The 141373-nt window shown below is 34.2% G+C and overlaps 18 protein-coding genes across 22 annotated transcripts in view; 8 read left to right on the plus strand and 10 right to left on the minus strand.

Annotated features, from left to right (window-relative positions):
• The first annotated feature begins 4037 nt into the window (after positions 1-4037).
• On the plus strand, positions 4038-6059 carry LOC126752441 (6-pyruvoyl tetrahydrobiopterin synthase). Its single transcript, XM_050463238.1, has 5 exons — positions 4038-4160; positions 4235-4441; positions 4989-5068; positions 5529-5674; positions 5736-6059. The coding sequence occupies exons 2-5, from the start codon at positions 4377-4379 to the stop codon at positions 5949-5951; spliced, it is 507 nt and encodes a 168-aa protein (XP_050319195.1). The 5' UTR covers positions 4038-4160; positions 4235-4376; the 3' UTR covers positions 5952-6059.
• Positions 6060-12150: 6091 nt separating this feature from the next.
• Positions 12151-50017, minus strand: LOC126752438 (alkaline ceramidase). Its single transcript, XM_050463233.1, has 4 exons — positions 49395-50017; positions 30763-31019; positions 29390-29527; positions 12151-13521 (listed from the first exon to the last, which is right to left on the minus strand). Exons 1-4 carry the CDS (start codon positions 49479-49481, stop codon positions 13203-13205), a joined length of 801 nt encoding a protein of 266 aa, XP_050319190.1. The 5' UTR covers positions 49482-50017; the 3' UTR covers positions 12151-13202.
• On the plus strand, positions 17323-19273 carry LOC126752430 (uncharacterized). Its single transcript, XM_050463222.1, has one exon. The coding sequence runs from the start codon at positions 17473-17475 to the stop codon at positions 19177-19179; it is 1707 nt and encodes a 568-aa protein (XP_050319179.1). The 5' UTR covers positions 17323-17472; the 3' UTR covers positions 19180-19273.
• Positions 50018-50364: 347 nt separating the features above from the next.
• Positions 50365-52772, plus strand: LOC126752437 (inhibitor of growth protein 5). 2 transcript variants are annotated; one of them, XM_050463231.1, is made up of 5 exons: positions 50365-50502; positions 50583-50945; positions 51005-51204; positions 52031-52189; positions 52258-52772. In XM_050463231.1, exons 1-5 carry the CDS (start codon positions 50466-50468, stop codon positions 52357-52359), a joined length of 861 nt encoding a protein of 286 aa, XP_050319188.1. In that variant the 5' UTR covers positions 50365-50465; the 3' UTR covers positions 52360-52772. The 2 variants fall into 2 exon arrangements, with proteins under 2 accessions (XP_050319188.1, XP_050319189.1); XM_050463232.1 differs by having other exon boundaries at positions 51005-51165.
• A 111-nt stretch (positions 52773-52883) lies between these two features.
• On the minus strand, positions 52884-55291 carry LOC126752433 (stAR-related lipid transfer protein 7, mitochondrial). Its single transcript, XM_050463226.1, has one exon. It carries the CDS (start codon positions 54828-54830, stop codon positions 53592-53594), a length of 1239 nt encoding a protein of 412 aa, XP_050319183.1. The 5' UTR covers positions 54831-55291; the 3' UTR covers positions 52884-53591.
• Positions 55292-55646: 355 nt separating this feature from the next.
• Positions 55647-58729, plus strand: LOC126752426 (transcription factor TFIIIB component B'' homolog). Its single transcript, XM_050463215.1, has 3 exons — positions 55647-56599; positions 56676-57661; positions 57736-58729. The coding sequence occupies exons 1-3, from the start codon at positions 55957-55959 to the stop codon at positions 58639-58641; spliced, it is 2535 nt and encodes an 844-aa protein (XP_050319172.1). The 5' UTR covers positions 55647-55956; the 3' UTR covers positions 58642-58729.
• Positions 58730-59505: 776 nt separating this feature from the next.
• LOC126752436 (protein valois) lies at positions 59506-61483 on the minus strand. The gene is made up of 5 exons (XM_050463230.1): positions 60663-61483; positions 60411-60599; positions 60183-60354; positions 59949-60129; positions 59506-59872 (listed from the first exon to the last, which is right to left on the minus strand). Exons 1-5 carry the CDS (start codon positions 61011-61013, stop codon positions 59692-59694), a joined length of 1074 nt encoding a protein of 357 aa, XP_050319187.1. The 5' UTR covers positions 61014-61483; the 3' UTR covers positions 59506-59691.
• A 255-nt stretch (positions 61484-61738) lies between these two features.
• LOC126752424 (nuclear pore complex protein Nup154) lies at positions 61739-66390 on the minus strand. Its single transcript, XM_050463213.1, has 2 exons — positions 66095-66390; positions 61739-66015 (listed from the first exon to the last, which is right to left on the minus strand). The coding sequence occupies exon 2, from the start codon at positions 66008-66010 to the stop codon at positions 61796-61798; it is 4215 nt and encodes a 1404-aa protein (XP_050319170.1). The 5' UTR covers positions 66011-66015; positions 66095-66390; the 3' UTR covers positions 61739-61795.
• Positions 66391-67128: 738 nt separating this feature from the next.
• On the minus strand, positions 67129-70694 carry LOC126752432 (interferon-inducible double-stranded RNA-dependent protein kinase activator A homolog). Of its 2 annotated transcripts, XM_050463224.1 has the most exons (6): positions 70575-70694; positions 70145-70426; positions 69525-69886; positions 69169-69454; positions 68704-68841; positions 67129-68084 (listed from the first exon to the last, which is right to left on the minus strand). In XM_050463224.1, the coding sequence occupies exons 2-6, from the start codon at positions 70376-70378 to the stop codon at positions 67836-67838; spliced, it is 1269 nt and encodes a 422-aa protein (XP_050319181.1). In that variant the 5' UTR covers positions 70379-70426; positions 70575-70694; the 3' UTR covers positions 67129-67835. The 2 variants fall into 2 exon arrangements, with proteins under 2 accessions (XP_050319181.1, XP_050319182.1); XM_050463225.1 differs by lacking the exon at positions 68704-68841.
• An 827-nt stretch (positions 70695-71521) lies between these two features.
• On the minus strand, positions 71522-74935 carry LOC126752425 (coatomer subunit beta'). Its single transcript, XM_050463214.1, has 4 exons — positions 74447-74935; positions 73766-74385; positions 73127-73709; positions 71522-73064 (listed from the first exon to the last, which is right to left on the minus strand). The coding sequence occupies exons 1-4, from the start codon at positions 74799-74801 to the stop codon at positions 71827-71829; spliced, it is 2796 nt and encodes a 931-aa protein (XP_050319171.1). The 5' UTR covers positions 74802-74935; the 3' UTR covers positions 71522-71826.
• An 837-nt stretch (positions 74936-75772) lies between these two features.
• On the plus strand, positions 75773-78535 carry LOC126752431 (ovarian-specific serine/threonine-protein kinase Lok). The gene is made up of 7 exons (XM_050463223.1): positions 75773-76049; positions 76210-76367; positions 76429-76537; positions 76608-76879; positions 76960-77140; positions 77199-77433; positions 77507-78535. Exons 1-7 carry the CDS (start codon positions 75920-75922, stop codon positions 77814-77816), a joined length of 1395 nt encoding a protein of 464 aa, XP_050319180.1. The 5' UTR covers positions 75773-75919; the 3' UTR covers positions 77817-78535.
• A 183-nt stretch (positions 78536-78718) lies between these two features.
• Positions 78719-80168, minus strand: LOC126752435 (immunoglobulin-binding protein 1). The gene is made up of 3 exons (XM_050463229.1): positions 79943-80168; positions 79677-79885; positions 78719-79619 (listed from the first exon to the last, which is right to left on the minus strand). Exons 1-3 carry the CDS (start codon positions 80075-80077, stop codon positions 78836-78838), a joined length of 1128 nt encoding a protein of 375 aa, XP_050319186.1. The 5' UTR covers positions 80078-80168; the 3' UTR covers positions 78719-78835.
• Positions 80169-80417: 249 nt separating this feature from the next.
• On the plus strand, positions 80418-81442 carry LOC126752439 (ankyrin repeat domain-containing protein 49). Its single transcript, XM_050463234.1, has 2 exons — positions 80418-80663; positions 80728-81442. Exons 1-2 carry the CDS (start codon positions 80528-80530, stop codon positions 81237-81239), a joined length of 648 nt encoding a protein of 215 aa, XP_050319191.1. The 5' UTR covers positions 80418-80527; the 3' UTR covers positions 81240-81442.
• Positions 81337-82228, minus strand: LOC126752440 (dynactin subunit 5). The gene is made up of 3 exons (XM_050463235.1): positions 82066-82228; positions 81705-82004; positions 81337-81633 (listed from the first exon to the last, which is right to left on the minus strand). The coding sequence occupies exons 1-3, from the start codon at positions 82111-82113 to the stop codon at positions 81415-81417; spliced, it is 567 nt and encodes a 188-aa protein (XP_050319192.1). The 5' UTR covers positions 82114-82228; the 3' UTR covers positions 81337-81414.
• An 867-nt stretch (positions 82229-83095) lies between these two features.
• Positions 83096-84845, plus strand: LOC126752434 (actin-related protein 2/3 complex subunit 1A-B). The gene is made up of 3 exons (XM_050463227.1): positions 83096-83376; positions 83464-83897; positions 84098-84845. The coding sequence occupies exons 1-3, from the start codon at positions 83304-83306 to the stop codon at positions 84719-84721; spliced, it is 1131 nt and encodes a 376-aa protein (XP_050319184.1). The 5' UTR covers positions 83096-83303; the 3' UTR covers positions 84722-84845.
• Positions 84846-95964: 11119 nt separating this feature from the next.
• LOC126752429 (cysteine sulfinic acid decarboxylase) lies at positions 95965-102689 on the plus strand. The gene is made up of 3 exons (XM_050463221.1): positions 95965-97308; positions 100569-100936; positions 101862-102689. The coding sequence occupies exons 1-3, from the start codon at positions 96541-96543 to the stop codon at positions 102457-102459; spliced, it is 1734 nt and encodes a 577-aa protein (XP_050319178.1). The 5' UTR covers positions 95965-96540; the 3' UTR covers positions 102460-102689.
• An 11719-nt stretch (positions 102690-114408) lies between these two features.
• On the minus strand, positions 114409-124508 carry LOC126752128 (protein son of sevenless). Its single transcript, XM_050462706.1, has 14 exons — positions 123933-124508; positions 123731-123850; positions 123528-123665; positions 122237-122842; positions 121936-122162; positions 120291-120418; positions 119757-120229; positions 119244-119690; positions 118444-119175; positions 118241-118357; positions 117349-118151; positions 115558-115792; positions 114687-115467; positions 114409-114602 (listed from the first exon to the last, which is right to left on the minus strand). Exons 1-14 carry the CDS (start codon positions 124044-124046, stop codon positions 114559-114561), a joined length of 4965 nt encoding a protein of 1654 aa, XP_050318663.1. The 5' UTR covers positions 124047-124508; the 3' UTR covers positions 114409-114558.
• Positions 124509-127901: 3393 nt separating this feature from the next.
• Positions 127902-141373, minus strand: part of LOC126752138 (uncharacterized) — a 23083-nt gene continuing 9611 nt past the window's right edge. For all 3 annotated transcript variants that reach the window (XM_050462715.1, XM_050462714.1, XM_050462717.1), the window contains exons 3-11: positions 140583-140785; positions 137194-138310; positions 137001-137129; positions 136102-136207; positions 135236-136032; positions 134481-135159; positions 132543-132733; positions 131996-132468; positions 127902-128738 (exon numbers count right to left, since the gene is read on the minus strand). In XM_050462715.1, the coding sequence (XP_050318672.1) occupies positions 128536-128738; positions 131996-132468; positions 132543-132733; positions 134481-135159; positions 135236-136032; positions 136102-136207; positions 137001-137129; positions 137194-138310; positions 140583-140785 (3898 nt within the window). In that variant the 3' untranslated portion in view covers positions 127902-128535. The remainder of the gene's footprint in view (positions 128739-131995; positions 132469-132542; positions 132734-134480; positions 135160-135235; positions 136033-136101; positions 136208-137000; positions 137130-137193; positions 138311-140582; positions 140786-141373) is intronic.

Consider the following 141373-nt stretch of genomic DNA (forward strand, 5'->3'; position numbering starts at 1 on the left):
CTATGTATTGACGGATAAAGATGTTTACCTATAAAGTACAAATTATAAATATACATATAATTGAAAAAGTAACAAACAAATCCAACAACAGAAAGTATATGAAAAAGAAATTAACGAAGAACGTGAAGAAGAGCTAAATATTAAACAAAATGAATATAAAACAAACAAAAAAATTGAAAATGAAGAGATTTGTAGGAAAACATGAAAAATGAAATGAAAATTAATAACAGTTAGATATAGTCGAACCTATTATGACAACTAAAACTAAAAAAGAAATAAAGGGATATAAAATATCCATAAAAATTCAATTTGTTGTTTTATTAATTGTGTATGTTTCTTGCATAATTCAATTATATAAGGTTGTGTCGATAGCTCAAAAACAGCAAACGTGTGGAAGTTTTCGATACGGCGATATCTCGGCCGTAATTTATATGTACAGTAGCGGACAGTGAAATCCGGACAACCAAAAAATCATAGTTTTTCCTTATTATTTTAGTGGAATGTTTAACTTTTTTATTTTAAAACATTAACATATATTTAATACATTAGTATTAAATGTAAAAAAAGTCAGCGTAGTGGATTGCAGTTATAATTTTTTTTTTCATTTTATCATTTTGGTAACTAGATTTTATAGTTTTCGTTAAAGGAAATATTTATCTATACAAAAACACTATTTTTAGTATTTTGTCAAACCTCCTTTGCTTTTTATAACGGCTTTTATAAGCGCGGGCTTTGAATTTATAAGGTTTTTTATTGTTACTGCTCCAATACCGTTATACCACGCTTCTTCGAGAATTCCATCCAACGCTGCTAAATTCTTTGGTTCTTCTGTGCTACCTGAGCCTTCATTATAATCTAAAGGTTCTTAATAGGATTGAGATCCGGACTGTTACCTGGCCACTCCACAGTCGAGACCCCGATTTTTGATAAATACTTCTTCACCTTAAATAAAGAAAAAGGGATAAGCATAAAATTTGTTATTAAAATTATAGCAATAAACTCTAGTTGTACAAAAAAATTAATACATACTATTTTGGCACGATGGCAGGGCGCAGAGTCATCCTGAAAAATAAGGACATCCACTCGTGAGAAGTGGTTCTCTATTGAAGGTATTAAATTTCGTTCAAGTATCTCCTGATACTTATTCCCATTGACGGTTCCTTCTATTAGGGCTAGTTGCCCAAGGCCATAGTAGGAAAAGCAACCCCAGACCATTCGGCTGCCTCCCTGCTTAACAGGTTTTGAACACATTCGTACTTGAACTGCTCACCAGTTCTGCTTCTCACGTAGGACATACCGTCGCTGCAGAAAATGTTAAATTTGAACTCATCTGAGAAGATTACATTTCGCCAAGCAAGTTGAGTCCAATTTTGATGTTCTTTTGCCCATCGTAAACGGTTTTGACGCATTTTTGAGGTTAAAAGTGTTCTTTTGGCGGCCCGACGAGCGTTCAAATCAACCTCTTAAGGCCTTCGACGAACAATTCTTGCACTAACTTCCATACCGTCATCTTCAAATAACTCCACTTTAATGTTCTCAGCAGTTTTGAAGCGATCCCCCAAGCTGATACGTTTTATAACCCGATCTTCCCTAGAACTTGTCTTCTTCTTTGCTCCAGAGCCAGTTTTTCTCTTAAAAGACCTGGTTTTATCGACATTTTTTAGAAACTCTCCGATGGAAGACTTGCTGAAGCCAACTCTATCACTGATTTCCCGAATGGTCAGATTTTCTTTTCGCAAAATCAAAATATTACTTTTTTGCAATTCGGACATTTTTTTTTTAATTTTAATATTTAAGCTTTAAGGAAGCACAAACACGAAATAAACTTTGAAACTATTGAAAAAAAACTAAAAGTTGTTATAAAACGTGTACAGAGCACTAATTTATGTGAAAGAATAAACCTTTCCGCAGAAAATTACACTTGTCGGTAACAATCGTGCTTTAAAGACAAACCGACGGGTTTCCGGATTGCACTGCCCGCTACTGTACATATGTATGTATATTTTATAGGACGTTTCCTTGATGTTACAAACTTCGCATCAAACTTAATATAGCCTGTTCGGAGTATAATATCTGGCAAGCAGTAAGTACATTTATAATTAAAATTTTTTTTTTATATTTTGACATTAAAACCTATTGAAAACATGCTGTGAAAAATTCAGACCGAAATTCATAGTATTTGATAAGTTACAGCTCATAGTCGCCGACGTGTCGTAAGCGACTGTTTACGAGGCGCCATGACAAGTCTGCAGCTGCTACGTTTCTAAACGCATTTTTCTCGAATCATCATTTTCTGAAACTGTCATAGTCCTAAAAAAAAGTATTCAACCGATTGCTTTAAAATTTACATATGTTCTTCTACTCATTTATAGTTATCGTCCCTACCAGAATTGTTTATTTTCGAAAATATTTTCATATTTTTTTTAAACGATTTTTAACGAAAAAAAAACAAGATTTTCGTGACTTTTTTTTGAAGTTCGACATTTTTTTTAATGAAATTGATTATATTTGGCAGGGACGATAACCGCAAAACTACTGAATAATAATCCATTCGATTTTTTTATTTCAGACAACATGAACAGAGCTATCACCATGACCAGTGAACTACTTTTTTTTGTTGGGGACTACTTTGATTTAAAAAAAATATATTTAAAAATGTAAAAAAAGGAAAAAAAAAATTTGTTTGTACATTTCAAAATACAAATAAAACTATATTAAAAAATTAAAATGAATGAATTTTGTTGTCGCATAAAAAAAAATTCCTAAACCGTGGTAAAATGTATGCGTTCACATGAGAGTACCCCCTTAAATTCCGATTTTTTAGTGAACAATTAACAGTTGATTTTTCGCGAAAATCTGGAAATAAATTTCCCCTTTAAAAAAAAGCTTCAACAAGACACTAGATTAATTACAAATGCTATGTTTTTACTTTTTTTAAATAAAAGAATTTACTGACAAAAAACCGATTTAAAATTCTAATATTTTCCGTCTCTGACTAAACATAACCCCTTATATCATTTAAAGTCATTAAGTTGTTGTTGTTGCTGTAGCGGCAGAAATCTATCGAGTTGACACAATCCTTGGCCAGATAAAAATCCGGGTCCGTTCCGGTTACGTAGACCCGACTGTCTGGGGAACGGTGCCGTTTTCTTAATGGCGTAGCCATCTGTCGGTTAAGTTCTGGTTAACTTAAACAAAACTCCTTCTTTCGGACCCATAATATGAGAATAATAAATAAAGTACAACAACTCGTTCATGCATCATGATAAACTTGCAGTGCGTATTGGATACACTGAATTAACTACATATACATAAATAAAACATATAACGGAATTGTTTAAAAACACTGAAAGTGATATCAAACTAACCATTCAACTTAGATACAAAAACATAAAATTTCATGATAATGCTATTATGATAGGCTTATATGCAAATTGTGAAATAAAATGTCTATGAGCCTATCAAAATGGAAAAAACCGTTTAAACTAAATAAAAATGTTTCGCATCTTCAACCACCCGGTTAAAAAAGTTTTAATAGGTTTTTTTTATAGTAATTTTCACTTATGTATAACACACAGTTGTTTTGTACATAATTTTGAAGTAACTAGCTTAAACTCTAATTTGTATTCCTACACTAATTTGTAATTGTAACATAATTACTTGTATATTATTAGTTTTATAGCAGCCGAATTGTACTCTCTGTATTTGAGTGATATCGCGTATTCCACTCAAAACGTCAAAAACCATTACACAAATTGTAAATAAAACTGCGATAACGATACGGTAACTCCAAACACAATCCAAGCTTGAGAAGAGTTTTTTTAAACCACGTTTCGCACAGAACCACCAAATGCGTAAATGCAGCAATGGACATATTGTTGCATCTGACAAATAAAGTTTAATATTCAATCATAAATGTGCGTTAGTTTTGAGTATTTTTTATTACCGTTGAGTGAAATGTTAATTTGCCGTCGTTACTTTATCTTGAACCAGCACCGTAATCTTATCGTTTATAAATATGGCAGCTTCATTTACTAATCGTCAACATTACATTCGTGACATTCCAGCCGACAGTCAAGTTTTGTTTTCGTACGCTAATTCTCCAATTAGCGAAAGTTTATATTCTTATAAGAAAAATAAAGTTTTTAACTGCGATACAGGTAATTTATATTTAATTTGTAGTTTTTTAATTTCAGCACAGTAATGAAGAATTTGTGTTACTCTAAACTTTTAGAAATTTTGTTGTTTTTAATCATCATCAGCATTCACCCAGCGCGGATTTACAATAACAAATTTAAATATTTTCTCAACTTCCGCTTTACCCACACCACACCGCAGTGAACTGAAGTGCTTTTGATAAATCAACGTAAAGTAAAATGTCGCAACCTGTTGCATTCCTTACACGCAAAGAAACATTCAGCGCTTGCCATCGTTTACACAGGTAGGGAAATATATTTGTAAATAGCTACGTACATATAGTATATACATTAATAAATAAAAGAAAATGCCTACAAATGTAAAATACATCTCGATAAGTACTACGTACTATACAGTGTTCATGGCAGCGTAGCTTGTGATGCGGTAGAAGCTGTCTACTACGTTCTGGGTGAATCGAAATGTTAACCTTGATAAGCGACAGCAATCTTATGATTGACTTTTGGTATTTTTTCTGTTCAATAAACAAACAAGTAAGTGGGGCAATAATAAAATGAGCGTCTTATAAGTAATTTACACTCAATTTAAAGCCGCGTCTTCAATATACATACAAAGTAAATATATAGATGCACATGAAAATATAAACGAGCACTTCATTTTTATTCTGATAAACCGCAAATTGTAATTTTATAACTTTTAAGGCTTCAATTCGAAAATGAGGGCAATTGTTTGTACTAATTATTAATGTATTAAAACATCTGTATATATATGTACATACCCCTTAAAAAAATAATTTGTAATTCAGTAACATTTTTTCCTTCACTTTTTTTTAGCCCACATCTAAGTGACGCCGAAAATGCTGAAGTGTTTGGGAAGTGTAATCATATAAACGGACATGGGCACAATTACACAGGTAATTATATGTAAAAACAAGAAAAAACGTTGACTTCGGTTGCACCAAAGCTAGAATACACACACAAATCCGATTCCCTTCAAGAACTTGATTTTGATCGGTCAGTTTGAATGAAAGCTTTTGCTATAGCAGACCAATATGTTCAATTTCTTCGGCTTTGGACAATAATTCATGCCAAATTTCAAGATCTCTTGTCAAATAAGAAAGTTTTCATAGGACAGATCGGGCAATTTTGTACTAAAGTAGCGGCACATTCGCAATTCCATCAAGCAGCTTCTTGGAAGGAAATAGACGTGTATAAAATTTCAGATTTATATTATATTTATACTAATTCAAATATTTTTCGTATATACAGAGCAATTAGTGTAGCTAAACTAAAATATTTGTATAAGTATTTTTTGAGTTTTTGGCATCATAAGTATGTACTAATGGTGTACGATGTATTGTTTATTATTTTCAGTTGAGGTAACAGTGCGTGGACCTATTGACATACGCACAGGGATGGTAATGAATATTACTGAATTGAAGACTGCGTTAGACAGAGTTGTGTTCAAGGATTTGGATCATAAAAATTTGGACTTGGATGTAGATTTCTTCAAAAAAACTGTAAGTATTTTAAAAATATAATAATAATATTTGTTAAAAAAAGAACATTTCACATATTTAGCCCAGTACTACGGAGAATGTCTGTGTTTACATTTGGGATAATGTGCGACAACATTTGAAACGTCCAGAACTTTTGTACGAAGTAAAGATCTATGAAACTGATAAAAATTCAGTTAGTTATCGTGGGCCATACAATCATAATGGCTATTACCAAAGCATGCAAATGAAACGCTCAGCTAAAACTTCTTGTACTAACATCTCTTCTGATTCTGACTAATGCTGCCTGGAGACCACAAGACTCGAATTGAATTGTGAATATGAATTTAATTAATGTTAGTTAAGGAGAAATACAACACTAAAAAATAAAATTAAATAAAATCTAGTATTTTTATAATTTCATTTAATTTTCTACTATCTACCTAACTATCAACAATGAGTTCCTTTGTTTTGCCGTGTAAGTGCAATATAATTGATTATACTCTGCTATAGCTTCAGTTTCAGATTTAATACTATTATTTTCTTACGTACGTATACTCAATTTATATTCGATCAAGATGACTATTAATTCATATAATCAAAGATTGCTGATCGATGATTTTAATCTATAATAATGCGCTGTAATATGAGCTCTAGTGGTTATTGATATATGATTAAGAAATATAAGTAGGATGTAGAACATTATAATTTCTTATATAACAGAGGAGTTATTTGTAAAAAAAAAGTATTTTTATGTATCATATTTGGTATCGGATTCCACATCTTCTGTGAATAGTGTCATGGGATTCTATCCGGCCAAAGGCGGAAATACTTTTTTCGATTAAGCTCTAGTTTTAGCTGCATTAGCAAAACAATAAAAGCAAAGCTTTTAAATAAATGTGTTGATACCAAATTATTCTACACTTTAGTTTTATTAAGATCTTCTACTAGAAATGTACGTTCACGGGGATGGGAATTGAAAAATAAAATATGCTTCATTTATACATATTTATATTCAAATACAGCCACTCAATACTCGGTAAATGGATGTGGGGACTAATTTCGACCAATGGATCAGAGTTTTCACCTATTAGATACCAATTAAAGTGTGGAACTAATTACATTCGTTTGTTTGCGGCGCGATAACAGCCCGCTTTCGTCCAAGGAGCACGTGTGCAAAATCAAATCGCCACGACAAATTGATCATTTCATTCTGTGGCTCACTATTTATTTCATGTAATTTCGAAGTTTTGCCATTGCTTCCATTAAAAATACGATCAACTGGAATCGAATGCAATTTCTGCGGAGTGATATTTCATATTGAAAGTGGATTAAGTAGCAAATAAAAATTATAAAATATTTTATTGATGTTATTTGTTTTATATAAACTTAATTTTTTTTTAGTTTAATTTATTAAATGGATTTTTGAATTATAAACAATTTATAATAGCTATTTGTAAGTAATATCTTTTTAAATATTGCTTTTGCTTGATTTTTCATATTTTATTTTTTATTATTTCTATTTATAAAAAATTACATAATATTGAAATAAACATCTAAATCATACTAGAAAACGCCACGCTAGCATCAAAACAAAATAACAAAATAAATAGGTTGGAGAACTTATTACTGTTATGTAATACTAAAGTTAAAAATTCTACCGCCTTTGTTTAAATTATTGTGTAAAAAATAATAGCTTTTTACCTTTTGTGTTCTTCCTATACTATAGATGCATATATGTTCATATATATAGGTACATTTGTATGCAGATGATTTTATACTCACCTGATACAGTTTAAACAAGAAAAAACGTTAACTTCGGTTGTACCGAAGCTATAATACCCTTCACAACTACGTCTATGTGATTTTTATCGTAAAGTTTGTATGACAGTTATATGCTATATTACTCCGATCTGAACAAATTGTTCGAATATTGCAGTCTTTGCAACCCTAATAATCCATGCAAAAGCTTCTAAAAATATTTTCTCAAATGAAAATATTTTCCCCACAAAGACTGAATTTTTATCATCAGTTTGTTTGGCGACCTTTCAAGATTGTACTATTGGCGTGAACAAAAATCCATTCCATATTTAAAGAAGATATCTCGTCAAATTAAAAAGTTTCCCATACAACGAGTGTACTTTGATCCTTCAGTTTGTATGGAAGCTTTATGCTATGGTAGTTCTCCTCTTTGGGAGAAAAGAAGGTTTACAAAATTTCAGATCGGTATTTTCATCATGCAATTTAACGCATTTATTTTTTATTTTAGGGTAAGTTAAATTAAAGTTTTACGCCAATCATCCAGCAACGCTCGAGGAGCTCGAAGATAACATTCAGCGTACTATAGAGGAGATATGCAAACGGAACCATGTTGGCAATTGGCCGACATCTGGTTCAAATCATAAGTGACATACATTTTCCTGCATAAAAAACAAAAAAAAACAGAACCCATTTTTAACAAATTTGAATGTTTTATTTCATTTCATCACGTTGTTTTTGTTTCTGCCGAGTTGACAGCCCTTGGCCAGATGAAAATCGGGACTGTCAGGGAACAGGGGGCTCTTCTTGATAGACCTTCTGGCTAAATCGACTTATCTCAACAAGGTATAAAAACACGAAGTAGAAAAATTGTATTACGAAGAAATATAATTTTATTGAAAGTTTCATTGATTCTACATAAACAGGCATACATAGTAGATTTGAAATTGATAAATTTAAAATTACCTTTATATTACTGTCTGCGAAATTAAGCAGAAATAATTAAAAAAACACATTAGTCCTAGCACTTGCGTACCGTTTAAAGATGCATCATGTCTTTTTAGATGAGGTAATGTAAATTTCACAATTAAATATTAATTCAACACAACCTTTGATTTATACATACATATATAAAGCAAAACAAAGAAAAAGAAAAAATAAAATAAAAAATTTATGTAGCAGATAAGTAAAAATTTGAAATATTTTCAAAAATATGAAACATGAAAACATGAAAGTTTAATGATAATTTATAAGAAAAAAATATCATACAAGTTTACTAAATTCCTACATAAGTATATATGTGATTATATAATATTTGGCGCTACTTATTTAACTAAACTTTAATCATATTCAAATTTTATTTTTTTTTCGCTTTTAACAACTTAATTATCGAGTTAATTAATTTTATATTTTTATATATTCAATATATTTGATACATAATTACTAATTATATGTTTGTGTGTATAATTTCTTTAATATTCTTAGTAAAATTGATATTTGGTTTACATCACGAGCCGTTTGCTTCTGTTTTCCTACTTGTAAGCTATTAAAGAGTCTAGTAAATGTGTACGAGGTGCCTTGTTAGCTGTTAAATATGCATAGCATATTTATATACATATATATTTTTATACGTGTGTCGTATACTGTTTCTGGGTATTTATTTAACAAAGTTTCATTCAGCATATTCGTTTTAGCAATCTGAAAACCAAGTTAGCCATAGTGCATTTATTTGCAGATTTATAATGAGAGTATATTACTTTGATATTCAAGCATGCTTTTACAATAGCATAATGTTAATAGGTGTGAATCATGATTTTGTAAACATGGAAAGGTAGTACAAATTATGGAAAATATAGTTCAAAAATTAGCTGAATTTATTTTTAATATCTTATTCTTTATCATTATAATTTTTATGGAAGATGTTCTAAATTTCCATCGCATTTAATTTGTCGGAAATGTCTTTAATTTTTATATCGAAAGGTTTTTTGAACTAAGTTGGTATGCAGAAGAGGCCTGTAGCGGATATTAATTTATTTAATTTGTTTGCGAAACTATTTATGGAAAAAGCAGATATATTATTATTTTATAACAGAAATTATAATGAAATATAAAAAATAATAATTTTTAGTGAAAAAATATATAATTTACATTTTAAACTGAACTCTAACACCACTTCATCTCAAGTTTGTCTTTATAATTTTTAGTATAGTGCAAATAATTTTAAAAACTTTTAAATGTTAAATTATTATTTTATTCTACAAACAACTGAATGATTGATGGCTATGGTAGTCAACGAGATTCAGTGCTTTAAGGCGAGAATAATTTGCCATGAAATGAAGGAATCTTAAAAAACAATCATGTTGTAACAATTATTTTCTATAATTAATGAAAATTCCAAAGTTTAGTTTTATAGTTATTAAAAATCGCTTCACAAAAATTTTTTGTTATAATTTTGATGTTATCGTAAATATCATTTATCAGTGCCGACTTACTAAATTTCTTGTTCTTTTTTAGTGATCTCATCAAAAAAGTATGAGTGGGTAATACTGTTATCTTTTTGCTTGCTTTTTGTATTGACTAACTTGTGAAAAATGGTAAAGAAGCTCCGGAAATGTATGAAATGTTGATAAGATATTTCACGATATCTTTATATATGTAAATTAATATATATTCTGTAAAAACAGATTGTTAAATATGAATTTTTATGATAAATTTAAAATTGTTAACAGTTTTTGAAGTTACATACATACATATATGCAATATTCTAAATTTCATTTAATTTTAGACTCAGATACATATAAATAGTTTTATGGGCGAATTATAAATGTAAGCAGCAAAAGTTGAAAAAAATGGTTTTAATTTTTTATCTACTGCAAAAAAACACGAGAGGAATGCAGATGTGTGCAAAACTAATGTTATGTTATTGGCATTTCCATATTCTTAAAATGTCCAACCGCGTGCATAAATTCGCAAAACCACTCATACAGTATTGTAGAACATCAATTAATGAATTTTTTAAAATATTGAAAAAACTTATTCAGTAAACTGTAAATTTTAGTCATATTAACTAAAAGAATGAATAACAAGTTTTGTTAACTTCAATATAAACTTTAGGAACTTAAGGGATGCAATCACATTTTACAATATAAATAAGAGGGCTCTATAGACACTTTGTGTTATTATTTGCGTACAATTTTTATATGTGTAAGGGATTTTTGTAAAAATAATAATAAAATAAATATCACAATCCATTTTAATTGTTGATTTTTCTATCAAACTCTTTTCGGTAGTTTTTAGAAAAAATAGTAAAATTATAAGATAATATTAAGCATGAATTAAAAATAATTTTTAATTTCTTATCTAAACAGCTAATATGTAATTTTTAATTCCAAAAACCGGATAGAAAAATATAAAAAAAAGTAATTTCAAAAATCGGATTTAAAAACTAAAAATTAAATTTTTTATTAATAACCGAATTAAAAAATTCATTTTTAATATTTTGCCGGAAAAATGAAAAGGAAATGTTAAACTCATGTATATAATTAAAAATTAATAAACATAATTGTTTTACAAATTAAAATTTGATGTCATTTTTTAGTCTCGAAAATATGAATTAAAAATTATTTTTAATTTCTAATTATAAGCGTCTAATATGAAATTTTTATACCCTAATAACGGATAGAAAAATATAAAAAATTGTGGTTCTAAAAACCGGATTTAAAAACTAAGATTGAAATTTTTACTAATAACTGGATTCAAAATATAATTTATGGTTTTTTTTCCGGATTGAAAAATAAAAAGGAAATTTTAAACTCATGTATATAATTAAAAATTGAAGAATAATTGTTTTAGCAATTAAAATTTGATTTGATTTTGTAATCTCGCAAATTTGATTTAAAAATATTTTTTAATTTGTTATCCCAAATATGGGACTTTTAGTACCAAATACCGGGTAGAAAAATAAATAAATAAAAATTTAATTTTTAATCCGGTTTTAACATTTTCTTTTTAGTTTTCAATCAATTACAACAAATACTGGATTGAAAAATAACAAGAAATTGTTAAACTCATGTTTATAATTAAATTTAAAAAGAGTAATTATTTTAAAAATTACGATTTTTTGCGTTTGCGTACTTCTACTATTACTTTGTTATACCATTATGGTTATCTTTTGAAAATGAAAGCTTCTTTTTAAACAAATTTCAACTAGTTCAATACATTTTGTCTTATTTATATTTAGTTGTTTTTAATTATAGTGTTTCAATTAGAAATATGTAAATATTTCCTTCTTTAGCCCTTTATTGAAATCTTCAATTTGAAAAATATTTTTTTTATTTCTCACTTCAATTTTTAATTTATAAACATTTTTCTTAATTTTTTATCCCAAACATCTGAAATCAAACATTTGATTTTTTTTAATTTTCAAAAAAGAAAATAAAATTTTTAATTGTGATTTAGAATATCTAATTTGTAATTCAAGAAGTTTTAAATTTAATTTTTTCTTAATTTCACAAAATAAAAAAAAAAATAATTCTGATTCAGAGAATCTGATTTTTAATTCAAGATATTTTAAATTTTTTAATGATTTTCGAATAAAAAATTATAAATTCAAAACAAATTTATTAAAATTTTAATTTTTGTATAAATTTAATAAAAAACTTTATTGATATTTTAATTTTTATTTGAAAATTTTATTTTTAAGCCCATCTATTGAAATTAGATTTTAAATTTGATTTCAAAAATCTTGAATATCTAATTGTTAATCCCAAAGCGGAACTAAAAATTCTAAATCTACTTGAAATTGGTATTTAAAATTAAAATCTAGTTTTTAAATAAAACAATTTTAATTCAAAATTTAAAAGCTAGTTTTTAAATAAAAATGATTTTAAATTAAAAAACGCGCAATCCTGCTTTGAATGATATACAATTATAATATGGTATAATATAAGAAACTCATACTACAATTAAAGATTAAGCTGGTTTGGGGATTACAATCAGATTGATGTTAGAAATATATGTATATAGTACATACATACATATGTACATATATGTATTTTAATGTTAAAAACTAATTTAGTATTTGGTTTGAGCACAATTTAATAGCTATTTAAATAAATTAATTATTTATTGTATTTCTTAAAACAACGCTATACATTGCATACTAATTGAAAACATATAAACTTAGGTATTAAAAAAAGCTTTTCAATATTTATAACTAAATTATATTTTACATAACACATTTATACAATATTTAAGCCATTTATTAGAAATAAAGATGACACTTTTTGCACAGTTTAACCACAAGCTCAAACATTCACCGCAACTTTATATGGAAAATATAGTAATTCTTGTTAGTGGGTAGATATTTTTAGAAAAAACTAATTGCTTTCATTTACAACTGCCAAGTGTTAGACGAATACAATTAAATTTGGCATCACATATGTAGTTTATATTTATGTACCTACACTCTCTATTGCAGCTAAATCTATAATTTCGTACTTTCGCAGCTACAACAGGTAATACTTATAAGCTATTTTGACATATGGAAACATACATACATACACATGTATGTATGCATGCTTAAACTTATGCATAATAATTTTGCACTAATAAAAATGTGTTGTAAAATTGATATATAACATATGTACTTATTAGTTTGTCTTTTTGGTCTACTTTCTAATTTCTAAGTGGCGCATCTTCGGTGCAACTAATTATGTATATAGCTATATACTTGTATATAATACATATATGTACTATATGTATATTCGCACGTACATAAGTATTTATTTTTTTTTTAGATGGCACTCTTGATGGTCATGCCCGGATTTCGTATGTATATGAATGGTATGCCGAATTCGAAATCGTTTTTAGGCCAATACTTTAGCATCGGTTGGCGTTGTGGCAACTCGGTTTCGACATAGAAGTACGCGTACAAAACTAAAACCGTATATGCAGCAATGAATATGAATATATGCCAGAAACCATGCAGATATGGAAAATTAATAGCCGACCAAGCGTCGCAGAACATTCGGTCGTTGATCCAACAGAAGACTGCAACCAGCCAAACGGCGGTGCAACGCAAGCCCAGCCGATAAACACGCTGATCTCGCACTCTGAAAGTAAAAGGTAAAACAAAAAAATGGTGAACTCATTCACATACGTATATGAAATAATTATGTAAAAGGTGGAAATGTAACAATTAGCAAAATTACAATTACAATAATATTATAATCAACGTGCTATTCTTAGCCACAAACAACTAATTAAGTACCATACATGTGTACTCATGTACTTATATTATATGAAAATTTAAGTGACCTATTGAGACCATATACATACATATGTACATATGTATATGTAAATGGGCGTTTTTATGTATTTTGGCTTTCCTATAAAGGTATTACATTTTATATGTTTAGTGGCTATCTCCGACAGGAAATAGTAGTAATTATATACAAGATTATTGCGCTTCATATTACTAAACAAAATAGTTAGCTAACTACAATAAAAGGAAAATAAATAGTAAATAATAAGAAAAACTTAAACTCACTTACACCAAAGCTACAATACCCTTCACAAATAACTTGGCGCATTTTACGTCGAGATATTAAATTAAAAGCGTTCCAAAGCGACATCGCTTTGTTCTATGGGCTTTTAAAAAGTTCCAAGAAGATCTGACGTTTTCGAGCCAAATTTTGTTCAGCTATGAGGCTCATTTCTGGCCTAATGGGTATGTAAACAAGCAATGCATTTTGACGCATTTGGGAAGAGCAAACTGAAGAGATTCAAGAGCTGGCATTTCATCCAGAAAAAACAATGATTTGGTGTGGTTTGTGGGCCCTGGGTGAAATTATCGGTCCATATTTCGTCTAAAATTATGTCGGTGAGAACGTAAACGTCAATGGCGACCGTTACCGCGCCATCTTAACCGACTATTTGATACTTAAAGCTCGAGATCGCGGCGACATTTGGTTTCAACAGGACGGCGCCACTTCCCACACATCGTATCAATCAATGGATTTGTTGAGAGAATACCTCGATGAGCAGATAATTTCAAGTTTTTGGTCGGTCATATGACCACTAAGATCGTGTGATATCACACCGTTAGACTTTTCCCTGTAGGCATATGTTAAGTCTAAAGTTTATACGGACAATCCCGCTTCGTTTCAGGCCTTGGAGCAAAACATCACGCGTGTCGCCACCATTACCATCGGCTCGGACAAGTCATCAAAAAGTGGACTCAACGGATGGACCATCTGAGACGTAGCCGCGATTTTGATCGTTCAGTTCAGATACATCAATCAGAATGGCAAAGTGCTTTGAGAAATGATTCCAAACGCATGCAAACGTGTATAGATCTTAAAAGAGAATATATTGAAAAGCAATTTCCGATTATTAATATTTGTTTTTGTTCCCCAACCCCGAGATATAAAAGGCAATCGACGTATGCTATAGCGGTCCGACATTGGCTTCTCGGGGAGATAAGGACGTATCCAATATTTTAGATCGATATCTCAAAAACCAAAAGTCTGAATAACGTTATGTTAAAATGGAATAAAAATTTGGTTGAAATGGGTTCCGTTTTTTTGTTATGCAGATAATTTTATGTCATTTATGATAAAACACAGAAACTTCAAATTTATAGTCTCACCGGTATAATTTTAGAAAAAATATGGACCAATGATTCCACCGGCCAACAAACCACACCAAATCGTTGTTTTTTTCTGGATGAAATGACAGCTCTTGAGTCTCTTCAGTTTGCTCTTCGTCCCAAATGCGTAAATTTTCCTTGTTTATGGTACATATGTACCTATTGAGCCAGTAAAGAGCCTCATCGCTGAACAAAATTTGGCTCGAAAACGTCGGATCTTCTTGGAACTTTCCAAGAGCCCATAGAGCAAAGCGATGTAGCTTGGGAAGGTCAAGCGGCTTCAGTTCATACACAAGTTGTATTTTGTACGCGTTTAATTTAAGATCTCGACGTAAAACGCGCCAAGCCGATCCATACGTCAGTCCGAGTTGCAGCGAACGCCGCCGAATCGACTCTCCACGGTCTTCGTGTACACTCTAAGCTTCGGCTTTTATATTTTCTTCACTGCGTTTCGAACGTGGTCTATTCGGTCGTATATGATCCAATAATGAATGCCCATCATGAGAGGTGATGGTGTACGCTCAGTAGGCCGATTATGTTGACCATAAGTTGAGCGAAACGCGCGAAATACTTTATTTACAGAACGTGAATTTTCATAATAAAGTTGATAGTTTCCATCACGAAATGCCAAACAATACTAAAAAAATAGCATGACATCTTGACATGACTCATGCGTGATCTGTATTGAACGAAGTACATCTACTTGGATCACACGTTAGCTTTTCATAGCGTGAAATGAGTCAAATCGATTTCCATATTTCTTCAAAAGTGACGTTGGTCATTATGTAACAGTCAATGGGGAACAGTATGGAGCAATATTTAATCACTTTTGCGTGCATGAATGCATGGATGCATGCCATACAGCCAACAAGCAACTTATTGAAGGAAGCTTCTGCTGAGCACATTATCTCGCGTCGTGGGCCTGTGGAGTGGCATATAAGGTCGTGCGATTTAATAACGCTGGACTATTTTTTGTAAGATTATGTGAGATGATTGTCGTCTCGGAAGATAATATTCGACGAGTTATTGCTAACATACGGCGCCAATTGCTGCAAAAAGTGGGCCAAACTTGGGCCTCTGGGCTTCAATTTATACCCGGTTAAAAGTTAAATTTATTTCTTTTTGATAACCAAATGTCTAAAAAACAATCTTTATAGTCACCATTTATTGTTTGGTGTTGTTCCTATTGGCCAAAACTAGCACTTCTGGACTACTCCTTACTTCAAACGGTTCAGTTATTAGCAGTACAATTCCGAGTTAGGAGTTTGGTCTTAGGGGAGCAGCTTCGGTTAATGAGGTTCTTGCATTAACTCGTGTGTCAGCAATACATCGAGCTTCTTTCTATATCCAGTCTTATTTAAATGTTACCAAACGTTTTTAGTGCCATGTTTAGCTCTTGGGCAATTAAAACAGTGCTTACATGACGGTCGAAATCTACGATTTTCATTATTTTATTGATATTCTCGACATTTGGTCTTCTAGGGCAGGATGTATCTTTGACATCAAAATTACCGGAAGAGAAACGACTAGAATTGCGCATGATTGACTCCTGAGTATCAGGCCATAAACATTTTTCTGATTTTCAGCCGCTTGGTTTGTGTTTTCACCTTTATCAAAGAAAACATTTTAAATGTGGTGTATTTGTTCTTTATTTGGTGTCAAACAATACTAATTGAAGCCATTACAAAACAGTCAATGGTCCAATAAGTGTCAAGATATGTATGTGATTTAACCAAAATGTGGGCGGTGCAACGCCCATGCTCAAAGTTTTACCAAAGCCCTCTACGTTAAGAAAGGGGGGTAAAATGTAGTGCCTCTGCCACATTTAGTTATTCACTTATCGCGCTTTTAATAGTTTTTAACAAACACCTCCTTATATGGGGTCGGGGTTTAATCCGTTTTTACACTGTCCGTAAGTGCTCTCAAGGGCTTTGTTCTATGCAAATGGAGATGTGCACATTAAACTCCGGAGCTTTTGCTACGCAAAGGATATTATCCTAAGTTGACTTTCCATACTTATTTTCATAATATGGGCGCTAAGGGAATAAACCCCGACGGAATCTATGATATTTGTAGATGTAAATAGAGATGTCTGGTTCTTAGTTATTAGAAAATTACAAGTCATCACGTCATGACGCAGGCGACGTGGGGCCAAAGTTAATATTTAATATGAATAAAGCAAACAATGAAATGCAGTTTCGAAATATAAAAGCAACAGCGCAATGTAACAATGATCTATTCTAGTATTTCCAGAGTTATGTGGTGTCAGCTTTTCAATAGTGTTGTGTGCATTTGTTGGAGTTTCGGTATATGCGCGGCTAGGATACATATTAATTTTGATAACTTTCAAGCTACTGAGTCGAGTTCAGCCGATTTCACACATGGCTTCAGAGATTTACTTCAAATACTGCAAATGGAGGAACGGTTTTACGGTTATTTCCTACTTCGAAATCAGCCACTACATTGTGTGGATCAAGACTTACCGTTGAATTTTGCACTGCCCTCCCTACAATGGAACCAGAGTTACTCGGGCTATGTAAGGGGTACTGGTAATAGCATGATATTGCCGATAATTTGCGTGCAGCATCTCAGCGATAAGGACTACTTGCTGAAATTCGCTGAAGACTTGCAACACTTACGCAAAAGACGCATTTTGGCTATATACAATAGGAATTTCACCACTAACGCTTTATCGGCAATCGAAACATTTTTTCAATACTGCCAGCAAGTGAAATTTGTTAATGTAATACTCGTACATCGGGACTTCGCCAATACACACATCTATCATTCGTACAATCAGTTTCCCGAATTCGAATTGGAAACACGTGATATGCGCAACAGCACAAGCATCTATCCGAATCGACTGGCCGACGTTGCGAAGACAAAGTTGAACATCTTGGTGGACCAAGTTGAACCGAATACAATGTTTTACGTGAGCAAAAGCGGTGCACTTTATATAGCCGGTTATATTGGCCATTTCATAGCGAAGTTTGCCGAGAGATATAATTTCCAGTTATGGTTGCCTGATAACTATAATTCTACTACCGAACATGCTGTTTACGCCGAAGAGATCCGGCAAGCGGCGCGTAACGGTTCAATCGAGGTGGGCGCCAGTTTGTTAACACCACTAAAGGAAATGAATGTGCATGGTTATGTTTATCCGATTGAATTCTTTCAGTGGCTTACCATGATGCCGGTAGAGCCACCATTAGAAACGTATCAGTTCTTCATATTATTCTTCCGTCCCGCTGTTTTAGTTGGACTTTTCTTCGTCATTTGGTTGTTATGCTTTGTTAATGCCGTGCAGATAAAACTGGTGTGCAGAGGCATACATTGGAATCGCACCGCAATATTACTGCTTATAATTCCCTGGGAACTGAACTTGTTACGTGGGCTGCTCTGTCAATCTACCGCTATACGCGCTAAATGTTTAAGTCGACGCATTTTATTTATATTAATTTTTTTACTCGGTGGCATGTTGGGCAATTTCTTCTCAACAAATCTGGTTAAATGGCTAACGGTACCACCGCACGAAGAGCCGATTGAAAGCTTTCGTGAGGCCGCGAAACGTAATGTGAAAATACAACTTGCCGAACCAGCTATATCGGATGTTAAATTTTATCGTGGCGAAGATTTTTGGAAAGAAAATAGCGACGCTTTTCACATCGTAAAAACAATCGATGAATATCAGGCAAATATGCGTAAAATGGATATTCGTTATGGGTATGTGATTGAGTCCCTAGCTTGGCCAATTATTGAGCATCGCCAACGGTATTTCACACATCCATTATTTCGCCTGTCGGAAAATCTTTACTACACGAAGGGCTCACTACTCAGCCTGCCCATTAGCGAGAACTGCATTTACAAAGACCTTTTGAGTGATTTCTATTTGCGTTCACGTGAATCGGGTTTACTAAGTCATTGGTATGATATCACATTTTTTCTTATGGTCAGATTAGGACGTTTCACTCTGAAGGACCTTAGTATTGTGAAAAAGCACGAGATACTCACACTAAAAGAGTTCGAATGGGTTTGGTTGGCATATGGGGTTGGTATGGGTTTTAGTTTATTGACGTTTTTGTTTGAGTTGCATTGGCATCATTTTTTTGGAGGCGTTTAACGGTATTAAGCTTTAATGCAATGTGGGTAAATATATGTATTCTAATAAAAGATAATATACTAACAATATATGTATTCAAAAGAATACTTTATTAGGGAATGGCATAGGAAAAATTACCAATTTGTTCAAATTTCTTGGTTTAGATACAAAGTCTAAATTTATCTGCAGCATATCTAGTAATGTCGTTCGGCTAAAGCTAGGATTTACAAAGGTCGCACAGGTTTTCATCATACTTGTTTCATAATAAAAAGTTATGCCGCTTTCAAAAACGTATCCATCTTAAAAATTGTTACGTTCGATATAAAACCATATATTGCCCATACTATGTATAAGTGGGCTAGGGAACGATCTAAGCCTATTTATTATACGAAGTGTCATTTCGATGTCGTTGCTTATGCAGTGAATTTTGTGTTTTTGGCTCAGACAAATATTGAATTGCAGTACATAGTTTGGAACTATGCGCTTTTATTGGCGTGGTTTCAACCTGATTTTCTCCATTCCATCGAGGGTAGCACAAAGTGGCAAAATTATCAAAGATAAGTCCTTCCCATGAATGAGGTCGTAAGTTTTGGAGCTAAATTGGTTACTAAATTATTTCGAGGTAAGTCTATTTTTTGGTTCACAAAGCTCCATGTGGAGTAAGTAGTATTTATGTGTGCAACGTGTTGTGGAAGTATTTGAATATAATTTTTATGAATTAATATGAAAGAGTTTCGGAAGAGATTTTTTCTATTGATGATTATATTTGTGTACCATATTTTTTAGTATTGCCGATTTGATTTGGTCAATAATACCCGTGACAGACATGTATTAACAATACCATATATGGTACAAATACCATATGTGTGTCTCCAAATACTAGCAAAATACCATATGAGCAATGTACAAATTTTGCTAAAAGCTTTTACACAAAAGCTCTTCGAAATATTCTGTCAAAATGACTTAAAAAATCAATTTAAATTAATGGAAAACAAATATTTTCACAGTTTTTCTCCGGAAAAGCAGGGAATGCCTCCTTTCATGCGCGGATTTTAGAGAGACGCCAAATCGCTTTTTCGCGATGAAAATAGATTAAGTTTACAGTATTTGAAATAATTTTACTTATTTTCTTCACAACACACACAACTACATATTTATGGTTTAAAATTTTTTTGAAATATATAAGGCATTATATGAAACAAAGCCAGTATTTGAGTTTGCTATATTGCCATGTGTGTCATCACCGTAGTAAACAGAATACCATGATACCTTTACTATGTATGGTATTGTTACTACATGTCTGTCACGGGTATAAAGCACCGACAACATTTCATTGCTAATTTAATTACATCAATTTTGGAGATCATTGGGTTATCAAAAATTCACGCAACGTGGCTCTTTGAACTATATTCATATAGACCCTTTATCAGTTCGATCAGTGTTTGTTTTGAAAACAAGACAACACGGAAAATCTTTGCAGGATCGACCTCCTGACCACAGATTAAAAGATACGGTTTAGTAGAGATAATATTAGGCCTTAGGATTTTCCCAGTCGGACTAAAGAAGGCAAGACAAATTTCTGATTAGAAACCATTTATTTGTATAGAGTTCGGTCCGATCTCGATATAATATAAATGTTACGCAATTGCGCTATTGAAAACTTTAAATTTTGAGGTGAAGTATAGTATATGAATGTAACATAAGTACATTTCTTACCTGAACTATTCGCAGGCGCACTGTGTTGCGGCTAGTGGAAAAGTAACTTTTCTCCGATTACTTTTTTCAGTGTTTTTAATTATGCAATTTTGTCACAGACATTCCAAGTAAACAAAAAACACATAAAGCTTATTTTTATGTTGGCCCGTTGATTTTTAATTGATTTTAGAAGTCAAATATACAAAATTTTCACGAAAAGAGGGGATTTCAGGGCTGTATTCAAAATGATCTCATTTGATTTTGGTGACAGATATTTTGATTCGGAAAAAAAATCTGCCTTCGGGCAAGTATCTTCTGTAAAACAAAGGAATGTTGTTTGAGACATTTTCATATGCACCTTTTTTAGAGCGAAAACCCGACTAAAGGTCCATTTTTCCTTTAAATTTGGGTTAGGTAAGCAATATCTAAAAAGTCCCAGAGAGTCCCAGTTCCAAACCACTACAGAAATGTTACATAATTTGTTTTCAACGAACTGTGAAAAAATCAGCTGCCCATACCTACCCTCCAGGGAGTTATAGCGATTTTAGTATATCACTCTCAGTATTTATTCCATAGAAATAGAACGGAAATTCTCGGAATCACTTATTTTTTTTATTCTACATTTATTCTAGCACTCCACAAAAATGAGCATAACTCTCTTTAAACTAACTCAAGCTATTAAAGCTTTTATTGCCACCTTTCAAATAAGAAATGAAATAGATTTTGGTTTTATATAAAATTTCAGAGTTTTTCAACAAATATCGAAAAATTATGAAAATTTGACGTTTATAATTCTTGTTCGGACCACCCTATACTTTATTTAAAAAACTAATCATAGGGTATTTATCAGAAATAAAAGAAGAATTAAAATACATTTTTTTTGTAAATTTTTCGAACAACTTTTTTTTTTTAACTTTTGTTGAAAATTTGACCCGACAATTTTTTTCGGTGTAAATTTTTTTTCACTCATTCTGTTTGGGATTTCATTCTGACAAATCTGTAGAAGTTTCTCATCGATACAATTAAAATTACAGTTTAGGCAATATGATTTCCAAAAAATTTCGGTTTCGCAACACTGTGAGGCGTCAATCTATTAGGGATAGTTTAATAAAGTTTAATAACTCACCTTGGGAACTTTTTCTTGATAAATTATGGGAGTTGAACAGTGATGAGATTAATATATTTTTCGCCGAAAAGAGAACTTTATTTATATCCAATTGACTAAGTATTTCAAAAAATTTGTTGCAAGGATCATGCTGACACAAATATACTCATAAGAAAAGTGAAAGAATCGGATGGAATTTTAATTTACAGCAAGCTTGGTTGATAAGTCACACATCATCCCCGTACTGCTACATGGCGCTTAGGCATAGACGATGACAACATCTGATGAGTCGGCGTTACGAGTTTTCGAAAGAAAGGTTCTGCGGAAGATTTATGGTCCTTTGCGCATGAGCAACTTTGAACGAGATATACGACGACATTGACAGCGAATAAAGAAATAGCGGCTACGCTGGCTAGGTCATTTCGTACGAATAGATGAAAACACTTCAGCTCAGAGAGTATTCGACGCAATACCAGCTGGGGGAAGCAGAGGAAGATCTCCACTCCGTTGGAAAGAGCAGGCGGAGAAGGACCTGGCTACACTTGGGATCTCCAATTGGCGTCAAACAGCGAAAATCTAGCACCTGTGGCGCGTTGTTGTAAACTTGGCTATAACTGCTTAAGCGGTGTCTACGCCAATGAAACAGAATAAATAGATGCTATTCATATTAAGATGCCACTTACAAAATTACAGTTTTATTTCTTAATTTATGGTTTAGATATAGAACTGTATCATTTTGTAATTAACAGTATTTCGTTAGCATGGCAGTGTTCCGATTCCGCCCATCTACAATACCAATCCTCTCACTATATAAGTGGAACAAGTGTACTAAGTTTCATCGGGGAATACATATAAATGGACTTGTGCATGATCTAGTAGATTGTATGGAATAAACTTTGACTAACTAGTTGGTCTGGAAGTTCATACCAATTTATAACTAGTCAATTGCACCGTAGGGAATTTATACAATACACTTATTTGCATGTATGTATATACTCATATACTCGTATCATATAAGTTTTTAGTGCTTATGCACTTAACTATAGAAGTATGAAAAATCTGCAGCGATTTTTTTATTAATTGAACTGAGGTGTAGAAATAAATTATGTTAAGGTCAATTAGTTGTATTGAATATTCGCAATTTTGCACGCGATATTGCGAACTCTCCGTTCATTTGTTAATGGAGTATACACATACAGACATGTACACCAGCTCGCATATGGAAGAATTCAAAAAAACAGTAAACCAAATATTAATTGCTGCATGCGCATACACTAAATATGGCTAAGTGTCTCTCTAAAATTGGAATTTGAAAATTATTATAAAAAGCTTAAATCTAACAAATTTGTATATATTATTTATATTTATATTGCTCTGGCTTGCGTTAGAATAATATGAAGTTGGACTAATTACCAAGAATTGGAAGAAAATAAAACATTTATTGCAATGTACAAGAAAAGAAAACATAGAATAATCTCAAAATGACTCCACAAACCAGTTGAAATGATAACTTCGGTTGCACACAAGCTATAATACCCTTCACAAATACAAAAGATTGCTTACAACACTTTATTTCCATCGATCAGTTTGTATGGCAGCTATATGCTATAGTAGTCCGATATATCAATGATCGTGCTGATCAACCAAAACTGTTCATGCTGATCATTTATATATATATTTTATTCCGACTTTTCCTTCTGGGTGTTCAAAATATTGGCAGTCGAAAAAGTTTTTTCGTATTTCTAATCAAACATCAACTTATTTTTTTATATTTATAATAATAAATGAATAAACAAATATGTACCATTTTGATCGACCGCGAGCGAACCATTGTTGTGCTACACGAACTGATACAGCATCGTCTCGGTAAACTTCACAAATTTCATTGGTGGCTTGCGTGGCATTCCTCCCTTTTTTATACATAGCTGTAACTTTTTTTTCAACTTCCCCGAATTTAATTTTTTTTTTTGGTTAAATAAAGCTTAAAAGCTCAACTTTCCAACACTATATGGTATGGCACAATGTGATTGGTAGCACTGGAGATATACGACTGCAAAGACATCTATTGACAAAATACGATAAGACTTTTTCGACTACCCAATATAACAGTTAAGGATGATTTCTCTGTACTCAATTTCAACCTTATTTCATATTAAAAATTAGTATGCAAAAACAAAATATGTTCATCAAGATTTTATGATTTGGTTATTTTTAAAAACTCACTTGTTGTTGTCTCAACCACAATCTTTTTGATAATACTTTGCTCTTTAGAAGACTGGTAGATCTCATTTCAAGCATGTTTGTTTACAGGGTTATAACAAAACATTTGCTAATGGGTTTAAATCATCGCGGAGTTTAGGTTCGTATTTCTTTCTGCTGTTTTCAACTTCTTTCTTTAGCCTAGCAATACTAAGATCTATGTAATAATTTTCATATCGAATGTACCATGGTCAACCTGTTAGGCTCTAAGGACTTTTATTTAAAGTCAGTTAAAATTTGCTGCCCTTATTTTCATGTTAGTTAAAACCAAGCTCGCTTGATACTGACATCCTTTCTAATCTGAACTTGTTTAAAAGTATTTCACTTGTTGTTTTCACACTTGGGCGCTTGTTTAGCAACAGTTGCCGTATTTACAATAAGTTCTTCTATACTATGCATATATGTATGTACATTTATGTATATATTAAAGCGGGTCGATTTTTATACTTTTGTAAAGTGTTGGTACAGAAGATAATAACTTTGTTCACCAAACGGTTGTACGTATCACCGAAAACTAAGCGAGATAGATATAGGATTATATAGTATATCTATGTATATATATAAAACAAAGATGGGTTTGTTCGGACACTTATAACTCGAGATCTGCTGAACCAATTTTCATGGTTATTGATTCGTTGGATTTGTCTCCGCCCCGAATAGCAGAATACATATTAAAAACAATGAAAACTCGATATGTGTAATGACTACTTAATCTTATATATACTTTTTTTCATTTTTTTTAATTTTTGTTTGTTTTGTTTTTTAATATTTTTGTAAATTATTTGAATCGTTCAATTTCGGACGCTTGCTTTTTTATTCCGGCTATTTAAAAGAAAAATTTTTGAAAATTATTCAGTGAAAACTTTATGTGTGTTGCAGATAGAAATTTGTTACGGAGCCACGAAGAGGTCGGCGTTCTTTTTGCCATCAACGTATGGCAGCCCAAGCAAGGCAAGGCAAAAAGTACTCCCAAAATGCGATGAAATATGTGCGGAATTATGGATCGCGGTCATTCAGCAAGCGATCGTCACGATAACACAGCACGACTTTTCAAACAACAGTTACGATGTTTCATGGACTTTATCTTGGAGTAATGTAGGTATATGTGGTGCTGTTAGATGCTAGATGTACTATGTTGAGTGACAACAGAGAGGTTTGTCGCACGTACACATTCTTCTTTGGATGGTGGATGGTGGTTACTCCAGATCAAATTGAAGAAATCATTTCTGCGGAAATTCCTGACGCAGAGAAAGATTCAGTATTATAAGAAGTGATGAAAACCAATATGGTACATTGACCTTGGGGACACCACAATCCCACTTCGGTTTGTATGTCTGACAATAAATGCACGAAACACTATCCACTAGAAATGATGGATATCCAATGTACGAGTATCAGCGTCGCTCACCAGATGACAATGGCAGAACATTTAGCATTCAATTTAGAGGCGTGAATATCGAAGTTAACAAGACATCGAAGTCGACATCATATGGATAGTACCATATTCGCCACTGTTGTCTAATTCACATTCAAAAGTGATGTCAATGTTGCCTATTGCAGTTTGGTGCAATCGATAAAATACGTTTGTAAATACGTCACCAAAGGAAGCAACATGGCGGTCACTGGTCTTGAACGATACGGTCGATACGTGAACTGCAATAAAGCGCTTTGTATGATATTTACTTTTGCGATTCATGAACGTTTTCCGACTGTTGTGCGTCTCGCAGTTAATTTGGAGAATGACCAAATAGTCCATTTCAACACAGAGAATACAGTACAGACAGGGAAAACACCCCCAGCAACAAAATTAACATTTACGAGTTTTTCTCAACTTTCGTCAGTGAACCGTTTGCGAGAACTTGCTCTATTCGGAAATACCTTGATATTATACATACAATTACAATTACAATTGTTGGAACATTATAATCACTGGAATGAAGTTCGCACACTTTTCGCGATGATCAGCCATCAAATTAGCGTCAGTTATGGGATACGACCAAAAATTACATTGCCGAAGACATTTTACATCGTATACGCTAAGAATTGGAAATGGGTCAATACTGGTTGATACTTCCGGTGGTTTGATATCAATTCCATATGCCGTTTATCAATTCACGAAATATGGACTTATCAGGAATGTTTATACGAACATTGGACAAATTATCGTTAGTACGATTCCTTAAATGCATGTGCAATATTAGCTGCCAAAAATACCGATGTTGTTGACTTAAACTGGAAGATTCAAAGTCAAATTCCGGGAGACTTGCGGTCATACAAATCGATCGATCGTCTTGACAATGAAGACAATACTGTGAATTATTCAGTGGAATTTCTAAATAAGTTCTTTGGAGCGGCTTAGTATGCCACCGCATCATTTGCGTCTCAAAGTTGGATCTGTCGTTATAATGTTTCGCAATATGATTGCACCTATCAAATACATGGGGCAGAATGCTTGATTCTACGCATTTATTTTGAGTTCTAACGATTTGCCATTTCAGTTCAAACGCATTCCGTTTCCAGGGAAAATTGCATTTGAAATCACAATCGACAGGACACAAGGATAGTCGCATAGTGTGTGGCATAAATTTGGAAATGCTATAATTTTCACACGGCCAAATATACGTGGCGTGCTCAAGAGTTGGAAAACCATCTTTTCTGTACACCGAAACAGAAACCAAAAATTGTTGTTTATCAAACTGCATTACATTGAAAAAAAAATGTAGAAAAATCTCAAATAAATGATAATCAACACAATATGAATTTTTGTATTTTCAATTCAAAAGACATGATTTCGCGCAGGACAACGGCTGCGGGGTCAGCTAGTATATATATAAATGATCAATATGAAGACGAGTTGAAATCTGAGTGACTGTCTGTCTAAGAACTAAGAACTTAATTAAGATATAAAACTCTACTTCGGCATAGGGGACCACTAATAAGTTTAATATACAAGTATGTACATATCTTCTAAGCCACAAAAGACACAGAAACCAAATTTGTCTAGCAAAAATATTATAAGAACTTCCCATATAACGGTACTGTTAAAAACTACTAAAAGCGCAATAAATCAATAACTAAATACGCCAGAGACATTAAATTTTACCTTCGAGATGGTTTGACACAATTTTAAATTCCAATTATTTCTTTCACTTTCCAGTACAGAAATCAAGAAGTAATTAATGTAACGGGATGAAATTGTTCCCAAATCCAATCAAAACTGTTCAAGCCCTTAGGTTCCGAATATGTGAACCCCAGTATCCATAGTAGTTTTTGACCGAAAATATCGATTAATGTATGCGATATTGCACAAATGAAATTCAAAGAGAATCCTTTCCTGACAATAGTAACTCTGTATATCAAAAATCGATTGAATCAGGTCAATACTTCCCTGAGCACCCATATACCTAATATAAAGTTTTTCTAATTTCCGGGTGACTTTGTACCGCTTATATCGGTCACTATATGAGTTATCTCAATGAAAATGAAAGAGCGTGCTTTAACAGTGTATCTATGTGCCTAAAATAGATGAAATTGAGCGCAAACTTGGCATAGCTCCGATATAACGAATAGTAGGATTTTCGAATATCCAATTGACTTTACTCCATATGTTTAGTGATTGTATGAGAGTTACCTTAATGAAACCATGTGAACTCTTTTTTTACCCTGTGGTATGATAATGGTTAATAGATAAAATACACTACATATAATGTTTTTCGTTTTTCTACCAAACCTTATACAGGATTTTAAGGATTAAGTATTCTAAACAATTTTCCCAAAGAAACTACATATGGGTCTAAAACCGTTTTGCGAGCGATTTTTAACGATTTTTAACTCGAAGAAAAATTTGAATAATCACTTGTATAGGAGATACGTGATATCGCCGGCTCGAGACCGATTTCAGATTCATAGTCGCTTGGGCAAAGTTGTTCAGAGTGATCCGTAGAACCTTTCACGAATACACGAATTTTCGTTTTTTGCTCTTTTTAAATCAACCCGCTCTAATATACATACATAGTTATAGGCCTTGTAAGTCGACAAACTTAGAGAGCTGATAAGCTGCACTTTGCCTGTCCCATTTTCAATAACCTTGCTTACAATTAAATCCAAGAACACATTGCATGTTATGGCCGAATACAAATTGTGTTAATGTTTTCAAAAGCGGAAGTAGCTTAATTAAACAATATGTATGTATATTATTGAGTAACAAAAAATTACGTATACACTATTGATTGTGCAAAAGAACTAGTGCTTTCAACATTTCAAGCTGTAAACGGTAATATTTTTATACAACTTTTAATTAAATATCCGTCGACTAGGGTTTATCTTTCAGCAGGTCATAAATAAATAATAAGTATAAATAAAATGTATTATCTACTAAGACCTGGATTGATAATCTGAAAAAATAGTAATTTAAGCCATATTAGATAATTTTGTTTAACACAATTTGGAAATATCATTATGAAACGATTTGCTGCTATTTATTAAATATCAATTTAAGTCATTGGCTTAAACGTTCCTACTTTCCTCAAATTGACCTAACCCCCACATAACTATTATTAGGAATTCCGAACTTCCTGCTGACTTTGTACTACATATATAGGCCAATATGTAAGTTTTCTCATTGAAAAATTAAAATAGATAAATTTGAGGGAAAACTTGGCCTAGCCACTATATAACTAATATCAGGATTTACGGAAATCTGGCTGACTTTACTCTATATGATTTGTTTTTTAGTATGTGGTATGTTAATAGTACATGGTTCGACAAAAGATACGTTAGAAAATCAATATATATATATAGTATATGGGAGTTGAAGTAGTATTGACCTGATTTAACCTTTTTTTCCCAATATCACATACTATTAACGTGCAACATACTAAAAAACCAATCATCCCCCGTTAATAAGCAGAATGTTTTAAAATCTTTTAAATTATGAATTATGGTAGACATTTAATATATTGATATAATTATGTGCACCGTACATAATATTAGTATGTCCACTAAATTATTGTTATTATTTTTTAAACATATACATACATATATTTTATTCCTATTTATTTACATACATATATCGGCTTTACTATTAATTGTAGCGCTTATATTGCATTTAGCTACACACTGAGTCTCGAAATAATGTTACCATTTAGCATAGTTACTATAATAAACGCTTACCTTTGCAGCTCACGATACATCATTATCATTGTTGGCACGCCCATAGCCATTAGTACAAACGCATTAACTATGGGCTTCCAAATCGACATGCCCGTCGCGAAAATCGCCGAAAGAAACATAAACACGCTGAATGTTTTCCTATAAATAACAATTATTATCCTATTAATATTTTGGTTTTACAGTCATTAAGAATTTAAAAGATGAAATTTTATATTTACGCATAAAAAAGGTCTCACAAAAATGTTGATTAATTTCTTCGGATCATTTTTTCGACAAAATTCAAACTATAAATTTAGTGATGAAATATAGTCAGCAGTTTTTTCTGAATATTGACTTCTAACTAGTCAGGTCTAATAAAAAAACCTATTATTTTTCCAATAAATGACTTTAGTAAACCTAGTGTTAACTTACACAGTATAGCGTTAGAAAGATAAGATTTCGTACTAAAAAATAATCTCAGACAGTTTTTTAATTCCTAGACTCGGTATTACTTGAACACGAGTCAAAGATGGGCGCCAGCAAGGAGAAAATACTCCAAATTTTACTTATTTTTCTGGATAGAGAAATGCCAAGGGGCTGAAAAGTGTTTGTGGTCCTGATACTGTAAGAGTCAATCATGCGCAATTTTAGTTAAGTCTTTTAGTTTCTGGTAATATACGAGTAGATGTCAAAGATGCAATAAGCTCTGGAAGACCAATTGTCGAAAATATCGATAAAATAATGTAATTATTCTAGTCCGACCGTCATGTAAGCACTGTTTCGATTAACCTGGTGCTAAACATGGTAGCACCATTTAAATAATGATCCGAATAATTTCCATCGGAAGCGCTTCTGAATAGCAACAAATTCGATCCATCTTCGAAACTCATAGTTACCGGTGATGAAAAGTTTCTTACTTACGACAACGTCAAGCGAAAACGGTCGGTGTCAAGCAGGGATTGACTGTCAAGAAGAATTTGCTATGTGTTAGGTGGGATTGACAGGGAATAATTTATCACCAACTCTTAATTCGAACCTGTACAATCACCAATTGGATTATCTAAAGTAATCAGTCACCCTGAAATGACCAGCTTCGGACGAACGGTTGTATTCCATCAGAACAAGCCAACATTGGCGCGGTAGTGACAAGCTTGGTCGGGATGTTCTTGTGCCTCCACTTTATCTATGGCGAATGCTTTTGCTGATAAGAGAAGCTTCTGTAAATTTATTGTCAATAGGGACGCGGGTTTCTAGGAGAGTGGCATTATAATTATTACCTTCGAAATACCAACAAGTTTTCGAACAAAACAGTAATTATTTCACCTAAATTAGATATTTTAAACTACAATTAAAAGCAAAAATAGTGGATTTCTTTTTAATTTTTCATTACTTACCGGTCATTACGGAAGACTTTTGGATAATACTTTTTTGGGAAGAACAAAGAGTAAGCAGCCATAAAAACCCACAAAATCGCCAGCTCATCAAGTAATTGACCAATTAAACTGAGCGTTGCATGGAAGTACATTGAGCTTAAACCCACTATTATAAGTAGAACCCAGAGGACGTGTATACCAGGTGTTACGAAGCGCCCATACTCCTTAAATAAACATATCAAGACTGGCGGCAGGAGCAGAAACAGAAAATTACTTGTCTGTAATGACAATGACAATATATGGTAATTTGTATTGTAAGGATATAAAGTGTAGTTATTCATACAATTATATAAAATATTAGGGTGAACAATGCATGTTTTTTATGCGTTTCTTTGAAAATATTAACTATGTATACATACTTACATCTGTGCCAATGAGTACAATTAATCATGATCATATAAGTGCATAATACATAAATAATTATTACATATCGTCACCTAAAATGCAAAATAACGTAACAACACTTTCGGAAATTTACAGGGGAAAGACGTAATAAAATAAAACATTAGTGAAAAAAAATTTAAATATTGGTTAAAATTGGGTTACATCTCATAGCAGAACCTTAAAATGTTGGAGATATGTACTTATATGTATGTAATTTGACGTAGTGGATAGTAATCAATGAAACCACGACAACGCCCCGGTTCTCATCGTCTTTCTTGTGAACAGCTACCTAACCAACGCCGGCATCCCAACGCTTCCGCATGTGAGTTATATGGCATGTTAATAATATGTTTTACTGGCAAAAATAAATAAAATTGAATCAATATTGCCCCCAACTCCCATACTTTCCTGAAGAAATTGCTCGGAATCTGATTATTGCAAGTTGCAAGAGCACACAATTTTCGGTTACACCCGAACTTAGCCCTTCTTTACTTCTTTTTATTATTTATTCCGCTGCATTGCTAAGGGCATTATTGATCCGATTCAAACCATTTTTGACATTCTGCCCTATCGTTATCAAATAAGAATTTTCCGAATTTCTAAATTACATTTCACAGATTGACCGAAATTTTCGATAAAAAGTTAGCAGTCGATTTGATTTTATTTGGACAATTTTTGATCATAAGATGCACATTTCAAAAGCACTATTCGGCAATATTTTATCTAGATAGTATATTGATTGCTTCTTGTTTTGAAAGCATCGGTTGCAATTTAATATTTTGTTATATGGGAATAATGAGTGGTTTTTGTCTGATTCGCACTGTGAGTTAGGAATGCAAATATAATACCTAAAAAATTGATTGAAATCGATCAAATAGCTTCCGAGATAGGGGCTTTTACCTAAATGTAGGCAGTGCCATACTCTCGTACCATCTCGGGTGTAAAACTGTATGCCTCTGGCGCATTTATTTATAGATTTTTCATACCTTTAGTAGTTTGTAACAAAACCCTTTTAATTTTTTTTTCAATCGCAGATGCCCATCTCGAATGCAATTCGTTGTACTAAATAACAGCATTGTATCTTATTGTTGAGCTTAGTTATGGCACTCGCAAGTTTCATCAAGATATCTCAATTTTTACTCCAGCTATCAATTGCTCGGATAGGCGGAAAGAGAGTCACCCGGATTCCAACTCATCTCGTTATCCTAATCATTTTCATATGTATATAGTATATATACATCTAAATCTATACTCTTTGTAAGACGCAGTCTCTGTGCCATATACCCAAAACCCCATTCACAACATAAATGCCATAAAATTGGCAAAGTTAATAAAATTACTCGATATAAAATTTATATATGTACCTTTAAATATAAAATATCACCCTTTTCCCCCATACTTCCGTATTAATATGCAAATGAATGAACTTTTCTTTATTCACAACTGATAATTTCGAAATTACGTTAGTTAATTTTTTATCATTACTAACAATACAATTTTTACTAAGTGTAACAAACGGATGCCCTAATATAAAGGGGGTTGAACTTAAGGTGTGAATTGGAGAATGCGTTCAATTAATTTGCACATATTGTACGCAATTTAGTATGCACTATTATACGAATTAAATATGTATTTACGTAAATAGTCGTGTACTAAAGCATATGTGACCTATTTTTTGCCTGCCGCGTTTTGCTACTCATTCCCAGGTAATTATAGAATAATAGCCTGCACCTTGACATTGCGAAAAATTTGAAATTTTATCAATTAATTGTTGACCAGCCACATATAAAATATGTGTGTAGTCGAAATATTTCAATTTTTATTGCTTATTTAAAAGAGGTGTGCACAAAAATTTGAACATTGTTTGGGAGCCAGGTAGGTGTCGGCAGCTGAACTAACAATTTTCTCTGATAAGTGATAAGCAAAAAAACAGGTGTAGCACTTCATAAAATACGACAGGTGTTAAATTAGGATAGGTCAGATTAGGTATGTTTATTATGTTTTGACTTCATGTAAAATAAAATTGATTAGCTAGGTACTGGGTGTACATTCTTGCATATCCATATGTACATATTAAAGGGCAAACTAAAAGGCTAAAAATGCGATATGTAGTATTTTTTTTAAAGAAAACTGCTTGGTGAATTTTTTTGATATTTTGAGGATATATTTATATATATATTTTTTTATATAATTTTTTTTCATTGAGTTATAAAATTCATAAGAAATAAAAAATTTTCCCAAAAATAATCAAACTTTAACTGTTAATATCTTTTAAACGTTTGGGTTTACGAAAAAATCATAATAGACCTTTTTTGTAGAGCATTAAATTTCCTATAAAATCTAAGGAACAATATATTTTTTTAAGTAGTTGAAAGCGAGATATAAATTTTTCTATCTGATAATAAGAAAAAATAGAAAACCGTTAGGCGTTACAATTAAAAACTCATATTTGGAGAGGCTTTCTTAGAGGTGTCTAGGAACCTATTTTTTCGAGTACCAAACGAAAAAAAAATTTTTTTTTTTTGTAATCACTCTGTATATACATATATTCCCAAGTAACTAAAAAAGGTCCTTCACTAATGCAATGATTGAGGTCATCTCCATGGTTAAAAACAAGAAAATAAACAAGTAAGGAAAGGCTCAGTTCAGTTGTAACCAAACATTTTATAATCTTGCTTTTTACAAAGATCAATAAGGAGGAGGAAGATGTCCTTGCCGGTCTATGGAAACTTAGAGATGCCTAATGAGGACCCATATCTGGGGTTGAGCTCCACTTTTCATTCAAAACAGCATGTGGATCTGACCATGGTCAAAGCCTGGTGTGCAATCGCCTGGTAAATTCTGGGGTTGGAAACCATGAATTATCAAGTGGATGTACACCATGATCGTGAGAAGGATCGTTACATATGGAGCGGTGTCATAGGCTTCAAAAGCATCGCAGAGACTGTAAACACATGTCCGTGTGTGTCTACGTGTCCGACGGCAGCACTAGAGGTCATGCTGGAACTCACACCAATCCAGATGAAAAATAATCTCATACTTACCAGCAAATGAAGGCTCTATGTGTTGCAACACCACTGACTCTTCTCACGAGGGAGAATACTCAGCCATAGTCAAGCGGCATGAGATTAAATCGCTATTAGTGTAGGAGTGTTTATATGTTATGTTAATGTTGAGTAAAAATTCCATATGCATTATTTGAAGAAAATGAGTGGATTTTTTAATAAAATCGTGCTTATGGGATATTATGTGATGAATGTGATTATGTGATTGAATATTGTATTGTGCTAAATTGAATATTTTGAATGTCTATGAAAAAAACCTAAACCAGAGAATGGGAAATCTACATATTAGAGATCTGACGTTTAGACCAAGGCCTAGACCAATTTCAGTCATAATCAGCGCTAAACTACATTATTTATACGGAAATTTGTTCACATATTTTTAATAAAATACAAGAACTGCATTGTACGAGTATAGTATGTGGTATTTCGGGATTAGAGAATACAAACAAATATTAATCATCGATACTCGCATTATTGTTTTTCAAAATATTTTGAACCAATTGTCGTAGTACTTTTGCCATTTAGGTTGAGGTATCTCCAAAACATGCGTTCTGAATGCACCAACTTCCTCTTCTAGTGTCGATAAACGTTCACCTCTCGATTTATTTTTTACGAACGGCAATAAAAAGAAGTCATTCAGTGCCAAGTCAGGACTTTACGGAGGATAACTCATCAAATCGATATTTTGAGTGCTCAAAAATACAGTTGTTTCAGTCCATTTTTAAGAGCTAGTACTATCGTGGTGAAGAGGTGAAACACAACTGGCAAAGAAATGGTTGTATACCACTCATACCACTGGTTCCAGTGGTGTGGTTGCGACATGTCTAATTTTTCCAAAAAAGACGCAAAAATTTGCTGGAAGTGCTTAATGCAAGAACAAATTTTGTTGTGTTCGGCTCATATTGAAACATCCGCACAGTTGACTGCTGTTTACTTTCGGGCTCATATGCGTAAATCCTCAATCCATGAACTCATGCTTTGTTTTTTTGTTATTGTACAATAAGTGGTTTAGGAGATATTTACATTAAACCAATTAGAGGGCAGGGCCACGCCCACTATTTCAAAAATTTCATCCAACAAATGCCCCATGCTACTGCGATCCCGTGTTCTATATCTTAATTTAATGCTTAGTTATGGCACTTTATTCATTTTCATTCAATGGCGTTTTTGGACGTGGCTGTGGTCCAATTACGTCTATCTACAAACTCGTCCTTCCTTTTTTTCCAAGACACATGTACCAAATTTCATCAACAAATCTTAATTTTGACTCAAGTTATCGCTTGTACCGGCGAACAGACGGACGGACGCGCGATACCAAAAGGAAAATTTGCCGAGCGACAGAAGAGTCCGTGTGCAAACCCAATCTAATCGGAGTTTTGTCACGCCTTTTAAACGAAATATTGTAGAAGACTATAACCAAGCCCATCCGAATTTGTGGCTATAACTGTAATTTGGGACAGGGAATCGAAGTTGAAAAGGACATCTGGTGGACGTGGCTTTGCCTTCTAATAGATTTCATGCACATAAATATACATATTTTACAAAGCTTTAACTATATTAACTAAATGCGCTGAGAAAGTTTTGCGAAGAACTAAAAATATTTCTCCGGTTTCGACTTTATAATTGCGAGAGTATAAAAAGATCGGCTGTACCCGAACTTAGAATGTCAATTCTTCAATTTTTATCAAAAATTAAAACAACAAGAATATTTTTATGAATAACATAAAAAAATTTTGGTAGACAAATGTATTACTTTAATTTGATTACATAGAAATACCATGATATGCCTAATTACCCTACTCAACCAATCTGAAGGAAAGATTTGGTACTGATGTACTGAGTGCTGTTGATTATTTGAGATGCCCTGATTACGAATTTGAGTTCAAAAATTTTCCATCACGTACAGTCCCTTGACTACAAAACAAAAAATCCAACATATTAGGAAATTTTTACTATCATTTTCAGTTTTAACAACCCAAAATTAGCAACAAACAGCTTCTAACGGTCTATCACAGTCGTAAAATGACAGTAAACTAGTGTTATTCGTTGAAATGTGTTCTTTCTACTGATACAATCAAATATGTTCTCTGTTTAGAATTCATTTCTACGCTGTAATCAATTTCAAAACGGATTTTGTTGATGAAATAAAATTAATTTACGCGAACTTCTTATCAGCCTCTAAATACAAGTGTAAATTCTTATCAAACCCTTTGTGTTTTAAAGTAGTAGCTAGAGAATAATTGAAAAGTAAATATAATCATAAGTCAATGACCTTATTTTAGAAGTCTACTTGCATATGAACGATTCTATGCGAAGACGATATACAGTTGTGATCATGAAAATAGAAGGGCAACAACTTCTTATATATAAAGATCTTTTCTAACAGATACTAAATTGCTAAGCCGACAATCGTGATTGTTTTATTTTGGTAGGATAGATACTTGAAATTTTAAAAACGAAAATATCCCGTTACACCTGCTTCCGCTGCCTTTACTATGACGCATTTTTGTATTTGATAAAAAACAAGCTGTTCAATAAGGTAGTAGTGCGTATCGTTAGGGATCGATAAATTAAAAAATTATTAGATATTTGCTATAAGTACGTATATTTAAGCAATTTAATAATTTTCTGATGAAAGTTTTTGGAACTCTAGTGTACTTTTCCTTTTAGTGCGTAGAGGAAGGCATTGTTCCATCGAGAAATGTGAATTGATACTGAAGCTAAGGAAACAAGACAGAACATACAGGGAATCGACATAGTAGTGGGATACATCTCTCCAATGATATAAACTGCTGTAAAATACAACAATAATGTAGTTGATATTGGGGAAAAATTTAAGAAAATTAATATTAAAGGACAGAGAGATTACAGGTTATATAAAAAGCGAGGTCTAAGCATCCTCAAAAAGTATAAAAAATTATTACTACCCTTACAAATCATAGGGTCCCTATATGACAACCATTTGGAGATAAAGGGACCCAGCTTTTTTGACGAAGAAACATGTGGCTGCAAGTATAAAGTTCACAAAAGAATATTGCAATTGCCCATCTACAAATTGGCGGAATATGCTGTAAACTGATGGAAACAAATGTGCATTTTTTAAGGAAAAAGTCCCAGAAAGTATGTAAGTTCGTTACCAAACACATAATACCATTTCAGGCACATACATTCCCAAAACTTTTTAACACGGTGATCTGAGCTATGATATGGTCTTGCTTTTCGAATCATTTTGTCGATCCTATACTTTTGATTTATGGCATCATGAACCTATTCTATTATGTTATGTTACCATTTTCCAGTCTGAAAAATGTCTATAAAAAGCACGTTCGTACAGGATAACAACCAAAAACATACGAACCAAAGTAGCTAAGGAGTGGTTTGTATCAGAAATGATCGACGTAAGGTCCCGGTCAATGCAGTCGCTGAACCTGATTCCAATCGCAAATTTATAAGGAGATGTTAAACGAGTTATACTCGTAGCAACAGTAAATACATCAAATATAATATAGCTTTGGTCAAATTAGGCATGGTCCTAAATCCCTATGAAGCGTTGTAAGAATCTTATCGACTCCACGTAACGTCGGTGTATGGTTGTACAACCAAATATTAGTCAATCGAAAACATTTAGGATTTTAATTGTTAACTTGATTTTTTCTTTTTTTCCTTCGACAAATAAGGCGCTCTATTTTTATGAACTTACTAATTTTTAAGACTTTTTTTTAAATAAACCTTGTTAGTAAAAAATATATGTATTGAAAAAATAAGCTAAAAATTTCTTTTAAATGTTATTGAATTCGTAGTTTGTCTTTTTAACTTGATGTTTTTGCTTTGTAGTTGTTATTACTCACCTGCACTACTATTTTCATGAACACAGCTGTTTACTCGTATTATACTTATGTAGACTTGTGCATTGCTTAATTAATATGCATTGAAAATGCAAATAGGTAGATTTGATATAATCGTGACTTTATACCAAATGTAAACACGAACAAATGCGTGCACAACAACTAAAAAGGAACTAAGGCCATTAGATTTAATTTCCGATTGTCTAAGCAATAATTACTCACTTTCGTTAATTAACAAGAAGTTTAGAAATACGAATAAAGATTTCACATATGGGAGATGAGCCTAATTATTCATTAATTGTGCCATTTTTGGCATCTTTTGTAGCAGTTGTATTGTTCTCGTTCCTATTGGCAAAAAATAGTTGATTCTCACAAGCTTTTCTGGCGGTGAATTTTCACCATGGACAGAAACAGGTTGTAGTCCCTCGGTGCCGCAATTCGATGATGGAAATTTGGTCCCTAAGGTTTTATTTTCAATTAACTCTTGTAGCGCCCATACGTCGAGTTTTTTGTATACAGCTTTATTTCAGTTTCAAACGAGCAAATGACGACGATTTCCATTATTACTTATTACTAAACCAAATATTGGAAAAATAATGAATTTCTTTTTACTATACAAGTTACTCTAGCACAAGGTGCATTACAAGAGATCTAATGAGCTTCTAGATATGGGCAAGGTTCGCCCAAACCCGTGTTTCCTTACAGTGATTCAGCAAGCTACCGGATGTTAGTTGTCCATCTTTGTCCAAACTACGAGTATAGTTGTAAAATCTTGAATCATATTGCTTTAGCTATTCAAGCAAATAGTCGAATTAATCACCTAGCAGATTTGTAATGAGCTTAAGGCGCTTTGTCATCTCAGCCTAATCTAACCTAACACGACGCCCTTACTTTTATACTCTCGAAAAAAGTACATTTGATTAATGTAATGATATCTGAACTATTAATTACTTGTGTCGTTTTCGTACACATCGGTTAGTGAGTGATTGCAAAACCCACCAGAGCGTAATTGTGTGCAGACGCCTACCTGGTAGAACCTGAAGGAGTTTCTTCGTAGGAGGACAATACAATAGTAAGCAGACGGCTTGAGAACGGCAGATGACTGTTGTCATTTTACAAGCTAAGGTCGATGCCATAGCAGATGTGCAGAGATTGTTTTAGAGAAAAACTATCACAGGAAACAAATTGTCATTCTCAGTAATAGTAAAGCGACACAATCAAATCAAATCAACAATGGTACTGAGTACATAAAAATGCTTAACAGGGTTGCCACTGAGAATAAAATCCTGGAAGCATGGATGTAGTGTAATACCCGATTTCTTGGTGAAAAAAGCTACGAGCTGTGGACACGCACACTTTACGAGAGGAGCTGCGGAAAGAGAAAATGACACTAGCAACAAATTTCGGTCTTGAAAGGCGAAGTGTTTCTGGGAGAGTTCGATTTAAAACGGTTCAAAAACTAATCGCTTTTCCCAGAAAAAATTAAGTTTACTCGTACATTGTACGACGGGTAATAAACAATTCAATGTATAAACACATGTAGATATGTATGTATGTTACAGGCTTATCGCACCAGGCTGTAATTTTGATCACACTTGTTAATATAAAATGTAGCAATTTATACATTCATTCATGTGAGTACATGCTAATTTGCGCAATATGATAATTATAGTTTTTTGAGTTAATTCATATACACATTGCGATTAATAAATAGGTATGAGATTGACTGAAGCCATCGGGATCCCGATATTTGAAAGTACTGATATTATCAATAAATCGCTTCATCAGCTATTTCGCTGACCAAAGTTGAGTTTTTAAGGGTTAAAACCACTTAAATATATAAAAACAATTATCTTCACTAAAAGAATTGTAAACTTTGTATTCAAACCTTTCACACTTAACCTCAAAATGTACGTGAAAAATTCAAATATAAAATTTTTTGTTTATCATTTTTATATTTTAGATTTTTTTTTCAATTATTGTAAGCACATTGTATTTTTATACTCTCGCAACAATGTTGCTAACGAGAGTATTATAGTTTTGTTCGCATAACGGTTGTTTGTAAGTCCTAAAACTAAAAGAGTCAGATATAGGGTTATATATACCAAAGTGATCAGGGCGACGAGTAGAGTCGAAATCCGGATGTCTGTCTGTCCGTCCGTCTGTCCGTCCGTCCGTGCAAGCTGTAACTTGAGTAAAAATTGAGATATCATGATGAAACTTGGTACACGTATTCCTTGGCTCCATAAGAAGGTTAAGTTCGAAGATGGGCAAAATCGGCCCACTGCCACGCCCACAAAATGGCGGAAACCGAAAACCTATAAAGTGTCATAACTAAGCCATAAATAAAGATATTAAAGTGAAATTTGGCACAAAGGATCGCATTAGGGAGGGGCATATTTGAACGCAATTGTTTTGGAAAAGTGGGCGTGGCCCCGCCCCCTACTAAGTTTTTTGTACATGTCTCGGAAACTACTATAGCTATATCAACCAAAGTCTACAGAGTCGTTTCTTCAGGCATTTCCATATACAGTTCAAAAATGGAAGAAATCGGATAATAACCACGCCCACCTCCCATACAAAGGTTATGTTCAAAATCACTAAAAGTGCGTTAACCGACTAATAAAAAACGTCAGAAACACTAAATTGTACGGAAGAAGTGGCAGAAGGAAGCTGCACCCAGGCTTTTTTTAAAAATTGAAAATGGGCGTGGCGCCGCCCACTTATGGACCAAGAACCATATCTCAGGAGCTACTAGACCGATTTCAATGAAATTCGGTATATACTATTTTCTTAACACCCTGATAACATGCACGAATTATGGGTGAAATCGGTTCACAACCACTCCTTCTTCCAATATAAAGCTATTTTGAATTCCATCTGATGCCTTCTCTGTATAATACAAGTATAAACATTAGGAACCAATGATGATAGCGGAATAAAACTTTACAAAAATACGGTATTTGAAAAATGTAAATGACGTATTATGAAATCTCGATTATCACTTTACCATCCGAGAGTATAAAATGTTCGGTGACACCCGAACTTAGCCCTTCCTTACTTGTTTAATACTTATTTTGACTTAATATCGCCAAAAAAACTTTAATAGAAAATTCTGAAGTCAAAATATCAGCTTTTTGTATAAATTTTGTGGTCTTTATGATCATTAAAGTCTCTAGTTTCTGATGGTCGTAATGAAGAGAAAGCAGTTAATGTGATTTGAAGAAGGAAGCGAGACGTATACGCATACAAAAAAGAAAGAGGGCGAAATGGATGAGTATGAAAAGCATTAGAAACTGGCCGACAGGGACCGGAGCATACTCTTGTAGGACCCAAAGTAGTGATCAAGTGGCTGATGTTCAGACCATACTGAACAGCTGGAGATGGCGAGTCCGATTCCTCAATCGAAGACGGTGTTCCATTGCTCGATTATGATGTGGTTCGCATAGCAATTATAGCCAATACCGTGGGATAAGCCTCCTTAATATTGCATATAAGGTCTTATCGAGCGTAATGTGTGAAAGACTGAATCCCACCGTCAACAAACTGATTGGACCTTATCAGTGTGGCTGTAAATCTGGAAAATCTACTATCGACCAAATTCTCACCATGCGCCAATCTTGGAAAAGACTCGTGAAAGAAAGATCGACACACATCACTTCTTCGTCAATTTTAAAGCCGCCTTCGACAGACTGCGAAAAGGAGCCGCTATGTCTGACCCCGCATAGCTAATACAGCTGTGTAAGCTGACGTTGAGCAACAACAAAAGTTCGAAACCAAGAGAGGTTTGAGACAAGGAGACTCCCTATCGTGGACTGAGTAGGCAATTGAGAAGTAAAGTCATCTCTCGATGAACAAATTCCAAACTCTACAAGTCTCTCTTTATTACCGTCCTGCTATATGTTGCGGAGGTATGAACCATGACATCATCTGATGAGTAGGCCTTACGGGTGTTCGAGATAAGTTTTGCGGAAGATTTATTTTCCTTTGCGCATTGGCAAAGTCGAGTACAGCAGTCGATGGAACGATGAGTTGTACGATATACATACTATACGCGACATTGACATAGTTCAGCTTATCAAGAGACAGCGGTTGCGCTGACTAGGAAATGTTGTCCGGATGGAAGAGAACACTTCAGCTTTGAAAGGTTTCGATTCAGTATCCGCTGGTGGAAACAGAAAAAGATAAAGACCTCCACTCCGTTGGAGAGATCAGGTGGAGAAGGGCATGGCTGCACTTGGTATCTCGAGTTGCAGCCAGAAAACGAAAAGAAGAAACGATAGACGTGCTGTTGTTAACTCGGCTATAACTGCTAAGCGACCCTTTTTGGCCCTACCACGAAATATCAGGTAGATGAATTGAAAAAAGCGGATTTGAATTGATTAGTGAGGCCTTTTTTGAATTAGCTGCGGAACCTTACTTTAGTTATATACCTAACTATATTTGTTATACCATCAGAAAGTATATTTGTATTGAGTATACAAATCCTAAATCAAACAACGCAGTTTATTTTTTATTAGTAATAATTTTTGAAGTGCTTGCGATAAGACTTGACATATAAAACATTATCCGCTTAGGCTATTGATATATTCTAATTCCCAATTCGTTTGATTTGAAAGCAATATAACATACCATACACCCCTGCAAGCAATCATATATGTACATATACTATGTGTCTATGCATATTAACATATTAGAGTGGATAAAAAAAAACGAATATTTTTTTCACTTGGTACTCTGAAAAAATGGCTCTTAATTGTATCGCGAAGGCCCTCCGTCCTATAGTTTTCTATTTTTGTTTTTATTATTTTACTTTGAGAGGCTTTCTTAAAGGTGGCTATCAATCAATTTTTCAGAGAATCAAGCGAAAATAACATTCGTTTTTTACCCACCCCTAATGTACCACATACATATGTATATGATGTATTATGATCGATTGTCGTAATGGCGATTCGTTTGTCTTCTAGTTATGAACTTTTATTACCTTTTCATAGCTTGTACTACTTACTTATCATATTCAAATCTAATAATTAAAGTTGGATTTTGTATATGTACTTGTGTAACCACATAAATAAGTAATTATAAAAGGGTGTTACAATTATAAAATTTTTATAAAAATTATTTATTGGTTGGTAGCTTTTACATAATGGTGTTATTAGAAAATGTGAATAACTCTTCTCGAACCTATATACTATTATATATTTATATATGTAGTAGGGGATCCGGCTACGCGTTGCTGTGGTATACATTTTATACTATTAATCATATAATAAACTATTCAATCCAGTGAAATTTTTATTTACGAATAAAGGCGAAAACGTTTTTGTCGGCATAAGAATCCAAGGGATTGTACTTGAGGTTTAATTTTGAATATGTTAATACAAATAAATTCCATTGGAAAAAATAACGAATTTAAGGCTACTTTCTCAATGTCTGGTTACCAGCCTTTCTGTCCAGTTAATAGAGTTGTCCGCTTAATAGATTGTACTTAATAAACATTAACAATGTGCATGGTTAGAGGAGATGTCCGCTTATTAAAGCGTCCATTTAATAGAGCTTTCACTATATTTTTTTATTTATGAATTCTTTTTGCTATCCTAACTTCTAAGTTGGTTCGAACTAAACACAGAGCGCTAAATTTTACTAAAATCGGTTTAGTAGTTTAGGAGTCCATTGCGGACAAACAACGTCACACGTACTTTTTATATATAAAAAAATGTAAGTGGTAAGGAAACTATAAATTGCTGGGTCAATCTTCCTTCTTCTATAAGAGTGTACAGCTGCTGGCGTAAGCCGATGATATTGATATCATTGGCCTCAACAACCGCGCCGTTAGTTTTGTTTTCTCCAGAATGGGTAAGGAAGCGAAGCAAATGGGTTTGGTAGTGAACGAGGGCAAGACGAAATATTTATCTCTGACGAAGTCGTATCATAACTTCGAAGTCGTAGATAATTTCGTCGATCTTGGAACCAGTATTAAGAGCAACAATTTCAGCCCCGAAATTAAAGACAGAATAACACTTGTCAACAGGTGCTACTTCGGACTGAGTAGGCAATTGAGAAATAAAGTCCTTGGCGAACAGAAACCAAACTTTATGAGTCACTCATTATGCCCGTCCTGCTGTATGGTGCAGAGGCATGGACGATGATAACATCCCATGGAACGATGAGCTGTATGAGATATAAGACGACATTGACATAGTTCTGATCTGAAAGTATTCGACGCAGTACCCGCCGGGGGAAGCAGAGGAAGGCCTCCATTCCGTTGGAAAGACCAGGTGGAGAATTACCTGACTTCGCTTGAAATCTCCAATTTGCGCTGCATTGCGAAAAGAAATGACTGGCGCGATGTAAAATATATTCCGAATTCAAAAATGTTATTATTAGAATAAACTCGCGTGGTGAGCGGCGACTCACTCGACTAGGCTGCAACATAGTATGCGATGTAGACATCATCAACTACTGGGTTATTTTTTCGTGAACTCAAATCAATATTTGTTTCATCAGAAGAAAATATTATTTTACAGAAATCTATGGTTTTTCCTCAGAGGACGTGTTCATAGTAAAAAAAATTACTTTTTTTGCGAATTTATTTTTTAAATGTGGATTGAGTAATTTTATTCGGACCTTTTGTACATTATTGATCACACTTTTGACCGAGCTTATAAATATATGTATTTCAGTAATTTATTGAAGATTTTTTTTCATAAACAATTCAATGCCGATATTTTGGTAAAAAATCGATGTTTTTTTAGAGAAACCGCAATATTATCAAAAAATTTTATTAAGCTTATTCCTTTGATTAATTACTAAATTTAACATTACTTTAACGAAATCTGTTTGGTCTTTTTAATTTCAGAGGATCCAGTTCAGAGATATAGTGGTCACCGCAAAACGTCTTTTTTGAGAGGAGCTCCCGGAGATCAGCCGTAGTTCCTTTCCAAATAAACATTCTTACTAACACTAAGTCTTAAAATACAGTTAAAAGATATCATAATATTTGCACAAATTTTTGGATTAATAAGCATAAAAGTTTTCTCGGAAAAAATTCTGGAAAATTCGTTATTTTCGGTCTTTTAACTGTACCATAACATGGGTATATAACCCTTTAACCCATGTTGCCATTTTGCCACTATCACATTTATAGTCAGTTCATCGCACGCACACATGTCTTCGGAGCGATTAATAAGTTTATGTATGGATTTGAAATGATTTATGAGCATGGGGTTCTAATAAACGACTAGTACTAAGATAACAAATTTATGACCAAATGTTCACTGATTATAAAAGGATTTACGAACACTTTTAATAATCTCGAAACGTGGTAACATTTATGTCTATCATTGCATAAGTACACAAGTATTTACATATTTCCTGTTTACACCCAATCTAATAAAATATTTTGTTAAACTCCAGAGCTCCATATTGAAGAAGAAAAAAATATCGCTTTTTGAATATTCGGTCGTTAAGGCAAGCATTAGTGGTGTTGATAACAAATTCCAGATAGTTACTGTATTTTTTTAAATCCTCCCAAATGTGAATGCCCTGTACATACTTTGAATATTAAAACAACTAATATAAGCACTATATCAGTCATACTATATATCCTGGGATTGGTAGGCACCTTGTCCCTCTCAACCGGTATGAGTGGTTCTCTAATGGGTTGCGAGAGGGCGCATATGTGCGGCAACCAAGAGCTGCCACCTCCTAATCCAGGATGTTATGTGACTCCAGTACCCATTGGATGATTTGCAGCCAGAGATTTACCTCCTGTATTTTAACGAAACCTTCCCAACACTGGTTCGCCTTTCGAAGTAACGGTGGCCTTACCGCGTCCAGCGGCTCTGGCTCGGCGGGCCTTTGCGTTCCCCACGAGATAGAGCAGACTCCGAAGACAAGGGTCATAAGAAACAAAAATAGGCACGAAAGCTTGTCGGCGCCTGAGCACGACAAGAAAAGACGAAAACATTAATGAAGTGAAGGAAATAGTACTGGCCAATCGTCGAATGACTATTAGAGAAATTACTGAGGAATTAACGGCTCGTGCCGTTCGATTTTAAATAATAGTTTTGGTATGAGTCGGGTCGCCACGAAGTTTGTGCCAAAATTGTTTTTAACCATAAACCACGTCGGGTTAACACATTAATGGTAGCGTAACCACCGAATTCCTCAGACCTGGTACCCTGTGACTTTTTTGGTCCCCAAAACTGAAGAAGTCCATGAAAGGAGGACGCTACGCTACGATTGAGGAGATAAAAACTTTATCGAAGAAGAAGATAAGTAAGTTCACCGAAAATTACTTTTAAAGTGCTTTGAAGATTGGAAAAAACGCTGGGAGTGTAATATATCAGGTGGTGATTACTTTGAAGGGAACAAAAAAGAAATTAGTGAATAAATAAATATTTTCTTATATACTCTTTGAACAAACCTGGTATGTGCCCTGGTATGTGCCAAATTTCAACAATATATACATACATACATACATATATAAAAAGTTCTCCAGGACAGTTTGTAAGAAAATTATACGATTTTGTGGTCCGAACAGTATTACATGTTCGAAAAATGCAGAGCAGTCTCTTGAACATTTTGAAATATTGGCGTTAAAAGTATTTACAACTTTTGTTTATTTTACTATATGCACTTAGAGTTGCAAATTTTTAGTACGTATGTATGTATGTTTTTACAAATGTACATATTTAACACGCAGAATAACCATGAACATTATTTTGTTTAAAGTTCAAAGACATACACACGACCATATGTAGGTATACATGTATGTAAAATGTAGAACCTGTTAACTGTATACTTTACACTACGCAGTTTTTTTGTTTTGTTCTGAATAATGTATTTATCATGTCATAAATTTTAATTGCGTATGTTTAAGTTGTATCTATTTGAAAAACTTTTCTTTGTTGCGTATATGATTTATTTAGCAACTTCAGGTAAATAAGTTCAGCGCCCTAGCATTTTATCTTATGCATACATATGTAGACTTATATATACAGGTGGCAGAAAGAATAGGGACAAACCCATCGACTTATTTCAAAGCCTCAAAAAACTTTTTCAACATACATATGTAGGCACCCGTCGCTGTGCAACGATGCTTGATAACACAACTTTTTGCTTATTTCATTTTCCGTCTATTATTTCTGGAATTTCGGTGTAAATGATATTTTGTGCAAGTTGATAGCAATTTGAGCTCATCGTAAATTTGTTTAAGAAGTAAAATTTCGAATAAAAACATGTCAAAAAAACTTGCGTTTTTATGGATACATTAATGATAAATAAATAAAAAATAGACTAGAGTTTGTACATGATAGGAAGAAAAATAAAGCATGGTCCGCGAAGAACAGAAAATTATGGTAAAAGTATATAAGAAAGGGAAAAATAGGATCGGTTATTTCAAAACATGATATTTCTTGTACTTTTCGGCAAAATGTTCCGTTTAAAAGGGTTGCACCATATTTTATTTTTCTTCCTATTATTATCAATTTTCGAATCCAAGATATTATTTATTTATTCACCATTTACGAATCCATTAAAACCTACGTTTTTTTGGCATTTTTTGTTTTGATATTTACTCTTTAAAAAATTTACGGTGATTGTCCCTATTATTTTTGCCAGCTGAAAACACTGTCAACTTAAACAAAATAGCTTTTACGCCAATATTCTAGAAATAACGGACGGAAAACGAAATAAACAGAAAGTACTGTCATCCCTGCGGGTACGGGGGGACCCCCTCAGGGTTGGGGGGTCGGAAAACCGAATATACCCGCGGTAAGGCATGTTTGTCGTAAGAGGCGACTAAGATCCTGGCCACCAGTCCAGAGCAGTATGGAAGCTCAACTGGTCGTAGCTTCGACTACAAGGTCATACCAAAGACTTTAACCTGGTACCACGGGGAACAGTAACCCCTGGAGTTCGCTCCAGTCTGCTCATTGGCTTTGGCCATTTGTGGAAATTCGTGGTGGCTGTGGTTAAAACCCAAATCGCGGGAAGAACTGACTTTGTCAGTCGAATGTGGAGTTGCATTGCAACCGGGTGCCGGACCCAAAGTACGGCAGAGGTTTTAGATGGGCCTCGAGCCCTACCAAGGTGGTTAGTGTGTCCATGCCACACTGCCTATTGGTACTGAAAATGTTTACCCAGTTTTCAGGGCGCTGATCGACGCATTGTATTGATCCGTTGTGCTTTTGAGCACCGTGGAGTTAAGCTGTCGACAGCAGGATCCCACGTTAAACACAATCAGACGTTGTCATTAAGCATCGTTGCACTGTGACAAGTGATCCAAATCTATGTTTTTTATGCTTTAAAATAAGTCAATGAGTTTGTCCCTATTTTTTCTGCCATCAGTGTATGTATATACATATGTATGTAATATATACATATATTTATGTATATAAAAGGGAAAGATTGATAACAACGAATAGATAAACAACAATTTGTTCATTATTTCTGGTTTCTGAAAATAATAAATTACTGGAGAGATTAGGAAAACTGAATGAAAAAACAGGTAGGCGAGGCTAAGTTCGAGAGATCCTAAACATTACATTGTACAATTAAGAAACTGTGAAATATTTCGATACCCCCATAAAAGATTATTACCTAGCTTATAATAAAGGTAGTTCAAAATTTATTAATAGGTGAATCATTTTATAGCAAGGTAGTATTCTCGTTTAGTTTTATTAAGAGATCTCACATATAAAAACAAGTTCGTAAATGTCAAACCCCCTGTAATAAATTATTTCTGATCACTTAGCTAATGAGTACACATAAATATTTATGTACATACATACATATATACCAAAAAGTTATAGCAAATATTTTATTCTCAAGACAATCGGTTCTCACTCTCACTAACCGTAACGAATCCGTTTTATAATCGGGCTAAGTTCTGTTAAGACGACATCATTATTCAAAAATATTGAGAGAATATTTTCTGTCATTGTAACAACAATAACAACTACTACACATTCCATACACATTTTTTCTGTCAGTGCATTAATTCGCGTTTTACTGAAAAACTAAATATCATTATTTGTTTAACAAAAAATAAGGTATGCAATAATTTATTTTTTGTTCATTATATCAGACATAAATTTGTAGTATTACATAAAAAAATACATAGAAGTTCACCTAGATTTGGTAATTCAAAGTTTAAACAGCAGATACCTATTATATTATTAAACGGAAATAGTTGAAAGTCACATTTCCGATTCCGTTTCCGATGTGGAGATATTATCACTTGCGTACATGCATGCGAACACTATTATTTAATAACTTATGTAAACAGACGTACCGTATTCACGAATTCTGCTATGTTTGAAGATATCAGATAATTTCCCTCACACCAATCCACCGGGGAGCTGCCATGTTCCCAAGCCATGATGTAAATATCGAGGAAAGAGCTTTGCGAAGCCAATTTTGCGGTATATTTAAGTACAAAATATTAATTATATAGTATTTTATTTAAAGAATATTTTACACTTTTAAACCAGTATTTACTTAATTTTTCTTTTAAGTGAATTATTAGCAAGCTATTCTGTTAAACTCAGTATTTATTGCACTGAAAGCAATTAATGTAAACATTTATTACGTTATGGAGAACTAGCTCCCAAAAGCCTTCTTTTTTGATCGGATTGCAAACAAATGGAGTCGAATCGATTGCATTTAGTTTTTTTATCACTGGTTTTTATTATATAATGGTTTATACGTTTTTTGAATAAACTATTCTTTAATTACACTTTGACCATTTCCATAGCGCAAGATATGAGAAGGCATAAACTTATTATTTTCCTATAATTGTCTTTATGCGACCGCTTGTGTCGAGTGTTACAAAAGTATTTTTACTAATTATATGCACATCGGTGAAGACACAAAACAGAAACGTAAACTAAACACTGATAAACACCTTAACACGGTACAAACGAATTTATAGAACTGTTCTCAAAACAAAATTCACTGTCAATTTTTGTTTTTGACGTTTTCATTACATGATGGGGCTCATTGTTGCCAACCCCACTTTCCGTGGTTTTTTGAATAAAATATACTAAAATTTTCAGTCGAAAAAAAATCATTACTTTCACCTCGAATCTTCTCTATTAGTAATATTCGATGAATGCAGTTTATCTTCATCTTATTGCAATTGTGAGCACGATATACTTTTCTTATATTTAAAATGCTTATGAATTTAAGATTTGTTGTGAATGAAAATATGTATAAACTTCTTCTTTTTCACTGCTATGTTCCTTCTCATTTTGTACCGAACACTTGTCAAAACTTGATTCAGAGAACGTCCAAAAAATTACAACTTTATTTATTTTCGCTATCTAGCATCGTTTTTATACAAATTTGTAATTTGCATATAAAAATGTCCTCGGCAATTTATTTAGAAAATTACCTTGATGGTATGTGGAGTGTATGAGCATCTAAAATTAATAGGTGTTTTTATTTAAGCTTATGACTAAACTTTATGTTTTATACCTAGGATTAGAATCACTGCCTACAGAGTTGGAACGAAACTTCAAACTTATGCGAAAATTAGACGATCGAGCACAAACTGCAATGAAAAGCATCGATTCGAGAGCGAAAGAGTTCATGCATAAGCTGGCAGCAAATGGAGGCTGTTCTATGCCAGATGAAGAACGCAAAGAGCGTCTAATGGATATACAAGCACTATTTGGTAAAGCAAAAGAATACAGTGATGACAAAGTACAATTAGCCATACAAACATATGAGTTGGTGGATAAACAAATTAGGCGTCTCGACAATGATTTAGCTCGATTTGAGGGTGAAATACAGGAAAAAGCATCATCGACACGCAGCAAATCGGAAGAAGCAGTAGTAAAAAGTAAGGAAGTATATACATTTGTAAAAAAAGAAATTTTGCTATTTTTGCGCGAATATTAGAGGGGCGGAAGAAAACAAAGGATGCGAAAACGCCTGGAAAGCGTAAACGTACCGGCTCATCAGATGAGGAAACTCGTGCAAATAACACAAATGTGTCAACTAGTGGTAGTGGCGGCGGAGGTAGTGGAGGCGGACAAGGTAGCAAAAAGAAAAGGGCGAAGGTAAATCAAGAAAAAGAAACTCGCAAGGGGGGTCAAAAGGTAATCATCAAAATCATTTTCACATTCTCATAAAATTGTAGTAACCAGTGATTAAAAGTTAAATTTGTTTCGCATATGTACGTTAAAGTAGTATCGTTAATTCTTGCTTAAAATTTTCCAATGTTTCTATGTTTATTAAACGTTGTTAAGTTATTTCTATATAACATTATATAGACGATCTCTTGAATGCTTGGTATATTAGCCTTTTATTTAAGGGGTTAGGTGTACAACAAATTTTGAATAATTTTGTCAGTAAACTATTTTTTTTTATAAATGGAAAAACATGCAATCTTAAAACAGGTTTTGACAGTTGCTTAAAAAAAAATTGGAAGAGACGCGCAAGTAATAGTTTTCCATATTCTCCAAAAACTGTACAAATTTCATTGAAATGTGCAAATTAATACCCCTAACCCCTTAAAGTAATTAAAGCTTATATAAACCTTAAATACATAATATCTACATAATTATATATATATAAGTAGCATTCCTTTTTGTAGCGAATTTATCATATATTTGGCATATAAATATCAGCTTGACCGAGTATGATGTATGTATCAATAATTTATTTGTATTGATGTTTCCTCGTTTAAATTGAAAAATTGAGCATAAACGCATTAATCTTAATCATTTTCCATACATGCTTTCCATATATGTATATCAAATACCTTTGTATACTTATATGACATATTCATCTTATGCCTTAATGCTTTGCATTTCACAAACTGCATACTTCCATTTTTGAAAAAAAAAAAAAAAAAAAAAAATATATAAATCTTGAATTTATGTAGAATACTTTTTCTTTTACTAATTAAAATATTTTTCAAAGAAAAATGCCGATATTGAGGACTCTGAGAAAGAATCATGCTTGACGGCTGCAACACACCCAAGCGATGTCTTGGATATGCCAGTTGATCCTAATGAACCTACTTATTGCTTGTGTCACCAAGTATCCTATGGCGAAATGATTGGCTGTGACAATCCGGATGTAAGTTTTAACATATCCAAATATTTTCCTACCTCTCTTTTCATTCATATATATTTTTGATATTCCAGTGTCCAATTGAATGGTTCCACTTTGCCTGCGTAGGACTTACAACTAAACCCAAAGGAAAATGGTTTTGTCCGAAGTGTACACAAGACAGAAAAAAGAAATAAGATATTGTATCCATACATTTTTCATACAAATTCATACATAAGTATTGTATTAATTAAGTAGGTTTGTATTTAGGGTTATGGAACTTTTTGTATCATTAACGTTAGAAAAAAAAAACATAAATAATTTCAGTTGCATTTAAGAAACCGAAAGTTTTTATTTTTATTTTGTACATAGAATTTAAACAATTTGAAATGTACATACATATGTGAATGAAATCAAGTTATTCATCAAAATTCATCTGCTATAGAATCACATTTTTTATAGAGCGGACAATTTTGTATTAGAATGTTACCTTCTCAAAGTTGTAGATTTACTTGTTTAAGGCAAAATATCAAAAAATACCAAATTATACAATATATCTCATGTACAATAAAATAAATTTGATTTAGACACATTTTGAATTGAAAATAAAGAGCTTGTTTACTTTGGATCTCAATTTTTAGGAGAAAAACTGAAATTTCGGGGGCGAATGTAAAGCAAGTATAGTATAGTCTAATGTAAAAATTAAGTAAAAGACCGTTCATTTATAGGTAAATGCATTTTGTTTGTTTATTGTAACTTTGTATTAGAGGTGTTCCTTGTTTTAAAAATTTGTAATAGCACATGCATTTACATATGTACAATATGTAATACATTGTAATTATATTTAGAAATAATAATAATTTTTACTAAATTTAACCGATTTATCTACGACTTATTTTCCAATGTTTATTAGAACGTATTTTCTGAATTGAATGGCTAGGTTTATATCTACGGAAAATTAGATGTTCAGCCTTTTGTCTGAATGAATTTCAAATACATACACATACATATGTAGCCCGCTATGCGCATTTGTAAATCATTTGAAATTCTTCAACGTTGTGTAGTTTAGTTCCTCAGAGTAACAAACATTCGTCTTAAACGAAATAGAATTTCTAAATTACCAAAATGCTTTTATTGCATGAATATTTTGCATTTTTAATTTAAAATTTTAAATATACTTTTACATTATTATAGTTTGAATATGAATCACGGTAAATCCATTAGTTTACCAAACTTCCCTTAATAAATAGTGAAACTTTTCAATCGATACCAGTTAATCTAGTTTTTTGCACTGGGGTTTTCCATAACAATTGTTATATATGTAAACCGATTCGATTTTAAGAGCATTATCACTTCTCGTTTCAAAAAATAAACATTATTTTTCTTTTTTCTTAACAAAAAGCACTATTGTAGGTATGTAGGTATAGCCTTACTTTTCCTTCCCTGGTTCACGGGTGCGTAATATTTTCTTAAACCAGCTCGTCCTGGATTCGTTCGCCAAGTATTCGCTACTTTGTAAATGAAAGTTTGATATACTAAAAATGTGTTGCATTTCGAGTGACCGTTTGTATGAGTACTGCTTCGTTGCAAGATACATTTTACGTAAAAATTCAGGCATTTGTTTTTGAGTTACCCATGATTTAATATTTTGTGGAATTGGTAAACCTGGATCATCGAAATATGTAAGTATGTAATGCACACCGGGTTCACTGAATGTTTCATATGGTTTTATAACCATCAAACTCCAATAATCGTTAACTCTAACTTTGTTCGAATAGAGCGGATATTTGGGATGTTCCGTACCACGACTACAAACCATCATAACATTAAGTTTTTCGTCTTTAACAAAACGACGACAGTAGACGTAATCGCGATTGGAAAAAAGTTTCGGCCACTGCATTTCCCAATAGATAAGATGTGAATTGGTATTAGGCCGTGGATCTTCTTCTATCATTTTCAATTGTATAGCAGTTTCATCCCACAGTCGACGATATTCTAAGTCAGTCTGTACATGTAGAAGATCTTCGGCGGAAACATCATCAAAGCGAGCGTACACTTTATAGGAGTACATAGTCGATCTTTCCTCCCGCCTCCAAACAGAGAATTCATCCTTGCTAAAATATGGTTCCCATAACTGTTCACTAACGGTTTCTATTAGTTTATTTCCTATAGGTACAGAGTCTCTTTTTAAATTTAGTGGTCCTCGACAGTTACGCATACTTTCTTGTCCATCTTTAGATGATTTACACTTTTTATTTCCAACTGAGCAATAACAGTATTTCATGTGTTTATCATGGCATAGGGGACATAATTCATTATTTGGCAACTGATTTAAAAATTCAAGATCTCTCCGACAAAGGTCAAAATTTTTTAGGCTCAAGCGCTCTTTGTCCCAATTGAAACCTGCCGCTTCAATTGCTGTACTTATATTTAAGCCAACAGCTCCTACAGCGCTCAACATAATACCCCTTAAAGGCGGTTCAAATTGCTTGTGATAAGATCGAAGCAGTCGTTGTAGACCATTTGAACCGTAAACGCGGTGGTAGAAGGTAAAAAGCTGTTGGATTCGTCGTGAACGTTGCGCCACAATTGATTCGCATTGGTACGACCATGAGCGTAATGTCGCATTTGATCGATGCTTAATATTTATTAAAATACGACTAAACATTTTTTAATTTATTTTTAGCGATTTAAATTTTGTTGTTGCTCTTACTTTTGTTGCCGACATGTGACTAACTTTGTTATTCTTTTACCTTTCGCTGTTTTGGTTTAGAAGAGCTCCATGAACTTAGTTCTTAGTACCGGCAACGTTATTTCTTTTAGAGTCTACTCCGGTCGCTTGCATAACAATGCAACAACAATTTTAATGGATTTGTTTCGAATTTTGTACGAGTTTACTCCACCAGTTTATGTATGACAATGGCATTAATGCCATGCCACTTTTGACGTTAATAATTTCCAATCAAACTTGTTGCTTCGTATATGATAGAAATGAAGTACCCACACTTACGATAGTATTATACAATAAATACCAAGTGTCGTCTATATATAAAAATTTAGCAGTAATTAGCGTTGTATGTGGTAGGTTTTTGAGAAAACAACATATAACATTGCACAAGTTATAAAAAGTAATGTGGAGAAATGCATGATAAAATAATAAGCACGTGTAGAGTAAATGTAGAGTTCGATCAGCTGAGATTGAGCAACGCAAATTCAGTTGCTGAAATGAAAACAAACGGGTGTTTCAAACATTACTAGAACTTTGTATTGTTGGTTCTGCCTATATTTTACGACAATTCAGATCTGTGTAAATTAGAATCACCTGCATTAACTAGTATATAATATATTTATATAATTATACATATTAACATGCAATAAACTAAATTTTTTTAACCATAGCAAACAACCCATTAAAACGGACAATTTAAATAAAATATGTTTTTAGTCGCCCTGTTTTCCAAAACTTCACTGCATTGTTGGCAAAAAGTCACAGCCAATCAGTCAATCCATGTTTACAGTATAATGCTCATATGAAAACCTATAATTTTAGAGCATTTCTGTCCAAAATTGCAATGGATTTTGGTACAAAAGTTATATTAAAGCATAGGTTTTATACTATCGATTTGTTGCATGATAAAATAGAACGTCGGAAATTGTGAGCAGTTTTGAATAATAACACTTTACACAACGTGCTCCGCTGGCATATCATACATTTGTCGGTGCTTACGTATTGAAAGAGAATAATTTAAAGGATTTTAAACACGGTTGCCTGCATTAAAATAGTGTGTTATACCATGGCTATGCGTCGACCACGTATAAAAGCGGCTGCGCTTTTAACGACCAAGCGTAAATCTCGGGATGTGAAATCGGAAAATGGAATAAAGCCTGCCATTGTTGAATGTTCAGGAGAAATAAATGCTAAGCCAGCTAATCCTCAAGTTCAAAATGTTGCAAATGTGCAAAATACAACTGATGATAACAGTAAAGATAAAGTGGCTGAAATTATTTCATCTGAACACATAGAAAATAAACACAATGATGATGCAACAGAACAAAACTCTAAATGTGTCAACACATCCACGGAGCAAAAATCATCCGATAAAATAACAGAAAATGGTGAAAGTAATGAAGGTTTTCAAGATAAAGTAAAAAATAAATTGGAAGAATCTAGTTCTTCATTTAAATGTCCCGCTCGTGTCGAATACATACGCAATAATAATCAACCTAGTGGAAATGCCGGCACCGATGATGTTTTCTACTCCGATATGGAGGAGAGTATTTTACAGTCGGATATGCAAAAAAGTGCCAGTGATTGTGCTGCATTGCCATCAAAGCAGCAAGGGCGGCAAAGAATACGTCCAGTTCCAACATTTCCGAGACGTAATAGTTTTGTCGGTATAGGCAGTCCTTCACAAAATTCATTAGACGACGGAATAGGTCTGTTTTCATATCCGCTTTTTCTGTCTTATAATATTTATAAATATTAGCCTTTTGCTTAAAAATATTTTTGCAGTGCCTGTTGATATACCAATAGATCATTCAAAATTAACCATGGTGGGAGAGTCATCAGAAACAAGTAATTCACAAAAGGTGCAACCTTTAACGCATAGAAGAGAGCGTCATTATTCAGCTTCAATGGTTCAATCACCTCATACTCCGAACTCTGTTATAAGTCAACACCATTATGCTCCTCACAAATTCACACCTGCTATGGGGCTTAGTCGTATACGGACAGAATCTAACTGTTCAGCCTTTTCAGATTCTTTCGTAACACCAACGAAACTTCGTAAAACTGACGAACATAGTACTCGTACTAATTCCAGGCGTGACGTCTCCTTGCGAATTGTAAACGGTAATTTGGATAAATCGTCATTAAAAATGTTCGATTTAATTTACTATAACCCTGTCACAAATCCCATGGAGAAGCGCAATACAATTTCCACCATTAAGAAAGAACCTACAATCGATGAAAATGATACGAAGCTAGCAGACTCAAAAGTAGAAGTAGGTGATGAAGCAAACAATGCTATGCCTGTACCACAACTAAAATTGAATGCAAATGGAGACCTAATTCTTGATGAAAAAACTTTAGAGATTGAAACCACTGCAGAGCAAGAAGCACGAAAAGTGTTGGCAAATTCATCGCTTATATTTCTTGATGAAAATACTGGAATGAATGGTTTCTATAAGCGTCAAAAACGAACCAAGGATTGGCCACCGGAAGAGACTATAAAGTTTTATCGATGTCTGCAAACGGTAGGAACCGACTTTTCACTAATGTGCCAATTATTTCCCAAACGTACTAGACGGGATTTGAAACTAAAGTTCAAGAAAGAAGAACGTAATAATTTGGCCTTAATCAATAAGGCCTTGTTGTATCCAAAGCTTTTCAACATCGATGATTTAAAAACGCAGTTAGAGACAGAAGAAAGGGAGCGTGAAGAAGCGATACAGCGTTGGAAGGAAATACACGAAAAAGAAGCCAAAACCATTAAAAAGGTTGTAAGATTTGTTATGTATTGTCTTCATAATTTACATATTAATTTAAAAAAAATTTTATCTCCAAAATAAAGGTAAAAATCAACAGTAGTACAGCGGCTCGTGCACTAAAAAACGGAGACGATATATATGAAAATGAAAATGTTGTTAAGCGAAAGATTAGTCGTCGATCCAATGCTACTGACAAGCAAAAGACTGATAGCGCTAAAAAATCAAAAACCTCACAAACACAGCAAACACTTTCTGTTAGCAATGGAACAGAAGCAGTGCCACAACAAAAACAGAAACTGAAAGCAAAACACGGAGTATTGCATAATAATTCTGAGGAAATATTGTCAAGTCAGGCGCAAGGTATCCCACTGCCGTTGCCAACGCAGTCAAATGATGTCACACCTGTGAAACTTGAGATTGTACATGCACAAAACTATACGATTAAAGCAGAACATCCCATTAATGAAAGCAATTGCTTCAACACTGAAATGCCCTCGACAAACGTTGAAAAAAATTTAGAAATGATGAGTAGCTTAGATGCAATGGCAGAGGAATTTATTAACATTATAGCACCGACAAGCTGCGATGCATCACAATCTCTAAACGAAATAGTAACACCAACTAAAGAGAGTTGTTCACAATCTTCTGTTGCAGAAGTTGAAAATAAAACATTTTTCGATTTAGTTAATGGAACAGTGAACACAGTAAATTCGTTACAAGGAGCAGACGAAAGTTTAGCGGTAATGGATGTAATGCCTGCCACACCATCTTCAATTTCGCAACGAGAAGTAGACGAATGTGACATTCAACAAATATTAATGGATTTGGCGGATGGTTCTTTGGTTCTCGTTTCCACGTTAGATCCCGACAACGCTGATCAAGTGGTGAACGAAATTTACATGATGGATAAAGTTACTGGTGAATTGTGTGAAAAACCGTTGGACATACCGGAATCAATAGTACAGTGCGTTTTGTCTGTGATGAACTAAATGTATATTGTTGAAAAGTTAGTGACGTACATGGTACAAATATAGAACTTTTGTATAACTACGTTATGCGTAGATAATTTGCATCAAAGTTTCTCTTATGCATTTTGATTGTTCCAATACATTTGCTATAGATATTTATATTACGTTTTTATTATTTTTATTTTTATATTTATATATTATGCGTATATGTTGAACTTTGAAATGTCCATTAAAAAATACAGTGGATTATAACAATGAAAAGCTAAAAAATTTAAAAGTTGTTTTTTTATGTTACTAATGTTCTGAGTTTCACTCTTTGCGTTAAAATGCAGTTTCATCAGCTCTTTTAACGTTATTTTTCAAATTGCCAATTCTGCAACGATGAGATACTTACTATCAAACATATCGTCACAAGTAAATTATAACAAACCGCACAATAGAGAGCGAGATTTACATATATGCATTATAAGCAAAATTAGATTGTACTTTGAAATATAAATGTTTTATTAATATCAAACCATAATAACGTAAAGCTGATGGCTTAACCGCTAGTGCTATATATATAAATTGTAATTATATTATTTTTTGTATAAAATTAATAATAATAATAAATGTAAATTAGAGCGGGTTGATTTATAGCGAGCCAAAAAGGGCGAAAATTCGATATCTGGGAAATGTTCTATTGATCATTCTGAACAACTTGGCCTAAAAGACTATGGGTCTAAAACTGGTCTCAAGCAAGCGAAGACTCTTAAGTAAATTTGTTTAGAATGATCCGTAGAACATTTCCCGCATAAACGATTTTGTAGAAAAGAAAAATCGACCCACTCTAATGTACATATATACAAGTTCTTTAGTACGATATCCTAAAAGTTCTTACATATATTCGTTTATACCGTTTGATAACACGATTTATTATGAATTTTCGGATCTGCATAAAATTGCTTTTTAAAATCACTGTTTTGACTGTAATATTCCAGTAAGCAATTTATTATTAGTATCAATGCTAACTCTGAATTATACATAATAGTAATAAATTGTAATTTAATATCTATTTATTATTTTAAACTTTTACAGTATCTTATGTACACGTAGTCTGCCTTCAAAGCCAACCGTCAAAAGATCTGAATCTCCGCGCCAAACTGCGTCCCGCACGAAATTGTCCGATTCGCCATTTTCGTAGATCGTAGTATTCAGATCCTCATCCACTATCTTTATTAAATTTGTATCACCAATCACAGCAAACATTTTCCTATTGACAAAACAATGATGTAAATTGTTTTTGTTCTCTTTGTTTTAAATTGTCTTTAGTCAAAACCTCTGCTTACCCATTTGGCAAAATTTTATGAATTGGTCTGTTCAAGTATTTGAAGCTCTGCAAAAATTCTTTTGGTACACGTGTATCAATTGTGTGCACAAAACCCGACTCGTCACCAACATGTAACAGGTGATCACTGCTTTCTGCCCATGCCAAATTTTTAAAACGCGATGAGTAATTCTCATAAAGAGCTATAATAAAACAATATTATTATATTGTACGCAAATAATAATTAAATATTAACCTATGGCAGGTCTCGTCAATCGATCATCCCAAAGTAAGGCACTTTGATCAAATGAGCATGTAGCAAATACTGATGCATCTGTGTTTGAAGCTGCAACACCCGTAATTACGTCTGTGTGTGCATACCGAAAAGTGTGTATAGAAAATAGATCAGCAGAACCCATATCCCAGACCTTAAAAATATATAAATAAGAAATTTAACTCAATTACAAATTGTTGGGATGCTTACTTTTAAAGTGCCATCTTTGCTGCCGGTAGACGCATGATCTACATTTTTCATTACATCCAAACAAGTAACAGGCCGTAAATGTTCACATTTTTCACCAATTAAGAACATACAGTACGGTATTTGTGGATTGCGCACCTCCGATCTTGTAGACCATACCTGTACGCGGCCTGAACGCAACGCTACAATGAACTACAAGTTAAGATACATAACACATTTATTATACGAAAAAACATAAAGATTATTTAAACCTACAATATTATCCGAAACGAATTGCAAGCAGGAAACTAAAGTTTGACATTGCAGTTTGTAGACAGCTTTCGATGGCTTCAACATACTACCGTCACCAATCCCTTCGAATCCCCACAGAGATCCTGACCACTCACGACCCGATAACTTGTTGGTAGCTATAAGTGCCTCTTGCTCAGAATTAATTGATATACATTCCCATGCTTTGTGCATACGAATATGACGATTCAGGGGTCGCTTGGCGTAATCTCGTGAATTCAAATTTGGGTAATATGTATTGCCTGAGAGACTGATGTCATCTGGTGGCTGATGTTGTTCCGGTGTACGGAATATCACGCCATGCTTTGTAGGAAACATTTCTATTTCGAAAGTCCACGAACGAAGAAACTTTGTTTGAGCTAGTTGTTTTGATTGATATTTTTAGAGGTTATAACAGCCGGCAAGACTTTGTAGTTGCCATATTTGTTATACTTTAGAATTGCTTTGATAGGATTTATGAATGCGTAATGTGCGTAATAAAGTTTTTTTAAACAAAAACTAAAAAAAAATTTTTGGTTGGCAAGATATCTTCATGAAATTTGGTATGAATTATGGTTTAAACTAACGCTGAAATCTCCGAATATATTGTTGAGACTGGACCACTATCGAATATACATACGAATGTATGTAGCTGCCAAACAAAATCAAATTCTAAGTAAAGATCTTCTATGGACAAGTTTTTTTCTTTGACAAGATATCTGCACGAAGTTTGGCACGGATTACTGCCTACGGCAACAGCACAATCTCCCGATTTTTATTTAACGGTCCAAGGCCACGGTACAATCTCCGCACAAACTGCTATGATCGAATCACTGTAACATATGTATACATATGTATATTGCCATACAAGCTGATCGATCAAAGTGAAGTGTATTATACAGTCGAAGTTTCTTGTTTTTATGTCGTTTTGATTTCCAGTATTCCTTAATACCTTTACAAACTAATTTTGAAGAGTCCAAATCATTTACTGTTATAATACAGTAAATATACCCATACATTTAAAATAAGCAATTTTAAATACATTTTAAAACAAAAACAACGAATTTCTATTTTTATTTCTATATTTATATTGATGGATGATATAAAAAAATTTAAAATCTTCACAATAAATTATCCTGCAATTGGCATTGTAATGTTTTGAGCGCATTTCGCAGTTGTTCAGTATCAGGCTTTTGATAACAGAAACTTAAACAAGTTGATACGATATCCTGTGCTTTTCCAACAATGCGCCCTTTAGAACGGTTCCACATAGACCGAATTTGCCCACATAACAAGGTCACAACGCGTATGGAAGATTGCACCAAATGCCATTCATTTCCTTCATTTGCCCAAACACGTTCGTTCATTGAAATCATACGGAAGTAGTATTCCATTAAAAGATCAATATCTATATTCATTGCGACCAGCTTGTCAGGTACAATCCCCTCTGGAAAACGAAGTTGGCAGGCTTTCAATTCTAGCTCACGTATAATAAACGCTAATGGGAAACAGTGACCAGACTCTCGAAACTCTTTAACCAGCGATTCTATCTTGGTGAACAAACGTGTGCAACGTTCCTGTGTAGTACCTATGCCATCAACAGCCTTATTAATAATCTGACTCCAAACTGTTTCAATTAACAATGGATCATTGTGATGCGAACAGTTTAATATGGTTAGTTTACATTCCCACAAATCAAACGGATCAGCAAATTGTTGATAAAGTTGTGTAATATCGTATAACGTAAAATTAAGCTTTTCTATAGCTTGCACTGTATTATGATCCGTTGTTACATGTGAGGAAAGTGTATCCAATATGCACTTTTGAACTCGTGCAATTTCTAGTTTATCCTCTAGTTCTTTTAACAATATACCATTGGCAATCGAAAAACCCGAACTATCATTACGCATGCACATTACTGCCCGTGCTAGATATTCAATACGTTGATCCAGGGATATGGATTCACTCTCAGTACTTGCTAAATTATCTAAAATATGTGCAGCTTCTGCATGTCGCCCATTCTTTTCGTAGTATTTCCACAGAAGATCAACTAGATTTAGATTTCCCGGATTATTTACGACATTTCGGCGCAGAAATTCTCCTAGGCTTGGCTCTGGCAACGCTAATAACTCTGAAATCATATCATGTGCCATCAACCATTGATATATAGTTATATGCAGTAATGGGTCTTTTATATGTATAGCCAAATTTACTAATTTGCGTATTTGCACGCTAAAACTATTTTCATTGGTATCACACATATGTCTTTGAAATTCGAATTCTTGTGTTTCATTAGCATTGCAATGATTCTGATAGACAGTCTCCAACATCGAACGGATTTCTTTATAGCATGACATGCGAGCGGAATACGCAGTGTAACCCTCAGTGTCTTCGGTGGGCTCATCACTATTATAATACCGGATACCATATTCTTCCGGATCGATTTTTGCTGCACATGTTGCAGTTAATTCGATAACTCCTTCACCAAAACCAGCAGTTGAAAATTGTTGGCAAATATTTTGTAGAGGTAGATTGGGTGCGGCATCCTTACAAAGCTGTAGAGCCGTCCTAAGTTTTTCGTGCTTTCCCTCAGATGCGTCGCAACTTTTAGCCGACAGCAATATCTCAGTAGCTTTAAACGTGACAGCATCTTCGTGACGATACAAATTGGGACACACTTCACGCAATTTAGCTGATATTATACTAACGCTTGCATTATCTTTGAGATATGAATTGATTAAAGCAGCTATTAGTAAAGCACACGATTCAGTGCGAGTGAGTGTAAGATCGCGAAATGTACAGGAACTTAATGTCGTTTGTTCTTCCTTAGGCAATTGATTAGCAAGTACTTGGAACTGATGTTCACATAGAATTTTCCAAAGTGACATTACTTCGCACATATGCTTAACCAACTGATATAAAGCACTCAGTGATTGTTTCTCTTCATTTTGTGCTTTTTCTGTGACAGTTCTTTGATCGTGTGGTGTTAGTTGATTGTGAGAGGATAGCATATGACTATAACCATTTGAAATGTTCGTTTGAGTGGAGTAGGTATTACGTGTGAATCCAGATAAATCATTTACAGTATAAGCGTCCATAAATACTTTGAGCGAAAACAAATCTTCCAAAATCAATGTACAATCGGCCTGCGTTAATGTACTACATAAATTTGTGTCCACGCAACGTTTCTTCCATATTGGTCTAAGTAGACGAGCAACATATAAATATAAACCATCATGTTTTGCAGAATATATTACCGTAGAGTAGTCATTGACGATCAAGCCATCATGACCTGCATCTTGTCCAGTTATGGGACTTAATGGATACTGAGACTGTTGCATTGAAAGTGGTAACTGTGGTGAGCGAGCTATTTGATAGCCACCACCAACACCATGTGGCATCGGTGTTGAGACAAACATTTGCGGCGAGTTACGGTCAATACCATGATGCGTAATATTTAATGGAGGATTCATAGGGTTCATTCTTGATGTTCCTGCTTGTGGATTTGCAAGCATTTGAAAATGATAATATGGTTCTCCTCCGTATAATAGAAAAGACTGCGCCGCCCACAATGCCAGATCTGTGTTACGATACTGATCTGAACAAGCTATAAGTAATGCGGTTGTGCACGCCTCACACTCCGTTTGTATTTGGAAAAAAGTTTTAACAGCTTCATTGTGAGGGCCATTGTATGCCGTCAACAACTGCTGGAGTATGTCGACAGGCTTTAATAAGGCGATAATATGAGCACCTTGGTTTGTCAGCAACACCACTTTTTTAGGTTTTTTCGCTTTGCGTAAAACTGAAGTTATAGTTGACTCACATTTGTCTCGAACTTCAGATAAGCTCCATACTATACCGTCTAAATTAAGCATTGCCGTTGCTTCCGCCAGGTATGGTCGACTAAGAAATGGTGCTGAACTTATAGACCATAAGTGATCCTGATCCTGCTGAGACGTTGATACTAACAGTAGTGTTCCTTCGCTGTAATATGCCGAATGAACTTGCTTTGGCTTATTAAAAGTAGTGTTCGGTGTGTATCCAGGTGGTAGACGGACATGATATAAATATAAACCCTGTGGTTTACTGCAATCTTGTGTCGTCTGCGGCGATGCTCCACCGGGAGATCCAGGGTTTTGATAATTAGTGGATGTCTGTATCTGTATAGTTTGAGAAAGTTGTGTTTGCTGCAGTTGCGATTGTTGGTTAGGGTTATGTGATGAACTTAATGGCCTTGCAGCAAAAAATAATCGTACACCACACTGCGTAATAGCAAGTAAATTTAAATTTTGACTATCATCGCTTGATAAGGGACAAATTGATTTTATTTTGGCAAATATTGAATTATCAACAGTTTTTAATATGCTGCTGGCGCGCTGTGTAATTTCATTTTGTGATATCCTCGCAAAACGACGCATACTACCACAATCCGTACCCATATTCCACGCCTCTATAGATCCTTTTTCTGTTAGCGTATATAGTAGTTGCCGATTATCATCGATCACGATTTTAACTATGGGATCATTCTCCGCAAAAAGTTTAAGAAAACTTGGGACCATTGCTGATACCATACTCTGAGAATGATTTACTTTTTTACAGCGCTTTCCGAACCAACTCGAATCAGCATGATAATCGATTTCATAAAGGCAACCGTCTCGACCACCGAGGAAAATTCGTCCATTTTGACTGCATTGAACAACATTAATAGCAACATTATCTGAATTTAAAATAAATATTGGTTTATTCATAAGCTGCATTTCTTCAAAAGTGGTAGTGCTTTGCATGTTTCGCATTGGAGAAGAAATAATTTTGGTGGTATCCGCAAATGTAACGCCCAAAACAATAATTTCAATTGGAGTCGTCAAAATTAATAAGTATTTCACATCGTTTATGAACACTCCGGGTTTAGGCTTTGCCAAACCTACACTAACAATTAAATGATTCAGTCCATCATAATAAGCAACATCTCGCGCTTGTTCATATGTCCAAATATAAATTTCTGAGTCAATCGTTAGCCACGCTCTTCCGATTTCCGGAAACAATCCCATCATACAATGACATTTTATATGTTTGAAATGTTCTAAAATTTCAGAAGGAATAGGAATTTTATTGACTGTATGTACTTGCATCGCCGATTTAGGGCCCACTGATAAACTCGAAATATTTTGATAATCATAATCATTTAATCCGCTAGCTGTTGCGAAACCGTGCTGTGCTACTCCTGTAAGATTTATTTTAACATCCAGCAAACCCGGAGACGAACTATCTCTGATATCCATTCGCTCCAATATATTCCCAGCCATATCCAAGAAATCTATTGGACTAATTGACGGCATTTTATCTTTAATATTTTAAAAGATTAATGAAACACATTAATGTATCGAATATATACACATATATTTTAGTAATTTAAGCCTTACCTACTATAATTTGTCATAAACTAAATGAATATATGTCTGGTAAGTCGGATTTCTCCCGCGTGCAATTATTGTTACGAAAGGTGTAAATTTTCTTGTCAGATCCGTAATGCTTCTTCGAAAAGTTTCGCTTTAATAACAAATATTTAGACAGATGTTATCACTAAAAATATATCCTCAACACAATTAATTAAAATCACTTTCTTGTATTTATATCGGCCAAACATTCGCACATTCGTTTTGCCGCGAATCGCACAAAATATCTCCACACCGGCGAAAATTTTAAGCGAGACCTAATAATACCAAGGTTGCTTTCATATTTATCTATTGTGAATGATCTGTTGCAAAACCTACAGTTGCGAGTAATACTAATTATAACTTAGAGCAAGATATTTATTTCTATTTTAAGTCCTTCTTAATATTTTAAGTAGAATAAATACCTTTTGTTTTCTGAAAAACTTGAATATTTGATATTTTAATGATTTTATGTCAAAAAGGTGTTAATACAAAAGTTTTAGATCGTTTTATTACCTACAACTTTGCCATATAACTTTTGTCTATAGTACTCGTAGTTTGTCCTGAAATTGAGTTACTGCGCTTTTAACCCTTAAAAATTCAACCACGTCTTTACCCTTTCTCTTCCCGAAGTCACATTGTCCGCATCGCATCATCCTTTAATTTCTGTTACTTTATCTTTCGTTTCCAATGGGGTTCATCCGACAATAACTTATTTTGTTTTTAAAAATTATCTATTCTGGACTACTCGTTAAAATAAGTAGCTTCTTGAATTTGGAACCTTATTTTTAGGCATAAACTGAAATTCAGGTGGCGTTAAAAAAATTGGAAATAACAAACACACTGATGTAACAAGCTAAAATTTATAATTCATTTACAAACCTGATGATCATACAACAATGTACATACATACATACTATATGTTCTTTTATCAGAATCGATAAAGTTGGTCGGGTAGAATATTAGCCAATGCCACTGCGAATGAAATTTCTTAAAATAAAGAATCCAAACATATAAGTACATTTAATTTTCTGAAATCGTAATTTATTCGAGTTTTCTGCAATAAATATTAAAACTAATTTTTATTGTTGTCGAATTCATGGTAATTGTGTACATATGTTATTTGTATATAGTTTGCTGATTTCAAACAGTTCTGCACGAACATATCTAGGTATAATAAAAAATTTATGTTTATTTATAAGTGAGTGCGACTTATTCTTTCTTATGACCATAAGTCATATTCATAATCAGCATATTCATATGAAATTTTGTTTTCGTGCTATATGCAATTTTTAAATCATTTCCACTTCAATTGATTTTTTGTGATGTATGCATACAATATTCTTATTGTATTTAATGATTGCATTTTGTAAACAAAAAAAATTTAATTCCGTTTGGTTTCAAATGCAAAACAAATATCTTCTTTTTTTTTTAATACCTCATCCAACAAAAATATTTAATTATAAAATTTTACCTTTATTTAGAATTAAGTTAATTAAAGTTTTTAACGAAAATATTGAAAATTTACAATTCTTCCTAATTTTTTTCATACGATTCTTTTAGCAATCGGTCCTTAAGCAGAAATACACTAGAAATTTTCCGCTATTTATTCACTGGACATCAAATATTTGTTATCACTACCATCTTACATTTGATTCTGCCTTATAAGGTTGCATATCTCTCACGACTGCCAAATCTTAATACTTTAACAATCAAGTTTTTTTTTTATTTATTTCTTTGTCATAATTTTTAAGTACTCCAATGCATTTTGTGCAGCCTGCTTCTGTGCATCAGCTGCTGTTGGGCCAGAACCATGGCATACACCGACCGGCAAAGTTGAAAGCTGAACCAAACATTGGCATTGGTCTGTAAAGGTTTTCTCCTCTATATCAACGTAAGTAACTTCAAATTGATTCTCATTGGCGATTTCGGACAATAATTTAACATAATCAATTTTTGGACCTTTTAAACACGTTTTCTGCAAATATATAAAAAGAAATGAAGCGTATTAAATATTGTTTGACTTAACATTAAACATATGCATACATATATGATGTAAAATAATCCTAAAACTTTCAAAACTTTTTTGTCTGAATATCCAATTCTTTATATGTAGAACAATTTTTGTAAGCCTAAAATTTAATATAAATTAAGCATCATACAAAACAACCGAAAAAAGTTTACTTCTGTTAACATTGTATTTATGTATACACCTCATAAATACAAATTATTCAATACAAGAACTTGATTGTGCATGCGCATTCTTTTTTTTGTGCAATTTGTATTTGATTTTATTATGTTTTATCTCTAATGATCGGAAATTAAACTGTTTTTAATATATGATATGTAAAAACTACTCTTTTAATTTCAGTTTCTTGCAAGAAATTTCTTTACCATTACATCAAAAATAACTCCTGTTGAGCTTATAACATGGCGAATATTAGTATCTAATGCACACTCATTTACAGTTACATACGTAGATATACAGTATACTATAAAAAATATTGTTTAAATGATTCATTGTAATAGGCGAACAAATTATCATAGCTCTTTTCTCCAAATAATGCAACAATATAACGTTTATGTAAGCATCTCACCTGCAACTTCAATAATTTTTTTCCGGTAGCATTTTTAAGTGTTTTATGAAACTGTGAGACCTTATTACTATGCTGGCTCGTTAATGTAGGCACAGTGATATCTTTCAAATCACCATAATAATTAGAACAGTTACGATTCTGTAACGAGAAAGCGAAATCACAAGTCATGGATCAATTGTTGTAATTTTTACTGTTTAAACATACGCCAAATAGTTTGGGATATATATATTTGTGGGTTAACAGTAGTCGGACATAAACCGGTCTTTCCGATTACTTACACCCGACTATTAAGAGCACAACTCTCAAGAATTTTTTAAATGTTTGAAGAAAGTATCAGCATTTGAATACTTTAAGAATTAGTATCTTTTTACAAATTCCATATGGTGACTTGAAATGTATCGACGAATTATTGAATTTTGTATAGGTACTTATCAAATTTGACATATCACAGGAATTATCACTTACATCTCCATCCAGATCGACACGCATTGCTTCCGATATCTGATTGTTGTCCAATGGGTTTTCTTGTAAGCGCGTCCACATTTTATGAGCTGCTAGACGTTTGGCAATTTTCTTACTTTTGCCTTTTCCAACTTCACGATAATTAAGAATAGAACAGGCAATTGTAAATAGTCGTTCATGTGGTAAACCGACTTCAGTTTCTGTCTCATAAGTTGGTGGTGGCCAGCGACGAGACATACACATCTCCTGCAACCATCCAATTGGGTTTCCAACTATTTTATCGGCGCCACTATAAAAATGGAATTGCCATAAATACAAATACGCCTTTCATCTATTTCTAATAGGATCTGTATACGTACTCGCCACTGCCAACTGCATTTGCGTTGGCTTCGTTGGCTACATTTGTAGCAGTAATACCACCAGTTGCTGCACCAATTCCAACACCAGCACAAGTTTGGGCTGCGTCAGGTAGCTGTACTCCAGTTAACTTATCAATTAATGCACGTGCAGCTGAATGTTTAGCCTCTTTCTTGGAGCGTCCCGCGCCCATTGCTGTAAACGGCACATCCTTGTCGTTAAAAGCGACACGATAACGAAATGTGGGCTCATGAATGGCGCCCTCGATTTGCACCAACTCATAGTTAGGAGTTATTCCTCGGCGACTCAAGAGCTCTTGCAAAATGGAAACCGGTGTTTTCATAGCCAGTCCATTGCTATCGGTCTGAAAGTGGAAAATCCTTGTTATATCCATAAGGCAAAATGTAAATAGTATTAAAAAAAAATGTATATATTAGTTAAAATTTAATACGCAATATGGTTAGTAGAATCAAATATTTTTTCAAGAACTTATTGTCAATAAAAAGGATATGACAAAAACTCCTTCGTTTATGAATATTTTTAAATACTTAATTCGCCTGAAAACTTTTTTCATTTTGAAAAAATTATATTAATAACACCTATAGTTTTAAATTGTCCTTACCAATCTTAACTCCTCAATAGCTAATTTGCTGGTTGTGGCAGTTAAATCTGCCATTTTATCCTTTTTAGACTTCATGGGTCTTGATGCCAGCTCAATTTTTGGAGTTTGCATATGACCGTTTGTAATGTTATCCAAACTGGTAAGCACGGACGGTCCAAGATCATCATACTGACGTCGTGGTGCAAATCCAGTCCGTTGTTGGGGTTGATGTTCATTTCCCTGAATATTATCCATTTTATTTTTACTGCTTTTTTATTAGATCAATTTTTATTTTGAAGATAGCTGGAAAAAATAAAAAATCACACACACTTATCCATACAGAAAACAATCAACTAAGAAAAATCGATATTTTGAATGTCACTTATAGAACAAAACATATCAAATTTGTATAGCGAATTTCTATTTTGTTGGTAATAAAATATCTAATTACCTGCTAGTTGTGATTTGCACTGATTTTTATTTAAAAATAAATTATAATTTGCATTAAATTTATCTTCAAATAAAGAGCAGCAAAATCCTTCCCCACGAGACGTAGAGAAAAAGTGAACTTAAAACAAACATATATCAATGTTCCTATTGTTAATAGAATCGAAACATTCGTAACAACTCAAAGATAGAGTAACCATATTTTTGTTATGTCAAGACACCTAAATGAATATAATTAATCTTAACATATAAAAGTATATATCATTTTTAATACAGTTTGGAATTTAACAGTTATTTAATGAAAGCAAACATGTTGTAGACAGCAACTTATTCCAATTACTTGAATTGGAAAGAAAAAAATAAAATAAGAGAATAAATAAAAAAGTGTTTGTTTTGATTTTATATATGCGATAATTCAAATTTCTCATCTGTAATTTCCTACAGTGATACCGTGGTATATGTAGATATGTTTGTCATATAATGAACATATGAGTTTAACATTTACTACAGTGTGTATGTATGTATTCCCTTAAATTACACCGGCTTCATTTATACAAATCGCTTAACCCCGTTTGCACGACTTTGCATTAAACAAAATTAATATAATATATGTTAATGGGTTCAAGGGCATTTTCCTTCAATAATGTGTCTTTTTCTTTGTAAATCATCTGAAGAAAATTCTGTACTAATTGACCACCAGGTGAAGCTGATTGCATACATTTTTTAATGTAAATGTAAATAACATATACACACATATACCGGGCTATTAAATATTATTACCAACTTTGTAGTCATTTCTTATAATATTAATGGTTTTGATTCAAATAAACGTTTTATGAGTACAAATCCTCAAAACGAGAAATGTACTGTTGCAGCAATATTGGTATACGTTGAGTTTTAATGCCATATTAAATATCAAATAAAAAATAACTTTTTTGACTAACATAAATGTTCGCTATAAGTATTTCCTTTATTGTTTATTATATTAAATTTATACAGAATGCTTAAAAATTTGCGCAACGTTGATAATTGCGTAGTATCGCTACTGATCGTATGTATGTTTACAAAGTCTAAACTTCGGTCTGATAAAAATATTAGACATATTTTTTTCCCATTAGTACTGTTGTTACATAGAATGAAGAACAATATCTCAATGAAAAACTTAATAAACAATAAACAGTTCATATTTGGGAATAAGTTTCTAAATGTATGTGTAATAATTGTATTATGCAAGTTGTGTTTTGATAGCGCTTGACTTAGTCATCACTAAGAAAATCATCATCTAAATTCACATCTGTCGTATCAATGTTATCGTCCAATGTTACTCCCTCAATTTCAAGGTCTAATTCATCGTCAATGTCATCACCATCGTTTGCCAGTCCATCTGATGACTTATTTAATGCAGATGCGGCTGTAGATGTAGTAGCAGCGGCGCTTGTAGGTGGAATTACAAAGTCATCACTTTTCTTATATGATTGAACTCCAGGCTTGCCGTTACTTTCAAATATTCCACGTTGTTCTGCAGCATACATTTCTTCGATAGGATTGCGTTCAATATTGAGTGGTATTTTGGCGGCAGCAGTAGCTGGTAACTTCTTTGACTGTGTTTGTTGTAGAAATTCCTCGGCGCGTAGAGCCTCTCCAAGACCAGGGAAGAGATTTTCATATTTAGCTGGATCAGCGAGAGATTGACCAGCTTTCTCATTGAATTTGGCCAACTCTTCACGCCAAAGTTCCACTACACGGGACATTTGGCTGGGAATGTACGTACGCGCAAAGAATGCTGCTTCGGGTAAACGATTCGTCTCAATTAAAATGTCCAAGCAACGTTGTACATCTGCTCGAACGAAGGAGGAGAGGAATGCTATATTGTGCCGACCTTGACTTGAACTGCTTTCAGCTACTTCCTCCAACATTTTGTCATCCCCTGATGATGTTGCTAACAGCAAAAGACCACTGAAATCATTCGCCTTCTGCATGCACTCTTTTACAAGTTGCATGTTATTTTTACGAGAGGCAACGTCTGCTAATTGTGACCACTTTTGAGGATTTTCTGCTTCACGTGCTAATTTCAAAGCAACCTCCAATTCCCCGATTTGCAATGCCAAGTCGAATTTATGATCAGGATCTGTAGAGACTTGTAATGCTTGCGGCTTAAAGCCTTGCTTTTCCAAGAAATGGGCTACACGTGTGCGATGCTCTTTTGGTATTGTGGGCAATACCAGATCAGCCCGTTCGAAATCACTACGCATAACAGCAGTTTGGTATTCGAGTACAGAAAGCAAAAGTGAAAATGAGATAACATTCAATTCTTTATCACCCAAATACAGTCGGTTGTCTTTTGGTACGTAACCAAGTAAATACATTGTGCGATCCAAGTGAGATATAGTGACAATTTCTCCACCAACATAGTAATTAATACGATTTACTGAATTAGTATATATGAAGCAATCTCCAACCCAAATACCAGTTTTTACAACTTCGTTGACTTCCCCTGAAACGACAATGGTTTTAAAAATGTCTAAAATTTATCAAAAATTTAGTATAATATCGTACCTAAAACATCAAAGGCGCTTTCGATACCGTCATCTTCGAGCCCTTGCTTGCTCTCTAAGGCAGCTGCTATGGCTGCTGTGTCTATAGACAGAACAAAATACGATTCATCAGTAGCAAGGCACACCAACGTGCCAGCTTCATTCCAGAATACATGTCGTGGTTGCACTTCAATACGTCGCACCAACTGCAGTGTTTCCCAGTCATAAAACGCCAATCCAGACGATGTTTTAACTCCGAATAAATAGCCACCATATATACTTTCGGCGCCATATTCTGGTGTGAAACTCTTTCTTTCTTTAAAGTTGCGGAAAAGGCGTACTGTTCCATTATTTTCTCTAATAGCATACTCATTACTCTCCAGAGCCCAAACGAATTCTTGGGCGGAACCAAATGCTTTATTGCGCAAAGCCATGGATGTATATATTATATATTCGCCATCACCACATACGACCACAAAACGACCATTGGGGTTGTGCGCTATTGTCTGAGGATAAATTTCGCATGCTCCCATATCCTTAACCGCAACCGGTAAACGCTCTCCATCTTTGATTTCAGTATCATCAGCCATTGCTTTTAAGTTAACCTGTAAAATATTGTATATTAATAAGTCATGTCATATGAGTATAGTTAGGTGCTTACTTGTTGCATTTCAGAGTGCTTGGCCCAAATTATTTTCGATCCAATTACATCCATTGACATTGCTGGTTCTTCACGACCTACTTTTATTATGATTGATCCTTCATCATATCCAAGAGCAACATTATTACTACCCCGCATGCATGCAATTGTCCAGACACGTTCAAATCCATAGTTAAGACAGGTTTCCAAACGGTAAGTGCCTGAGTGCCAGATGCGAACTGTGCCATCTTCGGAACCGGTTAATACAATAGGCAATTCCGGATGAAAACAAACAGCAGATATATTTTGGGCATGTCCCTCCAAAGTTTGAACACACGTTTTATTTTGATAATCCCAAATCTTTACAAGTCTGTCATCTGCACCAGAAATAAGATAAGGTTTATCACCTCCATGGTAGTAGTCGATACAATTAATTCCTTTTTCGTGTCCTTCAAGTGTGAAGTTGGCGAAGGTTGAACCGAGTTGCCAAACTTTTACTGTTCGATCAAGAGATGCCGATGCGAATGTGTTATTATCTTTTGGATTGAAAACAATCTGCATAACGTAGTGTGTATGCCCCTCAAATACACGTTGGCATGCCCACATTTTTTCCCAATTCCACAATTTTATAAGCATATCATCTGTATTCAAATATTTACTATATATTTCTAATGTATAATAATAATAAACAATATTACATACCGCTGCTTGTCAGTATGAGCGGCTGTGTAGGGTGTACGGCAATGCATCGTAGATAATCCGAGTGAGCCTCGAATGAATGAAGCTTTTCAAGAGTGTTGTAGTTAAACACACGGATTTGCATATCATCTGATCCGGTGATGAGCCAATTTTTCCTTGCCACAAAACGACCACAACGCACCGGCACATCACACACCTCAAAATCTTTTACCAATTGTTGATTTTCATAATTCATAATGTGTACGTGGCCATTGTAAAGTGCACACAACATCCATGGCTCTGTCGGATGAAGATCAACACATTTTACACGATCCGAGCGCGAAGTTAAACGACGTTTTATGTCTAACTTTAGAGGCATTTTATGTGAATAATGTTATTAACTTTAGTGTATTAAATGTATTTAAAATTGTCATTAACTTTACTAAAACAACAGAATTCTAATTTTCTTCACCACTTGCACATATGAGAAAATTGGATGACGTTTTCTTGCAAAGATTACTGTCAAATTAGAACAACAAAGTTGCCAACACCATATACAGTTGCGACACAGGGTTCATTAGAGGAATTCATTTACAAAAGTTAATAATGCAACGATCTTCTCGATAAATCGTCTACCTTGTAACTCACTTTTGAGTTCAATCACTGGATTGTTAAATAAAAGTCTCAATTCCATGCCTATATACTTATATTTATTTTTAATTTAAACAACTTAAGGCTTTATTATTAATTATTCGAATTTATAATCTATTACGTATTGGTATTCGTCACAATATTTTGAACGAATAATTGTTTGACCTACAAAAATGGTCCTGTTATAATTATTATTTTATGATTACGAAATTGTTTATTCATTAATTATATAGAAACTGGAATCATTATTAAAAAAACATCAACACTAACACCATAATGTCGAAATCAAATACATCCATCAATAAAAATGTAAGTCTTTTGCAGTAACTAAATACATATGAATAGATGGTTAAAGACGAATAATCATAAAAATGTACAAAATGAAGACTAGAAAAATTAAAAAGAAGGAAATATTCGTAAGAAAAAGCACTCTCTCTACAACAACCTTAAAATTTAATCATGAACTAGAACTATCCAAGCACAATTAATTTGTTTTTGAGATGAGAATTCTTGCTTCTGAAATTGCGTTTTGGTTCTTTCTTAATTATTTCCTAAATGATGAAAGATTTTGTGATCAAATAAACATTTAAAGACTTTAAGTAACTAACTTAATTAAAAAATGTGGTAACTATCATAATGGAAAGTGGAATGTAAAACGGAAGAATCTGTTCCCATTTTATATTGAAAAGAAGTTAGCCGCGAAGTATTGAAAAATAATAACTGAACTTTTAATGTTTTTTGAGTGTGTTAAAAGATTAATTTTTACAAAATCATCAATATTTTTGGGACTTCGCAATTTTATAATTTTGTTTTGTTATAGTTTTGGGTAATTTTCATATAAGTGTGATGGCGCGCCATGCTAATATTGCCACTCAAAGTCAAGCCTCTAGTATTTGGGGCCAAACTCAGAGTCAACCCATAGAGAATATAATCTGGGGACGTTTGTATGGAAAGAATATCAAAATGAATTCTATAGGTAAGTTTGTAGTTTATATTTAGTAAAAGAATGAAGCGTTCAGTAAAGTCTATAAAACCTGCATGTATATTGAGACTTAAAATTTCTAACTAAATATTTACAAAAAATAAAACTAAATGTTTATTTATTTTGTACCTGAATAAAATTATTTCATTGTTAGATCTAAATGCCGATGAATTTGCAGCTGGCAGAGGTGAAACTTGTAATTTAATGTTAACTTTGGACTATTTGCCAGAAAAAATTCTTTATCGCATATCGAAGATACATTTTACATTGAAGCGGGAAAATTGTGATATATCTAATCCAGTTTATATTGAAGTAAGTTGAAATGAGTATACTGTTTTGTTTTTATTTTTTCAATCAAATTTGTATTCTAAAGGACAACTCTCGAAATGGGACATTTATTAATGGTGAACGAATTGGTATGAACAAAACCAGAATTTTGAAAAACGATGATGTTATTTCTCTTTGTCATCCTACGAACAAAGGTAGCGGTATTATAATTGTATTTTATCCTTATTTAAGTGTATACATAAATATTGTTACATTTCTGTTTAGCTTTTGTATTCAAAGATTTATGCCCAAACGAAGCACTAGGCTTACCAAAAGAAATTACATCCACTTATTATGTGAGTCGCAAATTGGGTTCTGGTGCTTGTGGGTTAGTTCGTTTGGTATTTGATATACGTTCATGTGAGCAGTTTGCAATGAAAATGGTTAAGAAAAACCTACTAAGCGAATGTAATGCTATCAGTCGTAACAAACAATTAAATTCCAATGACCCTGAAAAGGTTCTTAATGAAGCGAATATAATGAAGAGTCTTTCTCATGTAAGTGGATTAAAAAAATAATTAACATAAATTTGTTTAAAATACATAATAAAAAAATGTATATTTTCACGATATTACAGCCCTGCGTTATCAAGATGCATGATATAATTGATAAACCCGACTCTGTTTATATGGTGTTGGAATTTATGAAGGGGGGCGATTTACTGAATCGCATTATAACAAACAGAAATCTCTCAGAACCGATATCCAAGTTATTTTTCTACCAAATGTGCCATGCTGTTAAATATTTGCATGATAAAGGTAAATTTTTGCGTTTAATATCTTTTATATAATTATAATCAATTATGTATTCATTTAGGCATAAGTCATCGGGATTTAAAACCTGACAATGTATTACTGGAATCTTCGAACGAGGAAACTTTATTAAAAGTTTCCGATTTTGGTCTAAGTAAATTTGTGCAGAATGATTCTGTCATGAAAACGTTGTGTGGAACACCATTATATGTAGCACCTGAAGTGCTACAAACCGGTGGACGAGGGGCTTATACGAAAAAAGTGGATATCTGGAGCCTTGGTGTTGTTCTGTTTACTTGGTAACATTTTATTATTATTTACTTGATTATTCAAATATTTACTAGTTTACTTAAATGTTCGTTTTCTATCTAGCCTAAGCGGTACATTGCCTTTTTCGGACGATTTTGGTACACCCGCTAGTGAACAAATAAAGCACGGGCGTTTTCGCTTTAGTCATCCTACGTGGAAAAAGGTTTCTCAACGTGCTACTACACTTATAAAAGAAATGCTGATTGTGGACCCTAAAAAACGGCCAACGGTTGATGATGTTCTGAAGAGCAGTTGGCTTAAAGACAATGAAATGTTACGTAAAGCTAAAGCGTTAATGCAGTTAAATACAATGGATATTGATGAGGAAGAGGAAAACTTTTTACAACCACCTAAAAAGCGGGCAAGAAGATGAATTGTTATGTTCTAACTATTGTGCTTTAGGTATATTATATTTGTTCAAGCAAGTGTATTTTATGAACTGTTTTCAGTGTAATCTGTGTATCACAGAATTAATTACTTCTTATATTATTGTCTAAGAAAAATGTATTTTAATTTTATTGTTTAAAATAAGATCAACGAAAAATAATGCTGTATACGGCAAATGATACTTTAATTCTTGATATTATTTGAAATACTTAACTTGACAGCATGAGTTTTTTGATATTACTTATTGCACCATATATATAAGAAAAAAAGTATGAAAATGGTTATTTTTTTGTTAAATATTATTAATATGTGTTTTTTTGTGTTTCGTTAATACTTTACACTGTATACATAAATTTAGCCTGAACAATATTATATGTGTGTTCAAGAAAATGTTCAGAAAACATGTCAATCCTGCAGTTGCTATGAGTGTAAAACTATACACATACATACAATGTGGCTAAATGTACAATATAGGTATACTTATAGGTAATTGCTCAATTTCATTAATATTTAACATAAGATACGCAGATATAACGTGATAATGTGACCTGTGTGCCAAATATATCCATTAATGTTTATACACACACAACTTTTTGGCATTTCTTGATATACAATATTTACATTTATAATATTCAAATATAGATGTTGTTGATATATAAAACAGAACTAATTAATTAATAAATGAAAGTGACTAAATTTTTCACATTTGTTGTGTACCATCTCAATTTTCTTGAACCAAGTTATTCTCAAAGGAAACTAATAAATAGCAAAGTCGCCAAAAACTTGTTAAAAATCAGACCAATCACAAATACAGTTTATTTTATTAAGTCCGAATATAATTACTATGTAAGACAGCGATTTAGTTACCAAACTTTTATGAATTAAAAATTGTTTGAAAACTTTTATATTTTTATTTATATGAAATCATCGAAGTCGTCCTAAAAGAACAAGGAAACGTGCTTTTATTTTGTTACACATTCATAATAAATAAATATGAGCGGTGATTTAACTGCGATTATAACGGTTGCCGTCACCACGACGTACAACATCTTTGTATTCATCCATGCGGCGCATACGTGCTAAATATTCTGGATCATCATTCTCAACTTGAATCTCTTCAACAGCCTTTTCTTGATCCTCCTTCTCATTGGGATCTTGTGCAGCGGCTATTGCTTGTTCTCGATTCATTTTGGCTACCTTCTCTTCATCAGGGAAAACTCCTTCCCGTACACGTTGATCGTAAAACTCATCGACTGTCATTACCGGCAAACTTGGATAGCCTGCACCGAATACCGCCTTTTGTGCAGAGTTACGTGTAATAATGAACGGTTGCATAGGTTTTTTCTTCTGTTGTTGTGAAAGATGATGGTGATGATGATGTGAATGTCCAGCTGCGTCTGAAGTAGATATTGCTTTGACTTTATCGAAATGCTCATTAGATTGTGCACCGGCTGAACCATGCATTGTACGCATTTCTACCATTTGTTTTTCTAATTGAATGCTATCCAATTCTTCGGTGGCATCGATAATACTTTTATTGAGTAGTTTTAAGAAAAATTCTCTACGTACTTCGTCATCAACACTTTTATTGCGCACAGCAAGTTTCATTTTCCTTACAAATTCATCCAACTCTTTCTTTTTTCTGAATTGTGCAATTTTGTCGTTGCGGGCATGCGCTGCACGCATTAGTTGCGCTAATTCATCTGTATTACTACCTTCTGCTGCTCCAACTGCATTCTTTTTATACTCGTCACATAGCTCATATTCTTGACAACGCTGTAAAAAATCTCTGGAAATATATCCAAAGTAAGGACAAATTCACTGTTTCTCTTTGTTTATGATTTACTTGAAGTATACTTCAGCAATTTGGAGTACTTCACCACGACTTTCATGTTGTAGTTTTAGTGCTATTTTACCCAAATAGAAGGGAAGCATCAGGTATTGCAACGAATCAGTAGAAACTTCATCGATAAGCTCATTGGGACTGAATAGACCAATCTGATTTACAATAGTTGTGGCTTCTTCAAATTTCTTCATAGTCTCTTTGACTTTGCGCTTTAAGTAAAGTGTTAATAAAAAGAGCCGGTAAAATTGTTAAGATCTCGTACTCACTTGATATTCTGCCGAGTTGAATGGTAGAGAAGTTTCTTCTAATTCCTCGAACCCTTCCCAGCCCTTGGAAAATATCGCCTGCAAACTTTGATCACCATTTGCTTGTGCATCTTCACTTACTCCTTTTTCCGACATTATTTACTATTTTTTTTATTAACTAAAAAATAATTAATGATGGAAAAGTCTTTGTGTTTGTGTTTTTATTTGTTATGAAAATATGTGAACAAATATAACTTCAGTCAATAACAGGGCGTGCCAAAAATGCATTATGCAGTCGTATAGATGTTTTGGAAGAATCGGAATTAAAATTAATTGCCTTTTTAAACCCTAGTAATTTTATTGTATTTAATTAATGGCTTGGAGAGTTATTAGTGCTATATTTGTAATTATTTACGACTGTTATTTATTACGATTTTCGCAGTTGATAAGTTGATGTGGTTCACCCTGTAATATACTATATCGAGTTTATTGTCGCGGAATATTGACGTTTGATGGATTTTATTTGTTTACAAATATAGTCGAAGTTCCAGATTAGCCTACAAAACACTGTATAATTCAATAAACTAAAATTTGTAGATTAAAAAAATGGGCGATTACGATTCTGATGATGAACAATCTCAACTTGAGAAGTTACGTTACGCTAAAATACCGCGAGGTATGTTTGTTAGTGGATGGGATGATGATGCCGATGACCTAATTGAAGAAGATAAAAATCCACAATGTAAGTTTATGACATTAAATTAAGTATATCACTACTTTGTAGTAATAATATATATACATATTAGCCAGTATAGAGCGAATGATTCTGTGGGCAGTAAATGAAAATAAAATAAATGAGGTCCGCGATATATTGAAATTGGATAAAGAGGCCGTTTCTGCAGTAGACGATGACGGTTATACTCCATTACATCGTGCGTGTTATAATAACTTCGTTGACATAGCCAAGCTGTTATTGGAATACAAAGCTGATCCTAATGCACGGACAAATATGGGCTGGACACCATTACATTCAGCCTGTAAATGGAGTAATGCAGAATGTGCTGAACTACTGCTGCAACATGGTTCTGATGTAAACGCGAAATCTGATGGGGATCAAACACCTTTACATGTAGCCGCAACTGTTTCTAACTGTCGCAATACTTCTACTGTGTTGTTTATGAACGAAAACTTAAATCCACGAGCTTTAAATAATTCTGAAGAAACAGCTGAAGACATTGCCCGGCGAACTGGTTTAACATATCCAATATTTGAGATGGGTCACCCGGCTTACGAAGTTGAAACTGGTATAATAGATTAAATAGTCGTTTTGACTTGCAGAAGCAACATTTAAAATTGCAGTTTTATTGTTTAATAGAACTATTTATTATTCTATATTTGAATGAGATTAGAAACGATATTGTAGAAACATTTATTTATAATTATGTAGAAATTATAAGCTTACGAAAATACTTTAAAATAAACGATTAAAAGTTTCAACCCGCTTGGGGATTTCGCAAGAAATGCTCATAGAATGATTTGGTATAATCAACCATTTGATCCTGCATTGCCGCCGGAACAAAATTTGGATTACCTTGACCTCCTTCGATGGTTCCTTTAGCGGTGTAACGCATGTAACTAGCCACAGTTGTCTCTGGTGGTAGTACGGCACCGTCCTCTATGATGCAGCAATCTTTAAGCGCACAACGTCGACCCTGAGCAAAATTAAAGTTGATGTTAAGTATTTAAGAAACTAAACTACATATATTTCACTTCAAGCACTCACAATAATTGCATTTTTTCCTATATACACAAATGAGCCAATAGAACTCGCCGACACAACTGCACCTTCACCAATAAAAACATGATCGCCTATATGCATAGGGAAGAACGCAATACCTTTACTGAATTGTTTGTACGGCGGACGGATGACGGCATTTTTGCTTATAACACAATAACGACCAGTACGTACATTTGCCAAATCACCACGAATTATCGCACCGGTTTGCACAACAACTTTCCCATTTAGAACAATATTTTGTGATCCGCATAGGACGGTCTGCCTGCTCACCTTGTTTCCAGAAGCCTTTTAATGGGAATATTTGTGAATTTTTCTTCTTAAGCTAATTTAATTTTATATAACCTACAGTCTCCACATATTCATCTTTGCTGTAATATGTATCTACGATTTCCATTTAAAAATTAATAATATATGGAAGGTGTGCCCCTAAATTGTTTAGTGCTATTCCAAATTTGCTTTTCTTGATGACGAACTCAACAGCTGTTTCTGCTTTCATACAAATACTTCTGTCATTTCTAATTGTAAATATTGGAGAATGTCAAATGTAAAGTAAAAAATAAGAAATAATATGGTGTTAAAAGGTACATCGATATGTAAGCTATGCGCGGCGCCAAAAGAGAGTTTGCCTGAAATGAGCAACAAAAGAGTCCATGTGTGAACGCTGTGACTGCCTTGTTCTATTCGTGTAAGATATGTCGATAAATTTAAAAAATCAAGGGGTTGTACGGTTAATTCGTGTAAAACATGGCCAATTTTTAAGATTTTTTCAATCAATTTTAAAAAGCCAATGATTTTTGATATAATGACATTTGGAGAATATTCCGTAAAGTATTCACAGAGAAATTTTAAAACATACGATATTGGCAACAAATACTCTCTAATCGCTTTGCAATCGCTAAGGGATTTGGGAAATTTAATTTTTTCACTTTTTGGGAAAACTTTGAAAGAAGACCCGCAGTTCTTTGCAAAAAAATCAGTTAATTTATAATTTGAACATAAAAAATATTAGGAAATATAAATGCAGCAGTTTTGAAGTTATGAGGGATATTGAATTTGAAAATCTGATTTTGAGTAAAACACAACAAAAAAGTTCGAAAATCAGATGAAAAACTAAAGATATTGTGAATTTTGTTAAGATTTTTGATAGGATCGATTAGAAATTTATATAACATTTTATAAATTTCTTTTAGACAAAAACCCTTCGATAAAGTTAAAAAAGCTTCTCCCTTTTATATTCTTATTTAATCCCATTATTAAATTTAGGAATAAATATCAGGTTTAAATATGCTCAAATCATTTACCATAAAATATTTCGACCATTCCTAGTGACAGAGAAAACTTTTTCTTATTAATTTGTGAATATTAAAGTGGCAGCACTATTAGCTGTCAAATCGGCAAAAACGTTTCGTGAGATAAAAAATTCTTTGGATATTGTGGAATAAGTGCATTTTTTTGGACTAATATTAGTCATAGTTAACAAATTTTCTTGATAATCGTGTAGACGGCCCAGAGTCCGCGATTAACTTTTCTAAAAACATTTAAAAGTATTACAAATATCTTAGCATTTATCAATTAATACCAACAATGTCCGAACGTTATACATTTGGAGGCTCTTTGGCATCAATAACTTGTCATGCTTGGAATAAAGATCGCTCCCGTAAATATTTGGAACTCAAAAAATTGTCATTATTAGTCATCCATTTATGAACAACTTTTTTGTTTTTGGTACTTTCATTTCAAATAGAAATTGCTCTTTCGCCCAACAACAATGAAATTCATATCTATAGCCGCGAACGTAATGATTGGAAGTTATCCGATGTGCTAAATCAACATGATTTACGAGTAATGGGTATAGATTGGGCGAAAAATACGAATCGCATTGTAAGTTGTGCTGCTGATCGGAACGCTTATGTCTGGTCCCAAGGCGATGATGGTAAATGGAAACCCACTTTGGTATTGTTGCGTATCAATCGTGCAGCTACTTGTGTTAAATGGTCGCCAGCAGAAAATAAATTCGCTGTTGGCTCAGGTGCACGCCTGATATCGGTGTGCTATTTTGAGTCTGAAAATGACTGGTGGGTGTCCAAGCATATTAAAAAGCCGATTCGTTCGACAGTTACCTCTTTAGATTGGCATCCAAATAATGTATTGCTTGTGGCTGGATCAACCGACTATAAGGTAAGTCCATAGATTTTAATGAAAATAGAAATATTACAAAAAAAAATTTATACTCTGAACAAATTTTATTAATTTTGCACGTAAGTCCTTGTTTGGAAACTTTTGTGAAGTTTATTATAGATTCGGTGAAACCGAAGTTAGCATTTATTCGTGTTTTTAATATATTACATCTATTAATGATACCTATTTATATATTTCAGGTCCGCGTATTTTCAGCTTACATTAAAGACATTGAGGATCAACCAAGTCCAACACCCTGGGGCAATCGCATGCCATTGGGAAATCTTATGGCAGAATTTAAAAACTCAACGAATTCAGGTGGTGGCTGGATAAACGATGTCAACTTTTCTGCTGATGGAAATAAAATTTGTTGGATTGGTCATGATAGTTGCATTAATGTTGCCGATGCAACTAATGGCAATGCATTTGTACGTTGCAAAACACAGTATCTACCCTTTCTTTCTTGCGTTTGGATATCGCCAGTGTCCATAGTTGTGGCTGGCCATAGCTGTGTTCCATTGGTCTATACATTGGTTGATAATTCAAAATTGGTGCTAACGGCTAAATTAGATAAATCACAAAAGAAAGAGTCTAGCGGCATATCCGCTATGCGTATCTTCCAATCATTGGATCGAAACTTAAGAACTGAAAATTCTGATACTAATGTTGATTCAATACATCAAAACGCCATAACTTGTATTCGCTTATATGCTGGTGAAAAAGAAAATGGTAAAAAAATAAGCACATCTGGTGTTGATGGTCAACTTGTTATATGGGACATTGATAACGGGTTAAATAATTCCATGAATAACTTAAAAATATAAGCTTTAAAAGCCAAAATATTCTATACATACTTACGTACACTTGGGTTTTTAATATACATACATACATATTAAATTTATTAAATGTAATAAATTTGAAATTTGTTAAATAGATTTCCAAAAGTTACATTTCGTCTTTAAATTACTATCTGTATATTGTGTTATATTTTTGCAAAACTTGAAACTCACAAATTGGATACAAAGTTACCTTAAAAGAGGGCAGTTAGGTCTACGTAACCGGAACGCTCAAAAATGTCTGATCTCAAACAATCTGTTACTCATTTTCGTAGCTATAACAATGAGCCGCACTGAATGGATCGAATGTGAGAGATCGACACAATTAATAGTTCAACGCTCCTAGAGACTCACGAATTAATCAGTGCTCTCTTCAGAGCTGAAGAGGTGGATCATAAATTATCTGACGGGTAGACAATAATCCGTACTATTTCAAAGTTTAAGAATTAATCAGATGTTTAACTTCTATATCTTGTAACTCCTTCAGCCACCAGAGGTATTTTTTGGCAGTCGATGGCATTAAAATATCGACTGTTAACAATCCTAAGATTTTAGGTGTTATATTCAATAACCGGTAGTCATTCACTTCGTATACGACAGCGATTATTGTCAAAAAACATAGCCGCAACAAAATCCTCAAGTTCCTGACCGGTTGCACCCACGAAAATACAAAAAATCGTTTTTGGCTACATACAAGGCAGTTGACCGGATCGTCAGAAACTACGCAATAAAGAGATGGTGGTCTCGATGCAGTGAAAAACATACGGAGAAGCTTCAGGATGCTATCTGATGTAACCTGTGGAACACTTACATAGTGATGCACTTCTCTCCAAGCAATTTCTACTAGAATGCTTTCGTAGGAACCTACCTTACAGTTATCTGCTTTGATCGTCATCTTAATAACTGGACCAACTGAAACAACTCTCTCTCAAGGACCGCATCAAGTGCCATGGGGTAGTCTTGGACAGCAAACTGCTGTGGAAGCACAACGTGGAAGAAAGAGTGAGGAAAGCCAGCAAAGCTTTACATGTGTGTAGGCAGACGCTCGCAACAACCTGGGGGCTCTCTTCCTCTCTTATTCACTGGTGTTACACAGCTATTGTTAGACCAATTCTGCTCTACGGTGCAGTAGTATGGTGGACAGGCGTAAGGAAAGTCACCTACCGGAAGCCAGTGGAGAGGGTTCAGATGTTCGCTGCGATGTGTATAACGTGAACTTTAAAAACAACCCCAAAGACGGCTCTTGAACTGATACTACACCTGCCTCCTATAGACCTCTTCGCTGAAAACTGCGCAGCAAAATCGGCAGGACGATTACAGACTGTAGGAGATTTTAACTAAAGAAACTTCGGGCATAGCTAATGGCGGTTGGGCAAACACCGACTACATGATCCCACTTTTGAACTGGGTTCAAAGGAAGGTTCAAAGTAAACATAGGAAAAGATCTATACGGATAGCTCGAAAATGGACGATGGAGTTGGTGCGGGAATATACTGTCCAGAGTTAGGCATAAGGCAACCTTTTAAGTTGCCGGACCACTGCAGTATATTTAAAGCTGAGGTCTTTGCTATTGCGAAAGCCGCTGAGCTGGCCTCTAATGTACCTGTAGGTTAGTCCAGAGTCAACGACTATGTAAAACAACAATTAAGGCAGTAACCTCGTATTGCATATCGGCTAGAAGTGTCTTGGAAAGCAGGGCAGCAGTGGAAAGTGTTACCAAAAGTAAGCAACTTCACTTCTACTGCGTGTCAGGCCACAAATGCATCGAGTGCAATGAAATAGTGGACAAGATTGCTAAGAGTGGTGTGCGGCTAACATCCGAACATTGATAAACATTGGGAATTCATTGTCTTGACAGAAGTATGGTAAAGAAAGTCAAAACCCGATGGAACGATCTACTTGCGTGCAAAGCTGTAAATGTCAAGAGCAAAACGATAGATCGGAAGTACACGAAATTCCTATTGGCACTCGATAGAAAAGACTGTAGGAACATGATGGGAATACTAACTGGTTACTGTCTGATAGCGACATTCGCCCGAGAAGACTGAAGAAAATGTCTAGGAGCAAGACATCAGGGAAACTATGGAGTATAACTTTTGCAGTTGTCTCGCATCGGCAAGATTGCGCTGTAACCATCTGGGGTCCCCACTGCATGATACATTGGAGGAGGTATCGATAGTGAGGCCGCAGAGCCTGTTAAGGGTAGGCATCCTAAACGATGACTATTCCTCCTGGACTTTGCAACTGAACGCCATCTGGTATCGCAAAGGACCCAATTGGTCTATGTGTGGGTTATTGGCCTACCAGATCAACCTAACAAAACCTATATGCTTTGAGCGGAGCCGCCTTCTAGAAGTAATTTACCGACCAGACAACGAACACAACGGCTTCAAACGTGCACTGAACGCCAAAACGGGGTCTTTAATACATTCAAAGACACCTTTCCAGTATTTGGCGTACTTGGGGTATAACCACTGCCTGTTGTAGACGAAGAGCTGGAGTTGCTCCCTGAGCTATCCTTGCTCAATGCTTTGCTTTATGAACCGAACCCATCGAAACAGCGCGTTCGTTGGGCCTATAACGGATATAACTTTGATGACAATTAGCTTACGCCTTGCCACCCCTGGTCCTGGATAACCTTTAAAACAACAACAGAGATCGTTTCACCCCAACGTCCATCAAGCTTCCTTAGCTAAAACTTGAGGTTTAATAGCTCAATATTGTTTTGTCTTACATTTTATCATCTTTATAGGCGTAGGCACCGCTTACACGGTTATAGCCGCGTTCACAACAGCGCACCAGTCGTTCTTCCTTTCCGATGTATAGCGCAATTGGAGATTATCAGGAATTTAAAAGCTGTTACAAAAGCTCGGTTTTAGTTTAAAATATTTTCCGCATAACTATAAGATATTCAGTATAAGTCAAATGTGTGTTTCGAACTTATTATTAGCCGACTGGTAGCCACACAACCAATCAACCCACTCGCCCACAGCAGTCGCCGGTCTAATATGTGCGTTTAGACTGAACTTGGAAGTTTAACGTTTTTCTCATGGTCAGCTACAAATCCGGAAAAACTGTCGGTAAATTCATTAAATATATTAATTAAATATTTTACATAGTGTTTAACGTCAAAAATACCGGTTAATATTTAGTTGAAAAATGTTTGGACCTATTGAATCAAATTCATAGTAAATTTGGCAGAATTAAATTGCAAGTTACTTACTGACATGTAAAACCACAACTATTATATCAACGTATGTACATACATATCTACATATTTATAAAGAATTACATTTACTCAACGTCCTTGTAACAGTTAAAGGCTGATAATTAGTACACATATTCCATTATGAATGTCTCAGTGAAAACGATGAAGTTAAATACACACTATACATACGTACATAGCACATAATTAAATATAATTACAATGCTATGCGCATAATTATTTATTAATAATAAACCACATAGGTTGTAAACGTCATTTGTTTCTAAGCTTCTGTTAACAATTTGCTTGTGCTCATATTCACTCACTTTTTTCAATTCTTTTCAATTCTGTTATTCGGGTTTACTTCCGCAGATTAAAATAAATGCATATCGCATACACACACACTCCTATTAGTGTATACATACATACATACATGTATGAGTAAATATATACAAGTTTACAGCATTCTGACGCTCTTAACTCCACTTGTGCCAAGTACAGTGGGGCAAGTGGTGGAAGTCAGGTGTTTAAAATTTATTGTCGACACAAAAAAAACTGCTGACGTTTATCTGCTACTTAACCGGAAACATTGATGGAACTTAGAATGTCTTTCGGTTTTATTTCATCGCATGCCTTGCCAAATCTATACAGTAATTTTTGAGTATAAATGATATTTAAGTGAATAATCATACTCCAAAATATATTTTATAATCTCGAAATTTGTTATGATCGAACGTGGGTTGTTTGTAAACTTTTATATTAGTATTAGGCTAGGTCAAGTTTTCAACCGATTTCGCATATTTTCACACCGTTATATGGAAATATCGGGATTTCAGCTAAAAGATGAAAACTCCTATGAACCATCACAATTGTAAAATTTAATGTCTTTGACAAATTTATTTAATGTGTTATTACACTTTTGGTAGTTTTCAACAGAACCGTTATATGAGGAGTGGGCGGCAGCTTGCACAGTCACAGTCACCCGGAATTCGATTCGTCTTGTCATCCTAATCGTTTATATATAAGTACATAACTCTATCTCAAATAATTGAGTTGAAGTTACAAAGGAGAAAACAACGTACTTGACTATAAAGTCTTATAGGTTGAGGAGAACAGCCTATGCTTTATGAACTGTTTTAAACTTTCGAGGGTATATTTATACATATTCTAAGAATACCCCATTAATATTTTTCGAGTTGCTCGTGACCTCCGACTGCGCCAAGGAAAGAACCCTCAAAGCCATACCTCATAGAGCCTAGGTAGGCCATTGCATGGAGAACTATGTATATACATTATATATAGAACATGTAGAAAAAATTAATAATTAATAAGTAATGAATAAGTTGTATCTTAAAAATAACTGCAGTAAGTTTGAAAAATGCTGTTTCGAGAAAAACGTGAATGAAGATAAACTGATTGAACAGATCAACTATATTTTAGAACACTGTGACTCCAAATATTTTGGAAATATTAGTTGAAAATTTCAGTATGGTATTTCTAAGGTAAGGCAGAGATATAAACTATCGAAATATACAATAAAGTTTTTTTTTCTTCTTAATTTAATAGATACTTTTAAGGTTGGTGCCTCCCTTAAGCGTTCCTAGAATCATCGTCTTTCGCAGAGTTTTTTTTCTCAAAAAGAAGATCCTCATTTGTCGAAATCGTCAGTATCGGACCACTATATCGTTTAATATATTGGCAATAATGCAGTCACCGAAGAAATTATTCAGAACGGATGACTATAACATATAGCTACCATACAAATTGAACGATCGCAATAAAGTTCTTGTAAGGAAACTTTTGTATTTGTAAAGGGTATTATAGCTTCGGTGCTTTTCTGGTTCAGACATTAATTAAGCGCCGTTATTTAACTTAAACTTGTTGAACTACTCATTAGGGCGCAAATAGTACAAATACTTAGAATTAGAGATGCGTTTAAGCAGAAGTGAAAGCGACAGATATGTATTTATAGTAGATATATACCCTCGTAGACATTAGGGTGGGTAAAAAAAATTACTATTTTTTCGCTTGGTACTTTGAAAATTTGGTTGGTAAATGCCTCCAAGGCTCTTGATTGGAGGGGAACCTTCCCGTCTAACAGTTTTCTATTTGTTTCTTATTATCAGATGGAAAAATTTGTATCTCGCTTCTAACAACTTGAAAAAATATTTCGTTTCATGGATTTTATAGGAAATTGAATGCTCTACCAATCGGTCTCCCACGATTTTATCGTAGACCTAACTATTTCAAAGATATTAATCATTGAAATTTAATAAATTTAATTTATTCTAAGAGGTGTTTATCAACCAATTTTTCAGAGTGCCAAGCGAAAAAAAAAACATCTCTTGTTTTTGACCCACCCTTAAATATGTACATAAAGTATATTATATATATAGTCGAGTATATATGTATGTATACACTCCTCTCCTGATCTCTTTTTTGCGTGGTTTTTTTACAGGGTTTTTTTGTACACCCCCAGTTACCGTTTTTGCACGGTTTAACTTTTTAGCACGTGTTTTTCATTTTAGTTATATACTTTTTTGCAATAAAATCAAAATCCCTTACGTCAATACAGGTTGATTTCAGAACATGTTAACGTAATAAGTGTTTAGAAATGACGTTGAAGCTAGAAAATAATTTCCTCAAGTTGGACCCGAACACAGAACGGTCTGCAAGATTTCAGTGCCAATTAAATGAAGCAGTATAATGCTACCGTCGGCTGTATGAAGGAGTAAAGGCAAATGACAGCGATTAATGACGATTTTTTTAAATCATAAACTTAACATATTTACATGAATTTTGAAATTAATTATTATTTTTTACCATTCCCACAGTATTTTTTTTTTTAAGGAGTTATATACAGTTAAAATTTTCAAAAAATCGCTATTTCTTATTTTATTTTCTTAATGTAAATATATTTAAGTATACATTCAGAAAATATCATATCGTTCCGGTGGATATTTTCGAAGTTACACGCAAACTTGAAAATGCGTTTTAGAGTGTTTGGATGTACAAGGTTAAACTTTAAACGCTTTTTTCCCAAAATGGTGTTTTCAAAGACGCTGACCAACATTACTGGAAAGCGGCTAAACCGATTAGTCCCAAATTTTAACACAAGCTTCTTAAATATATTTTTTAGTAAGTAATTGAAGATTTTTTCTCACCGATAAATATTTTATTTATAAACAATTTAAGGCATTTTATCAGAAAAAATGTCAAAAATCGATTTTTTTGGCGAAACCTCCATTTTCTCAAAAAAAAAAAATATTTTGCTTATTTCTTTGATTATTTACTAGATTGAACATTACTTTAATGAAATCTGTTTGATTTTTTTAATTTCTGAGAATCCAGTTCACTGGCCAACGTCTTTTTTGAGAGGAGCTCCCGGAGATCTAGTTCCAAATAAATATTTTTACTAATACTAAGCTTTAAAATAGAGTTAAAAAAATACCATAATTTGTGTAAAAATTTTTGGATCAATAAATTTAAAAGTTTTATCAGAAAACTTTCACTTTTTTCGGCCCTCTAATTGTATATAACCCCTTAACGTGTTTTAAGTGTGGAAATTCTCACTGTATGAGTAAATAGATTTGCATATAAAATGAGATTTCTTTTAGATGTTTTTCTTTTTTGCACGAATGTTTTGTTAAATTTGTCCTAATAGTGAGTTAACCGTGCAAACAGGAGATCAAGTGTAATAGCATTCTACCTATATTATTTTTACTGTTAGAATATCGTTTTAATAAGAGCAACAAAAAATTTGCAGTATATATATACTTTCGCTAGTGAAGTTTACCTCAACTAACCGCTACATAATTAAAACGTTTAAATAATACGTGTGTACAGGCATGTGTTTTTGTTGTGATTGTAAAAACCAAATAAAATTGAAAGTAAACACCATATGGACTTCCGCACTTCTCTTGCATTGGCCGAAGAAGTAAGGCAACCCAAATACAGTTGGGGGAAAACCCGCCACGAGAAAATTGTGACCAATTCATTTTTGCTTGAAACGCATTCTTATTTCTGACTAATTCACATGCGTATATACAAGTAATCATGGGGCTACATATGGATGTACATATGTATGTTTTACATCAGTCTGTAGCAACATTATTAAATCCGATGTGGCGCGGTGCTTCCCTTTATTTAAGACGAAAATTATGGTACATATATTGACTAATTGAAGTTATTTTGGATAACGTTAATTGACAGCACAGTAACAACATACATATGTTGACAAACGTGTTTAATTTATTTATTGAAGTCTTTATTGTAACAAAAAGGTATGTAAATAAATTTTAACATCTCAAAAATATAATTAGTTTGTCGCTAAAACACATACATATATAGATATATATATATATGTTTGTGTATATATGTATAATGGAAATTTGCGGCGAAATGTCTCGACACAGCTGATCGACACACCCATCAATACATACTTATAAGGGGCTTGTGAGTGAATCAGTTAAATTTACTTAAACTTGAATTATTTTTTAAGCGCTCTGTCTCGATAAAGCCATATTCCGTCTGATATGTAGAGGAGCAAATATTGTTGTGTTAAAGCAAAGTATTTAATTTCTATAAGTGTTTAGTTGTTGTTGCTCAAAATTAAAAAAAACATATATGTGACCTGGTCTACGAAAAGGGAGCTAACGTGCGAAAACTAGTTTCTGGGAAAAGCTGTTAAAAATAATCGTCAGTTTCTCGTTATCTCATTAATTGTTCTCCATTTTTTTGACACCTAAGCCCCCTTTCCGTAGACCAGGTCACATATAGTATATAAGGTTATTACTATGAAAGATTAAAACGTCAAAAGCTAAAAAAACAAGAAAAATTTTTAACATCGGTCACAAAAACTTCATTTTGATCACTCAGTTTGTATGGCAGCTGTAGGCTATAATGGTCCGCGATCTGAGTCCCACTGTGTCCTTCTTTCCTTTCTTTCTTTTGTCCAGTTTCGGCACTCTAATAACTTCATGAATTGAACTTGGAATTAGAGTGGATATGCGCCCTTTTTACTTTCGTTCTTTTATGGAGTGCAACGCAATTAAGAACCATGCGCTTCAGAGTTTCTACCACAGTATCGACAGAAGTTTCACTATGTCCATATTTTAAAAATATCTTCTGGCCTCAAAACGTTGTTTCATTGTTACAAAGACACTCATACCGATCAGTGCCATTTAGTGTTATAAATTAATTTTATTAAATTGTGTTAGCTAATCGCAGAATCCCCCGCAAAAGCATACTTAACGATAAAGAGAAAGGAGCTATAGACGCTTTGAATGATGAGGGTTTGACCAATCGCGCCATTGGGAAGGTCGGTAACAGTGGTGTGTACATACCTGAATAACAAAGAAAATTGTGGCCAGAGAACTTACTTTGGCCGAAAAAAAATATTAACACGCGATAGGAAAGTGAAATTTGTCGAATGAATAGGTATTAGAAACAAATCTGCTACCCTATATATACAGTCATCCGCAAAAATCGTTCTCTTTTCAACAAGACAACGCAAGAATCCATAAAGCAGGTCATCGAAAACGTGGCTTCAACGTAAAAATATCGATCTTTTGGAATGGGTAGGTTGTTCTTCTGATGTAAGTCCTATTGAGAACATGTGAGGATCCGTCAAATTAATACGCTTTCTGATCTGAAAACAGCTGTTTTAGATACATTGACATCATTAACCCCAGAAATGATTTCTCATTACAACATATGTATTGCCAAATAATATGGAAACACAATAAATTATCAGGGAAAAAGAGAAATTTGTTTCTTTCCATTTTTAGTGGTGGGAGGGTGGCTTTATAGCAATGAAACTAGGTTTTCAGCGCATTTCGCTTACTACCTACAATATTATGGAAAGTTCGTTAGAAAAAAACATTTTTTTTAAGAGAATTGTTAGAGTTACTATATACGAGTAGAATGGTAACATATTTTTTTAGTATTTGACAGAAATATAATGTCTTTATCACAATGAAACAAAGTGTATTTTTAAAAGTGATATTTTCTTTCGTTGAGAGAAAGCACATTTTTTAAATACTTACTGATTGGTTGCGATGTAAACATTATTATATTTTGTTATTATTTTTCTAAAATGTACATGAAAACAATAGTAAATTAATATCATGAATGAGCATTGCTCAACCCCTTCGTATACATATGTATGTACTTATGCATTGTATGTAAATAAACCCGGTTTTTATATGATTATTCACCAAGGGTGGTCAATAATTTTTGAAATGGATTTGGGTGCTCAGTGATTTTTGTTGTGCAATGGAAATCATATACAAAATGAGTTATGAACGTTTAGAAATAGTATATATAAATATACATACATGTATTATTATTATTATGCATTACATATTAATACCATTATATAATATTCGGATGTACTGCAAAAATTTCCAATGAAAATAAAAATTTTTGTCGACGTACTACTTACGAGATCTATGTATGTTATGTAGAGTTATTTAATTGTTTTTTTTCTTTTTACAGAAATATGAGTAGAAGTCGGCCTTGCTAAGTAATGTACAACCGTGAGACAACTCTCTCCTTTAACAAAAAAGTGGGTTAAATAATATAGTTTTCCTTTGGCGCATCTTTTTTCCGACGGGTCACCGAAAATTGCAACGCAATGGCCGAGTTTAAAATATTTTTTTTTCCAAAATTTTCAGAAAATCTTTGTTAATAGTGTATGTTTGTAACAATAAAATATTCTAATAAAATATTTAATTTTTTATATGAGAAAAAAATTTTGAAAAATGTTGTTTTTTACCGAGGAAATCCATGTAACCCCTTAAGGATCAGAACTGATGGGAAATGACAGCTTTCAATAAAATACAAAAATATGAACTCTTCAAATAGGGTAAGTTAAGTTTGTCAGGAAGTCCAGAAGGAAGCATCGGACACCCTATAAATTATATAGTATATATATGATAAGCCTAACAGGCTGAGGCGATCGTGTGTATGTCCGTTTATCCGTGCGTCTGTATACATATGTATATGCGAACTAGTCCCTTAGTTTTTGAGATATCGATCTTAAAATTTGCATATGTTCTTCGAAGCTGCTAATTTGTGGGAACCAACGATGTCAGACCACTATAGCATATGGCCGTCATACAAATTAAACGATCAAAGGTACAACCATTGAACAAATTTTGTAGATCAGTCCACTATAGCATTTAACCGTCATTCAAACTGATCGATTCAAATCAAGTTCTTCTATGTAAAGCTTTTTACTTTTGAAATATATTACCGCTTCGGTGCAACCGTATTTAACGTTTTTTCTGTTTTTTAATTATTTATTTACTGAATGTGTCACTGTTCTTTAATACATGCATAATGTACGTTATACGTTTCTTAAAAATTACATACATTCATACATAAATATTGTATGTGTATTAGCGAAATTGTGCGAATTTGAAGCAGATTAAACGGGAAAGCCCACAGATCATAAACATCTGGTGCATAAATGTTGCACGAAACTACATGACTTATATGTACATATGTATGTACATATGTAAATATGATAACTAATCATTGCATATGGACAGACACATATGCTTAGAAACATTTGTAGATATGTAAGTCGAAGTGCATTACCACAACAGATGGCATGCGACAACTGTGCAGGTGTAACATTCCACAGTACTTACATACTTAACCATTTACATGTGGTACATACATACATATGTAAGTAATTACAGTGAACTTACATCGATTAAGCAGTGTCAGCGTCGACGACAGCGCAACGAGCAAAAACGTTAGAATCAAAACGAATGCACGAAGTGTTCATGTATGTATGTAATTACAGTCTCGATTAAGCAGTATCGTCGACGACAGCGCAACGAGCAAAAACGTTAGAATCAAAACGAATGCACGAAGTGTTCATGTATATATGTATGTCTGTACGTATCTGTAAGTACATACATACGTATGAATGTAAGTGCTCGCCGTTCGGCTTGCACAGATCAATCAGACCGATCTTGCAAGTGCGAGCATTTATAAAAGCAGCAGCTCATTTTGGCGGACACTCAGATTGGTAAGACGCGAATTGTTGTTAAGATCGTCCTGAAGTAATTTAACTGCACCGCGTTTATTTATCTGAAGCTGAAAAATTTACAACCAAAGAATTTTGTGCAAAAGAAAATTATTATATGCAAATAGAAGGAGATTTCGCACTAAATAAAAATTATGCACAGAAGTGAACAGTGAAATTATGAACATAAGTATATTTAGATGAACTAAAAAATATATGTATGTATGTAATTGTGTCTGTGATATTCAACAAGTGTACATGTAATCAAAGTATAAAAAAAAACTAAAATAAAAATAAATTGCAACGACGAAAAATTCAACAAATCTCGTGAAACACAGTGGGCCATCGAGCATTACATGACCATTTACTGCCCTATATACCATAATAAACAGACCACATACGTCTTCTGTGTGCCTGCAGAATAACTATATAGTTGAAGGTTGCGAAATTAACAGTAAAAACAAAATAGAAACAAAACAAACAAAGCACAAAGAGTAAATAAGCAAAAACAGAAAAGCAAAAAAAAATCAAAAACAAAAACAAACAAATACAAGCGCAAAAATGTTGGCCAGCAATAGTTTACCCACTCACTACAATGAGTCTATATTTAAAAAGCACTTGCAGAGCGTTGACAAAGAACTGGCAGGCGCCGCAACGTTGAATGCAGCCAAAACGGAAGCCATCGCATGCAGCTTAGATATTCCCGGTGCAGATGTTAAAGGGTCAGCAATGAGGACGCAACAGACCAACGGCACAACAAAGATCAACAACGCCAATAACACCAATAATAACAATAATATGGCTGACACGCTACCATCAGCAAACTACGTATCCGGGCATCCTGATGTGAGCTCTGAGGGTTTCATACGCAACTGCGTGGACGAAATCATCAAATCGGCTGTGCTGGCAGGCACAAATCGAGCCAGTAAAGTGGTGGAGTGGCGTGCGCCGAGCGAACTGCAGCAATTATTTGATTTTAATTTGAAAGCGGAACCGGAAACGCATGCAAAACTGATTGAATTATTGAAAGCAACAATTAAATATTCGGTTAAGACCGGACATCCGTACTTTATAAATCAACTTTATTCTGGTGTAGATGTTTATGCTTTGATTGGACAATGGCTAACCGATGCACTGAATCCCAGTGTGTATACTTATGAGGTGGCACCGATTTTTACGCTCATGGAGGAGACGGTGTTGGCTGAAATGCGTCGCATTGTTGGTTTTCCAAATGATGGTTATGGTGATGGCATTTTCTGTCCAGGTGGCTCAATTGCTAACGGTTATGGCATCAGCTGTGCACGCTACAAGTATGCACCGGAAACTAAGGTGAGTAAGAGTGTGAAAATTTTTCATATGAGCACAATTAGTTGAGTGAATCACATGAATTAACGCTTTAAAAATATTTTTTAAGCGATTAGGTTCTCAAAAAAGGCCTAACTTTAACAATTTATCCTTGGAGTAAAGTAAAAGGAATCAAATTTCTCTAAGTCGTCACCCAATTTGAAAAATGAAGTTATGAGTCTCTCAGTATTTATTGAACATAAATGTGTATTTCAGTTTATAAAAAAGTTATTATGGCATTTTGGTACGAAATGGCAGCTTCAAGCAATTTCCCACTGGCTGCACGGAAGCAATATTACCTTAATAGGTATTTTTTTAATAGGGTATAATACATTTATCTTGATTTTGATCGATGAGGTGAATTGTTCGGAGATTATAGCGTTGCCTTGAACAATAATCTGTACAAAATTTTGTGATGGCAAATTGTCACATAAAAAGTTTTCCATATAGGAAATCGATTTTAATCGTTCAGTTTGTATGGCATATAGTGGTTCAAAATCGGTTAGGGAGGGGAGAAAAGGACGAGTGTTTAATTTTCGAGCGATATTTAAAAAATTGTGGAAACAGTTCTCATATGTAAATGAAAATCGGCCAGCTGTAGGAGGCAATTTAAAAATTATATAGCTTTTCTCTTTTAGATAAGCAGGGAGAAAGTTAGAGGAAAACATTAGTTCGAATATTTAATTTAATATCTTGAGCCCTGTTTTAGAAGGCTAATTCTAAGTGATAAAGGTAAAGGATCCGGTTCCGGCAAATTAGTAGTATTTAAAAATTGTAGGACTAGCTTTCATATGTAAATGAAAATTGGCCAGCTAGCACACTACAATATATCCGTTCGTCCCTTCGATTTTGAAACTATCTATCTATATGACTATCAAAGGAGTCATGCAATGCTCATAAACTCTCTTCTATTAGATCCAAATGTGCCAAACTCCACAATTGTTTTTTGAAATTATAAAAAATGCGATAGCGGAATATTTTTCTCAAGTCGGTCTAGTTTCACTAATTACAAATAACTGATTAAATTATTATTTTTTAAATCGAAAAATCACCATATTTTAATTTAATTTATTTACAGTATATATAACCTTAAAATTTCAAAGTATAAAAATCTTTTTAAATTCCTTTTATTTTTGTTTTAAAAATTCTAAAACATTTTCGATTTATATTTCATACACTTTCATGTATTTTATCCGTAATATATATATACATATGTATGTAAATGAGGGCGTTTGTTATGCCTTAAAAGAGAAATTGTGTAGTTTTGGGTTTTAAAGTCCACTAATATATGTATGTATAGTATATACTAAAAAGAGCGTCTATTACGAGGGTTTATTTCGTGGTCTTGAACACTATATTGATGCATGCTAATTTGAAATACCACATTCATACCTATATACATACAAACTTAGCTGCATATACAATTAGGAATTTAGCAGACATATGTATGTATATACATAGGTATGTAAGTAAGTGATTGTAACAGATAATAAATGCAATAAAGCAATTATATGTACCAATCAACAGTCTTGCAAAGTCAATGCTGTTGTCACTAATGGTTAAAGAGCAATTTCTGAATGGGTTTTTACGTACATATACATGTAAATACATGTACATATATATGGTACATATGGTATATACTTCTATGGTTACATGAGGACGGTTCGGAGAAATTTGATAAGAATACATTGTACGGGTATATACAAACAAAGAGCAATTCTGTTAATGGCAGCACATACATACATTTGTAAGTGCATATGTATGTGTGCTAATTCATAAACGAAATAATTGTCAGTCCCCTAAATTGTGCTAGTATTATGTAGCGCATGCAAGTCGTATGCACGTGTGAGGCAATTGTTGAATGAATGGTATGAGTAATTAAAAGGATTTTACAATTGTATTTCGAACATCGTAATTAGACGTCGTAACATCGCATGCCGATAACATAATTATAAAAAACTTGTGGGGTGTGGTTAAAATATTTGAAAAATTTTCGAATTGCAAAAAAACCTTGAGGTATTTGAGCAGTCAATCAATCGAAAACATTACGTACTACGTCAAACAATAACGTAAGTACTGAGAAATCGTCATCGTTTGAGTAAATTAATAGATTGGCATTCATGCAAAAAGTTTCTGTAGAAGATATTTGAAAAATGGAGCATAAAAGTGTGATCTCTCGATCGTGAATCAGCGACAAAATCAAATTAAGTCAAAAACTGATGATGTCGACAAATTATTTGCTATGAGCCCGAAATTGATGAGATAAATTCGGATTTTGTCACAGCATCAACCTTTTAACCTACCCTAACTTACATTTATTCAAATGTCAAGAGCTTAAGAAAGTTGTTCAGAAGTTTGCGCTTAATTTCGGTCCTAAGCACCGCCGTGTGAAGACCGCTCAGGAGCTATTGAGTTATTTTAATGATGATATGAAACCAAAGCCTAATATCTAGCAAGTGAAAATGATCTAAAGAGCATCTATAGTAGAAGCTATGCCATCTTATGTCAAAGCTTTATACGCTGCTCGAATTGCCCTAGGGAACTGTCTGCGTACGTAGAGCAATATCATTAACAAATGCAAAGCAATTCATGACCTTGCATTATTTAAATTCAACATTGTTTTATCATTGTTTAACCGGCAGAAACACTTATACGCATGCAGTTAAGTAAATTCCGAAAGCCTTCAGGGCGTATGAGTAATTACACATTTAGTATTACTTTTCACTTTGTCTCAAAAACTGAGACTATATTCATGACTTTTATGAATTTTAAGGTAGAATATATTTTATACGGAAAACAAAATTTGCATATATTCGTAGAGATTAACTAACAATTTAATTTTGAATAAGGGGCTGTGTTACTCGCAAAAACAATTGTCTGCCACTGAAAAATGTTAATGGAACCAAAATACCCTCTAAAGCAAAATCAATATAACATTCCCGTGGAAATTTATAAGTTTTTTAAAAATGAAATATTTTGAGGTTAGTAAGTAAATTAGTGGCTTGTGCTCGAAACTAAGACATTCATCCGGATAAATACGATACGAAGACATTTAAGATTGAAATTTGTCAAGTTGCAGTTTTAGGGTTTTGAAACTACTTATATTTTATTTTTGGCTAGTATGTTCGATAATTTAATTTTTGTAGTAACAATTTTTCGTTTAATTGCCTAAAACCAGATATATACTATATGTATACCAATGTATATAGTCAAATCTTGTATTCCCATTTATATATTCTTTACAGAAAAATGGATTATTTAGTGGCCAACAGTTAATTATTTTCACATCACAAGACGCACATTATTCAGTCGAAAAGTTGGCCATGTTCATGGGTTTCGGTAGTGAAAGTGTTTGTAAAATTGCCACAGATCAATACGGTAAAATGGATATTGGCGATCTTGAGACGAAGGTCAAGCATTATATAAACAAAGGTGCACGCCCACTAATGGTTTCTGCGACGGCGGGTACAACGGTTTTAGGTGCATTTGATGACTTGAATGGTGTTGCTGATATATGTGAGAAATACAACATGTGGTTCCACACCGATGCAGCCTGGGGTGGCGGTGCACTGGTTACAAACAAATATCGTCATCTATTGAACGGCATTGAACGGTAAGTGCAATTCAATTCATGTAACTTTGAACTCTGAAGAGTATGTTGAATTTGAGACCTTACGAATCCTTCCTTTAGACATATAACAAATTCAGTGGGAAATTTCTCTAGAGATTAAATTAATTTAAATCCTCGATATATAATAAACGAACCGATATTCTCAGCAGTCGTTCGAATGCAAACTCTTTCTGAAAGTATTTAATGCAGTATCAGCTGATGCTAACTTGAGCTTCAGTAATAATATCTCATTCAATAATAGCATAATTCGAGTCTAAGTTTAATATCACGTTTTATGCTTGAAAACTGACATATTGGCATTGGTTCGTTGGGTAGAGACCTATAATCTTTGACCACCCCATATTAGCGATGATTTTTGTTATTCGTTCCATACCTAGAAACTGGTATATTCGAGAGCGAAATAGTCTGATATGTGAAAATAGCAGACGCCGTAAAGCTGAAGGATAACTCCATATTCGATCAAGATAACTTTTTGATGAATGCTACCTGTTTACATAAGAAGCTGGTGAATTAGAATTATTTTCGCATTTTTATTTAGAATATCCACCTAGTCAAAATAAGGATCTCATATCTCGAGGTAGCTGGGAATAGTAGCGGAATCGAATTAACTCATTTCAACAGATTTGTGAGGGGCTCAAGATGGTTTGTTCGGGAGTGTCTACAATTGTGCACGCGTGATCCACGCCGCGGACATTACGTTTGGCCTAACATAACCTAACTTTTGGTTCACAGAACTCATATTGGTTTATTTGGACTTCAATTCAGAATAAGCCTTGAAAATCTCATGATATTATAACACTTGACCTTTGATTTGCTTAGGTCAGAACAAGATTTAGAATTTATTGCTTCATTTCATTTATTTTTATCTGAAATTTCATTGAATTGAAATATTTTTCATTTTCCTCAGCTCTGACTCTGTCACCTGGAATCCACATAAGATGCTTATCGCCTCACAGCAATGCTCTACATTTCTCACACGGCATAAAGACATACTGACCAATTGTCATTCCACAAATGCAACATATCTTTTTCAAAAGGATAAATTTTATGACACATCATTCGATACCGGTGATAAACACATACAATGCGGACGACGTGCAGATGTCTATAAATTCTGGTTTATGTGGAAGGCAAAGGGTACAAATGGTCTGGCGGAACATGTCAATCAGGCATTCAAAATGTCGGAATATATTACTGAGCTGATCAGAGAGCGACCGGGATTTGAATTGGTGCTGGAAAAGCCCGAATGCACAAATATTAGCTTCTGGTACATACCACCCAGTATACGAAATATGGAACGTGGCGATTTGTTTAATCAAAAACTAAATGCCGTTGCACCAAAGATCAAAGAGGGTATGATCAAGAAGGGATCAATGATGATCACCTATCAACCCCTACGACAATTACCGAATTTCTTCCGATTAGTCTTGCAAAGTTCAAATCTCACGAAGGACGATATGAAATATTTCCTAGATGAAATAGAAGCACTTGGTTATAACTTGTAAATATCGCCTTAAATTGTAGATTAAATATTTAACTTTATGAATATCTACAAATATTTAAATATTAGGTGTATGTAGCATAAAATATATAATGGTAAGCGAAATGAATTTGGGTTTGTTTTAAGTACTAATAAAGGGGAAAGTGTTGTTTTGTTTGCAACAATGGAAATTAAGTTTTACATTTGAAAATACCAAATATAAATACATTAACGTTTCAATATTCATTTCTGAAATTAAGTTCCTTTTATTGTTTGAAAATGTGTTCACATTCTCCATATTTATATACGTATATACTCTCCTTTAATGCTTTCTCCTCTCTTTCTTATGCTTCTCATGGAAATCAATTGAACCCATATATAGAGATAAAACGTCGCTGCAAAGAAAATATTAATAATAATATTTTAAAAGGTGTCGGTGAGAGGTCAAAGTTTCTCGTATAAATAAATTCTGATTTCATTGGAAATATCACAATTTTTGACTGCTCCGGAGGTAGATTTTTCAGAAAATTGTATGGCCTACAAGAATACGCAATGCAAAATATTTTGCGAAATATTTTACCCTATATTTTCTGAAAAATCTACCTCCGGAGATTTCAAAAAACTACAAATTTTGAAAAGTGAAATGAAGAACATAAATATAACAATTTTTTCACATATTAAAAGCTAAAAACTTTCCCTTGCAGGGATATATTTCATTTTAACTCATGACTTCGATATGCCAGTTTCTGCCAGTCGAGACGAAATGTCAAATTACGATTTTCGATTTAACGATCTTTCGTTGATTACATTACTAATGAATGCATTTTTCTGTCAAATACATTCAAAAGAAGTAACTGGTAAAAAAATCATAATCTCTATTTCTTTAATTCTTGTGTACATTGAACCGAAAAGAACGGAGAATAGTTACGAATATAACAAATATAATACTTACACTCTTTGCACGGGGGCACGGCGCAGAGTCATCCTGAAATATTGGGTCGGCAAGGCATCCATTGCTGGCTCCAAAAAATGTCAATATATCCAGAAGCATTTAAGGAACCATTTATAAATGCCAATTCCGTCGGACTGATTCAAATTTATTTTCGATTCTTCAGTGAAGACAACCGTATTCCAAACTTCTACCTAGAGTCCATTTTCGATGTTCTCATAAATCAGAAGTGCTTTTCGCATTTTTCCATTTAAAGGATGTTTTTTTCTTGGCCTTCTCGCTATAAAGATCTTATTATAAAGACTCCTGCATACCGTGCGTGTACTTTTATCCACCAATATCGCTCCTTCTCTGAGTTTTGCTGCACTGAAGTTCAAGATCGGTTCCGCAGGTTTAGGTTCTGTAAATTTCGGTTCTTCCTAGTTGGTGTTTTTTTTTTTCAAATCCACTTCCGTAGCTCTGTACAAAGATTTAGTTGCATCATATAATTTATAAAACTTTAGAATGGACACATGGCTACATCCTATGCGTTTTGCCATCGCCCTAGTGATGTAAATTTCTTATTTAAAAAAATCACACTTTTTTGGGCACTTGTCTGCTTCTTTTAAGCTTACTTGAATTAATAAGACATAGTGAACGCGGGCAAGACGGAATATCTCTTGTCATCAAGCAAACAATGGTCGCACTCGCGACTTGACTTCGACGTCACTGTTGACAGTAATAACTTCGAAGTCGTATATAATTTCGTCTATCTTAGAACCAGTAATAACACCAACAATAATATCTCCCTCGAAATACAACGCAGAAAAACTGTTGCCAAAATGTCCTACTTCGGACTGAGTAGGCAATTGAGAAGTAAAGTGCTCTCTCGATGAACGAAGACCGAACCCTATAAGTCACTCATTATTCCAGTCCTACTATATGATGCACAGGCATGGACGATGACAACATCTGATGAGTTGACGTTACGAGTTTTCGAGAGAAAATTTATCGCATTCGATGGAACGATCAGCTGTATGAGTTATACGACGACACAGACATAGCTCAGCGACTTACAGCGGCTACGCTGGCAAGGTCATGTCGTCCGAATGGATGAAAGCGTTGACTCGTTGTTGTAAACTCGGCTATAACGTCTACGCCAATATAGAAGAAGAATAAAACATATATCCATCATAAAGCAAATTAATATTTACAATTAGGCGGACAAATAGACATGGCTATATCAGCTCATCACGCTATCATTTATACATACATTTTATAGGATTTCCGACATTTCCTTCTGGATTTTACAATCTTCCTGGTAAACTTAATATATCCTGTTCAGGGTGCAATGATTCGACGGTCGCAATTTCAAATAGTGTTCGAAATAAAATCGAAAATTATAGCAAGTATTTTGCGAATAACGGTCAAATTGTAGTTTCAAGAAGTTTTTCAGAAAATCGGCCAGCTGTAGGAGAGAATTTAAAAATTCTATAAGTTTCCTCTTTTAGATAAGCAGAAAGGAAATTAGCGGAAAACATAGAATAGATAATTGAATATCTTGAGCCCTGTTTAAGATGTCTAATTCTACGTGATAGAGGTAAAGGTATGGAATAGGTCGCCGCTAAATATGGCTGTCATAGGTATATATGCTCACTGGAGTTTTTTTGTTCGTATCAAAGTAGTCTTGAAATGCTCATAAACGCAATTCTGTTGGACCCAAATTTGCCAAACTCTCCAGAATGTTGTTTGAAATTACAAAAAATGCAATAACTGAATATTTTTCTCAAGGTTTAGTTTCACTAATTACAAATAACTGATTAAATTATTATTTTTTTAATCGAAAAATCTCCATATTTTGGGTATGAAAACTAGTTTGGTGTGAAAAATATGTTTAAACACGAAATTAAAGTAAATTGTGTGAATTAATAATTGGTTATGTTGTATACCCATACCTACATACATATGAATATGTGGTATTGAATATTTATATCACAGTTTAGAAATAATAGAATTCATATGCAATTTTTTGAAATTGTATAAAAATTTTAAATTTATACATAAATAAAAATAAATATACAATTTTTTTTAATTCCTTTTATTTTTGTTTTCAAAATTCTAAAACATTTTCGATTTAAATTTCATACACTCTCATGTATTTTATCCGTAATATATAGAGAAATTGTGTAATTTGGGGTTTTAAAGTCCACTAATATATAGTATATACTAAACAGAGCGTCTATTATGAAGGTTTATTTCGTGGTTTCGAACATTATATTGATGCATGCTAATTTGAAAAACCACATTCATACATACATACATACAAACTTAGCTACATATTCAATTAGGAATTTAGCAGGTATGTGTATATAGGTATGTATGCAAGTATTTGCAACAGATAATAAATGCAATAAAGCAATTACATATATATAAATATGTACGAAACAACAGTGTTGCCAAGTCAATGCTGTTGTCACTAATGGTTCAAGAGCAATTTTTGAATGGGTTTTTACGTATACATACATGTAAACACATGTACATATATGTATATGGTGCATACATACATTACATACATATGTCTATAGTTACATGGGGACGGTTCGGAGAAATTTGATAAGAATACATTGTACGAGTATAGGCAAACAATCAACAATTCTATGTATTAATGGCAACGCAAACATTTGTAAGTGCATATGCATGTAAGTATGTATGCTAATTCATAAACTAAATAATTACACTGGTAGACACATAATTTGTGACATGAAAATTCTTAGGTGTTTCTAATGCAGTTTGATACCCTGAAGTCAAATCTGAAAACAGAATTTTTATATCACCCAAAGATATTCTGTAACCTGCGGCTTTAGATTTTACAATACATAAAATTTCATTATATTGCATTATCTCATATTTTCATACGATCAGGGATTTATCCGGTCTAGACCGATTCTGCCTGCTTGTTTGAAGGAAACAGCGTATTTTACGATCATTTTTTTTTTACAAAATTTATCAGTAGACTAACGGTGTCCGAATCGGTTACGTGCTCTATGTTTGGATAGCAAAACGTTTTCGAGTTCATATTCTTTAACGTTTTTGAAATTACTGTGTTTAAGATTTTTAGGTACAATGCCTAGGCAATGCGTAAATAGTGCCAATAGTTTTTGTTATGTGTGCGGAGAACTAACATTTAAATTGCAAAAACGTAATTTTATTCCGCTTGTGCTAAAAGCTTACGAACTGTATTTTGGTGTTAAAGTTGGGGACCAAGACAAAGCTTGGGCCCCTCATATCTGTTGTAAAACTTGTGTAACATTGCTAACAGCTTGGTTAAAAGGTTCAAATCATAAAATGTCCTTTGCAGTGCCAATAGTTTGGAGATAACCTAAATACCATGTTACAGACTGCTATTTTTGTCCCACGAATATTAAAAGTATTGGATCAAAGTCTGAACATACCATTAAGAACTGTAATTTACCATCAGTTTTAAGACTTGTCAAACACAATGAACAACTTCCTATTCCAAAAGCACCAGAATCTTGGAGTCTCGATGAAGAACTAGAATCGACTAGCTCTTCAAGTGATTTTACAGAAACCGCAAAGGAAATGACAACAATGATATTTTACCAGGATGTTCGACAGTGCCGCATCTAATTTCATACGGTGAACTTAATGATTTTGTTCGAGATCTAAACCTTTCAAAATCGCAGTCCGAACTTTTAGCAACCAGACTAAAAGGTAGGAACCTTCTCCAAAGTGATGTAAATTTTACTTTTTACAGAAAAAGGCAAAAGACATCACAAAATTGCTTTCCTTAAGAAGGGGATCTAGTATACTGTTCAGAAGTTAATCTTTTGTTTAACGCACTAGGTCAGAAACATGATCTACGTGATTGGCGTCTATTTATTGATTCCTTTAAACTTAGTATAAAGGCGGTATTGGTTCATAACGGTAACAAATATCCATCTGTGCCCTTAGCTCTTGCGGTTCATATGAGAATATAAGAGTTCTTTTAGGGCACATCCGTTATGGTGAGTATGGTTGGGCAATATGTGGAGGCCTAAAAGTAATAGCCCTTCTTCTTAGAATGCAACTAGGACAGCCGTGCGAGAGACTGTCATTATGTACAGAAGCAGAAGCAGGCCAGTACTTCAGGCTCTCATTCCGGGACGAAAAAACGTTACCAGTAAAACTCTAGTTGATGCCAAAAAGGTATTACTACCACCTTTGCATATTAAATTTGGTTTAATGAAGAATTTTGTTAAGGCAATGGATGACTATAAAAAAATGGATTGCAACATGTCCCTCAAAATTCACTTTCTGAACTCTCATCTGGATTTTTTCCCCGAAAATTTAGGGGCCGTAAGTGACGAACGTGGGGAACGGTTCCACCAAAACATTTTTGCTATGAAGAAACTGTATCAAGGCAAATGGAGTGCCAGTTTGCTTGCCGATTACTGCTGGACATTGTTAAGGGATACTCCAAAAACAAAATATCGCCGAAAACATCGACAGTAACATTTTAAGGTACTCTTTGGTTAATAAAATAATATAATAATAATATATCTATCGCTTTTTTTTACAAAAATCCTTATAGCCAAAAAATGATAGGTGATAGAAGCAATCTGTAGCTATTTTCAGCATTTGTGAGAATTTTTACATAATAAACACTTTGTTCTGTTCTTGTCACAAATCAAAGTGGATTTTTGTTTATCAGTGTTATCCCCCCTAAATTGTGTAATTATCTAGCGCATGCTAGTTTTAAGCTGTTGAATGAATGGCATGAGTAATTAAAAGGAATTTAGAATTGTATTTCGAACATCGTAATTGGACATCGTAGCATCGCAAGCCGATAACGTAATAGTAAAAAACTTGAAAAAGTTCCAATTGTAAAATAAACATTGATGTATTCGAGCAGTCAATAAAAAGAAAACTCTACGTGCTACGTCAAAAAATACCGTTTGTACTGAGAAATCGTCAAATCATCATCGCTTGAGCACATTAATAGATTTACATTCCGCATAAGCTTCTGTAAAATATATCTGAAAAGTGGAGCATCCAAGTGGATCTCCCGATCGAGAATCAGCGACAAATTCAAGGCAACGAGCCCGAAATTTGTAACAGCCTCAAAGCTTTTTTCGTCTATGAGAAGTATTTTCAATACTTAGAATTTTTAGCTAGTATCTCTGGTGGAAGCTATACCTTCTTATGTCAAAGCTATATACGCTGACCGGCAACAACATTTACAATCATACAGTTAAGTAAATTACGAAAGCCTACAGGGCGTATGAGTAATTACACATGCTACTTTTCACTTTGTCTAAAAACCTGAGGTTATAATACTGACCGTGGATCAACTAGAGTTTTACTGAATTTTAAAGGAGCACATTTTTATAGGGAAAACGAAAATTATATATATTCGTAGAGATTAACTAATAATTTAATTATGGAAAGGACTTTGCTCCCACTTCACTGTTGATAATACAAAGTCTGTCGCAAAAGAAACAGGACTGTTAAAAAAACAACAAAAAATTAATATTTTTCAAAAGTTTTTTTTTTTATTCAAAGTAGTTTCCTTGTGCTTCGATACAGCGTTTAGCCCGGTCAATTGGCATTTCAAATGAGTGTTTAATTTAAGGTCATTATTCCGAAAAAGAGAATATCGGTCGTCGCCTTTTAGATAGCTGAAATGTCCTGAAACCAGTGTCCCTTCATGGTCAAATGAAGTTTTCCAAATAGGTAAAAATCACAGGGTGCCAGATCAGGTGAGTAGGGTGAGTGATTAATGATTAATATGGAGTTTTTTGTCAAAAAATCAGTGACAAGCGTCGACCGATGACATGGCGCATTATCGTGCAACAGGCGCCAGGACCCTGCCTCACGGTATTGTGGTCGAGCACGACGAATGCGTGACAAAAGACGCTTCATAACACCAAGGTAAAACACAGCATTAATCGTTTGGCCAGGTGGGATGAACTCTCGGTGTACAATACCCTCGGAATCGTAAAAACAAATCAGCATTGTCTTTATTTTTGACTTCTGAAGACGACCGACTTCTGATCGTCACAGAGGTCCTCACGACCTTCTTGGAATCGCTTAAACCACTCATGCACATTACTACGGGATAGACACTGATCACCATAAACTTTTTTCATCATTTGAAATGTTTCAGTAAACGTTTTCCCAAGTTTAAAACAAAATTTAATATTTGCTCTTTGTTCAAAATGCATTTTACGACCGATGACCAAAAGCTGCTGTCACTTTTTGATCGATAACATCGATTCTAGTTATCCAATTGTCTTAAAATTTTTACGAAATGTCAACAAGAGATCAAACTTTTTATTTCATATACCCACCAATAGGTGGCGCCACCAGAAACAGTTATATTTAAAAAGTTCTGTTTCTTTTGCGACAGACCTTGTAGATAATTTCGCCTATCTTGGAAGCAGCATTAACACCAACAGCGTCAGCCTCGAAATCCAACGCAGAATAACTCATGCCAACAGGTGGTACTAGGTGCTTAAAAAAAATAATTTTTGATCTGTTTTAATTACCTTAGATTTTTTTACTTAACCTTAAACTTTATTGATAATACTATTATCTTAGGTATGTAGTATTATATATGTTGATAACCTAATTTAAAAGTAAATTGAATTAATTAGATAACTTTTCTGGGAAAATGGTGGTCCTTTCGGCGCCGATTTTTGCATTCATGTCCTTACCAATCAGTTGACTTTGCTCGGGCTTGTCCACACCCAAAAACGCCGTAGACGGCTTTCTAGTTAACGTGTGCGTTGCAGTCCTTGTGCTGCTGCAATTTAATTAGTTTATTTTAGTTTTCTCTATTTTCTTTTCATTTGCTCCAAATATGACATATTCCGCTCCATCTTCTAGTGTAGCAGTTGGTAAGATTTTTTTGTTATGCTGGATTTTTAAAACAAAACTGATGAGCACGTTTACAGTGGCATTGAAAGGGAGGGTAATTTTTGAAGTGTAATAAAGAGGTAATTAATATTTTTACTATCAATTTTTTTATTACATATTTATTAGCATTACAAAAATAACGACTAAATCAAAAAAATTAAAAATTTGCAACTGTTAAAGTAGCAACGATTTCAATTCTGCTAGCAATTTGAAACCAAACAAGTAAGGAAGACTGAATTCGGGTGCAACCGAGGATTTTTAATACTTTTGCAACTTGCAAGGATTTCAGCCGACTAAATACATTAAATATTGGAAAATGTACCGAATGGTTCCGACTTCTTTGTTCGACGAAATCGTGAATGGATTCTAGTCAAAGTGGAAATTATCCTCAATCGAGTAATCCTCAATCGATTTGATCTATTTTACTCAATACCACTTACTAACTAAGTGCATGGGCCTCATTAAGGTGCCTCACATATAATCACCAATCATATGGAACCAAGTCAGTCGGATGTTCGAAAATCCTGATAATAGTTATATGGGGGGTAGTAGGAGGATGGAGTCATGTGTAGAAGTATACGCAAGTGAGGAAAGTTTTCTGATCGCCATTCACTTGGGAGTGGCCAGAAACGATTCTTTTACATATGACTCAAGCAGCTCACTACTTACGGTCTTTGACCAAGTATCCTCTGGGTAGCCTAAGAACAACCGTTCGAAGGCGAGCTAATGTGAGAAGGCGAAACATCCCCTACATAGGGTTGTGCGCTGGGTTTGGGACCCGCCACGTAAAAAAACACCCCAATGAAAAACTACCAACAGCCTCGGATGAGAAATACCCCTTTTGATGACGACCATGGCAAACGAAATAAGGACTACGATTTATGGTCCTTTGTGCGTTGGCCACGGCGAATATCGCATTCGATGGAACGATGAGCTGTACGAGATATACGACGACATTGACATAGTTCATCGAATTAAAAGACAGCGTCTACGCTGGCTAGGTCATGTTGTTCGAATGGACGAAAACACTCCAGCTCTGAAAGTATTCGACGCAGTACCCGCCGGGGGAAGCAGAGAAGAGGAAGACCTCCACTCCGATGGAAGGACCAGGTGGAGAAGGACCTGGCTACGCTTGGAATATCCAATTGGCGACACGTAGCTAAAGAAGAAACGACTGGCGTGCTGTTGTTAACTCGGCTATAATCGCGTAAGCGGTGTCTACGCCAATTAAGAAGAAGAAGAAGAAGTAGGCGTTGTTTGTAGTGTGATTTCGCCTATTTTCAATATGACAAAAATGCCACGTACGAAGTTTTGTCGAAATCAGTGGGTTACGTTCCAAGATATGTTATCTCACCAAAAAGTTGGCGGTGCCACAACTATCAAAATTTACACACTGGCTTCCATAAAGCCTTCTCATACCATCTCGGTGATAAAATTTAATGTCTCTGGCTTATTTAGTAAATGATTTATCGGGCTTCTAGTTTTTCGAGGTTTATAACATTACTGTTATATGGGCAGTGAGCGTGTTTATACTCCGATTCCATCCATTTTCACACTGTCGGTAGAAGTTCTTTTAGGATTTGTACTCAGCAAATTTCGTGCATGTACTTTGGCAGTTATCGCCGTCGAATGTGAAGTGAAGGAGCACATACTGTCTAGTGTCAAACCTAAAAACTTAGGATTATTGACAGTCGAAATTTTAAGGTCATCGACTGCAAATCTGTCCGTACTCCACTTCGTCCTGAATATGATCGCTGTGGATTTAGTGGAGGAGAGTGTTAGGTTCATTGCAGAGAAGTAGTGAGGAGGATAGGAGAGATAGCTGTTTACTTTTGAGCACACGCTGCGGAACACCCTGTTTAATTCTTCTCAATTTAGAATTTTTACTTCGAAACAGTACGGATGACTGCAGATTCAGGTAGTTCATAGTCCACCTCTTCAATCGTGATCGTGGATTGTTTATGACGATAAGTGCTGTGGTGGTGTTGTGCACTTTGCGGAAGCCATGCTGATGGTCTGCTAGACTCAGGTGGTGAGTGAATGTCGGAAGTGCCTTCAATACTGGGGAAAGAATAGTTGTCGGGTGATAATACTCCGTTTTGTTGGCGGTTCCCCAAGTTTCAGTAGTGGGACCACTTTCCATACATCGGGTATTTGAAAAGTGGTCAGCGACAGGTTGATTATTTTGGTTAGTTATCTTATCCTTATTTAGCATCAGCATTTTTTTTCCATCTGGACCAAGGGATTTAGAGATTTTACTTTGTTAGTTAACACTCCGAACCTCCTCATCGGTGAAAGTAATGATGCGCGGTCTTTTGGTATTTTGTGCAACCGTCGGGTAACACATCGTTTGGCTTTGTCTGTCGAAGGGTGCAAAGTGAATTGCCGGCTAAAATGACTCGCATACTTCTTCGAGTCCGAATAGGCATGGCTATTGAATTGAATTTCAACTCGGTCGTCATGTGTTTTCGGTTTAGATAAGACCTTGACAGTAGTACTTACTCCCGCCGGTGAAGAGGTTACAAGATTTCAGATCTCGAAGTAAGATACCCTATTCGGGGATCACAGGAATCGGCATGACATAAGGTGTCGCGCTCATTAGCTAAAACAGCGGCTTCGGATGGTAAATTGGGGCGAAGTTCAGCATTTCTTTTAGATGGGATGAAGCGAGCGGTAGTATATGTGATGACCTTGCGGAATTGACATTTGCCAACGATTACGTCCGTAGGAATGGGTAGTGCGGTGAAGATGTTCTCGTTAAACTCTGTGAGCCGACGCAGTAAACTTTGCTAAAGTTAACGAAGGTATGGTTGTGCACAGAAATAAAGTTGGGAGGTTTCTCGATAATTTTTAGACCACCGCTAGCGTTGGTAATATATGTTGGTGTAGCGGCAGAATTCTACAATAACAACAACTTAGTAATATCTGGTGAGCTATTATAGGTGCTCATAATTCTGGCGGGGGCTTCGTCATTCATTGTGCAGAATTTCGATTCGTCGATCTTTTCCGTCAGCTCCATCCCCCTACTATCGGTTTACAGGCATGGGGCCGGCGCCCCGGGCGCAACGTCTTGGGGGCGGCAAAACGATCTTCGCTGTTTTTTAAAACTCCAATTCGGGCAAAAATTCCTGCAAATTGTTTCAAAAGTGTACAGGATATAGGGCGAAAATGGTTTTTTTCTAGGGCTTTTAATAAGATGTCTTGTAAATTTACTATCAATTTCCTCAAAAACCGTATTGTGAGAATTTTGGAACTTCAGAATTTGCGCGGCTTCTAGTTCCTAAATTTTATATACTTAATATCGAAGATATTTTGTAAAAATGAACTTTTGTTCGAACCACCTCATGAAACTTGTAGGTAGATAGATAAAGGGAGGCGGCAGAACATCCTTGGCCCCGGGCGCCCGAAGTTGTAGCTACGCCATTGTTCGAATCGGTAAATTTTTTACTGTAAGTTGTTAGTACTGTTAGTGACATCTATTCTAAATTTCACGTCAAAATATTCATTAGTATTTAAGATATGCATCGTTTCGCAAGGCTGTAAAAGTGAATTCTTCGATTTTTACTATGTACGAATTTATTGAACAAAGAAGTGCGATAATGCACCATCTCATACTGCATTGGTTATCATTTCGCTACATTTTCAACTAATATCGTACCGCAATCACCGCATTCGCCTGATTTACCTCACATGACCACTCCGAGGACACCGTATATAAAAGCTGAATCTAAGAAGGCTCTGATGGCCATCACGACGGAGGAATTTTTCCCAAGTGCTATGATGACTGGAAAATTCGTTGGCACAAGTGTATTGCAGCGGGAGGGGCTTACTTTGAAAGAGATGAAATGGACAAAATTCACCTTTCAATTCGTTTACAGTAGTATATCTATCATTGGTAACGGCTTTTTGCACATTAGGTGACAAATTAGTTATGATGACTTTGTGGTTCTATCTTTAAATAGTTTTGAAGCATGTTACTTGGCGGCAGCAATTAACTGAACATAAATTGGGAATTACTCCACTTACTTAAAACTAACTCCGAAAGATCGAGTACTTGTCGATATTTTACTGTTTAATGTTACAGTAATATATGTTTGGGTAATATTTTTCTCAAGCAACAATACAAAATGATTTTATATAGTTTTATTCTAACAATAATCTATAATATTTTATTTTTATCTTCTACATTTAATACAGTTTAATATTTACATTAATAATAACATATTTTGCTGAGTGGATAAAAATCTTCGTCCGTATCACATCGCCAGGCAATAAATATTAATCTTGATTTGTACTTGGGTAAGGAAACATCGTACCTTTATCTGTAAGAGCACAAACCAAAAAAATATAATTGATTTTTCAAATTTGTGCACTGTGCGCTGTGCATGTGTTTGCCTTGTGGTTACCTGAGGAGTTGTAAAAATTTCCACTAAGACTAGGTTTTGGTGGAAGCTTAGGTGTGCCTTCGGTTATGGGAAAGAAATCTTTCGGAGACGATTTCGCTGGTAGCGCACTACTAACTATTGGTTGTGGAAAGCGTTGTTCATGGTGATGATGTTGTTGTTGCTGCTGCTGCTGTTGTTGATGATGTACCATTGCTGTTGTATAGGGATTTATAGAAGTAGAAACACCTGTTGCATGTTGTGCAATTGCTGTCGATTTGTACCGATGATAAGGCGGTGCAACTGATGAGTATGTATCGGATACTTGTACGCCGCCGGCTGGAATGTGTGGGGATATTGGCGTCATTGGTGTCATTGGAGATGTCGTTGTAGATGAGCTGAGGGCAGGCGATATGGCTTGATCATCCCACGTTGACACCGAAATTGAAGTACCAGCATTTAGATGACATGCAGCATTTGCAGGCTGCGAAAATTGAGGATATGACGGGCACTGAGATTGATTTCTTGTTAGAGAATATGATAATGACGTCGTCTCAGTTGCTGCATGCAATGCCATCGTTGCTGAGGTGTTCATCGACACAGATTGAGTACCGCTGTTGGCACCCGTTGATGAACGCTTCTCACTGGCCAAATTGCGACGAATCATAATACTGCTTGTATTTGGTAGCAATAAATTGCTCCTACCATTAAATTCGTTTGTATGACTGCGATGACATGGAGCAACGGAAAAATGTAGCCTGGGCGGTATCGGTGGTGGGCTCAGCTCGCCGTCACGTGGTGGCAGCTGAAAAAAAAAAACAAAAATTGTTTATTAAAACTCTCTTTTTTATAATAAGGTGTAGTTTCTGTTTTTAACAGTTGTTGTTTTACTTACAGTCGGTGCATCAGGCGCTTGTCTCTTCTGCGCCAAATCAGCACAACTCTCAGTGCGTTCCTTTCTACGTGGTGGTAATGGCGGCGGTACGGAACGATATTCAGTGGTAAGCGGGGAGGGGACATTCACATGCGGTGAAACAGGTAACGGAGAATTGCCCGATTCAATATCCGGCATTTGGGGACTTGCACTGCCCACATAGGCAACACTTACAGATGTTCCAGTATTAGTAGGACTGAAACCGAATTATATTTTGTGATAATTTATTAAATCCGATAAATTATATATGGAATATTATTCTGATCTGAACAATTTATAAATGCTAAATTTCGTCAAATGAAAAAGTTGTCCATACAAACACTTTATTACGATCGTTCAGTCTGTGTGGCAGCTATATGCTGTAGTGGTACGGTGGTTATTGTGAAAAGGACCTCAGACTAACTGACGAACAGACGTACATGTCTCGATTTAGTTCATCACGCTAATCATTTATATATTAGCAAACTTAAGGGGTTACATGGGTTTCACGGCATCAAAGAAAAATTGTATTTTTTATTGTCCGCATTAAAAAGTTGGGCCTTAAATTTCAGCTATATAGTCATTTAAGACTTTAAACGCGTTACTCTCTAGAAACGGAGTTTTCAAAGTCGGTTGTCTAGAATTCTCACGGAATTACTCAACCGATCTTAATTAAGTTTTACATATGATTTTTTTTAATTCAATTAAAACCAAAACCAACAAAACCAAAACGTCGTGAAATTGTCACTAATATTTGCATTTTTTGTAAAACGTTTGCCAAAAGCACAAATTTCTTTTTTGTTTTTCCTTCGTCCAATACCTATTTATGGTTTTAGTTTCAACACATAATTTTTTTTTTTTCATATGACCCTGTAAGACGTTCTTCTGTCAACGCGGAAACATCTGTTTTCCGTGGACCTGACATCGTAACGGGCGAATATTGAATATTTTTCATTGAAAATTTGACAAAATCTTTGTAAAATATATATTCTTGCAATAATAGTAATTTTTAATAAAATACTAAATTTTTTATATAAAAAAATTATTGAAATAGGCAGTCTTTTGCTTGAAAAAAATTCATTTAACCACTTAATACAGCCGGTTCTGTGTAAAAAAAAAATGAAGACAAGAAACACAAAACACAATCGCCTTAGTATTGAACAGCTCTACTTCGTTTTTGATGTCCAACTCTATCCAATCTAGTCTTAAACGATATGACAACAAGAAAAAACCTCTTCACTGTTGCATTTGTTACAGCTTAAAAGGGGAAAAAGATCTTTACTTTGACTTTGACAGGTCAGTTGGAATGGCAGCTACAAACTATCTGATATTTATGGAATCTTTCTGAACAATATGTTCGGAAATTGAAGTGGTGCCTTAGAACACAATCTGTGACAAATTTCGTGAAGATAACTTGTCAATTAAAAAAGTTTCCCATGCAAGGACTTGATTTTGATCGATCAGTTGCTGTGGCAGCTATATGTTATAGTGGCATGCGGTTTCGACAAATGAGCAGATTCCTAGTGGAAAAAGGACACGTTCAAAATTTCTAATCGAAATCTCAAAATCCACTCAAATACATGTTTTATAAAGTGAAGAGAGGTGTCTAGACTGACCTAACATCCTTTCCTCCTTCTAACCTCCTATTTCTTCGTTCACATATAATAGACTAATCTAATACCATAGACGTGCCAAATACTGATTGTCATCTGATTGTGCCTTATATTATGTTCAGAGAAAGAAAATGTTTGGGCTTATAAAAATTGAACTCACCTAAAATGATTGGAGCTAAATTTGTGTGGATGTGGTGGCGCATTCTGGAATGGTGTGCGCGTATTTGTCGTATTGACATCGGTTCCTGGACTAACCACTCTCAATAATGGCGACGATTGCGTAGTTTCTTCGCCGGCATGTTCACTTAGCACAGTATTGTGCTTTATAGGTTGCTTGTGCGGTGATTGGTGCGTTACATATAAACCATCAATTGAGTTCCATACATTATCTAAACGTGTTGATGCTGGTTCACCAAACGATGGTGTGAATGATGTCTTTTCTGTGCCGCTAGCGCATGCTCCAGTCTCGCCACTCCAGGCATTCGGTCCAGCCGATGTCGAGCTTATCGACGAGTTTGACTTTTTCGGTAGCTGTGGTGCCGTTGTGTGCGCACCATCCTCCCCATTGGGATATTGAAATTCATTTTTAACCACAGCTTCAGTACCATGACCAGCATGACCGCCACCGATGGCATTGTGCGTCCACAATTGTGCTTCTCCATTGCGTTCGAGTGTGTGCGTACTCGTCGCACACGTTTGTGCATTTGTGTTTGCGTTTGCATGTGTGTGTGTGCTCACATGTGAATTATAACTAATTGGGCTATGTTGATCAGCCAGCGCGCCAGTACTCATGTTGCTACTACTTGAATGCGACGAATTGCGTCCACCAAATATGGATGAGGCTTGCAATAAGGAATTACCGCTTACATTACCGCCGCCTACACTGTTGTTGTGGCTAGTGTTGTTTTGTCGGCGTGGTTTGATGCCCGGCGATTTTAGGGTGATTGCGGCCCATTTACGTGGCTAGTGGAAAAAACATTTTGGTTTATTTCACAAATTGTATACAAAGTTTAGACTAGATTTTATAGAGGGATTGTTTTTATATTACTCACAAATTTAGGTGCTTGTTTGCAACCGCGTGGTTCTATGCGCAGACTGGCATGATATAAATAATTTGATATTTCCGTGTCTGTCATACCTTTGAATGGATCCAAATTTTCTAAGAAATTCTATATGAAAACAAATATATAAAAAAATTGGTTCATATTTGTAATTATTAGTATTTTATGTTGAAAAAGAAAATGTGCGCACTAACCCGTATTTTTGTATCGACCGATAGACAGTATGGTTGATTTTGATAAAGCAGTATCTCTCCAATTATTTCGGACACTTTTCGACGTTTGGAGAAATTTATAAGCTCAGTATTTGGTAAAAAATCTGGATTGCCTTCTTCCAAATGTAAAATATTAGTGAGATAACGACCGAAAAATGGCACACATGGCGGATTTATTGACCGTAAACGTTCTTGATACTTTTTCAAGCGGCCATCATTCGGTTCCCAGCATTCTTCTAGGAATTTCTCATAACGTGCTGGTAAACCTTGAAATGTTAACTTCAAACGGTATACAGATGCACTACCCATTGCTGCAGTGATCGAAAGTATGCCGTTAAAATTATTTAATTCCAGCATGACCATCATCACTTCAATGGCACGCGCCACTATGGCAACACGCTCTTCATAATTTTCCGCCTCCGTTATGGACTTCTCAATCCAACGTGTCACATTTGTGGTGTGCTTCATAATCTTCAGTAAATTTGGACTTTTAACATCTTTATCCTTTTTGGTCCACGGTGAACCAACTAGTTCGGATGGTTTCACATTCTTATATAACTCAAATTCGAGTAATGTCAATTGCCGTGCTAACTCTAATGGATGTAACGTTAACAAATTAATTTCAGATTCAGGAACATTGAGATGATGTTCAATTGGTGGCGGACTATTGCCATAAGCAAAAGTTATAGGTTTATGGCTTTGCTCTTGATCATTCTTTGATTAAAGAGGAAAATAGTATACTTTTAGTGAGAAATATGCAACTTGAAATGGAGCGTGCTTACCTTGCGTTGGACGATTTTCAAAACAGAATCCACCCATTTTCGCATTGATTTGCCATTTACTAAACCCAAGAATTTTTCAAGCTCTTCCAACAGTGTTGGATCCTTTTCAAAGTCATAAAAGTGATGATCCACCCAGTGACGCAGCACATTTAACACACGAAATTGTACCGGCTGCACATATTCTTTGCGATAGCGTTTGTAGTCTTCTCGTTGCGAATTCTTATGCAACTTATCTGTATCACAATTCAATGTATCCTTATCGTTACCCTGTACATTATCCTGATATACTAAACTTGGATCAGGTATATTGAAACGTTCTATTAGTAACGTTAACAAATTGCGTGGTGTGCAAAAATAGCGATATGTAGTCAGGAATGTGCGCACGAACATTGGATCGGCATAAATGTGATAGGTCAATCTTTCGATTAGTTTGTACAGTGTGGCGCCCTATGATATGCAACAAAAATTATGAGGATAATTATATGCAATTACGGTAAAACTAATTGGTGCTACCTTTATTTGTGGCACACCGGCACTTTCACGCTCCTCCAAGACGATATTTTCGGGACTATCAGGTTCGGCGAATTTGTATATTTCCGGACTAGGCATGCGCAGCGGATGTTTTTTCTCAATATCCAATAATATACTATCAAGTATACGATCCAACATGGACTTTGTATTAACCATTATTAAATCGGCCATCCAGTCGTTTTTGTGTTGAGCATTACGTGCGGTGAGTATAACTGGGGGTTGTACGCGAGGCTCTATTTCAAATGAATGTTTTAACTCATCCGTGTCGGCACGATCATTGATTTCAACGCGTCGCATAAAAAACTTCTCCTTTACGCGATAGTCAAAATAGGGTGCACCATTAGACGTGGCTTGTCGTTTTGTATTCGCTTTACAGAGGACCATGAGACCATCAAATAAATAAACTTTACGCTCAGCAATCCGTTTGCCGGAACCCAATTTACCGAGAAAGTCATCTGTAATTTTAGTTGAGAAAAGTTATTTTATAGATATAAATACAAACTAATTATTATATACCTCTAATAAATTCATTGCAATTTTGTCCCACATCTTTATCCCAATGCTCAACTGAGTTTTGTAGTTCTCTTGTGCGCTCTATAGCTAATTGGCGACGAGCGCGACTACTCAATGGCACGTGAGTTTCTCTGAAAGTTTGTAAATTATAATTATAGTGTGATTTAATGATAAAATATGAATTATAAAAAATTAAATTGTTATATTGTTTACTATAAAATATATTAAAAAAAAGATTTAATTGCATAGTAATAATAATTTAAAATAGTTAAATTTCAATTTAAAATGAATATATTTCTTTGAAAAATAATTAAGGATGTTATAAAAAAATTTATCAACATGGCGCACAATTTTTATTTTAAATGATGTTAATGTATTTTATAACAGGTATAAGTTTGCCACCAAATTTGTAACACCAATAGGAAAAAGTTAGTGTGACGAGTTGAGCCAATTTAGCTCATTTGAAGGAACCGCTGCTTTTGGCTGATTAAAATCTAGTTCTTGTATTTAAAACTTTAGACATTAGCACGAATTTTGAATGGATTATTTTCCCAACATAATGGTAAATTCGATACAAATTGTTCACATCAGTCCCAGTCTAAAATCAAGTTCTTGTTTTAGCATAAATCAAACTTTTTTAATATTTTAATAAAAAAATTAACAATTCTGTAACTAGCAACAAATATTTTTGGTGGGCTGCCGAGATGAGGTTATGCCTCAAATTACATAGAAGTAACATTTGCTCAGAAATAATAATTAATAAAATAATAATATTTATTACAAAATTTAGAAACGCTAGATTTTAAACAAACAAAGACTATTAAGATTATTTGGACCATTCAAAACAATTACATAATTAAGCAATTAACCAAAACATCTATCTTAGCTAAGCAGCCATATTACATTTGTTAGTAGGGATCATTCGCAGTACCTTGTTGAATACTTTTTGGATCTAACTAATGTAGCGTAAATGCTTTACACTTATTGTTTCGCAACTTTATTAATGGAACAATGAATATAATTAGGTTAGAAAGTTATTAATTTGAGCGAAGTTTGGAACTATTCAATTGAAGTACTTTGAGTTCTACGTTGTTGTCCAAGACAGTATATATGAAAATTCTTTATGAAAATATGATTATTCGCTTCATTTGAAATGAGGAAAATTATCACTGAAATGTAGTCGGCCAACTATCGATATTTATTTATCGCAAAAATGGTGTTTAAAAATTACAGCTGATAAATAAAAAATAAAAAAATTCTATTTTTAGGTATAGTTGGAAGCTAAAATTAAAATTTTGATAATAGAATTTGAGCTTCATTGTAAAATAATTCCACTACTAATTATCGCTGAAATAAATTTAAATTAAATATGCATATATGTACATATATTATGTTCGGCAATATTACGATTCTTGCGGCAGTATTTGTCATGACATGTAAAGAATAACAACAACAAAACAAAATAAGAGTGAATTGCATGTAAAATTGTGGAATTTTGAAGTGAAATATCTCGAAAACTATGCGTCTGAGGACAGTATATGTGCATATATTTTTTAATCCTGAGGACCTCCTCTATCCATCGGTACCATCAAATCGCGGCGCCGCAAGAATCGTAATCGTGCCTTATGTTCTAATAAATTATACTTACTTAGGTAGACTACCCAATATGCTTTCGAGTTCACTTTGTAAAGGACACAATAGACCTTGCACTTGTTTGAAGCTTTCTATATCATCTTCAGATCGACTGAGCTCCCTTAGCACGTTTATGTAATCGAAGTAAACAAAAGCATGCGAAACCGGCACTAAAAGTAATTTAGGAAGATAATACTTAACAGCATCACGAAATCCATGTCCAGCTGACATTAGCGACTTTGCCTAAACAAATAAAACAATCAATTCATACATTAATTAATGATAATTTTTTTAGAAATATATATGCATATACTCACGTCTGTTCTAGCTAAGAGCGTTTGAAGTGCTTCTTTTGATTTTGGTGAAGTCACTTCATTGGCATATTTCGAATACACATGCAATTCCTCGCCCTCTGCCAATTCCTCAAAGCAACTACCGACACAAGGTGTGCTCTGCTCTTGTGACATCTCTATAACATCTTCCAATGAGCCCAGTAACGTTACAGTTACTTCATAAATATCGATTATATTTGAAAATATAGGCTCCAGCTCTTTGGGATCGCGTACAATTTTGGCCAACTCCTCGCGGAAAACACGTATTATCATATGCAAATCACGTTGATACTGTTTTTCATCATTAATGAGATCTTTTACCACCTCCTCATATGTGGTACTAGCACGTTGCGCTGGTAGTGTTGGAAGCGTTATTGCTAAGCTACTTGATTTCATCTCATTAGGTGAGAACAAATCTGTTAGCACCTTATCAGCGCACATTGCTACTTCAATGTCTTCTTTTGTGATTTCCACATGCTTTATTTTTCGCACATAATTGCCGGCTAATTTCAATATATCTGCAGATATATACTCTAATATTGCCACCAGGAACACAGACACATTGCTGTCGATTTTGTATAGAAGCACATCCTGTTATAGAAAATTATATATAATTACTCATTAATTAATTAAAAATTAATAAAAGGCAAAATACAATACAAAAATATTTAATAAAATAACTTTTGAAAATTAGTATTGCTTAAAAACATTGTGCAATGATGTATCTACGTATTTTCAAAAGTAATAGTATCCGTCTATGAGATTCGTTGTTTGTACGGTACCGGTAAGGCATTTCGGGAAAGTGGACATGATTTTGATCGAATATTTGTATTGCAGGTATATGCTATAATGATGAGATTTCGGCGAATTGGAAAAAGTGTATAAGCAAAAATTACAAGTTCGCTTATATACAGATGGACAGGCAGATTTGGCTAAATCGCCTCAGCTTGTCACACGAATTATTTATGTAAATATTTTATGGGGGTCCGACGTTACTTTCTGCGTGTTACAAACTCCGTGGCAAATTTAATAAACCCTGTGCAGCATATAAAAACATTTAGTAGCTTAGATCGCTATTACTAATGCAATGCTATTTTCAAAAAATTTAACTGCTTTAACATGAGTCATAAATATATTGTGTTTTAATCTTCAGTATGTTAGTCACAGACAACTCAGTCGGCAATAAAAAATACGTATGTATTTAGAATTGATGCTTTTTCTAAAATAACTTTAATTTTTAATATATGTAATTTTCAAATTTAATATAAATTGTAACCTTTTGCAACATGGTGTGTACTCTGTCCGTTGGTAGCACACATTTTTTCTTTTTGGAGGAAACCGTTTCCCTGGCTTCACTTAAAGCCCATTGGTCAATTGGATATGGAAATGATTTCTTCGCCTTTTCTTCCACGTCCTATGATAAATATGTATTATTATTATTATATCAATTAATTAGTTTGACAAGTGTATACACTTTACCTGTACAGTGTGGGGCAGTGGCTTAGCGCATAACATTGCTAAAATGCGCAAGCAAAGTGTTTCCACAAACAGAAGTGCATCTTCTTTGGCCGATAAGCGTGGGTGCACTTGTTCTAGCACCTTTTAGGAGTAATTTTTCGTATTTAAATTACATACATACATATTTTTTTATATATTGATCGCACATTTTGGTTGTACAAACCTTTCTCAGGGACGGTATAAATAATCCTTTCCAGCGCCCTGCATTTTCGCTCTTTGTGAAATCGTAACCATCATCATCGCAGTTGCTGCTACAGGCATGCTGAGACGAAAACATTTCTATTTTCTGATCGTGCAGCTAACACCAATAACAACCTCCACAACCTACACTGTTTGGGTTTTCTATGTACCCCCGTCACAATAGGAAATTGAGAACAATTTATCAAACAGGAGATGGTCTATTTTCACTACACGCCATTGTAGTTATATTTATGAATGTGGCTGAAAATTGTATCTTGTATACGAAATTTTTACCACTGCACTTAAGTATTAAATTTATGGTCTAATTATTATTGTATGCACTTATACCGAATGCTGATTACAATATTTTTTTCTTTTGTGTTTAGTTTTAAATAAACTACAGGGACCCCTTGGTCCACACAACGAGAGATTAATATCCAAAATATTTTTTTCCTACGACACACTCAGACGATGTATAAGAAAATCAAATCTCTTTACAAAAACGAGTATTGAATTTAATAATTGTGACAGTCTCGAATATCGATTCTACTTCCACTCAATTCACAATGATTGCCAATACTACATTTTTTCGGGTTCGGCCGACAAAAAGTATTAAGGATTTGAGAGAGTAAAAATCATAAATTTTAAAAGCCAAAACTAAAAATAAATGTATTTATATAGCTGTGAAAAAACAATAGTATTGTTTCTCTTCAATTACTCATAATTATGTCTACTTGGATTAAGATTTTATTTGAATATCCGCTACTATTTACAATGTCAGTGAATCTGTAAACGTAATGCGTTCGCAAAACTTTAACATAATATACGTATACCGGGTGCCTTCACTAAATACATATCCTAGTGAACCATTCACAAGATATTAGGAAATAACAGAGGGTTTCACATCAAAATGATTAATGTGAATTTGTTAGTTTATAAAAAATTTATCAAATAATAATATTGATAGAGTTTCATAAAACATTTTAACATTATTTGTAAAATACACATTATGACAGTTTTTAAACTTTATACAAATAGTGTTAAATAAAATAACTCATTTGCTCATAATAACTTAAGTCATCATGTAATCGATTTACAAAACTCATTTTATATTTAACGAGAATGTAGGCTATAATCGCGTAACCGGAGTCTACGCCAATTAGGAAGAAGAAGAAGGATTTTTTAAACCTTAAATTTGAATTGTGTATCACATTAGGGATTCGTAAATATATTTTAAGTACATTGAAGTTAAACTTCTGAAATAATTAATTAATGTCGTGGAAACTCTAATAATTGTGTTATTAGGCTGACGAGTATACGTATAACAAAATACAACAATCATAAAATCTTTATTTAGAAAAATGTGTAGATAGTAAATTGTTGTGTAACATTCAAACGCAGCGATTAAGTCACCATACTGTGGTGTATAACATTCTACATAAAATAGCAGAGACGATTTGATATTTAAAATATTTAATATTTATATTTATTAATATAAAAAAAAGTTTGTTTTCAACAGTTGTAATACATTTACAAATATTCTGATAAATACTATGCAACGTCAGCTATTGTTAAATAGACGTAGACCATGAATTAAGAAACTAAATCACAATATTTGCCTTCTTTAGGCAAAACCAGTCAGAGTTTATCCGCTTCCGACTTTCTTATCTTCTTCGTATGTATTATGCCCCTCACCTAGTCTATGTTACGTTTTGGTCCATATATAATATAGTCCCTATACATTACGACTTAATTTTCCCATTCCATTCTGAAAACAATGAGTTAAAAAAATATTAATGATATAATATTCTTCTTCCTTATTGGCGTAGACACCACTTACACAGTTATAGCCGAGTTTGCAACGGCGCGCCAGTCGTTCTTTCTTTTCGCTATTTGGTGCCAATTGGAAATTCCAAATGTAACCAGGTCCTTCTCCACCTGGTGGTTCCAACGGAGTGGAGGAGGAAATTTGGTATATGTACATGTTCATTGGCAAACAACATTACGGGTTCGTAGGTAGGGGTAACCGAACCACTGTCACGCTAACAAAACGTCATTAACCGAAAACGTATAAAGTACCATAACTAAGCACTTAATTATAGTAGAATATAAAACTCTAATTTGGCACAGGAGATCGCAGTAGCAATTTCTTGACTTTCTAGTATACTCGTATTAATCAAGCCCCAGTTAATATAACGATATAAAACTTTGCATTAATAACTGTTCAAGCTCCTTGGTACAGAATATTTGGACTCCAATTCTTATATTTTTATACACCGCTTACGCGATTATAGCCGAGTTAACAACAGCGCGGCAGTCGTTTCTTCTCTTCGCAATGTGACGCCAATTGGAGATTCCAAGCGAAGCTAGGTCCTTCTCACCTGGTATTTCTAACGGAATGGAGGTCTTCCTTTTCTCTGCATCCCCCGGCGGGTACTGCATCGAATACTTTCAGAGCTGGAGTGTTTTCGTCCATACGTACGATATGACCTAACCAGCGCAGCCGCTATCTCATAATACGCTGGACTACAGAGTTTGTCCGAAAAGTGATAGGATTGAGTCGATTTAAAAGAATTTATTGAACCAATCTTTACAAGTCTTTAAAAACTCAAATAATAACTTCAAAATAGGCTTCTTCTGCGTCGATGCAACGCTGCCAGCGCGATTTCCAAGCATTGAAGGCGTCACGGAAGACATTCTCCGGAATAGCCTCGGCTCTGTGCATGCTGTTTGGATCCCCTCTGTCGTCTCAAAATGCTTGCCTTTCATCGGTCTTTTCAGGCAAGGAAACAAAAAAAGGCAGTGGGGCTGTAGGGCGACTGCGGAAGCGTTGGGATCCCAGCATTTGTTAGGTAGCTGTTCACAAGAAAGGCGGTGTATATATATTTTTATTTTTTCATTTATGTATAATTGTTACAAGCCTTTGCTGGCAAGGCCTTCTGTGCCTTCAGCATATATTGGTTTTTTTCGGTTTAAGCTAATTTTTGGAACGCCATTCGCTATATTGTTAGACATTTTCGACGTAATATTAATAAACCAACATCTCGTTACCAGGTCTCCGCTTCGTTGTCAAGCATACTTTTGCAAACTCTTCTCGAAGTCGTTTTTGCAAAAGATTCAGGTTTCGTATTGACGCGCTACATACCCAAAAAATTAACCAAAATGTCTTGAGTCAATCCGTGGGGGATTGACTACTCGCATGAGGTAAGTTTTCAATCACTCTACGACTTTCACTGAGAGCTTTGTGCTACTCAAATATTTGTGTTCGTAATAAAATAGACTCTTCTTCCGTAACCTTAATTCCAATTTTAAGCAAAATCGTTATTAAAATTTGTTCCATGGTAAAAATAGCAATACAAACTCAGCGTCCCAAAACAGCTGCAAAATACACATTAATTGACAATTGAGATCAAACTTCATACGAACATAAAACTAATCTAAGAAAATTTTTTTATGGTTTCAATTTGCGAGCGCAGTTTATATGGAAAATTGATATACATATGTATATTTTTGGTTTCGAGAAAAATCCAGTTTTTTATATTTTTATTTTGAGAATAGCTTCGAGTGATTTTATTCAGTTATTGGTCTTAATAATTCATTAATAGTATTTTTTTAATTAAAACTACGTTTAAGAACTTAAATGACAATGGTTCTTAAGACTTAAAGAACTATAAAAATTATTACACATACACACAAATATACATACATATGTATATTAAAACATAAAAAATAAACGGTTTATTCAATCGGTGTTTTTAATTTGGAGTTTTTACCACTAGGTCTTTATAACTATAAATTTGTTTAATTTCTTATATTTTTGTTTTTAATTTGTCATTGCCTAAAAACAAATCCAAACTATAATGAAATTCCAGACTTCAAAACTTCGGGCCAGATATGAACACAGTCAATGAACCTACATACATATATGTATGTATGCATACATATGTATGCATTTTCCGTTTTAGTTTTTGTAACATTTTGCTTAAGATTTACATGACTAGGAGTGACATTTTATAGAATTGCTATTACGTACACATACATACATACATTCATTACAGGCAAATGTCACTAACTTAATAATTAATAAATAATGGACCACATAGAAAATTTCTTTGCAAATATGCAAAATTGTTATTTTTGCGCTTAAAGGTAAATTGAAGTTTTACTTAAACACAATAAAATCTAAATTGTCTTGCAAGAATTTAATTTCTAGTTGCTGAAGAGTCTGATTTTGCTTTATTTAGTTAAGTGCTCTTTAGTATTCAAAGTTATTCCAAGTAAAATAACGTGATGCTGTAAATTGAATTTCAATTTGACTCTTCAAACGTCTTTTTTGTTTTTACAATTCGAAAATACATAATGCTCAAATATTTATGCAGATGTCTTGTTTTCATTTGTTTTCCTTAGTGTAAGAATGTAACAATATTTTGTACAAGCTTAAGTGCGTACTAAAGTTTCTTAGTTTTTGTTTTAGCTTCTGTTTTTCTTTTACTTTTAAATAATACCTATGAAGACACATAATAAAATTAAAAAAAAAAATAAAATATTACTTAACTTATTAACTTTGAAATATTTATTATAAATAATTAATTAAGATTAAAAGTTTTATTTTGGTTATCCTGATTGCCATACAAGTAACAATTATCGTCTGGAGCTTCTCCATAATTTTTTAAAGCCAAAGTCAATAGTTCAGTTCTGTTCTTCAATGCTACGACTACAAATGCACCATTTGGAAGTATCTCACATGCTGTTATTTGGCCGGGTGGCTTGTAAACGGCTAGAGATTTACCTGGAAATATACATACGTAACAATTTGAAATATTAATAACTAAACGTGAATAATTAATGGTAATAATAATAAAAGTAGGAAAATTCGCCTTCAGTGTAAATTAATTAAATTTTGAAAAAATTTTACTGGAACTGTAATTTTCAAATGTAATCTTACTAATGATAATGCCCTACAGAAATCCATTATTCTAAATCTTACACGTTATTCATAATTTTTCCTTGATTGATATTCCTTTGTTCCAATATTGCGAACATGCATTCGAATGTACAGTCTTTGTTCGTCTTTTTTGTAACGGAATTTTCAATAAGAGCGCTAAGTTTTTTTAAATGAATTCTTTATTCCTGAAAAAGTTCTTTTGATGCCATTATGTATGTAATTCGATTTCTTTTGCATGGCCACATGCTTGCAGAAACCCAGATTCTGTACCTACTTTTCGACGGTTTCCAAGCATTAATCCGCCGATACTGCTGCAATTTCACGTTCGATATTCGTACGAAGTTCATCATTGGTCGCTGGCTTGTTGGCATAGACCATAGATTTGACGTAGCCCCACAGCAATTAGTCTAACGGCGAAAAATTGCACAACCGAGGCGAGCAATTAACTAGACCATTTCGTAAGATAACACGTTCAATAAACTTGGTATTCAATAAATCGATTGTGATATTCGCTGTGTCTTGTGGCGACGTCCTTTTGGAACCACATCCCCTTCCGCTTCACAGTAACGTGCCGGTCTTGATCATCACGGAAGATGAACGCCCCAATGACGCCGCCGGCCCATAAACCGCACCAAACCGTAACTTTTTCGGGAGGCAATGGTGACTCATGGAGTACGTGTGAATTGCTGCCTGATCAATAAAGCAAATTTTACTTATTGACGAAGCAATTCAGCCAGAAATGAGCCCCATCGCTGAAGATGATTTTTCGATGAAAATCCGGATTATTTTCAAGTTGTTGTCAAGAGATTTCAGTTCTTGCGTCAATTTTATCTTGTAAGAATGCAGGCCAAGGTCTTTTCAATAATTTTTTTTACCAAAATAAGTCGAACTTTCTGCCTGAAGAGATGTTTTTGCGGGGACTTCTTTTTCATTTTTTTTTTAATATGAAGAAAACCTCTGCCGAAATTTATCGTATTTTGATAGATGTTAATGGTGAACATGCTCTAGCTTAGTGAACATGCCAAAAGTTTTTTTTACGTTTTACAAAGGGGGATTTTGGCTTGGAACACCGCAAAAAGATCTGGGCGGCCAAATAACTTGAAAGATGAGGAACGGGGGGTCATTACTCGGTGAAGATTATTGCCAAACATAAAAAGAGCTCGCAGAATCTTTGTGATCCACTCGAGCAGCCATTTCAAAACGTTTAAAAGTATGGAAATCAGGTTTGAATGAATTGAAACCAAGAGGCGTTAAAAAGTGATTCTGCATATCATAAATGCTGCTTAACGCTACAAAAGAAATCGTTTCTGCATCGGATTGTGACTGGTCTTGAAAAATGTAATCGATCCAACATCGACAACCATAAACCAAAATATCATATGTGGAACCTGGCTAACCAACCAAATCAACGACAAAAGCGAATATCCATGACGCCAAGGGATGAGTATTTTCTTTGTATTTGGTGGGATCATGAGGGCGTCCTGTATTATGAGCTTCTGAAATCGGGTGAAAAAATTAATGGCTACCGACAACAACACATCAAATTAAAATGAGGGATTGCGCGGAATTTACGACGGTGTACGAGGCAATAATTTTCCAGCAAGACGGTTACAAACTATTTGGAAAACAGCGACTGGGAAGTTTTAAATCACCCGTCTTGCAGTCCAGACCTTGCCCCTTCTGAATTTTGAATACAGTTCGCATGAGAACAGGGTATAAAAAATATACTTGATTTATTCCTGGCCGCGAAGCGGGTACATTGCTTTTGGGATGGAATCCACAAATTCAAAAAAATTGATTATGGGAAAATATAAAGCTTCACATAGGCAACAAATAAACGCTAAAATTATGTACGTCTGATAGTGAGAGAGGCTAGCTAAAAATATTTTCTGAATCCTTCATATCATAATTTTGTCTCGGTTTAAAAGTCATTTCTGATCGTCAAAACTTTTAAAAATAAACATTAATTCCGAAAATCAAGAATCGAGAAGGAGAAAGAGATTGCAATAGTTTCCTAATGTTTATTTTTTGTAGACAAAAAATACATTAGGTTGTGACAACATAAACGGCCGGGGGTACGGTTTTGTTTAAAATTAGTATGAAATTTAAATTTATCATAATTATTGAAAGATTAATGAGCAGTTCAATCCAAATTTTTTGGCATGTTGGATATTATGAATGGTGTAGAAGCATAGATGATGACCACAGCTGTTTAGATGGCTCTTGGATTCTACAAAAGGTATATGGGTATACCTTTTCATAATAGGTATCATCTCGATTGATCGATGAACTGCATAAATTTTATGTAAACGTCAAAGTATCTCTACATCCTTGGAGCAGGTAAAAGAATGAAATTGTGGACCGAAATCGCTTAGGTGACTATATCGCCAAGCAGCAAGAAAAATTGTTTGATAAGAACGCTGCGTCAAATTATTCCTCTCTATCTTTCAACATTCATCAGTTATTTAAAATTTCCTCTTCAAGTATCTTAAAACGGTTAGATTTACAGTATAATTATGAAATCATGAAGGTTGTACTCGTGTAATGGTTTACCTTTTGGAAACACTCATTTCTGGTAATAGTGTGTTTTGATTTTTTACTCGTCTGAGGAATATTCGTTTGTATTGCTGTGACACCAGTTTATTGTTTTATAATTCTATGCGTTAAATCAGTTATGATTTTTAGTGATGTTAGAAGTATTATTGGAAAGATATTACAATTTATGGTTCTGTTCGGTTGTGTGGCATTTTTAATCACGTTTTTTACCTTTATATCTAAAATTAAAGTTCTCTTTATATGAACGAAACAACCACAACCAGAATCAGCTAAGGCTTATTTGACCTTTTAATGCCAAACAATTGATGTAGGCCGCGGAAAAAAGAGCTTTATCCTTAGTCTCGAAAAAGTGGGACAATTAAGATGGAAGCGCTGAGATTTTTCTATCTACTCATTTTCCAAACAATTTCGACGATAGGGTGACTAGACAACACCCTAATTATCAATGTTCTACCATTATATGTATTCAATAAAATTGTACTAAAGTAAGGTCACTCTAATATGGATATATGCATTAAAAATATGAGATTACTTTTTTGCATTACCTGTATTCAGCTCCCATACGCGTATGGAGTTATCACGTCCATCCTTATCACGTGACAGCAATACCTTTCCCAATGGATCTAATTTTAAGAATGTCACCGGTGCATTATGACCAACCAATGTTGAACGACAATTGCCCGTTATCAAATCCCAAATTAATATTTTCGCATCTTCTAAACCAGCTATGACGCATGCATTCGATTGTGATATCGCCAAAGAGACTGTATTACAGGCTGGTTTCCATTTTTTAAACAAAGTACCGCTTTGTAAATCATATACGACAATAAAATTCGGAGTCGGTTCATTTAACTCTTTGGCCACAACGCAAACATATGAACCCTCATATGTAATAGCCGATAGCGAGGTAATGAAATCATGATGTGGAATGCGCAAATCGTAGAGAAGCTTCTTCTGTGACAGGTGCCAAACCAAAAGCGGAAATGGTTTTTGTGTTTCATCGCCGCAAACGAGTATACTAGAGAAAAAAATAAGCATATGTATAGTTTCTGAACTGTTTCTACATATAGAACATAATTTGTTTTATCTTACCGTCCATCACCGGAGACTAAAAGCGAATTAAGAAATCGATCTTCGCCAGCTTTAAAAGTCATAACACAGTCTCCAGACTCTAAATTCATAAGATGCACATACATGCGATTGCGTGATAAGCAAACAACGTGGTTTTGATCATGTAAACCAAAATATGGCATTTTCTGATTCATAACACCCTTCAAAGTTATCTAAAAATATGAGAATATGTGTGAATATTAGCGCCAAAATATATTAAATAAATCGAAGTTCTTATTTTGGACAATGAATTGATTCCTATATTCGAGGTATCTAGTCGAGTCCCAGTGAAATCGTTTCAAAGTTTTGTTTTATTTGCAAGAGATTATAGCAAGACGTCGCCTTTTCAGCCTTTGCACAGAGTTTGGAACTCTCGACATACTCATAACTATTATATTTACTCTTCATTACTTATCATTTAAATGAAAATAATTGGTTGTCCCAACTCGAATCACCATAATCCACAAAAAAACTTCGAATTAGAGAGACTGCATTTACAACATCATGAAACGTCTTACTTAATCTTACCAGAACCCTCAATATTCGACCAGACGAAGTACGACTCTTGTCAATGATCGCATTTCTAATTACGTGTAGGAAAAAGCTATTTTGCTTTGATCTTAGCCAGGCTAAACTAACACATATGTATGTATTGTGTTCTCGATGGATCTTCTTAAAAATGATCTATATTTGGTAAAAACGCGCTAACTAAGCACCATTCCACATCTCGGTGGATTCGATAAAATTGTGTTGTTTTTTCCCACTCTACCTGCCGAATTTTACATTGAAAATTAGGAGTCGTGGAAATATTCCGTCACAACCTGTTGAAGGCTGGCCTTTCTCAAAGTTAATGCATCATCCGAAGATAAGACCTCATAGACTTCTCTACAATAATCTTTACCATATTACTCAATTCTCTCTTTCCTAAAAGTAGACAACATATTTTTAAAGATCTAATTGGTCTTTTGGTTATACCCTGAAGAGAGTATATTAATTTTTGCACACCCAAAAGGAAATATCGGAGACCCAATAAAATTTATATATAAATGATCAGCAAGACAAGGTTAATTGATGTAATTGATGTCCATCTGTCTGTCCGTCTGTCTGTATATACGTGAACTGAGGTGTCGACCTGAATTTTGCACACATCGTTTTAAGGAATTTATATTTGTGAAGCGTCTTATGGAGGTGGAGTGGAGTGGAGGTCTTCCTCTTCCTCTGCTTCCCCCGGCGGGTACTGCGTCGAATACTTTTAGAGCTGGAGTGACCTAGCCAGCGTAGCCGCTGTCTTTTAATTCGCCAACACGCAAAGGGCCATAAATCTTGCGAAAAACTTTTCTCTCGAAAACTCGCAACGTCGACTCATCAGTTGTTGTCATCGTCCATGCCTCTGCACCATATAGCAGGACGGAATAATGAGTGACTTATAGAGTTTTGTTTTTGTTCGTCGAGAGAGAACTTTACTTCTCAATTGCCTACTTAGTCCGAAGTACCACCTGTTGGCAAGAGAAATTCTGCGTTGGATTTCGAGGCTGACGTTGTTGTTGGTTTGATGCTGTTCCCTAAATAGACGAAATTATCTACAACTTCAAAGTTATGACTGTCAACAGTGACTTGAGTGCCTAGTCGCGAGTGCGACGACTATTTGTTTGATGACAGCAGATATTTCGTCTTGCCCTCGTTCACCACCAGACCCATTTGCTTCCATTCTGGAGAAAGCAGAACTAACGGCGCGGTTGTTAAGGCCAATGATATCATATATATAGCTGTGCACTCTTATAGGAGATTGTACCTTCTCGGTTTAGTTCTGCAGCTCCACAAGGTTTACATATACTGATAATGAGCCTATTTACCATACCTTGCTATGAGTCACCTTTATAGCATAGAAATTTATTCAATATTCATTAAATTGTAATTTACCTTATATTTTCCCTCATCCAGATTGATTACTTTAATTTCTCGCCGACATAACACAGCCGCTTCATAACTACCGACAGGACACATAGAAGTGGGCTGCGATATACCCAACAATTGTCGTACACGCGAACAACTCTGCACGTCCCATATACATATTTCCTCACGTTCGGTACATATTGAGGCCACATAGTAACCCTTTTGTGGCAAATTGACCAACACATCGTAACTGCTAGTCGAGGCGTCCTCGTCCGAACCTAAAGTACTATTCAATATCTCCATAAATGGTATTTCTATTTCATTGGTGAACTCTAACCACGAACGAATCTTCTCATCATCTTTCAACGTTACATCATCGCGTACACGCACTTTCAGATAATATTTAATTAAGGTGAAAAATTGATGGCCATCATAATTTAGTTCGCGCATGTAAGTTTTTAAAAAATCTTTTAAAAATGTTATATGAATCCACGATTGTTCGGTAGATTTAGCGAGTTTCTCCGAAACTAATATATCATGCATTAAATACGCTGGACCGTTAGAGTGAACTTTGTCGGCAATCCACTGAAGATCGGTAAAGTAGAAACAGTTGAAGAGCATTTCAATTTTTTCGGTTGTTGCATTATCTTCAACTATGGCACAAAAATGATGATAAGGCAGTTTTAAGTACTTTTGATAATTGTAACTGTAAATGTAGAAATTAAAAAGTTAGTATTAGAATTAGAAAAAAAGTATTTAAAGAGCGTAAAATTTTCGCTCACTTTGTTAAATGGCCATTTCCTGTTGAATTTGGCAGTATGCTCTGTTGACGATCGAAGTAGTCACGTATTGTTTTGTGTACCAGCCACCTTTTGTGTGTATACCTCTTGAAAACAGCATTTCTAAACGTTTTATCAGCTATACGAATATTTTTTAAAAATAACAGCATTGGACCCATTAACCAGCAAAATTTCGACCAAATCTTAAAAGCGACCTGCGCTTCTAATTGTGTTTGCTTTTGAAAAATACCCAAACAATCGCTTTCGCGTATACCCCACTCGGATACGGCCACAATCAACAGCATTAACTCGACGTGTTCCGTTTGAAATTTGCTCTCCAAAATCTGCAACATTTTATCTAACACATCCGATATATCGGTTATACTAATGGACATGTGTGACAGCCAAGCTAACCACCATAGTGATTTGGCGTGTAACGGTGTTTTGCCACGCAATAGTTTCCATTCATCGGGTAACTTGAGTGCACCATTGGACGCGTAAAATTCACTACCACCGGAACTGAGGATATCATTCCATTGTCGTTCGGTAAATTGCTTCATCTTTATGAAACACTTGTTGGGTATGCCGAGCTCACACAAGTTTGTCAACATTGGCGTTTCCTCTTTATTATCTGCTTCGGTTATGGTCAGTATCACTTTCGAAGTGCTGTTCAAATGTAATGGCAACCAATTTAAAGTTTCATCTTGCGTTATATCATCCAACGAATCGATTATAATGATTACGAAAAAGTCCTTGTTTTCCAGCAGCTCTTTCAATACAGTTGAATAACCTTCTATGGACTGAAATAAAAATTTGTAAAATATTGTACTATACTTCTTGTCTTACTTAAAGGTTTGTCGAAAACTTACGTGATCACAATTACATTGCGCGCCGTTAACCAAAACCGACAGTTGATCTGCTATGGAGCCCAATAAGGATGTTAGATCGGATGATCGGACTGTTAAGTTCGCAAATCTGAAAAAGTATATACGTAAAGCTTGTTGAAAAAGTAGACAATTATTAATAAGTAAAGAAAGGGATAGCTTTTACATTCCCAAGAGATAAGCAAGGATATCCAAATAAACTTTTGTGAGCCCCTAATCCATGTGATAACGGGTGTTTACCAAGTTACTGATACATACATATATAAATTATAACTGTCATTTTCGGATCTTTAATATTGGCGTTTACATAATAAAAAATACATATTGCTAGGTAGAATATATGACCGAAGCCTTTTAAAACTCTTCCTCGAAAACTGCCTAAATTACAAAAATTATTCCGCTCAATTATATCAATCGTTTTTATATGCTCCAAAAAATATGTTGCTTTCGAAACATGTCTTAAAAGGGTCTCATCGGTGTTCTAAGGTTGAAGAGATACCGTTCAAGTAATCCTTAGATACCACATTCAAAATCTTGCGACTTGAAGCGTTGCCGCTGGGATTTAATTCGCTGACCTATTTAAGTATCATCATATAAATGTTTCATACAACTAATCATTTCCGTATGATGGATTCGTACATAGGTATTAACTCAAGAGAACTGAAGCGTTCGTATGTATATAGTCTTGTGAAAGAAACCTTATATGGTTTTAGGGTTCATAGTCGTAGGTCTCAAAACTTTTAGAAGTATTTCTCTTCATGTGAATAATTATTTAATGATTTTCAGCCTTTGAACAACTACCAAACCACATTTACAACCTTTTTTTACTTTCGGTTCATTTCGGTAAAACTATATACTTAGTGTGTATATTATACGATTCTTACCTCAATATCAAATGGGCATCTGGTTTCCATCTTTGAACATTTTCCATTATCTTAGAAGCTAACACACTCTTCCCACAACCACTGGCTCCTGATATTATTAAGGGCCATTGTGTGTTGTCTTTAAGGTATCTGTCGAAAGAAGTACGAATATTAAATAGTATGGAAAAAAAAGAAGTAGGAAACCACACTTTACCTTTTCACATCATTCATAATATCAAAATTGGCTGAATTTTGAGCCAATATCTTGGAGTAGTGTGCAATGAGGTGTACTTCCTCTAAGAGGACCTTATCCACGCCATTAGTGTTATAAGGTATACTGTTTTTGTTTTGATGTTCTTCAAAAATTGACGTTATCGATTTATCCAGTAAATTTTCAATAACGGCTGTCAGTTCTTCATCCAAAATATTCATAGTGGGTAAAATTCGAATGAGATTTTTCTCAGAGAGATGCATTTTCAACTCAGTATATACTTTGGTGATTCGTCTTAAAACTTCTGCATCTAATTGCGAGGCATTTTCGGGTAGTTTTGTATATTGTGCACCAGTCTGTATCCATATGCAACGCTTGGCGTGCTCTTGACTTATAAGTACCGTATTATTAATCTCTTGTTCAACTACGGTTGTTAAATATGAGTCTTTTAAATCATCGGAAAACAGGCGAAGTAGTACTTCCAACAAATGATTCAATTCATCGTTAACTTCGGTGGAATATGTATCAATTTGTTGGGTATACAAGCGATGACACATGGGCTGATATGAATTGTCTATTGTGTACCATTTTTCCAAAAGTATTTTCTCCTCCTCACTGGCCACACTTAACACCGAAGTAAAATCTTGACTTTCAATAGTCAATGGCAACATAGGTGTGCCGAGTGATGAGCCCAGAAATAGTACTGGTATAATATATGCGGTGGAATTGTGTCGGGAAATTTCCGATAAGCAATTTGCTGCCTCTTCATGTCCTCCTTGTGCTTCTTGTGGGCTTTGCGTCCAGCGCTTAACTTCAAGTAATTTACCGAAGTCTTTCTTAGCCCCGACATCGTTCTCATGCACATCCGAGATTAAGAAATCAAAACCTTTGCTTTGGCATTTTGTGACAAACTGCTTGAAGAGACTATGTATAACACGTTTGTGTTTTTTGTACTCGGAACTATTATTCGCTAAAATATAAATCACAATTTTTTTATCTCTTTCGATTTTACGTCCAGGCGGAGGTTTTCCTTGAAGTATAGCTAAATTGTTGGGTGCAGTTTTCTGATTTGAAATATCGCAAGGTGCATTCAGAGCTTGTGGTGTAGTAGTTTCAGAGTCTATGGAAGAAATGAATATTTATTTGTTTATTGACTATTTAAAGTATACAAAGGTGGTGTCGACTAATAATTAAAATAAGAGTTTGGTCATAATATATATGTATATACCATATAAAGCTACCTATAGTCATGAAACAAGTTCATGAGTTGATAAACTGAATTACAAGGTCTGTCGCAAAAGAAACAGAACTTTTTAAATATAACTGTTTCTGGTGGCGCCACCTATTGGTGGGTAAATGAAATAAAAAGTTTGATCTCTTATTGACATTTCGTAAAAATTTTAAGACAATTGGATAAATACAATCGATGTTATCGATCAAAAAGTGACAGCAGCTTTTGGTCATCGGTCGTAAAATGCATTTTGAACAAAGAGCAAATATTAAATTTTGTTTCAAACTTGGGAAAACGTTTACTGAAACATTTCAAATGATGAAAAAAGTTTATGGTGATCAGTGCCTATTCCGTAGTAATGTGCCTGAGTGGTTTAAGCGATTCCAAGAAGGTCGTGAGGACCTCTGTGACGATCAGAAGTCGGTCGTCTTCAGAAGTCAAAAATAAAGACAATGCTGATTTGTTTTTACGATTCCAAGGGTATTGTACACCGAGAGTTCGTCCCACCTGGCCAAACGATTAATGCTGTATTTTACCTTGGTGTTATGAAGCGTCTTTTGTCACGCATTCGTCGTGCTCGACCACAATACCGTGAGGCAGGGTCCTGGCGCCTGTTGCACGATAATGCTCCGTGTCATCGGTCGACGCTTGTCACTGATTTTTTGACAAAAAACTCCATATTAACCATTAATCACTCACGCTACTCACCTGATCTGGCACCCTGTGATTTTTACCTATTTGGAAAACTTCATTTGCCCATGAAAGGACACTGGTTTCAGGAAATTTCAGCTATCCAAAAGGCGACGACCGATATTCTCCAGAGCATTCCGAAAAATGACCTTAAACACTCATTTGAAATGCTAATTGACCAGACTAAACGCTGTATCGAAGCACAAGGAAACTACTTTGAATAAAAAAAAATATAACTTTTGAAAAATATTAATTTTTTGTTGTTTTTTTTAACAGTCCTGTTTCTTTTGCGACAGACCTTGTATAGCATTTGGAGTTATAATTTTGCGTTAGTTTATGAAGTCTGTCCGAAAAGGTGCAAATTCACAATGGCGTGGTGCCAGGGGAGATTCAGTATCATTTAAGGACAACAAGCTGGGATTTCGAGATATGGGGCCTAGCTACTACCAATATGAACTGAGAAACTACGATTTTTTTTAAGTTTTCAAAAATTTTAATTAATTCAATCGGAAAGTTACATTGATTCATTTTATAAACGAGATAATCATGCCACATCAGCTTTAATGTCCATGTAGATTGAGTCCTTGTAAAATTGCTAGAGGGTGAACAGTGTTATGTTCATTTCTAAGGCCAAATTGTTGGGTTGGAAGAATTCCATTGTCTTCAACAAAAGTTATTAATTTTTCTTTAACAACATATTTTAGTATTTTACTCATCGAAGAGTAAACTAAGTAAGAACAAGGGTCTTCTGATGGTGAAATTTAAATATTTTACAATCTGACTAGATCTGTATAGTATGTTAGAAACGATTTTTATCGCAAGATCTTATTGAGTTACTCATCTCGTCGAATCGAGTCTATTTGAGAAACTTAGACATATTCTCTGGCTACGGTTGGAATATCCAATTGGCGCCACGTAGCGAAAAGAAGAAACGATTGGCGCGCTGTTGTTAACTCGGCTATAATCGCGTAAGCGGTGTCTACGCCAATTAAGAAGAAGAGACATATTCTCTTCGGAGATGCATCTTCGTTTCATTACTCGCTAAATTTAAGCTCTGCTCTTTTATAAAAATACAAAAAAATTTTGGAACATCCTTTCAAATTGGTATCACTACCATTTATTTGAAGCCAGCTAATTAGTTTATCTCGAAGTATGGAGGTCTTCAGAAGTTAGGTCGAAAGCAAATTTAGATAGATATTTCGGGCCTAAAGAAATGGTTTTTATGTAAATTTATTGGAATTAAGACTAGAAGGTCACGGTATTTAAAATGCATTAAATATATATAGTATGTATATAACAAGATATCTGCACAATTCTATAGTGAAATATAAAATAAACAAAATCAATGCCAGTTTCAGAGTTCACGAAGCTTTGTTTAATATTTGAACTATTTTAAATCACGGTTTATGCATGTCATACCATATGTTCGTATATAAGATGTACGCATTCATCATAATAACTAATAACATACCCTTCTCCAAGCATTGATTGCCTTTGATAACATCTTTATTGGCTTCGTTGGGCGTTTGTTGTGCTTCATTTTGTGCGGCTGCTGCAAAGGACACGTCTGGTGGCACTGGCTCTGGATCGGCCAAAGGCGCAAGTTTTTCACTATTATTCCCAACTGATGCTAATTGAATTTCCTTTTTATTGGTTTCTTGGTACGGTGAGGAACTGCAAAATGATTTGAAATTGAAAGTAATGTTATTTTTTCTTCTTCATAAATTCACTTTATTCACTCATGCATGTTATGCGAGTGCATATTCATGCAATGAAGTGTGTGTCTGTGGAATGTAAAATCATATATTAAGGATGTCCTAAATTAACATTTTATAATAAAACATGTAAGGAAGATGTAAGTTCGGGTGCAACCGAACATTTTATACTCTAGCAACTTACAAGAATCAAAGCCAGATCTGAAGATCGATCTCTAAACAATTTTATATATACATATATTATACAATATATAACTCATACACTGTCCGACATATTCGACACATGGTTTGTAAGAAAAACGAAAATCAATATATGTGACCTGGTCTACGAAAACGGGGCTAACGTGCGAAAACTAGTTTTCTGGGAAAAGCTGTTAAAAATAATCGTCAGTTTCTCGTTATCTCATTAATTGTTCTCCTTTTTTTTGACAACTAAGCCCCCCTTTCGTAGACCAGGTCACATATGTAGTATATATAGTAGGAGTTGGGGTAGTAAAGACATGAATTTATCTATATTTCCAATCATTTAAAGTAAAGTCAGCCGGAT

This window comes from Bactrocera neohumeralis, chromosome 3 (genome assembly GCF_024586455.1).
Source record: "Bactrocera neohumeralis isolate Rockhampton chromosome 3, APGP_CSIRO_Bneo_wtdbg2-racon-allhic-juicebox.fasta_v2, whole genome shotgun sequence".
Lineage (NCBI taxonomy): Eukaryota > Metazoa > Arthropoda > Insecta > Diptera > Tephritidae > Bactrocera > Bactrocera neohumeralis.

What these genes read in the sequence shown, in the direction of transcription:
- LOC126752441 (XM_050463238.1), top strand. Translation starts at nt 4,377, where the DNA reads ATGTCGCAACCTGTTGCATTCCTTACACGCAAAGAAACATTCAGCGCT. An exon ending in GCTTGCCATCGTTTACACAG is followed by an intron (nt 4,442 to 4,988) that starts GTAGGGAAATAT and finishes ACTTTTTTTTAG; the next exon opens with CCCACATCTAAGTGACGCCG. An exon ending in ACATGGGCACAATTACACAG is followed by an intron (nt 5,069 to 5,528) that starts GTAATTATATGT and finishes TATTATTTTCAG; the next exon opens with TTGAGGTAACAGTGCGTGGA.
- LOC126752430 (XM_050463222.1), top strand. Translation starts at nt 17,473, where the DNA reads ATGGAGGAACGGTTTTACGGTTATTTCCTACTTCGAAATCAGCCACTA.
- LOC126752438 (XM_050463233.1), bottom strand. Translation starts at nt 49,481, where the DNA reads ATGGCTTGGGAACATGGCAGCTCCCCGGTGGATTGGTGTGAGGGAAAT. An exon ending in TAGCAGAATTCGTGAATACG is followed by an intron (nt 31,020 to 49,394) that starts GTACGTCTGTTT and finishes TTGTCATTACAG; the next exon opens with ACAAGTAATTTTCTGTTTCT. An exon ending in AAAGTCTTCCGTAATGACCG is followed by an intron (nt 29,528 to 30,762) that starts GTAAGTAATGAA and finishes TGTTATTTATAG; the next exon opens with GAAAACATTCAGCGTGTTTA.
- LOC126752437 (XM_050463231.1), top strand. Translation starts at nt 50,466, where the DNA reads ATGTCCTCGGCAATTTATTTAGAAAATTACCTTGATG. An exon ending in TTTAGAAAATTACCTTGATG is followed by an intron (nt 50,503 to 50,582) that starts GTATGTGGAGTG and finishes TTTTATACCTAG; the next exon opens with GATTAGAATCACTGCCTACA. An exon ending in CTCGCAAGGGGGGTCAAAAG is followed by an intron (nt 51,205 to 52,030) that starts GTAATCATCAAA and finishes TATTTTTCAAAG; the next exon opens with AAAAATGCCGATATTGAGGA.
- LOC126752433 (XM_050463226.1), bottom strand. Translation starts at nt 54,830, where the DNA reads ATGTTTAGTCGTATTTTAATAAATATTAAGCATCGATCAAATGCGACA.
- LOC126752426 (XM_050463215.1), top strand. Translation starts at nt 55,957, where the DNA reads ATGGCTATGCGTCGACCACGTATAAAAGCGGCTGCGCTTTTAACGACC. An exon ending in TTCATTAGACGACGGAATAG is followed by an intron (nt 56,600 to 56,675) that starts GTCTGTTTTCAT and finishes ATATTTTTGCAG; the next exon opens with TGCCTGTTGATATACCAATA. An exon ending in AAGCCAAAACCATTAAAAAG is followed by an intron (nt 57,662 to 57,735) that starts GTTGTAAGATTT and finishes TCCAAAATAAAG; the next exon opens with GTAAAAATCAACAGTAGTAC.
- LOC126752436 (XM_050463230.1), bottom strand. Translation starts at nt 61,013, where the DNA reads ATGTTTCCTACAAAGCATGGCGTGATATTCCGTACACCGGAACAACAT. An exon ending in GCAAAGATGGCACTTTAAAA is followed by an intron (nt 60,355 to 60,410) that starts GTAAGCATCCCA and finishes TATATTTTTAAG; the next exon opens with GTCTGGGATATGGGTTCTGC. An exon ending in CATAAAATTTTGCCAAATGG is followed by an intron (nt 59,873 to 59,948) that starts GTAAGCAGAGGT and finishes TTTTGTCAATAG; the next exon opens with GAAAATGTTTGCTGTGATTG.
- LOC126752424 (XM_050463213.1), bottom strand. Translation starts at nt 66,010, where the DNA reads ATGCCGTCAATTAGTCCAATAGATTTCTTGGATATGGCTGGGAATATA.
- LOC126752432 (XM_050463224.1), bottom strand. Translation starts at nt 70,378, where the DNA reads ATGGATAATATTCAGGGAAATGAACATCAACCCCAACAACGGACTGGA. An exon ending in AATGCAGTTGGCAGTGGCGA is followed by an intron (nt 69,455 to 69,524) that starts GTACGTATACAG and finishes CCATTTTTATAG; the next exon opens with TGGCGCCGATAAAATAGTTG. An exon ending in AAAAATTATTGAAGTTGCAG is followed by an intron (nt 68,085 to 68,703) that starts GTGAGATGCTTA and finishes ATATATTTGCAG; the next exon opens with AAAACGTGTTTAAAAGGTCC.
- LOC126752425 (XM_050463214.1), bottom strand. Translation starts at nt 74,801, where the DNA reads ATGCCTCTAAAGTTAGACATAAAACGTCGTTTAACTTCGCGCTCGGAT. An exon ending in AGCACTCTGAAATGCAACAA is followed by an intron (nt 73,710 to 73,765) that starts GTAAGCACCTAA and finishes AATATTTTACAG; the next exon opens with GTTAACTTAAAAGCAATGGC. An exon ending in AAGCGCCTTTGATGTTTTAG is followed by an intron (nt 73,065 to 73,126) that starts GTACGATATTAT and finishes TTGTCGTTTCAG; the next exon opens with GGGAAGTCAACGAAGTTGTA.
- LOC126752431 (XM_050463223.1), top strand. Translation starts at nt 75,920, where the DNA reads ATGGCGCGCCATGCTAATATTGCCACTCAAAGTCAAGCCTCTAGTATT. An exon ending in TTGTCATCCTACGAACAAAG is followed by an intron (nt 76,538 to 76,607) that starts GTAGCGGTATTA and finishes ATTTCTGTTTAG; the next exon opens with CTTTTGTATTCAAAGATTTA. An exon ending in TAAATATTTGCATGATAAAG is followed by an intron (nt 77,141 to 77,198) that starts GTAAATTTTTGC and finishes GTATTCATTTAG; the next exon opens with GCATAAGTCATCGGGATTTA.
- LOC126752435 (XM_050463229.1), bottom strand. Translation starts at nt 80,077, where the DNA reads ATGTCGGAAAAAGGAGTAAGTGAAGATGCACAAGCAAATGGTGATCAA. An exon ending in TCAACTCGGCAGAATATCAA is followed by an intron (nt 79,886 to 79,942) that starts GTGAGTACGAGA and finishes CTTTACTTAAAG; the next exon opens with CGCAAAGTCAAAGAGACTAT. An exon ending in ATTGCTGAAGTATACTTCAA is followed by an intron (nt 79,620 to 79,676) that starts GTAAATCATAAA and finishes ATATATTTCCAG; the next exon opens with AGATTTTTTACAGCGTTGTC.
- LOC126752439 (XM_050463234.1), top strand. Translation starts at nt 80,528, where the DNA reads ATGGGCGATTACGATTCTGATGATGAACAATCTCAACTTGAGAAGTTA. An exon ending in AGAAGATAAAAATCCACAAT is followed by an intron (nt 80,664 to 80,727) that starts GTAAGTTTATGA and finishes TATACATATTAG; the next exon opens with CCAGTATAGAGCGAATGATT.
- LOC126752440 (XM_050463235.1), bottom strand. Translation starts at nt 82,113, where the DNA reads ATGGAAATCGTAGATACATATTACAGCAAAGATGAATATGTGGAGACT. An exon ending in AAGATGAATATGTGGAGACT is followed by an intron (nt 82,005 to 82,065) that starts GTAGGTTATATA and finishes TCCCATTAAAAG; the next exon opens with GCTTCTGGAAACAAGGTGAG. An exon ending in TAGGAAAAAATGCAATTATT is followed by an intron (nt 81,634 to 81,704) that starts GTGAGTGCTTGA and finishes AATTTTGCTCAG; the next exon opens with GGTCGACGTTGTGCGCTTAA.
- LOC126752434 (XM_050463227.1), top strand. Translation starts at nt 83,304, where the DNA reads ATGTCCGAACGTTATACATTTGGAGGCTCTTTGGCATCAATAACTTGT. An exon ending in TTGGAATAAAGATCGCTCCC is followed by an intron (nt 83,377 to 83,463) that starts GTAAATATTTGG and finishes CATTTCAAATAG; the next exon opens with AAATTGCTCTTTCGCCCAAC. An exon ending in CTGGATCAACCGACTATAAG is followed by an intron (nt 83,898 to 84,097) that starts GTAAGTCCATAG and finishes TATATATTTCAG; the next exon opens with GTCCGCGTATTTTCAGCTTA.
- LOC126752429 (XM_050463221.1), top strand. Translation starts at nt 96,541, where the DNA reads ATGTTGGCCAGCAATAGTTTACCCACTCACTACAATGAGTCTATATTT. An exon ending in AGTATGCACCGGAAACTAAG is followed by an intron (nt 97,309 to 100,568) that starts GTGAGTAAGAGT and finishes TATTCTTTACAG; the next exon opens with AAAAATGGATTATTTAGTGG. An exon ending in CTATTGAACGGCATTGAACG is followed by an intron (nt 100,937 to 101,861) that starts GTAAGTGCAATT and finishes CATTTTCCTCAG; the next exon opens with CTCTGACTCTGTCACCTGGA.
- LOC126752128 (XM_050462706.1), bottom strand. Translation starts at nt 124,046, where the DNA reads ATGTTTTCGTCTCAGCATGCCTGTAGCAGCAACTGCGATGATGATGGT. An exon ending in TGAAAATCGTCCAACGCAAG is followed by an intron (nt 119,176 to 119,243) that starts GTAAGCACGCTC and finishes CTTTAATCAAAG; the next exon opens with AATGATCAAGAGCAAAGCCA. An exon ending in CGGTCGATACAAAAATACGG is followed by an intron (nt 118,358 to 118,443) that starts GTTAGTGCGCAC and finishes GTTTTCATATAG; the next exon opens with AATTTCTTAGAAAATTTGGA.